The 116,176-nt window shown below is 36.1% G+C and overlaps 3 protein-coding genes and 1 non-coding gene across 4 annotated transcripts; all 4 read right to left on the reverse strand.

Moving 5' to 3' along the window:
- Positions 1–19,871: 19,871 nt before the first annotated feature.
- Positions 19,872–21,673, reverse strand: LOC149418780 (ATP-dependent (S)-NAD(P)H-hydrate dehydratase-like). The gene is made up of 2 exons (XM_089638660.1): positions 21,211–21,673; positions 19,872–20,808 (listed from the first exon to the last, which is right to left on the reverse strand). Exons 1-2 carry the CDS (start codon positions 21,502–21,504, stop codon positions 20,059–20,061), a joined length of 1,044 nt encoding a protein of 347 aa, XP_089494786.1. The 5' UTR covers positions 21,505–21,673; the 3' UTR covers positions 19,872–20,058.
- A 9,087-nt stretch (positions 21,674–30,760) lies between these two features.
- LOC149418781 (uncharacterized) lies at positions 30,761–94,378 on the reverse strand. The gene is made up of 5 exons (XM_089639000.1): positions 92,511–94,378; positions 88,305–88,439; positions 73,009–73,075; positions 54,040–54,369; positions 30,761–31,437 (listed from the first exon to the last, which is right to left on the reverse strand). The coding sequence occupies exons 1-5, from the start codon at positions 93,498–93,500 to the stop codon at positions 31,256–31,258; spliced, it is 1,704 nt and encodes a 567-aa protein (XP_089495126.1). The 5' UTR covers positions 93,501–94,378; the 3' UTR covers positions 30,761–31,255.
- A 2,670-nt stretch (positions 94,379–97,048) lies between these two features.
- On the reverse strand, positions 97,049–97,121 carry TRNAS-GGA (transfer RNA serine (anticodon GGA)). Its single transcript has one exon. It is a non-coding gene; the product is annotated as a tRNA-Ser (tRNA).
- Positions 97,122–99,440: 2,319 nt separating this feature from the next.
- On the reverse strand, positions 99,441–101,944 carry LOC149418783 (ATP-dependent (S)-NAD(P)H-hydrate dehydratase-like). The gene is made up of 3 exons (XM_089639001.1): positions 101,915–101,944; positions 101,355–101,511; positions 99,441–100,311 (listed from the first exon to the last, which is right to left on the reverse strand). Exons 2-3 carry the CDS (start codon positions 101,484–101,486, stop codon positions 99,532–99,534), a joined length of 912 nt encoding a protein of 303 aa, XP_089495127.1. The 5' UTR covers positions 101,487–101,511; positions 101,915–101,944; the 3' UTR covers positions 99,441–99,531.
- Between the last annotated feature and the right edge of the window lie 14,232 nt (positions 101,945–116,176).

Consider the following 116,176-nt stretch of genomic DNA (forward strand, 5'->3'; position numbering starts at 1 on the left):
TGGTGCCTGCAATCTCTATTATTCTCTTTTGTTTTAGAGTGTATTATTTACATTACACAATATATACAGGTGTTGACATTGCTTAATACATAGTTTATCATAAAAGGTTTGGCATTCTGAGGGTTAAATTGATGTTTTAGATTTTTATGGAAAGTTGATAAAAATATTTTTGTCATGTTTACTAATCGTAATACTTATTTTTATATTCTCAACCTATTTGTATTTTCATAGACTTATGTTTGTAGTTCGCTGAGGCACCAATTGCCCTTGTCTTCTTGTGTTGATTGTTATGAAAAAATGGGCATATTACTATTAGTTACCAATGTATTATATTTTAATTCCATGCAGGTATTTGTTTTTTTTTTGTTATTTCATGTGTTACATTGTCGTTGTTCGTCTTAGATTTACAAGTACAATAGAATTTCCCTAATCCGCCTGTAAAACTGTTTTTGTTTTACATTCCACAGAATACAGTGGAAATAAATTTGCAGTTGGCGCCTCATTCGCTTTAATTTTTGTAGCAAATAAAAAAAGCACTGTAGACAATTCGACAGGCTCCGTGGTTGACAAGTTAAGATCCTTGGCTACGCATCCGGAAGTCAAAGTTTGCGTGCGTACATAAATTTTATTTGACTAATTTGTGTTATTTAACAATATATTAATTGAAATAGTATATTTGCGGCACATTTCAGAGAGGTAGATACTTTCAGAATAGTCCTCATGTGGGACCACCATCAGGAATCAAGGAAAGTTGCTTCAAATGGCTTTACCTGTGTTTGGTGACCATATCTGAATAGTCGGGTACTTCCCCACCTTCCAAATAAACCGTGAATTTCCTCAACAAAAATATAATTTTATATTTTCAACAACCCATCATAATTCGACATTTTGAAATAGCTAGGGGCCTAATTATTTGGCCAATTTATCAATAAATAAAAAAATCCTTTATTTTTTCCCAATATTTTTATGTTACTTATAAGTACACACATTTTTAGAATAAAAATTACATATGTATAAAATTTAAAAAAATGGTAAATTATGGGAACCCACAAAGGCACTGCCTGTGAGTGCGTAATATAAAAAATACTAATAAAATACGAATAGAAATAAACTTATTAAACCAAATAATATTCTAAAATACAACAACAAGCAAGTTATGTCTATTTTAAAGTTAGGCTATACTAATTGTTGTGAAGAAGTGAAACATAATTAATTTATGACGTGCACCCGACGTTGCTCGACTTTTCTGTACTTTATATAAATATAATATGTAAGTATTATATAAATATAAACCTTCCGGAAGAAATTCTCTAAATGATAGTCCCATTAAAATCTGTTGCGTACTTTAGAAGAACTAAGCGCACAAACAGATAGACACGAATAGCAACTTTGTTTTATACTATTCAGAGATATACTTATTTTTTGAAATACAATAACAAGAATACAAATAATGTTAATTTTGAAGCAATGGTAATGTGAAATATTAAAGTTGGCAAAGAATTTATACGAACACTGTTCCAACATTTCTTTTACATAGTATAATATGTTATTAGCCATTTGTATTTGTTTTGGTAGAATATTAAATATACGCAGACCAATAAAACTGCTATGTGTTTGCATTCATTTGGTATTGATTTGGGGAGTGTAAAAAATATTTTTAGTCCCTTTGCTTATTCTATTTTTTTTTTTTTCGGAATAATTTTGGTTTTTAAATACGAATTTCATGATTTGTTTGCATATAAATAATTTGCGAATATTAAATATTTTAGTTTCTCGGCATAATAAGTCACTGGAGAATGTTCTATTTCTCTTATATATATCTTTAATGTGCTTTTGAGTTATTTGTAGAGGCTTGATAAATGTATCAAGCGCACCACCCCATCCTATCAAGCAGTAAATTATTGCAGATTGCATAGAAAAATAGATCTTTTTCAATGTCGAGTACTTCCTTAAGCCTTTAAAATAGGTACGTAAAATATCTTAATTCAATTTAAGTTCAAGGCAAACTCAACAAAATAAGAAAACTGGCAGTTTTCTTGAGGTAGGAACAGATTTTTAGTTTTAATACACACTTTTTATTTTTGCACACTATTTGTAGTTGTAACACAATGTGATTTTTTTTATCAATATAATTGGTAAGTTAAGTTAGGTTTAAAACTACGAGGGTAGTCCCAGAAGTACCCAATCTGACTTATAGATGGCAGAAGAAATTTGAAAAAAATTCCTGTGGTCAAAAGTACCAACCTTATATGTATAGCTTAAGTTCGAATTTTGAAGACGCTACTTTGTTTGACAGTTATCATTAGTGAACGCTCTCAGTGAATTTCTAAACATGAAAAAAATTGGTGATCGTTAGATGCAATGCTTTAATTTTTGGAAAGGTTTCAGTCCAGCTAATATCAAAGCCGAACTAGATTCTACTCTAGGGGAGTCTGCATCTTTGTTTAAAACAATAAAATATTGGGTGGCAGAGTTAAAATGAGGCCGTACCAGCTGCTAAGACGGACATCGCAGTGGTTGTCCAGTGGGTAACCACCCCAGAAATGGTGAAGATAATCCACAAAATGGTACAGAATGACCGTCGACTAAAAGTGTGCTAGCTAGCAGACATGGTAGGCATTTCAAAAAGTGCTGTACATCGCATATTGACTGCAAATTTGGACACTAGCTGTGCGCAAGATGGGTGCAGTATTGGCTCATTTTGCATTTTGCATTTACCAGTTCACAGATCCGTTATTGCGATGACCAATCTCAATAAGTTAAAAGTTTGAATTGCTTAAAAAAAAATTAAATAGAGTTCTACGAATTAAGGCGATGCACTACGTCGTGTAATATTTTAAATTGAGCCGCTATCAATAACAAACCTCACGTAGATGGCGATAAGGTTTAAATTCCCGCTTAACACCATCCGCCTGTTTTGATTTATGCAAGAAAAAAACATGGCCAAAAAGTGCCTTTTATTTTATTTTGTGGATGTTCAGGCATAAATATTTAATTAAACATTTTATAAATAACTTAATTTGCCACATTATACAATAAAATCATAACCGAAAATGGGTTCGTAAGTAGGAGATTTTGAACTTTAAAGCAGTTTTCATAGGCCTTATACATTATTTTTTTCTGGGATTATAAAAAGACTTATCTAAAAAATACTCGATTATTTCAAAGGCCAAGATGTATTCTACTCGCAGTATTTAATTGAAGCATCTGAAACATTTCTAGGCGACCAAATTTTCAAACCAAAAACACATGATTTTGCATTACTACGTATGGCATCGCCTTAAACACAAAAACAATAGATAAAAATGTTTTAATTTTAGTTTTTAAGCAGTATTACTTTCAAGTTAAAACCTAATTTGGTTTGTATTATTAATACTAATAAAATAATACTTATTTAAAAAGTATTTTTTGTTATTTAATTTATGATGAAATTTTTTTTTGTTATAATAATTAATTTAAGTACATTCCTAGGCAATTTGAATTCTCTATCATACTGTGGTGTATCCATTGATAATAGAAACAAATAAGTTGGGCTATAAACCACTATTAGTATCAAATCGCCTGTCTATAATGCAAATCACATCTATGCACTGGAGCGCCACATCTTTGTTTCTAATAATCCGTGCAGTTTGGTTGTAGTTTGGCGGCAGTTGTTTGGCATCCATGCCTTATCTCCTATTTCTATTTTCTACGGGTTAACACTAGCATATTTCAAAGTGTGTACCTATATACAGCTATTTAGTATCAAGACAGATAATCCTTCAATTAGTAAACCAGCTATTTCCACAAGGGTTGGAAAAATGTTATGTTTCCTCCGTTTATTTAATGTTTAAAATACCTGCAAAACGGAAGATTGTGTAATTTTATTTCACCAAACTCTCTAAGGACGGGTTGTTTCGGAGAATTTGAACAATTCATCAAATTTCAACGTTCATTTTCAAGTTCTGTGAAAGGTTTTTTCAAGTTCTGTTTTTATTTCAGTTTTGTCAAGTAACTAGCCTGTAATGATATAATAACAGAACTTAAATAGGACTTTCACAGAACCTGAAAACGAACGTTGAAATTTGATGAACTGTTCAAATTCTCCGAAACAACCCGTCCTAAGATTATTTGATATTTAATTAAGAAATTACCATTATGTCAAATTAAAAATCAAGTAATTCAGTTCCTCAATCAATGTATTAGTAATTATTATAACCCTAATTTTTATGTTTGCTTTTGGTTATTATTCTTTTTACTTTGTTTTAACCTGTCAACTGTGTTTGGGACACCGTCGTGCTACTAAAATCCTTTTTGAATGCGATTTTAACCCTTATGGATAAAGTGTATGAAAGACAGGGTAAGAAACGCTTGCGCTAATGTCAGTTTAGAAACAACATTTTATTTGATGTATGTAGCTTCTCTGATGGCTTTGAAATAAGTTGTCTATGATTTTTCTGCGAATCATTTTTTCTCTACGGTCATCGAAGAAAAAAGTTATACAAAGAAACCCAAATAAACAATAGATTTTCCTAATAAAATGTAAGAAAACCTGTTTTTATGCAGAGTTCATAGTATAAGTAATTTTGATAAATATAATTCATTTGTTCTCAAGATAAACTTGTAAAAACTGATCATTATATTGACAGTAGTGTTTCCCAATGGGAATTTGTTTTTGTGTTTTTTTTTTTTTTAGATTATTCCTATATTTAAGCAACACTAATTTTCGCGCGGTTCCGAATTCTCGTCCCGTAGTCAACATTTTATCTTTTCTGTTACAAATGTTTTGTTATTACTGTTATAAAATCATATTAAAAAATATGTTATCTGTTTGTGTTTAATATGGTATTTTACCACGAGTGTAAACTGCCGATTAGTGCTATTCGTTGAGCAACGTATATTATCTGTTTAACCACCGCTGAGTAACGCTACCATCTAATGCCTTGCCAATCCTATGATTATTACTTTACGAGTAGTTACTCAGAGGTGACGAATCCCCAACTATATGTCTCCTACCGATACCAAAATTTTTATCAATTTAATCTTGAATAACATCTGTAATGCTGTGATTCATAGTTCTTGCTATGTTTAATGTATAAATATCGTACACTACATAGAATAAAGAAAAAAAACTAGAAGTACCTTCCATACAAATTTGAATGGAAACAAATGTGCCATTGACTTAGTACCTTTTGGTTTTAGCATGCGGTCCGTCTCTTACAGGCATCGCCATCGCACTTAAATTTCTCAATCATGGTGAATCGCAGTTGTGTATGGAAATATAGGCCCAAATTGGGCTTATATTTTGATCATGAAAATTTTCTTTATTCTATTGTACAATATGTTTGTGTGAAACGCTTACTCTAATTTTAAGTTTGAATATCTCAACGCTTGTGATCTTTTTTGTGACCAATATTATTATTTTTTTTATAATTCTGGAATAATGTTCTGAAAAATAATAAATGAGTTCATTTAATAACTAAGCTTCTATTTTTTTGTGAGTATTGATTGCAGTGTCTTAACAAAGGTGATAGTAATAAACACAGTAAATAAAATATAACCAATAACTTTTATGTTTTTTATGGTTCCATGATATTTCATCAAAATGAAAATTCAACACACCTTCAAAAAATGATAGAGTCATTAAAAGTGATGAAACAAAAGCTAGGTTTAATAGTTACCTACATAACCTATTTAACTTAGTTTTTGTTTCATCACTTTTCATGACTTTATATCACTATTTTTAGGTGTGTTGTTAAATTGTCATTTTGATGACATACTCGGTATTTTTTATATCTCTGTTTTTCTGTAATTTTCACAAACATTCCATAAAAATTGATTCTTGTCTCTTTATAAAAAGATATTCCATTTAAGTTTTGTAAATAAATGGAAATCATTATACATATTACATGGGTTTAATTATGCATTTATTATTTGTGTACATATAATTACGTTTCCATGATAACTTGACACACTGACAATTCAACACACCTTTAAAAAGTCATTTAAAGCGATGAATACCAACCTACAAAACCTAACCTATTTAACCTAGTTTTTGTTGACTTTTCATCACTTTTCATGACTTTATATCATTTATTAAAGGGATATTGAATTGTCATTGTGTTAAGTTATCCGGTTACCATAATTACATATGTATATTATTATATCTCTGTGTTTTGGAAACATTGGAGGATGTTGTATCATTTTTTCGAAAATAAAATAATGAATAAAGATTAATAATTATGTTTATTTCCAACGTCTTCCTCCATGGCCACCTGAATCTTATCTATCATATGTGTGGAGGTCATCCTGCGGCTGTGACTCTCGTAGCCCCGGTGGTTAAGACTGCGCACGAGCTTAGCGGCGGAATAGGACGCAACTGCCGGCGGGAACATGTGCGCCTGAACCGTCTCATTCACATGCACATATTGACCCCGAAAAAATATACGCCTGTTATGTCAGCTAGCAGATGTCCCTGACCGGTAGAACGCTTTGCAGAGCCGCCTTCGCTGATAGACCAAGAACTGAATGGGTTGGAGCTCATTCCCTGGTCCGTGCAGCCTTTCCTCAGGAAGAAGATATAATTCCCGTATTTGGAAAAGTTGATTGTGGCGTGACTATTGCTTGCATCTCCCGGCAGTTTCATTTCTGTGTACAGCTTCTCAAACTCGGGAATGTTTGGAGTAATGATCACTCCTGGGTAAGTCATCATTATCAGAGCGTTGGCTGTGGCCAAGGTCCAGAATTGTTCTTCTAAGTCTAAGACTAGGGGCTTCTTATGTAGCTTGCAGAGATTAATGACTTTAGCCACGAGCTGTATACTGTAATAGGAAACATTCTGACAACTCCGATGGCTGCAGCGGCAACATAAACAATGGGTATCCATTTTATTGTATAAAAAATTAAAGGGTCCTTTTACAGGTGAGCACATGATTCTATTCAGTTGTATACAGTACCCACTTGCGATTGGTTGCGCTTTTTGCTCTGTTTTTCATACATAAATAGGACTATTTGCCGATGATTTCAAACTGTACAAACCCATGAATAACCTGAATGATTGTGAAATTACCGTCAGAATAACCAGTTATTTTTTATAGTATGTCACCAAGACATATTCTCAAGAAATGACAAAATAAAAACAATTGTAAATCAATGCTAGGCACTTTAGACGCTTATTAACGGTGGGCCAGTGTGTGGAATGAAGGCTGTTGTCCCCTCAAATTTTGTACAAGATTTGACTGATCGACTGACTGGTAGCACTCCGCGGCTGGACTTATATAGGGTCACATGCGTCTACAACCTGGGAACATCCCAGACAATTCAAGTAGCTCGATGTGTCTTCGTTATTATTCTCGAACGTACGGGATGCGATCTTCGCCGCTGCGCTTATAGAAGATGTAGAATGTTCTATGACATACTACAGATGATTCTCGTAGCCTGCCCCTACAACTAAGGACAGGTTGTTTCGGAAAATTTGAACAATTCATCAAATTTCAACATTCATTTTCGGGTTCTGTGTAAGTCCTATCCAAGTTCTATTATTCTATCATTATAGGCTATTTGCTTGATAGATCTGAAATAATAACAGAACTTGAAAATTAACTTTGAAATTTGAAGAATTGTTTAAATTTTCCGAACCAACCCGTCGTCCTAAGTGAGTAATAAATCTAATTAAAGTTAAAACATCCACATCGGGGTTGCCACTTCGTGGAGAATTCCCCGAAATGCAGGAAATTTCTAAGATTTTCAAGTATTGGGATTTTTGCAGGCAGAACCTTTTTGTGGTGATTCTAGGCATTTTTTGATTAACCAACCATATTGAAAAATAATATTTACAACAATTGTGAGAACGCACTATATTTTCAAAAAGAATATTTTAAAGCCTGGACGAAAGAGAAAATCCGAAAATGACTAGATAATGTAGGCAATAATGCTAATTTCAATAGAATTTTGTTTAATTTTGGAGGTAAACGAACTTCTGGGGAATTTTAAAACCTCTTCACCTCTTGTGGTTATTTTAGAAAGTATGTATTGGCAATTTTGGTCTACATTCGCATTTGAACCAATGATTTTTTTACTGCAATCTTTAGAGCACAGGCGTCAGGTAGGTATGCTGTCCTTGTTCTATCGGTATTACAATGGAAGATGCTCTGAGGAACTAGCGTCAATGATCCCTTCGGCACCGGTGCGTAGTCGGGATACACGCCAAACGCGCGCCCAACATTTGTACACGGTTGACATTTGTCACATGAGAACGGGTCGCTTCTACGATTCGTTCTTAAGTTCAACAGCTCGGCTGTGGAACGAACTGCCGGCCTCTGTGTTTCCTCCCTCCTACAACATGGGACTCTTCAAGACCCATGTTCACTCCTTCCTCTCCACAAAAAGACCCTCCACACAGCATCCCCAAAGATGACATAGGCCCTGAGGGAAATTATTTTCTTCAGGGCCTCCTGTGTGGAGTTAATATAAAAAAATGCAGGTTTTTGGACATCACATTCGGTCATGGATGCACTTTTGCACATTAATTCAATACGATAACATTAGTGACGAGATGCTTACATTTTACCTATTGTTCTTCGACATTAAAAGCGGGTAATCTCAAGAATAAAAAACGTCTAGACTCCCATAAAAGTACAGCGCGGGTTGAAAAAAAAAAGCAGGCTGTTTGAGACTGGTTATCCATGACGTAGGTACGGGTCACGTCAAATTGATTTGATCCATTTTCAGAAGACCCGGAAAATTTAAAACTTTAATAATTATTTTAACTATTTTAACAGAAATTGAAAAAATCTTCCACAGAACTTAAAACTTAGGATGGGTTGTTTCGGAAGATTTGAACAATTCATCAAATTTCAACATTCATTTACAAGTTCCGTGAAAGATTTTTTCAAGTTCTGTTTTTATTTCAGTTTTGTCAATCAATTAGCCTACAATGATATAATAACAGAACTTGAATAGGACTTTCACAGAACCCGAAAATGAACTTTGAAATTTGATGAATTGTTCAAATTCTCCGAAACAACCCGTCCTTAACTTTGAAATTTGAAGAATTGTTAAAATTCTCTGACACAACCCGTTCTAACTCTAAATGAACTAATTAAGTGAACTTTTCATCGGTCTGCCTCCAAATCACTTCAACTCTTTCTATAGTCATTGACTGAGCGTAGTGAAGTCCTGTTTTAACTTGACGATTTCGCCTTCGATTCAAGATGGTGGCCGTTTTATTGGTTCAATACAGATTATTTTTTCAAATGTAAAATCGTTGTGTTTATGTGGACTTTCTTATTCGCATTTTTCAATATTATGGTACCTGCCTGCAGTTTTGAAAAAAGAATTGTCACTAAGATAGTGATGTTTCTCTTGACAAATTGTATAAATTCCTTATTTGAAATAAGAAAATGTTACAGAAAATAATGGATCATATAGTAGGTGAGTGGTTTATCCATGAGTAACTACTTGCAAATAATCTTTTGATTTTAGAGGTAAATTTGGTTTTGATTGATTAAATAAGATAAAATTAGAAATATATTTTTTTGGGCACGAGATGAGTGGTTTATTTATGGTACTAGGCGTACTGCATGGTATACTCAATACTGTTCACAGAACTACCAGTAATAAATTATTTCTACATTGCAATAAAAATAACAATATTTGCATTAGTGTTGTGGTCAGTTTTGAAAGTAGCTTTAGGGACTCTTAGTGCCGCCATTGCTGCAAAGTAAGCTGCTCTGGTGTCTTCGTTGTACCCTCCTAGCACTCCAACTGTCCCCATGTATCCCTTTATCTTGTCGTTCTTCCCACTGGGCAGCAGTCAGTCCATGTCTCTATGCCATTAAAGTCAGATTAAATGGGGGATTTACAGTCCCTATGGCGGGAATATGCCCTGACACTGGTACCTGTTGGTATCACAGCACGCTAATGAAACACAACACAAAACAGGTAAAATACTGTACAGCCATTTTCTCTGCTGGTGTTTGCATTCATTTTTACAATTAACTGTTTTCCAGTGATTACTGGACTTAATTGGTCAAAATTTCATGTAGGATAATAAATTATTATAAGCAATAATAAGTCACCTGTAATATCAATACAAATTGAAAATATCTCCTGAGTAAAAATAAATGCCGCCTACGGGAATTGAACCCGCGCCTTCTGATGTCCATAAATATAATAAGCAGTAATTGTTGATTGAAGTTCTAGTACATATTGAATTATCTGGCGGGTTGGAAATAAGCCAAAGTGGCTCAGTGGTTCAGAGTGTCTGACCAGACAATCAGAAGGTACGGGTTCAATTTCTGTAGGCGGCATGTATTTTTACTCGGAAGATATTTTCATGTACTTAGCGTAATCATCTGTGAATATGTGCCTACGTATAAAGTTTTTTGTGAATATGTGCAAGTGTGATAGGTTTTGCAGGGGCCTATAAGATGTTTAAAAAAGACGAGTGACTACAATCTACATGGAATTAAGTTTTTTTTTTACATTTTTTGTTGATGTTTAAAACATTTGATAGGTATCATTTATCAGAGCTAGATCTTAGAAGGAAGGTTCTCTCAATCTTCATATATTGTCTTCTTGTCTCTGGGCTGTTTAACCTATAGGGTAGGGTGGGGCAAAGATCCGCAATTTTAGGTTTCAACCTTTTTTCTCACCCAATAAGTAAAAGGTCCTGCAGGTTTTGGCTTCACTGGAAATCTTTATTTATGTGCTACAATATACCATTTTATTACTAGCGAAATAAGCACCATTTAGGAAAAAAAAGGAAAGGTAGACAACCTTGCCTTTGCGGACCTTTGCCCCACTGTTTGGGGTAAACGTCCGCAGATGCGGGGCAATTGTCCGCAGCTGCGGATCTTTGCCCCATTGAAATGAAATACACGGAAAAATTAACTTTAATCAGTTTATTTATTCACAGTTATGAGTAAAACCATTCCAGTTCACTGACTGAATAAACATTTCGGGTTGTGCTGGTTTTTTTTGGCTCCTTTATACTCGAAACGACTGATCCCCATTCATAATCGAGAATGTCAGGCCGGTCGGGCCATTTCCATAATTTTCCAGCTTTCACCATTGATGATACAGTGGCATGGGTTTCTGAAACGCCAGTAATAACTCCTGGAAACAGTTTTTCTTCATATCGAACGGTACAAAATTCGCCTATGCACCTCTTTGGAGGCACCATCCGCTCAGACGATTCTTCCATCTTCTGATCACTGTCAGATTCTGAGTCGTTGTAGACCGAAGTTCCAGATGAAATAGACTGAGACTGAGATGAGTCATCTGAATCAAACTGAAGTCTACGTGGTGGCTTCTTCTTCTGCTTTGCTGCCATCTTGAGCTTGTCTTTCCGTTTCATTGCATTTTTAATTTTACCATCTTCTCTTTCTTTGACCAAACTTTCAGCTTGTAATTTTTTGTCCCGAAGGGCTTTCTTGTGCGGAGAAGATGTTAGAAGTGTCGACTTTAAACTTCTTGCTTTGGGAAGAGGTAGTCCGCGCGCGGACCATTGCCCCATGCAAAATGCGGACCTCTGCCCCATTTTGTCATTTTGTAAACACAAACTAATCTAAAAACAAGAAATGCGCATTTGGCCAAATTATTGTCCATAGATCGCCTTTCAAAACCTGAATTATGGAATTGAACCAGTAAAAAAGTAAGCAAAGCGTATAGTAAATTTCATTTTCAACTGAAGATGACCTACGGATTATTACATCAAAACAAGTAAAAAGAATTCTAACCTCATTGTTTTTGTTGTGCCGGTCGGACGCCATGTAACTTTTGTGAGTCGTCTTCTATCAATATTGCCAGCATAAAAATGTGTCTAAAACCACGACAATATTAAGCGATCATTTTAAATTGACGGTGCGGATCATTTCCCACTGCGGATCTTTGCCCCACCCTACCCTATGGACCGACAAGAAACCTTAATAAATAAAAAGATGTTTTTGTTAAAACCAACATGTAGACAATACCATAATTTTAATATATAAGAATTCAGCCTACTTGTGTTTGTGTTCGCAAAACTCGAAAAGTTGTCGACCGATATCGCTGAAAATTTCAAAGTTTGTTCTTATTAGTGCCAGGAATGATTAGAGCGTGGTTTGAATGGTAGGAGAAGTCGGGAATACCTGAGGAATACTTAACGCAATATCTCTGCACCGGAATGAGATAAAGAGTAGAATTAAAGTCAATGTAATGTAGTTTTTTAACAGTAACATTGTGGTATACAGTAGTGATGGTGGAAGAAGTCGGAGACGTTCGAGATCGACATTAGCAATAGCGAAGCATTGCAGGGGTCCGCTTAGGGTTGCCAGACGTCCTTTATTTTAAAGGACGTCCTCTATTTCAGACCCAAAAATTGATCTTGTCCTCTAATTTAAAATCTTTAATAGAGGACAATACTTTGTCGTTTAATTTGGAAAAAATAAATGAATCAGCGTGATTTCGCGCGATGTGCTGCGAGGCGGCGGGCGGCGGCGCGGCGCGGGCGGCTGAGGCGAAATGCGGAACACGGTCGGGCAAATATTGCTCGGCGCCCTCTGCTAGGTGAGGTGACGCGTGACGTTAGAGAGCGTGTTATTTCGTCTGTACGCAAGTAAATCGAATTGAAGATGCCTTTTTTGGAATGGCAGTCCAGCAAATTCTTCGAAAAATGTCTACTTCTCAGGCTGAAAAATACACTACTATATTTTTGGAGTGGTATCAAAATGTACTGACATATATAGAATCGCGATTCGATTTCTCAGAAAATAGTAATTTCCATTGTTTGCAGCCGCTGACACTGACGAAAGAAATTAAGTTCCAGGATTTGTGCATCATGGTATCAAAACTACAGATACCTAATACTAACCTTAATGCATTGTATGAAGAGTTCTGTATATTAAAGCCTCTCCTGACGAAAATTATAGACGATAAGAAAATGTTCTTGAAATTTGGATTCAGATTCTCAAATCTACGGATGAAAACAAGAATCTGCTAAAAATAATACAATACGTATTTTCCATCCCCGTTTCTAATGCCCAAGCCGAAAGGATTTTTTCCTTGTGTACGAATACGTGGACCAAAAACCGAAATAAGTTAAATATTGATACTGTTAAAGCCAAAAGTAATACCAAGTATTAACTATATTTATTACTTTAAATGCAAAATAACTAATTAAGGACGTACTACTTACTTGGCTTCGATTAACATTGTTTTTTTATTAATAAATGTAACTACTGATACCATAACAGCATTTTATTAAAAAAATATTGATGTCCTTTATTTTCATCATATGTCCTTTATTTAATCGTATAAAATCCTCTAATTCATAAAACGGGAGCTGGCAACCCTAGGTCCGCTTGTGTTTTATATTATTGTACTTGAAAAAGTGTCATTATTATGTTTGTCTCCTAACAGCTAATTAGTAGAGGATATGCAAAATGAATGTACAAGGTCGATACTGCAATTGCAGGGCTTCATTCTGTGCGTGTGCATTGATTCTTCAACACTGCAAATGCAAGGGTGCGGCTCTGTGCAAACTCAATTGGAGCAGTCCGCTTCAGGCACCAACTTGCCAAGAAGCCAATGTGGTGATAATACTTAACACAGAGCCAGTTGCCATTTAGCTCAAGGCCGGCCCTGTTATATAATTATTATTGATAGACTTCTCGTGTGCGGTCACTAGAGAAGGAAAAAAGTGCTTTATGCTTTTAATTTATATGTAATATTTAATTTAATTAATTAATGTAAATGTAATAAACAGTTTCAAACAAGTCAATAAATTTCGCAAAACTTAAAACTGGGCGTAGAAAAGAGTGTCAGGAGAATATGTGACACGCAAGTAGATGGTCAAAGAAGTGAGGTTTATTTTGCTAAATTTGCAACTTTATTCCATACAATATTAATATTTGGTTACCAATCATATTATTTATATCCCTGTAGAGTTGACATTTTGACCCTGCGATATAACGTAAAAACATTAAATACCAAAATGATAAAAACTATACAAATTAGTTATTTTTATTTGAATTATGATGCATTTGGTATTTCCCAAATGAGATCATTTATTTGTGTTCAGAAATCACTTTCTTAATAATTGATTGTTGCCATCTAAGTACGCAATTAAAAAAATAAAATTCATTGTAATATTGCGTAGTTAGTGTTAGGTTATAGAAGCGTTTTATTAAAACCAAATAAATTACACAAAGCATAATAATTAAAAATATTTATTTCGATTGTGACTCTGTCTGTCTGTAACTCCGGTTCAATGAACTCTAGAACTCAGATTCACTTTGAATTTAAGTGCCATCGTTTTCAAAATTGTGGGGTTATAATGCAAAACTGACTATTTACAAAAAGTGAACTTTTCAGGAGAGGCAAAAAACTATACCGACTCTCACAAGCATAATACTCAAATTTTTTTTTTTTTAAATAATAACTAAAAATATTTTAAACCACTTCTGTGATTTATAGACTCCGGGGATAATGAGTAATATTTTAAATTAATATTTGAAAATTATTTTTTTTCCAAACATGACTATTTCCTGCAAATAGTGCGTTTTGAAGTAAAACAATGTGTATGGAGAAATATGCGTTTTTGATTTATTTAAACTAAAATAATAAAAACAAGACATTTTTTGGAACAAGTATATAAAAAAAAGTAAGAAACAATAAAAGGTATTAGATTTTCAAGATGTGGCACATCTGCCCAGTTGATGGACTCTGTAATGCTGTCCGAAACGTTGGCCAAAGAAGGAGAAATCCCTACACGGCATAATAACTTAAAAACCTAAATATGAATATACTTTTGGCAGTGAAAATCTCAAATCATGCTTCATGGTCTGAGAATGTTGTCTTCCTGGGGAGGAATGCAGATCACGCCAAACTCTGGGAATTGAATAAAAATGCACTTTCTAGATGAAAAAAGTGTGTAGAAATTCATTAAAAAAAGAATTAAGGCGCGGAAGAATAAATTGAGGGAGATACAGCCGATCAAAGTTTAATAAATTGCACTTCGCGATCTGATATTATCACCATATTCGGACAGCCCGCCGCCATATTTTGTCACGAAAATCAAATTAAAAACTATGTTAATACTTTTGAAATTTCAGTAGTGCCATCCAAAAAATAAAAAGTGTTGCCATATAATAATATCAATGCATGGAAAATTCTGAAAATTAAATATCATTTGCCAGATTGGTAGTTTATTATTTAAAATCTTGTAAATACTTAATTTATGTATATATATAACCTAACCTAACTGTGATTTTCTATAACAAAAAAATGACCCTTTAATAACGCCCACTCGCGTCCCCTTTAGAGTTTTATCCCAGTTTTCAAGTAGTTTGTGGGCTACGCTAGGTTTGTATAGACGGTTTGTGATTTAATACTAATACCTTTTTTCCATGTTATTTCCTGTTACACAAAATTGCCCCTTTAATAACGCCTGCTCGCGTCCCCTTTAGAGTTATATCCCAGTTTTCAAGTAGTTTGTGGGCTACGCTAGGTTTGTATAGACTGGTTTGTGATTTAATTCTAATACCTTTTTCCCATGTTTTTCTGCCTACTCTAACCCAAACTAAACACCTAACCTATTTTGTAAAAAAATATTATTATTATATGGCAACACTTTTTTTTTTTTGGTTGGCACTACTGAAATTTCAAAAGTAAATAGTTGTTAATTTGATTTTCTTAAGTCATAATTGATAAATAAAACATGGTTCCTATGTATCGCGTACGAAGTTTCAAAACCCTATAACTCAGTTAATAGTGCCGACCCCCACCTAATTCTTTCAGATTCGGATTCCCCAGCCCTAAATTAGTCTAAATCAAGTTCGATTTCGGTTATACTCCCATAAACCGAATTTTACCCTCAGATCGCGAAGTGCAATTTTATTAAACTTTGATCGGCTGTATCTCCCTCAATTTATTCTTCCGCGCCTTAATTCTTTTTTTAATGAGTTTCTACACACTTTTCTCATCTAGAAAGTGCATTTTTATTAAATTCCCAGAGTTTGGCGTGATCTGCATTTCACCCAATTCCTGTGCTTCAATAATTTCAATAACTATGTCCCCTTCATTCAAAGTGTCGATCTCATTAGAAGTTTGGATACCTGAACATAAAAAAAAGATTAGCAACAGAACTAAGCTGCTGAATGATATCTTACAAGTATAATACTTCATATATATGTACATAATAGTTATTGTTATTGAAAAGGTATTTATAGGCATTAATCTGAGATCATATAACATTATTTTAAAACGACCAAACAAAACAACTTACATCAAGCTTTCTCCGAGTGCATTTGTTCAGGCCCACCTGAAATAAGCGAATGTAACGTAATATCGCTATCCAATACGTCCGCGTCCATCAGAAGAATGTCTTCAATGTCCTTCTCACTTAGCGAATTCATTTTATTCGAGTATATCTTCGAAAATCCACAAAAACAAGACAAAACCACCAACACAACTTGCAGCTGTCAAACGATTTTGAGGTTATATCATAAACAAAATAGTGCGTTTTGCAGAAAAAAAATGTTGCCGCTCTAATATTTGTATAGGAAATAGTCCACTTTGCAATAACATGGAAATTAGTCACTTTTGCAGAAAAAGGTACTTCTTTTTTAGCTGGAAATAGGTAGTTTTGCAGAAAAAGGTGATTTTCAAGTTGAAAAATGAGGAGGATTTCGTCATTTTATCGTAAAAATAATGATGCCATTCGATTCCTCGGCCTCGAATTAGTCTGACTGCATATATAACTCAATTTCGCCCATTTTGTAAATAGTCAGTTTTGCATTATAACCCCACAATTGGAAGTGTTTGTTTGAAAACTTCAGACAAGCGATAAAGTATCAAAATATAATAATTTTAACAGGAAATAATCTTGATTGCCATTTTCGGAATTGAAACTGATTTGTGCAGAATTTAGACTATCCATGGTTTTTCAGTCTGCGCTAGTAATAGGTAATATTTAATTTGATATTAGAGATTACCTACAATATTACAGCTCGGGAGAAATATTATATTTTTTTATAGTTACAAACACCTAATTCAATTCAATTCAATTTGTTTATTCATTTCAAAAACATTACAAAATTGTTAATTTCCATGCGTTTTTAAAATATTTTTATAATAAGAATTCTTAGATTAATATTAACAGTGTGTATATCAACTATACCAGTGATAATAGAGCTTGCCTTTTAAAGGAAGCTTCATTGATGCAAAACATGTCGATATCCGAATTGATTCTGTTCAACAGCAAGATTGCTCTCCCCACAGGCATGACCATTGGCAAGTTAGTTCTGCAGGCCGGGAGATAAAATAGTCTATGTTGTCGGTGACGTAGATAACCATCGGGAACATAGAAATGAATGCTCTCCATGATGACCGAGTTTTCAAACCATCCACGAATCAGTGTAAAGAAATGTGTAGCAATGCGCACATCTCTCCTGACCCGTAGATAATTCATTCCGAGCATACCCAAAAGAAAGTCCATGGGATAGAGCCACGGGTAGTAGCCATACTCCCTCATGTAGAGAAATCTCAAGAATTTCTTCTGAACTCTCTCCAACATGAGAGAATACTTTACCTGGTGTGGACTCCACCGACATCACCGACCCACTTTCAAGTCTACTCCTTACTAAGGAATTAAATAAAACTATAAGCACCCGGTTATCTCTAAAATTCCTTGTAGTGCGTAGAACAAAGCCCAGAATTCTAAGTGAAGTGCTACATGCCGCCTCAATATGAGCATGAAATGTCAGTCTACTATCAAACATGATTCCAAGATCCTTCATTGTCGAGACACTTTTAAACTTTGGGCGTCCATTGTATACCGGTAATACCAGGTATGACTCGTCCTAGTGAATGACAAAATTAAACATTTAGAAACATTAAACTCAATCCGATTTATTTTACTCCATTCAATAATTCTATTAATGTCTGACTGGAGTTGTTACTTGTGACTTGGAGTGATCTGATGCCTTAGCTCCGAGAATTCAGTCACAATAAAATTCATCATTTTGTTCTTTTACATTGGATTGATCGAATAGGTGTCAGGTTAGTTAATCTATGTGTATTAATCCATTGTCCCTAAACATTGTGTATCGCTTCAACTACTGACAAAAATGGACATTAAACGTACAGGTGACATCTGGCTTTCAATTTTCAAATGCCAATCGCTCTTTAGATAACGAATAATTCATTTCGTAGTGTTGGCAATAATACGTGGATTAAGTTTTCTCCTAATATGTACAAATTAAATTTTGTTAGTAATCGGCGTTGCAGTATTTTTCAAAATGGCGAGTGGTTCTTGAATCGATAATCTTGCTATTAAAACGCCTGGTGGATGCTTCGAGTACTATCACACAGGCTTGTCCAAGTGAGGTTAAAAATTCTAACTTAAAAAAAGATACAATGTAAAGAAACGATAAATAAATCAAAAAAATACCAAATAAAAATTTTGATCACACATATAATGTAGGTATACGTAAAAAAAATTATGCCAGTAAGATTAATAATAATAAACTTGGGGTTTACGAGTCTTATTAAATTTAGTACACCACTGCAGATTTAAAATTCTTGGTACAAAAATAATTCGGAGGTGGGAGCCAATTTTTTAGCTCAACATTTCGTTGGTCAATGGGTTAAGACCTTTACCTACTCAATCAGTAAACCAGCAGGTTACACGATGGTCAGCAAGTTGCTGATTATTTTGATTCAACCAGTTCTGTATATATAAGCAGAATTCTTGTCTGAACAGACTATGAAATAATTACAATAGCGTATTATCCAAGGTTGATATTTTCAGTTGCGAACTTACCAAATACAAGAGGTCCATAAAATAATATTTCTCTGATGGTTTGTGAATAATGTTTATATCTCTATTGTTTATATCTCTATTATGATTTGATTTATATCTACAACCTCTCTCCATGGCTATAAATGTATTGTTTTGTAAATTTTTCGTTTTATCTTTTGTTTTTTATAAATTCTTTAATTCATATTCCTTTCTCAAAAATTTAAATAACTTATACGATATTATGCTGTCTCATTTAAAGTCACAAGGAGGAAATCCATAATTAGTTTTATTTTACTATATAAAACTTATGGACAAACTGATTAAATTTAAACTGTCGATTTCCCGAAAATGAATAAATAAAAAAAAATATGGTCTCTTAAAAAAATATGCTTTGTTTTTCTGTTTAATACCAATTTAGTGAACCTTTTTATGTTTCTTAATTATTCTGCACATTGTTTAGTATGCTTTGAACGTAGTGTGAATCGCTTTCTGACACTAATAATTACTTCAGCACGGGTAGGCCACCCAGTGAGGACAACTTTACTGGATAACTATGAAACGTAAAATAGTTTACCAAAATAATAAAAATTAAAAAAGTCTCCACATTAATTTATTTAACCTTCTTTGATATCTCAATTCTTGTGATCATATTTTGTAGTCAATATAAAATTGATTTTTATAATAATACCCTGGGATGAATGCTGTTAAACTTTTATATGAGTGAAGGGAGAATTTTTGCTGATCCACATAACACAGTTATTATAATGAAATTAATTGATTGTAAATTATTTATTAAAAATGTTTTTATAGGTATGTTAATTAAATATGTTCATATTGCTATGTCTCCCATCTCAAACTTTAATTTTAAAAGTTAACCAATGAAGTTAATAAAAGAAACCATTAACGCCAAACTCCCGTGATTTTTTTACCTCCGTAGTATGTCGAAGGTAAAAATCCCACGAACAGAATTAATAATTTCAGAATACCATTTGGATACTATAAATTTTCTTATCCTACGGGTACTTTTGGCGCTTGAAAAGATTAAATTGAAATGCAATTTTGAAATGTTTCCAATGATATCAGAAGTCAAAAAAATAATGCGGACAAATTAACAAAAGACATTTATTTTATAGTTTATCATCAGAAATTAATAATTTTAAGGTTTTGTTAATTGTCATTGTAAGTAATGTAATCAAGGAATGTGGGGTGGGTTTAATTTTGTGTGAAAAAATATGTAATTATTATATATTTATATTTAATATGACAAGAACAATTATTGATAAAAACAGGTTGTCTCAAAAGTCTTCCTCCATGGCCTCCTGAATCTTATCTATCATATCCGTGGAGGCCATGCTGCGGCTGTGACTCACGTAGCCCCGGTGGCTGAGACTGCGCACAAGCTTGGCTGCAGAATAGGACGCAACCGCCGCTGGGAACATGTGCCCCTGAACCGTCTCATTCACGTACACATACTTAGTGGCCCAGAAGAAATAGGTGCCCGTTATGCCGGCTAGCAGATGTCCCTGACCGGAAGAACGCTTTGCAGAGCCGCCTTCGCTGATAGACCAAGAACTGAATGGGTTGGAGCTCATTCCCTGGTCCGTGCAGCCTTTCCTCAGGAAGAAGATATAATTCCCGTATTTGGAAAAGTTGATTGTGGCGTGACTATTGCTTGCATCTCCCGGCAGTTTCATTTCTGTGTACAGCTTCTCAAACTCGGGAATGTTTGGAGTAATGATCACTCCTGGGTAAGTCATCATTATCAGAGCGTTGGCTGTGGCCAAGGTCCAGAATTGTTCTTCTAAGTCTAGGACTAGGGGCTTCTTATGTAGCTTGCAGAGATTAATGACTTTAGCCACGAGCTGTATACTGTAGGCGTCAGGGGCTAGGCCTGGTCCCATGATAATGACGTCCATTGCCACGATTTCCAGGAGGAGTTTGGCTTCCACGTTGAGAATGGGGCGCACCCTGAAGTCTGGACTGTAGAAGCGGAGGGCGTCAGCTGCCTCCACCGTACAGAAGATGTGCACTTCGTCTGCCCCCACCTAGAGAAGGAGAAGTTTATTATTACGGACATATAATCAAAGACAAATTCTCCATGGCCTCACAATGTATGAAATAGATATTGCCGCAATGCAAGAACATATTTCATGAAATTAATTGTTTATAATGCAAAGGTGCATGTGTGCGAAACTCGATGGACATGAGCTGATTACCATTCACAGTTGACGTTGGCTTCATTTTTTACATGTTCTGTTTTTCCTTTTCCATGTAATCCAGGCCTCTTCAAGACCCGCATTAACAAATCCTTTCCGACAGCCCTACCTTAATTCGCCTCACAACGCTGCCCAGCCGAGTGGCGATATAGTTTCTCCTGTCTTTACACTGTACAGACAGGGGCGCTCTTGTGAGGTGTCACATAAAAAAAAAAATATATAATAACATACCCTAAGTGCCCCCATAGCAGCGAAGAAAGGTGCTCCAGTGTTTTCCGTGTACCCCCCCAGCACTCCAACGGTTCCCATGTAACCCTTTATCTTGTCTTTCTCACCGTAGGGCACCAGTCTCTCAGCCCATGCCTCCATCCCATTGGAGTCTGATTTAATGGGGGACTTGCAGTCACTATGGCGGGAGTATGCCCTGACACTCTGATATCTGTTGGTATCACAGCACACTAACGAAGCGCAACACAACACAAAAAAGAATATTTCAAATCCATTTTCTCTGGCGGAGCTCTTCATATTGACAGCGCTGCTGACTGATGAGTAAAGTAACTATTTGTTAGTATTTACAGGACTTCCACGTTGTTATTCAAAATCCTTGAGAAGTTTTTCAAGCTAATTCAATGTTTTTATGTAAAATAACACCATCTGCACTCATTATGTATTTTATCTGAAGACAGTAGTTACATATTCTGATTTTTTCCTTTATTATCTCGTAATATGTGAGATAATTTTCAGGGGTTTTTAATCTTTTTAAAAATGGGTAATTCATAGACATTTAAATTGACAGATTGCCTAACATGCATTCCAGGTATAATTTCGACGAGCTGGAGGCAAATGATCTGACCATATTTTTGGCACCAGGAGGATTCAAGAATGATTTGAATAATCTACAACATCAGTAGTATGTTGAACGCTGAAGAGCAAATATTGAAATAACCAGACTCGGAATGTTAAAAAACCAAACCTCCTTCAAATAAGGTTACTTAGCGACACTAAAAATGAGTGAGGTGGGTAAATTATAACACATTTGTAACTCATTAAATAGTGAAACTAAATATTCAGGTCTGGAAACATGCGTGAACTTCTGTTCACCCGATTTGGGATATGTAGTAAAGTTTTTTACGCAGCCAGAAATTTGCGATTGCTATTGAAAAGACCAGTAAATCGTAGGCAGATTTTGGATTTTAACTCTTCCAGGGTTTTGATGTCATAGATGACCGGGCGTCCATATTTTATAAAATATTTTTTATCTTTTTTTCTATCATGCGGAAATACATATTTTGACCTCAGAAAGAGAAATAATCACTCTTTCCAGTTTGCTTCAAATATTTATACTGGAATCCATTAATAAAATCCTAAAAATGGCCAAAATGTTTAATTCATATTTCGCACCGATATCGTAACAATTGGTTTAACTTTAAACATTATTTTTTATTATATGAACGAGGTAAAAGTGAAGGTACAGTTTTCTTACAAATTCCCCAAACAAAACGAATGTGTTTTTAAAATATCGAGTTCTCTCAATTTTTCTATGATTGGAGTCAGAGGCGGATTAACTGTTGAGAGCGCCCTAGGCAAGCACCTCATCGGCGCCCCTCTAGCGACCACATATTATAAATTTTAACAAGTACCTAAAGTAGCCGAATTTGTAGTTAGGTGGGTTTTACGTGAAAATAAAAATTTCGTGGGAGGGGGGGGGGGGGGTGTGGCTAGAGAATTTCAAGAAAATAAAATTTGTCCCGAAAAAAATTCATGGGGGGGGGGGGTGGCTAGAGAATTGTTTATGTTGTCTCGTTCTGAGTAGCCTAAATGGCGATATATCGCCCTCGTTGGCAACACTGTTAGTAACATACTACCACTATTTTGAACTTCTTCGGTGTTCAAATTGACCAAATTGCTTAAAAACGAAAATTTGGTATAAAAATTGCTGTACGCTTCTCGTCTCTTTTGAAGTTCAACGACAAGTCTGTCTATAATTACTAAATATACTGTCACTCTAAATGTTTCCCGACCAGATAATGAAAAAGTAATATCTTCGGCAGATTCATCTGCTGTGAGTTTTCTCTTCCGTATCCTCTTGATGTCCTTTTCATATTCTCTGACTAATACGAATTCTAAGGCTTGCTCTTCATATTTATTAAAATTTTCCCTTTCTGAAGAAATTATTAGAATCAGACTGTCATACATTTGAATAACTGTACAAATATCAATATCAACGGACTGTAATTTTTTATTGGTTTTATTCATGTGAACTAAAATAAAACCCCAAAACACGATCATGAAAGCAGTTTCTAGTCGTTCTAATTTCAATCTTATGCCTTTAGCTTCACATACAACAGAACGTTTTTGCTCTGTATTGCTCTCGATAGCAATTAAAGCATTGCAAATTTCTGGAAATGACTCTTTCAAACTTTTGCAAGCATCTGCTCGAGCTGACCAGCGTGTGTCAGATGGATTTTTGACAGTAGTTTTATTTTTTTTATCATTACCTAGGATTATTTGTGCTTGTAGAGTTTGCCATCTTTGAGTTGAAGCTGTAAAAAATGTGTAGATTTCTTGAAGGAGACCAAAGAACCAACAAGCTTCTTGAGCGCATTCAGCGGCACATTCACCCACTAGGTTAAGCGAATGTGCAGAGCAGAGTATATATTCTGCTAGGGGACATAGTTCTTTTATTTTGGCCTGTAATCCATTGTAAATGCCTGACATATTTGCGGCATTATCATACGACTGGCCTCTACAGTCTAATATATTAATTTCAATCATGTCCAATGTTTTAATAATAGCATTTGCTATGTCTTGTGATTTGTGACCGACATTTGCGATAAACTTAAGAAAACGTTCAACGGGCGTACCGTCGGTTTGAATGTATCGGATCACGAAAGTTAATTGGTCAATGTGGGAAATATCTGGTGTTGAATCCAATATTATTGAATAATATTTTGATATCTTGATTTCATGTTTTATTTGTGTTAATATTTTGTTTGCCATCAATTCAATAAATTCGTCACACGTTGTAGAACTTAAGTAATTGGTATATCCCTTTCCCTTGCCGCCATATTGAGCAATATGTTTACTTAAAAACGGATCAAACTCCGCTATGAGTTCCAGCGTCATTAAGTAATTTCCGTTATGAAGAGAGCCAAGTTTTTCGTCATGTCCTCTAAAAGGTAAACCACGCGATGCTAAAGATTTTACAGTGGCAACCACTCGTTTTAAAACTTCACGCCAATAAGTCATCTCTTCTAGAAATTGAGTGGCGAGCTCATGATCGACACGACCGTCAATGTTAGATCTACGTTGCAAGCTCAAAATACATGTTTTATGTTCACATGAGTTTTCGTGGCTTTCTAATCTATTCGATGCGTTCTTCCAATCATTAAAACCAACATCTTGTTTTCCAAAACTAGTTCCACCACCGAATAATAAACAAGGTCCACAATAAACTTTACCTGTGCTCGGAGAGTAAATAAGCCATTTCCTTGGAAGTTTTTCTCTATTTAACAACTTTCTTTCAAACATTGTTTTTGTTAAAAAACGTGAGATTTTATCTTCATATATTCTCTTACTCAATGAAAAATCTGCATTTTGATTTTGATTAAATCCATTAATTGCAATGTATTCTTGTGTTTCGTTATTGATATCCCACTTGACTGGGTCACATCCCACGATAAACAGTCTATTTTGCGACTGCCTCACAACTTCTACGGCTGACGGAGTAGGCAGCATGGACAAATCGTGTTGTTTAGAACTAGTAGGAATTTCACATTGAATAGACTCGGTAGAAGACGCACTGTGAATTGCGTTAGAAAATTCCGAATCATCACTTTTTAATTTAGAAAAAAATGTCTCAATATGTTTCGTATGCTTTATAATATTTTGATTTTTTTCTTCTTTTTCCTTAGCCTTCCTTTTATAAGCTGCACCACTAGGTTTCTTCTTCAATTCACTCATTATTTGGGTAATGAACTAAAACGCAATGTACTAATTAATTCACACAAATACCGCTGCGAGTACGTAATCAATAGAAGCGCGCGTAACCGGCGACATCCAAGCTGAAAGTGATGAGTGTGACTGTCACCCCGTCATCCGTTCGGAAGTCCGGTGCCGGCCGCTTAGCCCCTGCCCCCGCTGCGCCCTTTGCCCTGCAATCTAGCAACGCCCGCGAACGAATCCACGAGCGAGCGGTCTTCTATTAAAAAATCATGCGATGGAGGCATGGAGGAATAATCAAGAAGGCGAGTATGCTTTGGAAGCTCTGCATCTCTACAGAAGTAAATAATCTTTTATATTGTGTAAGCAGGTGCATACTAACTTACAAAATTAAGTTTATATATATATATTTTTTAATTCTAGGGGCGCCTGCCGGCGCCCCTTTGTAACTGGCGCCCCTAGGCACGTGCCTACTTTGCCTTAGGGTTAATCCGCCACTGATTGGAGTAAAATTATAAGTAAAAATTTGGTTAGCATTTTTGAGAACATTTTTCACGTTTGATATTAAAATTTAAAAATTTAGAAATAGTAATGTTTATTTTAAATGCATACATCGGTAAGATAATTTTATCTGGTTTCTAAAACAGTATTTTTTTACGAAAGGGTTTGTTCCCCTTTTCCTGATGGGCTCGTCTATCAATTTGGATGCCTATGGGTGATTACATTTTCATAAGCACAGTTTCTCGTTTGGCCGCCTGCAAAGTTAAAAATGTCAAGCTGTAATTAAAATCATTGCCAAAACATTATAGGCCAGTGCAATTAGCGCCAAAAAGGGGGTCGCGATCGTAATTATTCCGGTTGTCAAAATTTTTTGATATGTTTTATAAACTGATCCCCTGATGTAAAATCTGAGTTTCCGACCTTGGCGCACCTGAAAAAACCGACCGAAGTCGCGCCAAAATATAGTTTTTCCCAAATATCTCATTTCCAATACAAATTTCGGCTAAAGTAGATAACAAGTATAATAGAACATAAAATTACCTACAACTTTTGACAGAACAATTTTCTTATATCTCTAATAGGTAACGAGATAGAAAGTCGTAAAGGTGCGTATATTTTTGAAAAAACAAGTTTTTTGCGCGACTAGGTTTGGTTTTTTGTAAATACCTCGTTTCCAGTGGAATTTCTCTAATCCACCAAAACCAGGCCAAAATTGAAACAGAGGTAAAGTGTTTTGAACTTGGCATTCCTTGATTTTATTTTTCTTTAACAATTATATTTATATATTAGCCGAAATTTGCATTGGAAATGAGATATTAGGGAAAAACTAGATTTTGGCGCGATTTCTGCCGGCTTTTTTCAAAATGGCGGCGCGAGCACAGGTGCGCCAAGTTCGGAAACTCAGATCTTACATCAGGAGATCAGTTTATAAAACATATAAAAAAATTTGGACTACCGGAATAATTACGATCGCGTATCGCTAATTGCACTGGACTATTAGTTTGGCTTTCACGATTATAAAGTCGGTGTAACTAACTAGGTAGTTAGTATTTAGTTATTTAATTTGTTAATTTTCAAAAACGAGGTTGAAGAATTGCATACTATATAGATATAACATAAAAAAGTTTCATTTTGTCTAACCGTGTTTAAAATATTTTCATCATTTTACACATTAATTAAATGATTTATTATTTTTTTAATAACTAGCTGTACCCCGCCACGTCTTGCTGTGGTTCAGTCTGTCTGAGAAGATAGATAAACAACAGCGCGTTTTGCTTTTGCGTTCAACAGATGGCGCTCTTTTTAAAAAAAACGCATATTTTTACCTGTCACAGATGACATCTATATAATACAGGTATATAAAAACATACGCGTATTCCAAATGCAAAGTTGTGACAAAATTTAAAATCAATTGGTAAAGAACTTTCGGAGATTTAAGATTTTGAACAAACAAACATTTACATTTTTATTTCTACAGATTTATTCCGTAAAATATAATTATATTTAGATATCCCTGTCGAGTTGACATTTTGACCCGAAGAAGCGAAGAAGAACACAAAACTTATTTGATTAGGAACTTGTGTTAAGAGTCAGTAATAATAATACTTGGATGACTTGTATAGCGCCGTTTTTGTGCAAAAACACCTCAAGGGCGCTGTACTTACCTACTTGACTATTATTATTGTTATTTCCAGCGGAGATATTTTATTTATAACTTAACTCAAAATATCTCTCTTAAAATTTTCACAAAGTTTGGGTAGTTTCAAATTTTCGTCACATTTAATGTCGCCAGCGCCATTTTGAATTTTGAACACTCGATTCCCGTTAAAAGCCGATTCTCAGGGCATTTCAGCTTTTGAACAAATACGAAACAGCTGTTATAAGATCTTGACGTTTGTACTGCATAGTACCTACGAGTATATGATAATTTATCAAATAATGTTTTAGTTTTTTAAGTTTTTTTTATTAAAATCACACAAATTACACAAAGTCTTAGGACATACAAAGATTATTTATGCATCCTAACAATGTTTCAAAGACCCAATCCTGTCTGATTACGTCTAAAAGGGATCCAAATGATAATCTAGTCTCCTTCAACGGAAGCAATCTTCCGAACAGGCCTTCCATTGATATGCTTGGTATAACTATAAGTGACCAGCTCAGGTACGGGGGCTCCATCGAAGCTAGAGTAAAGTTGGCCTCTCAGAAGCTGGGCGTACTGTACAGGTCCCGCAGATACTTTAATAATACACAACTGCTGACCCTGTACAAATCGCAAGTGCGCCCTACTGTCGAATTTGGCAGCCATCTCTGGTCTGGAGCCCCAAAATACCTGAAAAAAACCCTTGACTCTGTGCAGAAACGGGCGGTCCGTTTGATAGATTCCCCAATCTTAACAAACGGACTGCAATCTTTAGAGCACAGGCGTCAGGTAGGTATGCTGTCCTTGTTCTATCGGTATTACAATGGAAGATGCTCTGAAGAACTAGCGTCATTGATCCCTTCGGCACCGGTGCGTAGTCGGGATACACGCCAAACGCGCGCCCAACATTTGTACACAGTTGACACTTGTCACATGAGAACGGGTCGCTTCTACGATTCGTTCTTAAGTTCAACAGCTCGGCTGTGGAACGAACTGCCGGCCTCTGTGTTTCCTCCTCCTACAACATGGGACTCTTCAAGACCCATGTTCACTCCTTCCTCTCCACAAAAAGACCCTCCACACAGCATCCCCAAAGATGACATGCCCTGAGGGAAATTATTTTCTTCAGGGCCTCCTGTGTGGAGTAAATATAAAAAAAAAAAATAAAAAAAAAATGTGAGTTTTCTTTTATTCAAAACACTTAAACGCAAGGTATACCATATATCTTCAAGCATAATTTATCATTTAGCCCGTTGTCCCATGGATCGGTAAGCAATCGACATCAACCGAACGCTGCAAGACCCCGTAGAAAAGTTCCACACTGAACTGTGCTTCAGACCGTTGCCTTACTATAGAGAACTTAATTTTCCGAGCAGGGTCTTACCAACCCGTGGGACGACGGGCTAAGCAGTTTTATTTTTTAAAATTTTCTATTCTAAGTAATAATATTATATGTATTTGTTTTCTACTACGGAAGATTCACCTGCCTAATTTTAAAACGTTGATAAAACTTTATTAAAACAGTCAGTATAATTTATTAATTTATTTGTGAGTAAGTACCATTGACTGAATAATTTTATATTCAATATTTATTGGCCTTATTATGATAACTTTTGAGGCCAAGTATGATAACTTTTTGATTTGATAAGTATTAAAAACATTTACTGTAAAAACCCACAAATTTCCAAACGGGTTTTCCTCACTGTGCATATTTGATCTAGTTAAAACTGGAATGGTCTTGAAATAAAGTTATGCTACCAGAGTTGACCCGAACTCAGTAGGTTAGGTACTTACACAGATGCATTACTTGCAGACATCATGTTTTTACATGTTAATCGACTCGGAGCCGGCCCTGAGACAAACGACGCCTGGTTCTAGTGAAAATCCAAAGGGCGCTGTATTATGCTGCGTCTAATAAACAGGACAAAATTTCCGCGAGCCGGGCCGCGAATTATGGGAAAGGAAACGCAAAACGCCGATTGCGGTTGCTTTGTTCCTTTGTGGCTCGGCTGGCGGAAATTTTATCCTGTTTATACGCAGTCTTATCACTGCACCAGATACTTGAGGTGGTTGTCCCATAGCCTGGGAAGGGCGACCTCTAGGACCTGCGGGGGCCCGGGCGGGGCGCTGTCCTCTTGGAGGCCCTCTTGCAGCCGGCCTGGTGGCGTTCTATCCTCTCGGGGGCGAAGTTCCGTCCGCAGCAGGAGCACCACACCAGGGACTCGAGGTGGTTGTCCCATAGCCTGGGAAGGGCGACCTCTAGGACCTGTGGGAACCCGGGCGGGGCGCTGTCCTCTTGGAGGCCCTCTTGCAGCCGGCCTGGTGGCGTTCTATCCTCTCGGGGGCGAAGTTCCGTCCGCAGCAGGAGCACCACACCAGGGACTCGAGGTGGTTGTCCCATAGCCTGGGAAGGGCGACCTCTAGGACCTGTGGGAACCCGGGCGGGGCGCTGTCCTCTTGGAGGCCCTCTTGCAGCCGGCCTGGTGGCGTTCTATCCTCTCGGGGGCGAAGTTCCGTCCGCAGCAGGAGCACCACACCAGGGACTCGAGGTGGTTGTCCCATAGCCTGGGAAGGGCGACCTCTAGGACCTGTGGGAACCCGGGCGGGGCGCTGTCCTCTTGGAGCCCCTCGTACAGCCGGCCTGGTGGCGTTCTATCCTCTCGGGGGCGAAGTTCCGTCCGCAGCAGGAGCACCACACCAGGGACTCGAGGTGGTTGTCCCATAGCCTGGGAAGGGCGACCTCTAGGACCTGTGGGAACCCGGGCGGGGCGCTGTCCTCTTGGAGCCCCTCGTACAGCCGGCCTGGTGGCGTTCTATCCTCTCGGGGGCGAAGTTCCGCCCGCAGCAGGAGCACCACACCAGGGACTCGAGGTGATTGTCCCATAGCCTGGGAAGGGCGACCTCTAGGACCTGTGGGAACCCGGGCGGGGCGCTGTCCTCTTGGAGCCCCTCGTACAGCCGGCCTGGTGGCGTTCTATCCTCTCGGGGGCGAAGTTCCGCCCGCAGCAGGAGCACCACACCAGGGACTCGAGGTGGTTGTCCCATAGCCTGGGAAGGGCGACCTCTAGGACCTGTGGGAACCCGGGCGGGGCGCTGTCCTCTTGGAGCCCCTCGTACAGCCGGCCTGGTGGCGTTCTATCCTCTCGGGGGCGAAGTTCCGCCCGCAGCAGGAGCACCACACCAGGGACTCGAGGTGGTTGTCCCATAGCCTGGGAAGGGCGACCTCTAGGACCTGTGGGAACCCGGGCGGGGCGCTGTCCTCTTGGAGCCCCTCGTACAGCCGGCCTGGTGGCGTTCTATCCTCTCGGGGGCGAAGTTCCGCCCGCAGCAGGAGCACCACACCAGGGACTCGAGGTGGTTGTCCCATAGCCTGGGAAGGGCGACCTCTAGGACCTGTGGGAACCCGGGCGGGGCGCTGTCCTCTTGGAGCCCCTCGTACAGCCGGCCTGGTGGCGTTCTATCCTCTCGGGGGCGAAGTTCCGCCCGCAGCAGGAGCACCACACCAGGGACTCGAGGTGGTTGTCCCATAGCCTGGGAAGGGCGACCTCTAGGACCTGTGGGAACCCGGGCGGGGCGCTGTCCTCTTGGAGCCCCTCGTACAGCCGGCCTGGTGGCGTTCTATCCTCTCGGGGGCGAAGTTCCGCCCGCAGCAGGAGCACCACACCAGGGACTCGAGGTGGCTATCCCGTAGCCTGAAAAGGGCGACCCCTAGGACCTGTGGGGGCCCTGGCGGGGCGCTGTTCTCTTGGAGGCCCCCGTGCAGCCGGCCTGATGGCGCTCTATTCTCTCGGGGGCGAAGTTCCGCCCGCAGCAGGAGCACCGCACCAGGGACTCGAGGTGGCTGTCCCGTAGCCTGAAAAGGGCGACCCCTAGGACCTGTGGGGGCCCGGGCGGGGTGCTGTCCTCTTGGAGGCCCCCGTGCAGCCGGCCTGATGGCGCTCTATTCTCTCTGGGGCGAAGTTCCGCCCGCAGCAGGAGCACCGCACCAGGGACTCGAGGTGGCTGTCCCGTAGCCTGGGAAGGAAGACCCCTAGGACCTGTGGGGGCCCGGGCGGGGCGCTGTCCTCTTGGAGGCCCCCGTGCAGCCGGCCTGATGGCGCTCTATTCTCTCGGGGGCGAAGTTCCGCCCGCAGCAGGAGCACCGCACCAGGGACTCGAGGTGGCTGTCCCGTAGCCTGAAAAGGGCGACCCCTAGGACCTGTGGGGGCCCTGGCGGGGCGCTGTTCTCTTGGAGGCCCCCGTGCAGCCGGCCTGATGGCGCTCTATTCTCTCGGGGGCGAAGTTCCGCCCGCAGCAGGAGCATCGCACCAGGGACTTGAGGTGGTTGTCCCATATCCTATGGAAGGTCGCCTCGCAGTCCAGATTTCCGTCCTCTGAAAGAAAATTAAAGCTTTTTTTAATTTTCACTTGTTGATACCGATAAAAACCTTGTATATCCATGTAAGTACCATTTCAGCAGAGCGATACTGTGATACCTCTACCCGTAGAATAAGAAAGAATACTCTGGGAGTATGTACATACTTTATAGGTATGTACCTATTTTAGCATTTACTGTGTTAGGCCCTGTTCACACTTCCGTTTTAAAAACGGATCCGTTTTAAAAACGGACCATACTCTACGAAAAAAAATAATTGTCGATTCAACAAAAACATGTTATTTGCTCATTCTTCAGTAATGGTGCGCAATGGACGACGATGAAGCTCTTGTTGTCATGTGGTACTTATTAAAAAGAAGGAAAAAAGTGAAAAGAAAATTTTGGGTACACCACAGACATAGGAATTAATAGACGAGAAGATAATGGCGAGGGGTAAAATCAACTGTTGAAGAACGAAGGGAGTGAAGCTGACTGTGATTCGTCAATAAATCAATCTGACAGTAAATAGGCATCTCGCATTATAATATCACCATTTACTTCTTAAAAGTAAAATCTGCTTTTGAATGAATAAACATTTTTACATGGGAGCGCAAATTACTCGCCACGTTATGAACAAATTTGCGAAGTACAAATTCGGCAAAAAAATTCGGTTCTATTTTCAGAGTCGAATATTTCGTTTAAGTATTTAGTTAAGACACTTTTATAAATGTTCATAATTTACTTCCCAGCAACCAACCAGCTTTGTGTTTCGCGTCCAGACGTTTCTCGATGTGATAGTAACAACTGATTCATATTATACGATGTGAATATGCTAAAAATAAAGTAAAATAATGCTTATATATGGAATGTAATACGACAATTGGGTTTATTCTCTTTTTCACATCTATTTTTACAAGTTTTCATAGTACAAGTCAACATTTTGCCGTGTTATTTCGTAAAATGAACCGATGATGCCTCGACCATAGTTCGCACAAGAATGATGACGTCACGTTTTCAAATTTCACTTGAGGCCATACGCGAGCACAGCCGGCTCCAATGGAACCGGTATGGGGAGTGGGGATAATACGCTTTTAATCACTTAGGGCAGGTCTACTAATATTCATATGTCTATGGGGTACACCCAAACCAAAAAAAAAAAAAAAGAAAAAAAAAATTATCTAAGTTTATCTAAGCTAAGCATCGTTCCTAGTTGCTCTGGAAATTTATCCCAAAATTAACAGAAATAACTCGTTTTTCGACTCAATCTTAACTTTAAATAGTAAATCATAAGTGTAAAATCATCATCGAGTGTTATCTCGGGCCCCCAATACAGGGCACTCGTCCTTTTAATATCTTAAAATCTCCCATTTTCAGACGTTCTGTTATTGTTACCTGACTACCCACTGACAGACAAAACCACAGAAAAAAACATTTGGATCTGACCATAGAAAAAGCCACAGAAAAAACTTTTGGATCTGACCATAGAAAAAACCACAGAAAAAACGTTTGGATCTGACCATAGAAAAAACTAAGAGAAAAAAAAACAAACAAATCAAACAATCGCCCTATCTATTCCACAGACAAAAAAACACATAACATAACATTTAACAAAAAATACAATACAAGTGATATGTAAGACATTAAAAACAATAATTCCTGAATGGCAGATTCCCCATGTACCCCCCCAGGGGGTAAAGATCCCTTCAAAAAATCGGGAACTACGCCAAGGTCACCGATAATCCGGAGCCGTAGCAGTCCAGAGCTAGCTAAGTCTCCAAGACAAACCCGAGCCAAAAGTAGAAAGGTCATGGATAAACAACAAAAGAAGGGAATCAAGACCAATAATTTCCACTTACACCAGCTCTGCTTTTTCTACCACCGCCGCTACTACAAAATCCTCACCAACAACAGTCATATCCAGTCTGGCGCTTCTTTCTACCCAAGAAGACAAAACTCCTCCCATCAAGACCAAACCGATCGTGACTCCTATTCAAACCCCCCAATTTACTTCTTCTCAGAATATGAACCAGTCCGAGTCAGCTCTAAATATTGTACAAGTTGCTACTCTGGCACTGAAAGCAGCAGAACCTCTCAAGAGTACAATATCCAAAGAAGTCCGCGAAACCATAATTTCATCTTTACTGGAAATAATTGAAAAAGGAGCAAACTTGGGACAGCAACTTCATGCCCTGGAAGTCCAACTACTTGAAACAAAAGTAGAAAATGCAGAATTTCAACTGAAGGCAGAAGAAAGGCACTGCAGGGAAATAAAGGCCTGTGCCAACGCTCAAAAGACACCCCTACTCAGTTATGCCTCAGCAACGGCAAATCGAGGAGATGACACTAGACATGCCATAATAGTTTCATCGTCAGAGCTAGGAGCGACGTCGGAATCTATTACATCAACAATAAAGGATATCATCAAGCCAGCAGTTCTCAGGGTGGGTGTCAGTGGACTGTCGAAGGCCAAAAATAACAAGGTAATTATTACTTGCCCTAAAAAGACAGACGCCGTAAAAATACTGACAGAAATTTCAAAAGCAAATAAAGGATCTCTAAAAGCTCAAGACGGCAAGCTGCTCCGACCTACAGTGATCCTCAAAGGAGTTGCAAATGAATATAAAGACAGTGAAATCCTCCATATGATCATTCAGCAAAATGATCTTATCTATGAAAAAATCCAAGACCGAAAACCAGAAGACTGTATGAAGATCCTTCGAACCACAAAAAATCGAAATGAACAATTAAGGAACATAGTACTAATAGTCGACAGTGAAATAAGAAAAGCACTACTCAGTCTCGGCCGTATCAACATCGGGTACATGAGGGTGCACGTGGAGGATTCCTCATCACTAGTTCAGTGTTTCAAGTGTATGGGATTCGGTCATTCCTCTTCCAACTGCAATGCTACAAAAGACAGATGTCTCCACTGCGATCGAATCGATGGTGTGCCCAAAAAAGGACGACGATTCAGCAACAAGGTGTTGGAATTGCAGTAAAATTTCTACCAACAAAGATGTTTATTCGCATAAAGCAAATAGTAGACAGTGCCCTTATCGGCAAAAAATGGAAGAGAGAGCCCAGCAAAGAACTGACTATGGAAAATAAGGGACTTGAAGATCTAAATGAGGAAATTGAAGCCAAATTGAAATATGGAAATTCTATGTCATTTGAAAGTCCAGAACAGTGTGGTAAAGTATTCACAGAAAAAAAACTTTCTCTGAAATTGCTAACTTTAAATATCCGAAGTCTAAACCGCAATTATCAATGACTTTATTGTATTACTTCAGAGGATTCAAGTTAGTTTTGATGTGATTATTCTAACAGAGTGCTGGCTAAAAGAAACATACCAACCAAAAGAAATTCCTAATTATAAAGTATATCACACTGAAAGTAATTATAATCACAATGATGGAGTTATCGTTTACGTTTTGGAAAAACTAAAAATCGTTGTTAAAGAACCTAATTTCGCAGAAGGAAATTGCTTATTAATAAAAATAGAAAATGATATAAGTATTGTAGCCTTATACTGTTCACCATCTTTCAGAAAAGTGTCGACATTTTTAAGTTCTTTAAACTCAGTACTCTCAGAAGTAAATCACTTTCAAAATGTTACTGTAACGGGAGATATTAATATAGATTTGCTGAACGAAAACCATCCAAATACTGTAGACTACAATATACTCATGGCGGAGAAAGGCCTTAAAAGTGCAATTCTTCTACCAACACGGGAAAATTCCTGCCTAAACCACATTATGGTAAGATCTCGTAAACGAATCAATGCTATTGTCTGCAACACAGCTATCACAGATCATTTCCCCGTAATACTGGCCTTAGAGACGAAAATTGTCAGAGAAAATAAAATAAAAAATATCGAAACTCTCCTAAATTTTGAAAAAATTAATGAAGACATGTTGAAACAAAACTGGACATCAATATTGACATCATCAGACGCAAATCTTGCAATGGAAATTTTTGTTCAAACTCTTCAAAATACAATAAAAAAATATGAAACCAAAAAACAAAAAAAACAACAAACGAAGCATTACAACCATGGATTAACAGAGGCTTAATAAAATGTATTAAGAAACGAGATAAGATGCACATGCAATGTAAAACACATCCACAAGACGAGACCATGAAATTTAATTATCTTAGATATAGAAATATGTGTAAAAAAACTATTCACTCTGTAAAAGAGGAATATTACAAAAAGAAAATCGAAAATAACTCACAAAACCCAAAGAAAATTTGGAACGTAATTAAAGAAATTGCTAACATAGCCCCGAATAAAATCACAGACATCTCGCAAATCAAGACGGAGCAAATCTCGACAAATAACGCCGACCCTGATATAAATAGACTTAACACTCTTAACAAATACTTTGTAACAATAGGACAGACACTTGCCAATACGTCCCTAAATAAGATGAAAACAACAGAGAGACAGCTAACTTTGAACTACAGAGCAAGAAGAAGCCAACAAAATTCTCTTTTCCTTCTATCAACAAACAAAGAAGAAATTAATAGGATAATCTCTGAACTGAAACACAACTCAGCACCTGGAATAGATGGAATCACTGCAAATGTCATAAAGAAATGCAAAGAAGGTATAATAACACCGCTAACACACATTTGTAATCTCAGCATGCAAACTGGAGTATTCCCAAATTGCCTCAAAAAAGCAATTGTGTGTCCTATATTTAAAGGAGGAGATCCGTCTTCTCCTAGTAATTACAGGCCGATCTCTCTATTGAGCATTTTATCTAAAATCCTGGAAAAGCTTATAAGATTAATGAATTACTTTAATAAGAACAAATTAATCTCGCCACAACAATTTGGGTTCCAACAGAAAAAATCAACTGAACATGCGATAACAGATATGACCGAATATTTGGCGAAGAATTTAGATGCTGGTAAAAAATGCGTGGGAATCTTTCTAGATTTACAGAAAGCGTTTGACTCAATTTCACAAAAAAATCTATTAAGGAAATTAGAAATGATGGGTGTGAGAGGCATCCCACTCGCATGGTTTGATGACTACCTCTCGGAAAGAACTCAATTGGTAAAGAACGATGGAAAGTTAAGCAACACGGAAAAAAATTTATTCGGAGTACCCCAGGGCAGTACACTTGGACCAATACTTTTTCTTGCGTATATAAACGAACTATGCAAAATAGACCTAGAAAATGGGAAAATAATATCATTTGCCGATGATACAGTTTTACTTTTTAAAGGAGAGACATGGGAGGAGATAAAATCAAAATCTGAAACAGGTCTAGTAAAAGTATCAAAATGGCTAGAATGCAACCTCTTGACATTAAATGCCAAAAACACAAATTCAATGTTTTTTTCTATGAACAAAAGAGGCAAACCTAACAGTGACATTTTTTTTATTTTTATTTTTTTTATTTTTATTTATTCACATTTAAACCCGCTAAACTACTTGTGTAGTTTGTCAGCAGGGACATAGAGACAACATTTATACACTCATAAGATACAATTTGAACGGTACATAATTACATAAATTGGTTACATTGCAGAAAAGTTTAAATAGCAGCATAAAAGCCTTATATAATAAGCAAGTAAAAATAAATGTATGAACAAATTAGTATTATCAACATAAAACATAAAAGCCTTATAAAATAAGCAAGTAAAAATAAATGTATGAACAAATTAGTATTATCAACAAGTACATCAATAGTTTCATAAATAGAGGTAGGTAGTCAGGTATTATAAAATAATTGTTTTTCCATTTTCTAAGAATATGAATTCCATTTCAGGGGCATCAGTATAGATCATTATTATCCAATAACCATTTCCTTAGATTATATTTAACATTGGCAGTATACATGTTATTATTTTTAATTGTCATTGGTAATAAGTTAAACATTTTGGGTACTATATAGTTTAAAGTTCTTTCACCATATTTATTAGTACATTTCGGAACTACCAGTCCTTCATTTTGAGTGAATCTTGTGTTATGTTTATGGCAAACTCTTTCCCTATACAATGAATCAGACAATATAACATGTTGACTTACAATATTATAAAACAATAATCCTCTGACAGGTAAAATATTCAGAGACTTGTATATTAATTTAATGTTACTTCTGTGTTGATTGTCATATTTATAGATTAACAATTTTATAATGGAGTTTTGTAATGTTTGTATATAGCTTATATTAGTTTTACAAGAATGTCCCCAAGAAGTAATTCCATAACGTATAGTGGATTCAGCCAGAGATAAGTAGATTAACTTTAAAGTACTTATAGGCACGAAATATTTTATTTTATAAATCCTACCCACAATAGCTCGTAGACGTTTACAAACATTAGCAATTTGTACATCCCATTTCATGTAGCAGTCAATAGTAACACCCAAATATACATAACTTTTGACAAAATCAATGGTTTCACATGAACAGGGCTGTGCAACATTTTTATGTATGCAGTCAAATGTGTGTGTATATAATGAAGGAATTACATTACATCTGGCGTGTGGAGATCTGATGTGCATAATTTTAGTTTTTTTGGCGTTTATAAAGAGGCCTGCATCATGCGACCATTTCAGTAGGGCAATAAAATCATGTTGCATAAGGTTCATTGCAGTAACCAGATCTTCGTGCGATATTACGAGCGCCGTATCGTCTGCATATACAAAATGTTTAACAAATGAAAACAATTTTCTCATAATTGAGACATAAATAATATAAAGGGTTGGCCCTAGAATTGACCCCTGTGCAACACCTTTTGAGATATATTTTCTTTTGCTAAATTTTTTAAGAATTTTTACTCTTATTTGTCGATCAGTTAGTAAATTTTTTAATAAAACTAGCAGCTTTCCTCTAATTCCTATTGCCTCCAGTGTTTCTAATAGTTTATTTGTATCAATGGTATCAAATGCCTTAGAGTTATCTATGAATAAAACCAAAACTTGTTTTTTTAGATTTAATTCATAATTTATGTGATTTGAAAATTCCTGAAGCAGCATTTCCGTACTTTTTTTCTTTTGAAATCCATATTGGTTGGGATCCAACAAAGAGAAAGATTCTAGATATTTATTAAGTTTTATGGAAATGTATTTTTCAAGTATTTTTTCTAGGGCTGGCAATATGCTTATTGGCCTATAATTTTGAATATCTGTATGTTTGCCCCCTTTGTAAATTGGCCTAATGATGCTACTTTTTAGTTCATCTGGTATTACTGCTTGCGATAAAATTAAATTGATAAAGTGTGTTATAACAGGCCCTAAAATATTAATATGTGTCTTAATGTCAAACATTCGAATGTTGTCAATCCCTGGTGACTTTGAATTGTTTAATTTGCTAACAATAATATTGATTTCTTGGCAGGTAGCTCTGGGTAGGTACATACTATGTTGCACTTCATTCGGCCTGACGGTCGATGCTAAATAATCACATTTATGTATCATAGAGTTAACACTATTTGTAAAATATTCAACAAACTTATCTGCTACGGTTTCTTCATTATTCGTATTTAACATATATTTCGAGATTATTTCGTCACAACTACTTTTGGACTTGCGTCCTAATAATTTATTTATTTCATCCCAAGTTTTTTTTGTATTTCCAAAATAATTTTTGAATTTATTGTTAAAAAAGGTAGACTTACATTTAATAATTTCTTTTGTCACCTTATTTCTGAAAGTTTTATATTCCAATTCAAAGAATTGATTGCTAGGAAAATTCTTCCACCTTCTGTACAATGAATCTTTTTTTTTAATGTTTTCTAAGATATTAGAAGTTATCCAAGGTTTTATTGACAGAGGTCTTTTTTTGGGTTTATAATTCATAACGATTTTACTCTGTTCATACAAATTCTTAAAGTTGTTTTTAATTTTACTATATAGTATATTGCAATCTTGTTCCTCAAGCAAGGAGTACCACTTAAAATTATGAATGTTTTTGTCGATTTTGTTTTGCGATAAAAACGAAATTCTTTCCCCGTGTTCTGGGGCTTCTTTCCTTGCACTATATTTAATATTAACTGCAGTTAAAAAGTGATCCGCTATAGTAATATTATTACATACACATGAGGAAAGAGAATCGCTTTGTTTACATCCACTGTTAAATCGGACAAATATGTGGTCTAAACAAGTACGAGTAACTTTTCCTGCTAAAACTGCTTCTCTAGTTACGTCACAAATACATTTGATTAAATAATTATCCGACATTATATTTTCATATGCCATAATAATAGGGTTTTGACAATTTAACAAGTCTAGATTAATATCTCCTATAAGTAAAACATTTTCTTTGGGGCTTATAGTATGCAGAATGGCAGATATTTCATTAAGAAATTGTGGTTGGCTACAGTTGGGGGGGCGGTATATTGCTATGATGTTTAAAATACTCTTGTTTGGAAGTGTCATAGAGCCAAGCACACATTCAAAATGATTTGTTTCTATTGTTTTCTGTTGAAATGTGAATTCATTTCGAACATATAGCAATATACCTCCTCCAGATTTTTTAGTTCGGCAATAGTTGTAGCAATTAAATCCAGGAATATTATACAGACAGACAAGATTCGGTGTTATAGCCGTTTCACATAACATTAACACATGAATATGCTTCCAACAAGTATTTAAGTAGACATTCAAAGTATCCCAGTATTTATAAATCGATCTAACATTCAACTGAACAATATTAATATTTTCCATATTGTAGTTGCTATGAAACTTTAGCCAATCACAGAAATTATGAGTATTTTCGTAATCTACCTCGTCATCTTCTTCAATGTAATTAGACGCCATAATCAATAGTTGCAAAGTCCTTGGCAAGGGCAGCCTTGTAGGCCGGGCAGGAGTCCTTGTCTCCAGTCGGATGTGCAGCGGGCTTCCCAAATCTTGTACAGGTGGCGCAGACAGGCTCGGCGGCGGCTTTTGGGCAGTTTATCCGGGCGTGACCTTCGCCTGCGCAGTGTCCACATCTTTGCTGGTCCTTGCAAAACTTGAAGGAATGTCCGATCATTTGGCACTTGGAGCACACTGTAAGTCCAATGAAGTCACGAACACGGCACACATTCCAGTCCACAAAGACTTTCCCCTGCTCCACCAGCACGTGACGAATGTGGGCAGGAACCTCGAAGACCCGGTGGCAAGTTGATCCAGTTCGAGCGCCAGCAAGGTGACTTAGCTTGCAACTTTTTACTGCGAAATCTAGGCCTGCTTTGTCCTGGGCTCCTGCTAAGGCATTTTTTAGGAAGCACTCGTCCGTTAGGTCACGAGGAACATTGAAGAAAATCACCCTTGGAAGCCGTTTTGTTGGTAATCGAGCGCTTAGAGTGTCCGAGTTTGCTAGACATGGGGTTTTCAGTATTTTATCCTGATCTTCTTGTGTTGCAGTATGGATTACAACGCCTTTGTTTCTGATTCTCCTAATACCCGTCACACGGATTCCAAGTTCTGATGGTCGTAATGTATCTTTTAGTAGCTGTTTCGTATCGTCGCTATCTTTTGTAGAATCCAGCTTTGGGAAGATGCATACAGCAGGTTTGGGGGTCCCAACGTTAAGTCCTGAGCGGTTGATTGATGGTATCATCTTCTGTGGGCCATTTTTCACAATATCGGCAAACGATAGGCTTGCTTCCGTGGCATCGGCTACTCTACGCATCACTGGTCCTAGATCCGACTCCAACTGCAATATTTTTTCTAACCTGTGTTGGTTTTCTGCTTTTTCAATCGCGATCTCTCCCTTTGCCACTATTAATTTGGCATTAACTGTTGCCAGATCAGCTTTGAAACCCTCTCGTTCCAATAACAGCTGTGAAACTGATCTGAATACAGCGGATACATATGCGCTTATCCGCAGTTGTTGATCCTTTGAGACTCTTGACTGCTTTTCAGCAAGGACATCTTGGAGTGCTCTTAGACTTGCTTCAGTGTCGTTCAGTATCTGTACTGAGGACACTGGGATTTCACTATCATTTTCAGACACGTCGGAATAGTCCGATGCTCCGTCAGATTCCTCATCTTCAACCACTGGAGAAATCATTCCCGAGGCCTTTTTTTGTGATGGGGACGTCATCTTATCCAGCATTCTTTTTTTACGCCGATGGCAGCATTCATCAGGCATCGGTGGGATGGACATTTCAATGAGAACAAACACACAATCTTAGGTTGTTTTAAAACTTTCGATAAAAATGTTTAGAATCCGCTAGAATAGTATTATTTTATTACTGTTTTATCAAATAAACTTTTTTGGCACTTAAATTTTCCATATAAATACTGTTTGCACACGAATTCGGAGGTTTTTTTTAGTTTTTTTGCAAGAGCAAAGTGTAAACACGAACTGCTGTCACTGCGATTATTGTTACATTGATTTTAATTTTATTTTAATTTTAATTTTAATCATCCATTTTAATTTTATTTTAATTTTTTATTATTTTTACTAATAAGACATTATTAGTGTAATACTAATTAAACTGGGGACTCGCTTGCAGATAAAATTACAGTTATTCATTCACCATCTAGATAAATTTGCGAAAAAAAAGTTGTAACTAAAGCCAAAACTACAAATCTGTTATTTTTATAATAAATGTTTAATGCAAGATACAGACGTAATGCGTCGTCTCAACGGGGTTGGATTTCTATTTTGATATATAAAATTACATTTAAATGACACCTGTACCCCAGGAACAAAAGTAAACAGTCGCTTACTTTTAATCTCCCTCATTGTAAGACGAATTCCAAACAAAACTCATTTATCTACAGATCCACACACTCTTTTAACTTAAATTATTACCATATTGACATATTTAACTCGACTTTACGCGACATAAAACAAAAACTCAATAATCAACAAAACTCAAACTAGAAGTTCAATCCCTATATATTCCCGTCCTTTGCCTCTTAATCCTTATCCTATATTTCCCCCTCCTCCCCCCCACCCTCCTTTATTTTAATATTTTTAATATTTTCTAACTAAACAAGAAATTAATTTAAGAGAACATCTCTATGCCATTGTACACCAATGTAACACCATTAACTATTCATCAGTGGAAAGTTCATAATTGGCATAATTAATAATATTATTATTGTATCATTATATAATTAAAGATTTGCTGTCAACTTTTCCAAATAAATAAACACAAATATCTCACCCATGCGCATGTCAAGACCTTGAAAAGGTGCAATTAGTCAAATATCTGAGTATTTTAATAGATGACTCTTTGACCTGGAGAGCGCATATTGAAAATAAGGCCAAACGAATAAGCAAACTAATTTTCTTCTTGAAAGATATACGCAACATTGTTGATAAGAAAACCATTAAAATAGTGTACTATGCTTTGTGCCATTCAATTATCAGGTATGGCATACTAAGCTGGGGCGGTGCGGCCAAGACTATACTAGATCCGTTAGCCAAGGCACAAAAAGCTGTTATAAGAGTGATGGATAAAAAACCTTACATGTATCCATCAACACCCTTATTTAAGGAAACAAAATTATTAGATGTAAGACAGATTTATATACATGCACTCATAATGTACTATACAAACAATCCCAAGCTTCATAGTCTTGTTGATCACAGCTACACAACAAGACTAAGATCAGAACAAAGGATGATAGTACCAAAAATGAACACATCGTTTGGATAACGTTTCCATATATTTCTGGCTCCTAAAGTCTATAATGGGTTCAAGCAGCAATGCAGTAAGATTAAAACAGGCCCTCTTCAAAAGAAAATAACCGTATGGCTCATAGAATGTGGCAGAACCAAATCAGAAAGCTTCCTGAATGAAATTATTGTCTGACTGAAGAAAGACCATTAAGTGAATTCATTCCGACTTTATCCATATTATCGCATATATATTTATTATTTTTGTATAATTGTGTTTAACATTGTATAATTGTGTTTTTATTTTATTTTATATGTTTTTTATATTTTCTTATAATTTCTTTTTTATATTTTCTTATTTATTACCACCATAATACGGGCATTTGCCTAGTTTGGGGTATTAATAAAAAATAAATAAATAAATAAAATAAATCATAGCCGAATGATTTTCTGTAGGAATTTTCCAAGTGTTAATTGGTGAGTTGAGAAGTGATGAACTAAAGTTATTTAATTATTTTAGAATAATAATGATTGGATTATTTATATAGCGCCGTTTTCACCATGAAAAATCACATCAAGGGCGCTTAATGGCTTAAGAGAATGTCTATCACTTCCTTTAACCATCTACTGGAATGAGTTTCAGAGAGCTTAACATATCAAAATACAAAATTGAGAAAGTGCATTTGTCCTGAAGAAAGGCTATCGATATTTTAAAGTAAGAAAACAATAACAACTCAAATATTTTTTATTATGTGTTTATTTAACTAATACGCTCTTCCGTGCATCTCATTAAAGCTTTAAAATTTAAAAAAAAAACTTAAAAAAATAAAAATTTTGATGTACAAAAGTTGTGTACACCAAGTGTTTTGTTTTTATTTAGTTAAAGATAAAATATTACCATACTCTTTCTTCGACCAGTGGTATTAAATTTTCGGGATTTATTTCCTTATCCATTATTGTAGTTTTGATTTATTTACTTAACAAAATAACCAAATACAAGCACGCAGCGTGCCTGCTTCCTTGCGACAGGGAGCGGGCGAGGAGGGGTCGGGGTTTGGCGGGGACTCTGCCGGAACGACTGGACGACAAGTGCGAACAGCTCCTTAGGGTAACTGTAATGTATATTTGTATATATCTCCATACTTCTAGAGTGTTTCTTCCTAATTCTATGGGTAGAGGTATCACAGTATCTCTGCTGAAAGATCACAATTAAGATTCTAAACGTTGGTTAAATGGGATCAGCCGTGTTTGATAACCAGATCTGAACAGCCGAGTACTTCACAACCTTCCTTTTCCCCAACTCCTTCTCTCCTCAAATGGGTATGCTGTACTCAGGACAGTTCGGAACAGTCGGGACTGTTGTGCGGTATCCATATACAGGATTTTCCAATAAGAGGTGTTATTTTGAATAGCCCACTATTTCGGTAGATGTTACTTTTTGACATTTGACAAGTAGAAACTACGCCATTAATAAAAATGGAACGATACACGTTTCAACAACGCATTGAAATTATTAAAATTCACTTGAGTGAATCAAATGCAAATCATCTTGAGTGATGAGGCCCATTTCTACCTAAGTGGCTTCGTCAACAAGCAAAATTGTCGCATCTGGGGCTCGGAAAACCCAAGAGTTATTGTTGAAAAGCCTCTCTATCCTCAGCGTGTGACTGTTTGGTGCGGTTTATGGTCCGGTGGAGTCATTGGACCTTACTTTTTCGAAAATGAGGTTGGAGCAACAGTTACGGTGAATGAATCGCTATCGAGAGATGATTAATGATTTTTTATGGCCGGAATTGGATGGTATTGATTTGGACAACGTTTACTTTCAACAAGACGGCGCTACGTGCCACACAAGCAACGAAACCATTGATCTTTTACGATTAAATATCAAAATAACACCTCTTATTCGAAAACCCTGTATATCCTTAGAGCTAGATTTAGTTCTAAACCAAGGCCGCCAGCTACGAAAACCCTGTATATCCTTAGAGCTAGATTTAGTTCTAAATCAAGGCCGCCAGTTACGAAAACCCTGTATATCCTTAGAGCTAGATTTAGTTCTCAATCAAGGCCGCCAGCTACGAAAACCCTGTATATCCTTAGAGCTAGATTTAGTTCTAAATCAAGGCCGCCAGCTACGAAAACCCTGTATATCCTTAGAGCTAGATTTAGTTCTAAATCAAGGCCGCCAGCTACAAAAAAGTGGTTTAGCTTCTTTTCAGGGAATCTAACTCCTTTTTGTATTCAAAACTCACCAACGAAAAGTGACAATTTAAGAGCTATTTCTTTTTAACTTGATATACTTGACGCCTGAATTTATTTTTAAAATCGTTTTGGCAGCACTGGTGTCCCGTAGAGTTACCTACCTGTAGCCCCGGGACAGGAGTGCTCCCAGCAAGAGGCGATATATTTAGGGCCGGCCCCATGCAAGCGCAATGAGGAACTGCAGTCGATTTTTTTTATCAATTTTAAATTTTTATCTTCTAACTTAAATATATGGATTTTTATAGTTACAGTTAGTTTTAATATTTTAAATAATTGAGTTTTAAGGTTAAACGCATCGCTCGTTGTATTATACGTGTTCACAGATGGCGTTAATTAATTAATTTTGTTTAAATACGCTTTTGCAAGGTATTGCTTTACAATATTAAGACAAATCATTTGTTTGCGCCCGTATATACGCAATATGAATATGAATCAATAGTTTTGTTCGTTTAAAGACTTAATTCTTTCGAGAAAGGCACACAAATACAATATTTTACCGATGATTCAATCCAATATTGTATTTGTATGCCTTTCTCGATAGAATTGAGTTTTTATATGGACAAAACTATTTATTCATATTCATATTGCGTATATGAGGGCGCAAACAAATAATTTGTCTTAATACTGTAAAGCAATACCTTGCAAAAGCGTATTTAAATAAAATTAATTAATTAACGCCATCTGTGAACACGTAGAATACAACAAGCGTTGCGTTTAACCTTAAATTTTCCGGGTCTTCTGAAAACGGATCAAATTAATTTGACGTGACCCGTACGTCCGGATGACTAGTCTCAAACAGCGTGCGTTTTTTTCAACCGGCGCTGTACTTTTATGGGAGTCGAGGCGTTTTTTATTCTTAAGATTACCCGCTTTTAACTTCGAAGAACAATAGGTAAAATGTAAGCATCTCGTCACTAATGTTATTGTATTGAATTAAAAAATCATCGGTTCAAATGCGAATGTAGACCAAAGATACCAATACATACTTTCTAAAGGTAAAGAGATTTTAAAATTCCCCAGAAGTTCGTTTACCTCCAAAATGAAACAATATTCAATTGAAATTAGCATTATTGTCTCCATTATTTAGTTATTTTCTCCTTTGTTCAAGCTTTAAAAGTACTCTTTTTGACAATTTGCTTCGGATGAAAACGAAATATAGTGCGTTCTTCTAAGGACGGGTTGTTTCGGAGAATTTGAACAATTCATCAAATTTCAACGTTCATTTCCGAAAGCGTTTGACTCAATTTCACAAAAAATTCTATTAAGGAAATTAGAAATGATGGGTGTGAGAGGCATCCCACTCGCATGGTTTGATGACTACCTCTCGGAAAGAACTCAATTGGTAAAGAACGATGGAAAGTTAAGCAACACGGAAAAAAATTTATTCGGAGTACCCCAGGGCAGTACACTTGGACCAATACTTTTTCTTGCGTATATAAACGAACTATGCAAAATAGACCTAGAAAATGGGAAAATAATATCATTTGCCGATGATACAGTTTTACTTTTTAAAGGAGAGACATGGGAGGAGATAAAATCAAAATCTGAAACAGGTCTAGTAAAAGTATCAAAATGGCTAGAATGCAACCTCTTGACATTAAATGCCAAAAACACAAATTCAATGTTTTTTTCTATGAACAAAAGAGGCAAACCTAACAGTGACATAAATATAAAATTACATTTAAATGACACCTGTACCCCAGGAACACAAATATCTCACCCATGCGCATGTCAAGACCTTGAAAAGGTGCAATTAGTCAAATATCTGGGTATTTTAATAGATGACTCTTTGACCTGGAGAGCGCATATTGAAAATACGGCCAAACGAATAAGCAAACTAATTTTCTTCTTGAAAGATATACGCAACATTGTTGATAAGAAAACCATTAAAATTGTGTACTATGCTTTGTGCCATTCAATTATCAGGTATGGCATACTAAGCTGGGGCGGTGCGGCCAAGACTATACTAGATCCGTTAGCCAAGGCACAAAAAGCTGTTATAAGAGTGATGGATAAAAAACCTTACATGTATCCATCAACACCCTTATTTAAGGAAACAAAATTATTAGATGTAAGACAGATTTATATACATGCACTCATAATGTACTATACAAACAATCCCAAGCTTCATAGTCTTGTTGATCACAGCTACACAACAAGACTAAGATCAGAACAAATGATGATAGTACCAAAAATGAACACATCGTTTGGACAACGTTTCCATATATTTCTGGCTCCTAAAGTCTATAATGGGTTCAAGCAGCAATGCAGTAAGATTAAAACAGGCCCTCTTCAAAAGAAAATAACCGTATGGCTCATAGAATGTGGCAGAACCAAATCAGAAAGCTTCCTCAATGAAATTATTGTCTGACTGAAGAAAGACCATTAAGTGAATTCATTCCGACTTTATCCATATTATCGCATATATATTTATTATTTTTGTATAATTGTGTTTAACATTGTATAATTGTGTTTTTATTTTATTTTATATGTTTTTTATATTTTCTTATAATTTCTTTTTTATATTTTCTTATTTATTACCACCATAATACGGGCATTTGCCTAGTTTAGGGTATTAATAAAAAATAAATAAATAAATAAAATAAATCATAGCCGAATGATTTTCTGTAGGGATTTTCCAAGTGTTAATTGGTGAGTTGAGAAGTGATGAACTAAAGTTCTTTAATTATTTTAGAATAATAATGATTGGATTATTTATATAGCGCCGTTTTCACCATGAAAAATCACATCAAGGGCGCTTAATGGCTTAAGAGAATGTCTATCACTTCCTTTAACCATCTACTGGAATGAGTTTCAGAGAGCTTAACATATCAAAATACAAAATTGAGAAAGTGCATTTGTCCTGAAGAAAGGCTATCGATATTTTAAAGTAAGAAAACAATAACAACTCAAATATTTTTTATTATGTGTTTATTTAACTAATACGCTCTTCCGTGCATCTCATTAAAGCTTTAAAATTTAAAAAAAAAACTTAAAAAAATAAAAATTTTGATGTACAAAAGTTGTGTACACCAAGTGTTTTGTTTTTATTTAGTTAAAGATAAAATATTACCATACTCTTTCTTCGACAAGTGGTATTAAATTTTCGGGATTTATTTCCTTATCCATTATTGTAGTTTTGATTTACATATGTATTTACTTAACAAAATAACCAAATACAAGCACGCAGCGTGCCTGCTTCCTTGCGACAGGGAGCGGGCGAGGAGGGGTCGGGGTTTGGCGGGGACTCTGCCGGAACGACTGGACGACAAGTGTGAACAGCTCCTTAGGGTAACTGTAATGTATATTTGTATATATCTCCATACTTCTAGAGTGTTTCTTCCTAATTCTATGGGTAGAGGTATCACAGTATCTCTGCTGAAAGATCACAATTAAGATTCTAAACGTTGGTTAAATGGGATCAGCCGTGTTTGATAACCAGATCTGAACAGCCGAGTACTTCACAACCTTCCTTTTCCCCAACTCCTTCTCTCCTCAAATGGGTATGCTGTACTCAGGACAGTTCGGAACAGTCGGGACTGTTGTGCGGTATCCATATACAGGATTTTTCAATAAGAGGTGTTATTTTGAATAGCCCACTATTTCGGTAGATGTTACTTTTTGACATTTGACAAGTAGAAACTACGCCATTAATAAAAATGGAACGATACACGTTTCAACAACGCATTGAAATTATTAAAATTCACTTGAGTGAATCAAATGCAAATCATCTTGAGTGATGAGGCCCATTTCTACCTCAGTGGCTTCGTCAACAAGCAAAATTGTCGCATCTGGGGCTCGGAAAACCCAAGAGTTATTGTTGAAAAGCCTCTCTATCCTCAGCGTGTGACTGTTTGGTGCGGTTTATGGTCCGGTGGAGTCATTGGACCTTACTTTTTCGAAAATGAGGTTGGAGCAACAGTTACGGTGAATGAATCGCTATCGAGAGATGATTAATGATTTTTTATGGCCGGAATTGGATGGTATTGATTTGGACAACGTTTACTTTCAACAAGACTGCGCTACGTGCCACACAAGCAACGAAACCATTCATCTTTTACGATTAAATATCAAAATAACACCTCTTATTCGAAAACCCTGTATATCCTTAGAGCTAGATTTAGTTCTAAACCAAGGCCGCCAGCTACGAAAACCCTGTATATCCTTAGAGCTAGATTTAGTTCTAAATCAAGGCCGCCAGCTACGAAAACCCTGTATATCCTTAGAGCTAGATTTAGTACTAAATCAAGGCCGCCAGCTACGAAAACCCTGTATATCCTTAGAGCTAGATTTAGTTCTAAATCAAGGCCGCCAGCTACGAAAACCCTGTATATCCTTAGAGCTAGATTTAGTTCTAAATCAAGGCCGCCAGCTACGAAAACCCTGTATATCCTTAGAGCTAGATTTAGTACTAAATCAAGGCCGCCAGCTACGAAAACCCTGTATATCCTTAGAGCTAGATTTAGTTCTAAATCAAGGCCGCCAGCTACGAAAACCCTGTATATCCTTAGAGCTAGATTTAGTTCTAAATCAAGGCCGCCAGCTACAAAAACCCTGTATATCCTTAGAGCTAGATTTAGTTCTAAATCAAGGCCGCCAGCTACGAAAACCCTGTATATCCTTAGAGCTAGATTTAGTTCTAAATCAAGGCCGCCAGCTACGAAAACCCTGTATATACTTAGAGCTAGATTTAGTTCTAAATCAAGGCCGCCAGCTACAAAAAAGTGGTTTAGCTTCTTTTCAGGGAATCTAACTCCTTTTTGTATTCAAAACTCACCAACGAAAAGTGACAATTTAAGAGCTATTTCTTTTTAACTTGATATATTTGACGCCTGAATTTATTTTTAAAATCGTTTTGGCAGCACTGGTGTCCCGTAGAGTTACCTACCTGTAGCCCCGGGACAGGAGTGCTCCCAGCAAGAGGCGATATATTTAGGGCCGGCCCCATGCAATCGCAATGAGGAACTGCAGTCGATTTTTTTATCAATTTTAAATTTTTATCTTCTAACTTAAATATATGGATTTTTTATAGTTACAGTTAGTTTTAATATTATAAATAATTGAGTTTTAAGGTTAAACGCATCGCTCGTTGTATTATACGTGTTCACAGATGGCGTTAATTAATTAATTTTGTTTAAATACGCTTTTGCAAGGTATTGCTTTACAATATTAAGACAAATCATTTGTTTGCGCCCGTATATACGCAATATGAATATGAATCAATAGTTTTGTTCGTTTAAAGACTTAATTCTTTCGAGAAAGGCACACAAATACAATATTTTACCGATGATTCAATCCAATATTGTATTTGTATACCTTTCTCGATAGAATTGAGTTTTTATATGGACAAAACTATTTATTCATATTTATATTGCGTATATGAGGGCGCAAACAAATAATTTGTCTTAATACTGTAAAGCAATACCTTGCAAAAGCGTATTTAAACAAAATTAATTAATTAACGCCATCTGTGAACACGTAGAATACAACAAGCGTTGCGTTTAACCTTAAATTTTCCGGGTCTTCTGAAAACGGATCAAATTAATTTGACGTGACCCGTACGTCCGGATGACTAGTCTCAAACAGCGTGCGTTTTTTTCAACCGGCGCTGTACTTTTATGGGAGTCGAGGCGTTTTTTATTCTTAAGATTACCCGCTTTTAACTTCGAAGAACAATAGGTAAAATGTAAGCATCTCGTCACTAATGTTATTGTATTGAATTAAAAATCATCGGTTCAAATGCGAATGTAGACCAAAGATACCAATACATACTTTCTAAAGGTAAAGAGATTTTAAAATTCCCCAGAAGTTCGTTTACCTCCAAAATGAAACAATATTCAATTGAAATTAGCATTATTGTCTCCATTATTTAGTTATTTTCTCCTTTGTTCAAGCTTTAAAAGTACTCTTTTTGACAATTTGCTTCGGATGAAAACGAAATATAGTGCGTTCTTCTAAGGACGGGTTGTTTCGGAGAATTTGAACAATTCATCAAATTTAAACGTTCATTTCCGGGTTCTGTGAAAGTCTTATTCAAGTTCTGTTATTATATCATTATAGGTTAGTTGCATGACAGAACTGAAATAATAACAGAATTTGAAAAAATCTTTCACAGAACTTGAAAATTAACTTTTAAATTTGAAGAATTGTTCAAATTCTCCGAAACAACCTGTCCTTACAATTATTGTAGATATGATTTTTCAATATGGTTGGATAATCAAGAAATTTTAAGGGAATTCCCTACGAAGTGGCCACCCTGATGTGGATGTTTTAACTTTAATTAGATTTATTACTCACTTAGGACTGTTTGCTTCGGAAAATTTGAACAATTCTTCAAATTTCACAGTTAATTTTCAAGTTCTGTTATTATTTCAGTTCTGTCAAGCAACTAGCCTATAATGCTATAGTAACAGAACTTGAATAGGACTTTCACAGAACCCGAAAATGAACGTTAAAATTTGTTCGAATTGACGAATTGTTCAAATTCTCCGAAACAACCCGTCTTTAGACTGGTTGTGATCAATCAGCAGTTCAGTGGTTTATGATGGTCGTACTAATCAAACGGTTTTTTTTTTTTTTTTTTTATAGTGAATACCTCACAAGAGTCCCAACTGCTCCCGTCTGGAGCCAGTGAGACTATGGCATCCCCAATTGGGGGATGTTGTGAGGCTGAAGGTAAGTGGGGAAGGGAAAGAGGAAGGTGGGGAAGTACCTGGCTATTCAGATCTAGTCACTAAACACGGCTAAAGCCATTTGGAGCAACGTTTCAATTCTGAATGGTGGTCTTACACCAGGGCGATACTGGTAGTATCTTCCACTCTGGAACGTGCCGCAAATATACTATATATTATTTTAATTAATTAATTGTGAAATAACACAAATTAATCAAATAAAATTTATTTGCGCACGCCGGGTTCGAACCCGCGACCTTCGGAATGGCAGTCCAATGCGTTACCACTGGACTATGCCGGTTTGTTTTAATGACATGGTGTTTTGTACATGTACAATAAATATGTAATAAAACTAATATATTCAGAATAAGCGTCTGTTGATACATATATTTTAGAGCCATAATATTTTTTCACGCCCTTAAGGTTTTTACTAGCTAGTGCACTGTTGACGAAACTATTAATCTTCCTTTAACATTGTCCTTGCATTTTTCCCATCCTATTTTTACCTACAAGTACCTATCATTATCTGATTATACCCAAGTGTGTGTGTGACATTTTACAATAATAAAAATGACTGTAAAACTAGTTTTATTAATGGAGCCTGTTTGATGAACATCTATTGTTATTAGTGCTGTTATTCATAGCGACTCAGGGTAGAAGGCCTGTGCAGTGAACATATTCGGTTCCCTCAGTTTGTTTCTTATCCAACCTGGATGTTATGGAAGCTTGTGCGTGAAATCATATCTCATGTGAGTGAAATCATACCATAATCATCTTTGAAGAACATCAAAGGGGTAAATCGAATTCCTTCCCTACTCCATGTTCACCATCTCCAACTACATATAGTTGTGTCAACTTCAGACTCTTCTTTCTATTTAATTTACCTATTTCCATATTATACCATATTCCCCTTCTTATTTCTCGAATTGAGTAAGTATCAAACTATCGAATGAAGCACAAACACGCCACCTAAATTCGTCCTTTTTCCAGCCCTTTGTGTCCTAGCGAGGTTAAAGACCCTGCCACCCCAATATTCACCGTAATTATGAGAAACAGGAAGGAGCCATGACACTTCATTGAAACTTTTATAAATATTGAAAAAATGACACAATAAACCAACAAAACTCCAGTCAAAATGAAAATTGATATTCGGCATTAAATTCGAGTGCCCTTCAAATGGCGACTTGACTTTCAAATTTTTTATTTGCAATGACTAATCTTTAATTCGGTATCTATAAATAACAGGCAATGCTGGTACCTGGCACCTTCTGATTCTGATTTCTACCTAATTCTAAAATTCGTAGTGTCATTGTTTGATTTCTAATGTCAAGAGTCGGAATCGTTGACAAGCTTCCCAATAAAAACACAATTATTATAAAATTTTATTTTTCTTTATCCATCCAGTACCAGTATGTTTAATGTGATGATTTATCCTAACTATGATTGATTTACCTGTACTTTTAAGTAGGTACTAGTATATGTAGATACAGAAACACTTTTGGAAACCTAATCCTAACCACTAACCTCTTCAAGACTGAACAGAACAGATAATCCCTATTTGAACTATCAATAGAGGTTCTGGAAATTTGTACGGTTTTCCGAAGGCGGCGGAATTAGATTATTAGTAGCATTAAATAACCGACACGGTGACTTTACAACAATTTAGGAAATTTATTAGTTTGAAACTGAATTTGAAAATGTTCTTAGCCAAGGGTAACTAGCACGATAGATCGATAAAGGATTTATCGATAGTGTTGATAACTTGTCATCGTTCCCCAGCACGACTGCAGGATGCTAACAAACAAACAACAATACACGTCGATGAATTAAGACCACTTAGTCGTTGTGAAGTTTTGTTGTTCATTGGCTACCTGCAGTCAAGCTCGGGAACGATGACAAGTTACCGACATTATCGATAAAACCTTTATCAATCGACCGTGATAGCTACCCTGCTACACTCTGATACATTACCTACGTGCTTGCGTTATTTTTATGAAGCTATATGACCGATTCATGCTAGAAAGTGTGCCTTTTTCTCGCATATGTAACGTAAAAATACAATACATTGATTCTATGAGCAAAAAATTGACCTTTATAAAATAACAGTACCTCTGAAAACATAATCATCTGCTTCTGGAGACTGCTGAAGTGTGATTCTAGTGGCTCCGGTAGCGCCAGGACTGTGCAGTATCCTGCTGTTGTTGGGTATCTTGCTTGTGCTCGAAGCCCTAGGACTCCCGAAGTTCGGCACAGTTCGGGGGCTGCCCAAGACCCTGCCGGGACTGGGCGGGACCCTGACAGGGCTATTACTGCCGATTGGGACTCTGACCGGGCTGCTCGAGATGATGGCGGGACTGTGTGTGACACGCCGGGGACTGTGAGACAGTTTTCTGGGACTCTCTTGGGGACTTCTTGTGCGGGGTGTGTGCATTACCGGAACTGGAACAAATCGATAAATAAATTATATTACAAGTTTGTAGCGGGAAGAAGCGATTTAAAGTTTGCTGACTTAGTTTTTTTATGTTTCTTTATAACACTATTTACATGTGATAGCTACCGTCGATTTCTTTTACGACATTTTATTAAAATGAACATGTGTCCTATACCTAGAAACCTATTTGTAAGTGTTTAACTATTTTACACACCTTAACAATTTTTATAAATAATTTTTTCTATCCTTTCCTTTGTGAAAACAATTTCTAATATTATTTTTCTTCTTATTTTCATTATACAGCTCTTTATATTAACAAACACTCCCTTTCCTAAGCACAAGCACTAGCTTTCATTTGGAGAGAATATACACGGTGTTCCGAAATTCGTTGTACAAACGGGATACTGGTGAATCTACATCACATAGAAAACCCAAAGAACTATTTTTTTTTAAATATTTGATTTGTGTTACTTTTCAAATGTTTATCTAAAGGGTTAAAAAAACTTTTATGAAAAAAAAAAATATGGAAAAATTCTAATTTCGTATAAAATCAAAATATTTTTTTTGTATTTAAAAAAAACCGTCTTATTTTCCGATTAATTAACCGAGAATATATATTTTTTTTAATTTACCAAGGTCAAATATATAACATGAAAAAACAATTTCAAATAACAAGATAAAAAAACTAAAATGAAAAGAAATAATCTTTCTTTATACGGTAGTTCATTGAATATCTAGAATCCTTTGAAATTGAGATTATTTTGAGTTCCCGACAAATATTAATATCAGAGAAATAACATCTGCAGGGCCTAGCAGCAAAAACCCGCGGCATGCTACTGCGGGTTTTTATCTGCTAGTTATCAATTATTATTAGTATGTCAAAACTTTTAAAATTAAAAAAAAAGATTTTAATGATTTAAAAACTGCATTAATCTGGAACTGGGTCTATGGAGATACAATATATTGGCTAGTCATCTATTGCATCTGGTTAGCCAATATATTGTATCTCCAAAGAACAAGTACCATGGAGATACAATATATTGGCTAGCCATCGTCGTGGAATAAATTAATTGCAGATAAATTTACATTCAATAACACACATTTTTTAATTTATGTATATGAGTGTTTATTTTCTACGATGGGTCAGGTTACGTAAAAACAACTACATCATTTTAACAGCTACTTATAAAGGTTACATTTTTCACCCTTCCGCTATTTTTTTTATTTAATGGTAGAAAAAGATCATCACCATTATTTGGTGTACACCCTAATTTTACGACCATCAATATTTAATTTTATGTAAACATTTCTAAACTGATGGCTTAATTACGCTTTTAACCGTTGTATTTAGTCTATGTTTTAACCCTAATACACCGTTGATTGCGAGTGGAAGTAATTATATGTCAATTATCGTATTTTTCGATAAATCGTTATACAAACCCAATACAGAAATTTCAAACTTATTAGCTTTTTCATATTAAGACTTCGGGTTATTTATTTATTTTTCTTATCTGAAAAACGATTAGGAAAATGTATGCCGAATAAATTCAAAGTTGTTCGGAGAATTTTTCTGATATTTCAGTGTTGATTACCTACCTACATTACATACTAGTTAAGTACTTAGTTTTAAAAAGAGGACTGTGGGTACTAGACACAGTCTGACAACAAAAAAATGAAAAAAAAAAACAACCATAAAAAACTAAGTTTTTTACTAAAATTATCTATTTTATAATGTCTTTAAAAACTTAGTCGACAACTCTACCAATCTTGCCGAATGTCGATCGGATGGGACCGATATTAACTACTGTAAATTTATTTCGTATTAATATATGGTTAATACCACTGTACTGTAACCCGATTTCAAAGATTTGCGTATAAGTCCGCGTGTGTGTTTGTGATTGCCACCAATAGTTGATAGAATGCATTGTCATCGACAAAGAATCTATCTGCCGAGTTTCAGCTCGATCGGATATCGGGAAGTGGTTTAACTTCCTCTTCCAAGATTTGCATTCATTTATTCCCGATAACAAAAGTGAAATTCAAAGAGAAATATTTAAAAAAGGAAGGCGCTGTATCGTTTAATTTTCTTTAGTTGGCAACACAGAGAATTAGAATATAAATTCTATTTATTTTATTTCTACCATTTCAGAGTGGTCTATGGGTGTGACTCCGATCGAAAATTGGAACCGCGAATATTGTGATGTCATCTATATCCACCAATGAAAAACTCTGAAAGTCTATGAAATAAACATTCAGAGTTTTTCATTGGTGTATATTATAATAAGTAGGCTCCGAAAGAGATTTTTACCAGATGTTCCCAATGTGGTCTATATGGACCCCCATGGGTCGATATCGGCTTGCTGGGGGTCTACGTCAGCGAGAAAAAAATTGGGGTCCACTAGATTCAAATGGGGGTACATACGAGCGGACCCCCATTTACCTCAACTCAACATTTAGGAGTTCCGTAAATGACAGAATACACCTAACACAGTTTACGTAATACTAATAATAGACTGAGAAATTACTTATTTGATATTTGTATGTTTTGTCACGTAACGAATCGGACACGTTCAAAACTCCCGCGAATTCAAATTAGTCAGCGGTGAGTTGTTACCATTGTCGCTGTGCGCGCGCGCCTGCCTTGCACGGCCAAGTTGGTAAAACTGCTCTACGCTCGACACGCCGGCCATTCAAATCACCAACGGCCCCCACTCACAATCTAGCCTTGGCCCTGTCAACATGTCTGTTTTGCTATCAACCAGGACGCCATGATTGCGCGCCTAAATTAACGGCCGCTTTGTACAAGTATTTTCGAAGCCTGTACCTAATTGCTGTGCCTACTTACCATGGAGAAATGTACGCGTAATAGCGCGTACAGTACGGAAGATAACCCTCCTTTTGTGGTTCAACATGTACGCGAAACCTACTACAAATTCATGTAAGCGGATTAACTATCTTTACCTTTTATGTGCCTTTTGTGACTTGAATTATGCCTACACACACGCTTGCCAGCCAGAACCTAAATTATCAAGAGAGATTGTTCCTAACGAAACGCTAGGAATATTTAGGATGTAAATGACCCATCTCATTTGTGTATCTGTTTGTAATTGTGCTTTGTGAATATACTATCATACCCCATTAATGCGTTTCCTTTGACGAATTCGAAGTGGTTTGTTTGGCAATCAGTTCCCCGTGTAAAAGCCGTAGCTGACCTGACGCCTGATGATCATGATCTCAACCTCTACCACCTGAGCTAACGCCGATATGTACTAAGGCACCCTTTTTTGCAATGGACCTCTCACAGGGAAATTGCGCCCTTTACACTGTCGCCTAGCATGGGGCAATTTTTTTTTTGTCATCCCTTCATAAGCCAACAATAGACTACCTCGTGTTCGTCAATTGAAATTCTATTCATGTACATTATTCTTGTAACAACATGTGATTTCCTTAGCAAATGTCCACAAACCGTTTTTTTGGCGCGCTCGCAAAAAACTGGGTTCACAAAATGGTGGCCACGCGTGCTCACACCTTGCCGCGTATCGTGAACACTCACGACAACTACAAACAAACACAACAGAGTTGTTTTTGTTTCTCAACAAGCAATAAACATCACGAATTCGTGTGTGTTTATTTTTTTTCAACGCCCATTTCAAAACCGTAATGTCTCCTTTCACATAGCGAACATTACCAACAAATCACCTTCCTTCAACTAGTCTAAATAAAAACACGGGTTTGTCTCAACACTAATTATACATTTATTCCTAATAAATTATAGGTACAACTGTTTTTTCCTCTAGTGTGCAAATACGAGTGTTAACCTTCCAAGTGCCTTCGACGAGTGTTAACCTTCCAAGTGCCTTCGACAAGTTTTAACCTTACAACAAGTGACGTGAAAAGTGAAATTAAATTCATTCCTTTTCTTCAACATCCTCAATTTAAAATCAGTAAATCTGTGGTCAATTTTTTCTCAACAAGTAAAAGTGACTAGTGAAACTAAAAAACACAGTTTTCCAAAGCAAAGTCCTGGCCAATTTTTCTTCTCAACAAGTGAAAGTGACTAGTGAAACTAAAAAACACAGTTTTACAAAGCAAAGTCCTGGCCAAATTTTCAAAATTTCAAAACACTTCAAAAATTCCGGAACACAATCATCTTCCTTTTTCAAACATCAAGCAAACCTTCAAAATGGACTCACCCACTGTACCTACAGAAATTACATTTGGTGTAATCACCAACATTTTCCAATCAAAAAGAGAAATATTACTACAAGCTCTTCGTAAAAGGGACCTGTCGCCAACTGACAAATCAAGGAAGTCGCTTATAAATTACGCCTTGTACTTCAACAAGAAATACATCAGGAATTTACGTTTTAATTGCCCCGAACCAGTGGAAGCAAAAATAATTACACCAGTACCACCTGAGTCAAAAAACATACCAGCACCGGTCATTCCACAAAATAAAAGTTACGACCTATCATCCTGGAAAATTAAATTCAACGGTCGCACCGATGTGGAAAATTTTATTGACAGAATAGAAGAAACTGCCCAAGTCAGAGGAATTCCCATAGAGATCCTACATCGCAACTTTATCGATCTCATTGCACCCGAATTGCTCTCGTGGCATAAATCACAGAAAAAAAGGGCAGATTCTTGGCCCAAACTAAAATCAGCCCTCATCAGCAGTTTTGGAAAAAAGGAAGCCCAACACAAAATAAAACTATCGCTGTTTGCAATCAAGCAACTTTCAAATGAATCAGCTGCCAACTACATACAAAGAGCTGAATTCATAAACGCCAGGCTCTCTTCACCTGTTTCGGACAACGAACTGCTGCCGATTATAATTGATGGTCTCCTCCATAAATATGAGAACATCATTACTTCACAAAAAATCCTCAGCATAAACCAACTTAACGACGTTTGCCTTCTATTGGAAACATACCAAAACAGAAGAAAAGACTCTAACGATGCAAACGAAATCACCAAACCAAGCAGATCTTCTGGTATCAAACCAGAATATAATGAAAGAAAAACCTGCTCATTCTGCAAGAAAACCGGTCATTCTCAAACTACTTGTTTTAAGCAAGTTAACCTCCAAGAACCCCGAGACACCAGAGCACCTAAGAGGCATTCTTCCCAAAACCGCTCTCCACCTCGTGACAATCTACGAGAAATTTTCAAAAAATCAAGACACAATTACGAGAGATTACACGCTCCCAATAAAGTTGTCAAACCTCCACCGGACTTTTCGAAACCCCCTCCAAATTGGGTAAACAAGAAGCAAAAAACTAATACCCAACCTCTCGGGAATCCATTTCACTCCAAGGCCTAAGGAATGGATAGAGTGGTTGAGACACGTAAAATACTTCAACCAGGCCTTACATCTTTCAACTGTTAGTTGCAAAGAAGCTCAAGACGGAAGACCCTATGCTCAATTCTCCGTCAATAATGTCACCTTTTCGGGACTTATGGATAGTGGCGCATCTATTAGTTGCCTCGGCAATAATGCACACATACCTTTCGTCAATTGCGGATTTAGAATCAAGATGCATTCTACACACGTCACAACCGCAGACAACACAGCACAAACTGTCACAGGTTCTCTAGCACTACCTGTCAGTTGCGGAAACAAAACAATCACGATCAACTTCTTAGTGATCCCTTCAATAACCCAGAACTTTATCCTCGGTGTAGACTTCTGGAAGGCCTTTAATGTCGCCCCCCGGGTATTTAACACTTGCAACAACACCTCTCACTCCACACAAGTCAGTGAAATTCGTACAGTAATACCTTACGAAAATCTAAGTTCTGCTCAGTCACAACAATTAAAAAGGATGATCAACAAATTCGAATCAATATCCTTCGAAAAATGCGGTTTAGGACTAACTAACCTAGTCGAACACCACATCAAAACCAATGGACCACCCATCAAACAAAGGTACTATAACCTAGCTCCCCAGAAACTTAAACAATTGGAAAAAGAGTTAGACGAAATGTTGAGTTTAGGCGTTGTAGTTCCTAGTAGAAGCGCCTGGACCAACCCAACTCTACTTGTATCAAAAAAGGACGGCTCTGCACGATTCTGCATCGACAGTAGAAGGCTTAATGCTTGCACTGAGGCTGACGCCTATCCACTTCCATTTGTTCACGCCATCCTCGACAAACTACGAAACGCCAAGTTTATATCCTCAATTGATCTAAGCAAAGCTTTTTGGCAAATACCATTAGATGCTGCATCTTGTGAAAAAACTGCGTTTGTCATACCAGGTAGAGGTATGTTCCACTTCAAAAGGTTACCATTCGGCCTCAAAAACAGCCCTGGCGAACTACAAAGGTTAATGGACAAGTTATTCGGCCCAGAATCGGATAATAACTTATTCTGTTACCTAGACGATCTCATCATCATAACTGACACTTTCGAAAAACACATTGAAATGCTGGAAAAAGTCTTCCAACAACTCAAGCTCGCCGGTCTTACCATCAACTTGAAGAAATCAGAATTCTGCAAGTCCCGCTTGCGTTATTTAGGCTTTATTATCGACGAAAAAGGTCTGAGAACGGACCCAGCTAAAGTCGAAGCCATGGCAAATTTCCCCAGACCCAAAAACGCAAAAGAAGTCAAAGGTTTTCTAGGACTGGCCGGTTATTATAGAAGGTTCATCAAAGACTTCTCCAACATTGCAGCACCCCTCAACAAAATCACTGGTACACGCAAAGGCATCAGTAATTTCTTATGGTCTCCTGAAACCGAAAAAGCCTTCATCACTTTGAAATCTGCTCTACAAACAGCACCTGTGCTGAACTGCCCTGATTTCACACTTCCTTTCACGCTCCATACTGACGCTTCTAATGTTGGAATCGGCGGAGTACTAACTCAGGAATTTCCCGATGGAGAACACCCTGTAGCTTACTTTTCCCGAAGTTTAAACAAACACGAAAAGAACTACGGAATAACGGAAAAAGAGTTACTGGCAGTAATGGATTCTATTCACCACTTTCGAGGATACATAGACGGTAGCAAATTCACTGTAATTACTGACCACAGCAGCCTAAAATGGCTAATCTCCTTGAACAATCCATCCGGTAGACTCGCTCGTTGGTCATCACGCTTGTCTCAATACACTTTCGATGTCATACACCGCAAAGGCGCCGACAACATTGTACCTGATGCACTCTCAAGAATCGAGCTTGCTCTCCTAAACACCGAACCAACTGCTCCCATCTCTTCCACTAAGGACACCTGGTATCTAAAGATATTCAACGGTTGCATTAACTCTCCTCAACAGTTTCCCAATTTTATCATAAAAGAAGGACAATTGTACCGTAATTGCAAACCTCCTTTGTCTATTCTCGAAGACCATGCCTGGAAACTGGTTGTTCCTCCCGAAGAAAGAGAACAAATAATATTCAACAACCACAGTGCCCCGGAATCCATACACCCCGGAACCTTCAAGACATATAAGAAAATATCCTTGAAATATTATTGGCCCGGTCTTTTCAAACAAGTGCGAAATTATATTTCTAAATGCGACACTTGCAAAGCTTATAAACACAGCACTGCACCCCCTGCTGGTCTTATGGGTAAACCCAAACGCGCCGATAGACCACTGCAATCACTGTCAATGGATCTTATTGGACCTTTCCCCAGAAGTTATGCTGGACACATGCATATACTCAGTGTAGTGGACATTTTCACCAAATATTGTTGGATTTTCCCTTTAAAAAGAGCCACCGCATCTGCAGTCGTAAGCCTTTTGGAAAAACACATATTTATACCTTACGGAACCCCCCGTACAATTATTGTGGATAACGGAAAACAGTTCATCGCAACTGAATTTAAGGAGTTCCTGTCCAAATACGGCATAAAGGACATTTTTTATAATACTCTCTACACACCACAGAACAACACTGTAGAGCGTTATAACCAAAACATCAATACTGCCCTGGCTATCCTAGTGGATAAAGACCAACGCACTTGGTGTAAAAACTTGGAAAAAATTCAAGCAGCTATAAACAACACGGTAAATCTTACAACCGGTTACACCCCATTCTTCCTCAAACACGGCATGGAACAAATTGTTCACGGCTCTCTACATCGGAATATTGATTTCCCATCATCGGTCCCCTCATCTGAAGACCCTATATGCTCACCGTTTAGAAGAACTCTCTGCTATCTACAGCGAAGTAACAGACGCTTTATTACTGGCCCACCAAAAAAGTGCGGACAGATACAACTTACGCAGGAAACATGTCACTTTTAATAAAGAGGATATTGTCTGGAGAAGAAATAACACATTGTCACAAGGTGCCATGTACTTCTCTGCCAAATTGGCACCCCGCTTTATCAAGGCTAAAGTACTGAGAAAAATCTCAGATTTGGTGTACACCCTGTCCGACATTTCTGGTAAACACATAGGAAACTACCACATAAAGGACATTGTCAAGGCTGGAAATATGGAAACAATAGAAACCATCACTCCTGTCCCTACGTTTGTACCTCATTGGCAGAAACAACCACTGCCATACACTACAAACTTTGCTTAAACAACTATCTACGGCTTCTACTATTGATCTCACAAGCCGTCTACCATAGTGTTATTCGTTTTTTGTTGAAATCATTAGCCTTTTTAACCATAATGTTCTTGATTTTCATAAGTTAATCATCCATTATGGTTTGTTGTAGTTCTTACACGACAAGGTACAATAAGTGTCAATTGTAACCTTGACCTCGGTACACTATTTCTTTGTATATAAACTTTTGTTACTATTCTTTTTCTCACGTTTCACCTTTTCTCATGTACACACCTTTTTTGAAACTGATCATTTCAGAAAAGAGACACCTCCTCAATGTCGGTTTGTATTTTTGGGTACGCGCGATACTCGAAAATGTTCTCCATTCCCTGTTCCCAACACACCAAGTTTTCTTGACATATCATTTTATTTTTTTGCTCTTGTTCTTCCTATTGTCCTTCATATTTGTTCTAATGGGTTCCATCGTATAAAAACAATGACCCTTTTTGCAACATACACCCAATTGAGGTGAATGTTCTACCCCTGTAATTTGTAATCAAAATGCGTGTGTAATTCCAGTTCGGTATCGTCATTTGATTCAAGTTACACAGGTGTAACAAATATAAGTTACAATTACCATGTTAAAGTTTTTTCAGTTTTCCCAAAATTGAATGGCGCTCAACTATCCCATTTGCTCTTGTCTTTTTTCAGAATTTGATATTGACACGTCATTTCTGAAAATAGTTGTTATAAAGAAAAACAAATTGCAATTTGTCTTCCTCATCAATAACATTGTACCATGCATAACACCTTTCGGTCACATTGAGTATGTAAAATCATAGGATCTCAACTTCCTGACCCAAATCTGTTATTTTGTTGCACTTTATTTTGTCTTGAATGACATTAATTTGCCTTGTTAAAATACACCAAGCCAGGTCACTCATATTAAGTTATCCTGTGTCTCAAGGTGCCCTCCTTTTTGTATATAAAAATGTATAACATGTAAAGTTCACAACATTCGTGTTTGTGGCAATTGGTAACACCAAGCGTGTTTCCTTGCTCATTTTGTTTGGTCATTTTAAGTAGGTAAAACCCAATCAGGTCTTAAATAAACCACTACAAACCTTTATATTATAAGCAAAGAATATGTAAAGCCAAATAGGCCTCCTTTGCTATATATATATATATATTTTTTTTTTGTCTTGTATAAAAAATTCTTGTTGACATATGTCTTGTATTATATCATCACTTACCGTGTAAACTCAACTTTTGGTTGTGTCATCACAGTATATTGTAAGCAAAGAGTAAGTAAAACCAATAGGTCTCTTTCGCTATATTTGTGCGCTGTGTAAGTAATTACTACCATCACACCACATGTCTTGTACAATTGTATCTGCTTGTCATGTTACTTTTGTATTATGCTGTTACCAATAACTTTCGACATCACCGAGTATGTTTATTGTGTATTTTGTTCATATGCCGTCTGTATTGAAATGGAAACTTCTTTATCAACTTAAACGTAAATTTGTCTTCCACCATGATACGAGAGATCGTTATAAAATCCACCATGATACGAGAGATCGTTATAAAATCCACCATGATACGTGCGAACGTTATAAAATCCAACGCTATACGAGAAGCTCGTCATAATCACTTAATTTTTTCGCCAATGCAGCGAATAGGTAATTTGTCTCAATGTTTTGATATAAATACCTACTGTCTTACACCCTTGCAATACTAGGCTCGACTTTTTTTTTCAAAATCGTTCAAATTCTTACATGATACGTGAAGACGTCATAATACTTACCGTGATTCGTGTGAACGATATAATATCAATTGGCCTTTCTTAATTAAGATTGCCACCTGTTTATACTTGAACTACCTGACGTAGATCATTTTACCCGGATATGTCTTGTCATTTTAAAAACATTTGACACTTTTGTTTAACTTGCCAAACAGCAGGAAATTTCCCTCTTGGAAGAATTTAAAAAAAAAAAAAGTAACATTGAAGCTGTGCATTCAGCAAATTTTGGTTGAACTGATGCCTGTAGACTTCTTGTAACTAAACCCAAGAACTATCTACTATCCATTGACCATGGACTAATCATCGGCTTCACTTTTGATTATGAGGTATCGTGTCGTAGGAGGTCAATCGGGACATGACACAAAAACACCTAAGTCGTCGGCTGGGAAACGAATAAGAAAACTCCCAGGTTTGTGAAATTTGAACAAGGGTCGGTCATTTTCTCACAAATTTGTAGAAGATTAAATCGACCCCTAGTCCTTCATCCAATACACATGAAAGACCAGAATTGTATTATGTTGTATGTTATGTTTCATCACACCTTCTTGTAAATATAATGAGTCGGGAAACCTGCTGTCAAATATATTTCGCTCTCTCCTGAAGATCGAATCCGGACTCTAGCCAGTTTTCAGCAGATTTCTGTACTCAAACATCTTCTTTCGTCATCACTTTCACCATGTACATATTGTTAAAATTATTCACGGATTTGGAAATAGTACGATAAGCATTGGCTTATCGTCTGTCAAATAGGACAAACCTCATCCACGAATCTTTTTTTCTCACCCCTTCTTCCATCATCCCTTCACCCTTCAATGAAATATATTCACTATGTTTTCTTCCTTGAAAGCCTTACGTTGTTACCGCTTTAGCTATGACATTGACCATGAAAGGTCAATTGCTTTCAAAGAAGTTATTTTTTTGTCTCACTGCACAAACATGTTCTTGTATCAGTGGATTTGTATTCAGTACTATTGCACTGAATGGACTATACAGAGTCACCTCTTGATACGAAAACATATTTTTTTTTCACATTTGTAAAATATCAACTAGTTAGGAACATCTCTATCTTTCTCTTTCTCTGGTTTCTGGCAAGCAAATCTCTTTCTTCTACCCAAGGCACATTTGTTTCTCTCCAACCATTTTTGCATCATTGGTCTACCAGGCAGGTAAACTTCAAGAATTTTGTTCTAATAATAATTCACCCCTGGACTAAAAAGAAGCCCAGCAGCCTCTCTCATCACCAGCTGAGCCCTCTTCATTGCCGCCTTCACTACCGTCACGGAGGTCCCCTCTCTTCAGCCTCGTTATATAAAAAGCACCCGACCACACTCAACTCAATCAAGTGTGAGCCGTTTGTGCAGTTGCGAACAAGTTGTCTCACAATATAATGACACTTTCCAAACAACAACCTCCGAGCATGTCAGCTCCAGGTTAGTTGTCCGTTCCTGCCAAATCAACAGTTGTCTTTTGCTCCATCAAGCACTGACACAAGCACTGTCTTGCAAATACTAAAACACGCAGACCAACCAGTCGCCGTTCATGCAGACTCACCAAATGCCGTTTGTGCATACTCACCACCAACCTCCATTTGGCACCAACCCATGTTACTCGCAGCCCTGCACGCTTTAATAACCAGTAAAACCTTGCTTACTACCAGCATGGATCCACTCTGGCATCTCTACAAACCTGAAGCACCTATTTTGACCTCTGTGATAGTAGAACCCCTCCGCAACAACAAAGTTCCACACCGTGTTCTTCTCCAAGACCCTAGTGTTCATTTGAGTGTAATCTCAAAGGGTCATGTGTTAGTGAAAATAACAAGTGCTACGCAAACTCCGACCCACTACGCAAACAAACTACGCTTCGCAAATCTTAGCTTCCCGGACCAATGATAAACTTAGAGTCATTTTTTTTCTCTCTTTCAAAATGTCACTGTGTTTTGTCTTGTCTTGTCATTTCATGTCATATGTTACTATGTTTTGTCTTGTCTTGTCATGTCATATGTTACTGTGTTCTGTCTTGTCTTGTCATGTCACTGTATTTTGTCTTGTCTTGTCATGTCACTATGTGTTTTATGTTTGTCATCAATTAGCTAGCACACCCAACAATCTCTCTTTCTCTCTCTCTCTCGCAAGCCAGTGGCATGTTTTAAGTAAAAGAGGATTCTTAAGCCTATTGCTTCATTGCCACGTCGCTTTTTCTCGGGCGGGCGGGGATGTGTCACGTAACGAATCGGACACGTTCAAAACTCCCGCGAATTCAAATTAGTCAGCGGTGAGTTGTTACCATTGTCGCTGTGCGCGCGCGCCTGCCTTGCACGGCCAAGTTGGTAAAACTGCTCTACGCTCGACACGCCGGCCATTCAAATCACCAACGGCCCCCACTCACAATCTAGCCTTGGCCCTGTCAACATGTCTGTTTTGCTATCAACCAGGACGCCATGATTGCGCGCCTAAATTAACGGCCGCTTTGTACAAGTATTTTCGAAGCCTGTACCTAATTGCTGTGCCTACTTACCATGGAGAAATGTACGCGTAATAGCGCGTACAGTACGGAAGATAACCCTCCTTTTGTGGTTCAACATGTACGCGAAACCTACTACAAATTCATGTAAGCGGATTAACTATCTTTACCTTTTATGTGCCTTTTGTGACTTGAATTATGCCTACACACACGCTTGCCAGCCAGAACCTAAATTATCAAGAGAGATTGTTCCTAACGAAACGCTAGGAATATTTAGGATGTAAATGACCCATCTCATTTGTGTATCTGTTTGTAATTGTGCTTTGTGAATATACTATCATACCCCATTAATGCGTTTCCTTTGACGAATTCGAAGTGGTTTGTTTGGCAATCAGTTCCCCGTGTAAAAGCCGTAGCTGACCTGACGCCTGATGATCATGATCTCAACCTCTACCACCTGAGCTAACGCCGATATGTACTAAGGCACCCTTTTTTGCAATGGACCTCTCACAGGGAAATTGCGCCCTTTACAGTTTATATATCGTAAAGTTGTTTATTGAGAAATATAAATAGAGTCTACGTTCCTTTTCTCGTCAGAATTAATATATTGAACCAAAACATTGCACATATTAGAAGACGCGAATTTTCCTAGTTCCCCAACTTAATTTGAAAAACGTCCAGGGTAATAATGACGTTCAACATTTAGATGTACTTCACACAGACTTCAAAACTAGGTTTGAGGACATTTTGACTGTGGAAATGGAATGTTGAAGAATCGGATATCATATGACAATAAGAACTGATCGGGATAAGCGCTAAGAAAGAACTTAAGGGGCAGTTCTGTAGGGCCAGCTACAGAAAGAAATTCTCGTTGCTTATCCTGCTCCATTTTCATTTGGTGTAATACCTCACAAGGGCGCCCCTGTCTGCACAATGCAAAAACAGAGGAACTATGTCGCCACCCGGTTGTAGGACAGACAAGGGAAGGGAATCTTTTTACGAAAAAATAAATGATTATCACATGGGACGTTAATAGTTTTAGGAAAATTCAATATTCGGCAGGCAGGGGTCTACGGAAAAAAAATATTTGGCAAGTGGTCTACGGGGGAAAAAAGTTTGGGAGCCTCTGGTCTATATATTGTCATATCTATGGTTTTTTATTTGTTTTATACAAAAAGCCCGAAGATATCGATCTAGTGAGCGGATTATTTATGGCTATATCTATTTTAATTCAATTTCTATTCCTAGAGACGAATAAACTTTAAGTAAAATTCAATAATATTATTAAGACAGTTATGTAGCAAACAGTACGTTAGTTACATACATTTTTTCTACTTTTTTCTCCGTGATTTGCGTAATTTGAAAGTTCACAGCAAATTTAACAAGAAAATCAGTCTGTTGTAAATGTTATAAAAATACAACAATGACTTGAACCTTGGCACCCTGACCTAACCCCACCCTCACCGCCCTCTGGCTTGACCTGAATAGAGTTTTCACGCGAAAACCCCGCAAAAAGACAGTGGTGTTTTTGTAAATGTGTTATTCTGGTGGTGGTTGTATTTGGCAAAGTAGAACGGCTACGGCTGCATGGGAACGATTTTTGCAGACACCCATTTATCAACGTCGTCTCGGCACAATGGTTGACATTGGAGACGTTGGGTTTTGAGGGAATAACCTATAATCAAAAGGGAAATCGGCATGACAGTGTTGACTATGCTTAGATTAAAATATAGGTATTGTACGGTGGATACTTTTAAGTAGGTAGGTATAGTCCATTTTCTTTGTTTTAAAATGGTTTTAATGTAATACCGCACAAGGTCAAGGGTTCCAACCGCAATTATGATGAGTGATCCCTAATTAGTTGAGGCTGAAGGTAGTGGGAAAAGGAAGGAGATGGGAAAGAGGAAAGTTGGGAAGTACATGGCTATGCAGAACTAGTCTCCACACAGATTAAAATGAGTATCAATAATCTCTTCAAATTATTGATAATCCGGTTAAAAACGGGATTGCAGGCCTTAACGATTGAATTAACAGGATTCTTTATAAACTTTTAGTAAATTAATGAAATTATCTAGGCAAACGCAGGTGCATGAACACGTGTTCCGGTATATTAGGAATATACAAAAATATCAGGAAATGGTCTACAATCCCGTTTTTAACCGTATTAGCAATACTTTGAAGAGATTCTTAATGAATTAGCAATACTCATTTTTCTCCGTGAGAGCGCGAAAGTTATTTTTAGATTCTTTTCGATTTCGAAATTCAAAGTTTTTAATTTGCACCTTTTGGGTTAATAATTTTCAGAACTGTGGAAATTGATCAATCAAAAGGTAAGGCTGGGTTCTAGGTTGATTCTGAAGTAAAATGACGTGTTTCTTGTACCAACTCCTATAGAAATGCATGCAATCCGTTGTCTAGTTATTACACAGATAATGTGGTGTTGATTGTTGATCCCACCCTGTCCGAACCGCAGAATACCGCAACGCAGTAGACATAATTAGATCCAAGCAAAGAGCTTTATACTTGTACATCTACGGATATGGTAAAATACGATAAGACGTGTTTTGTAACTCATTCTAATTATGCTGAATCACGCAAGCATCAAAACTTTCACAATCTTGTCGACATTTGATGTTTTCACATCACCCTTGACGCCGTAAAATAACTCTTGACTGTGTACGAAAACGAACAATCCATCTGATACATCCATCCCAAGCTGACTTGCGGAAATGCGGCGTTTTCTATCGGCATTTCAATGGAAGATGTACAGAAGTTGATTTATTCTTTGATCCCATCGTCACTTGCACTATCGGAAACACGATAATTGTGTTATTCGTAACCCGGGAATCTTCGTCTTTTAATTAAAAAAATATATTTATTGTAAGACGAGAGGAGTGCGGAGGGGAAGAAAATATGTAAGAGGAAGGTGGGAAGTACTTGGCTATTCAGACGAGGTCACTAAACACGGATGTTGCCATTCGAAGCAACATTTCCATTCTATTATGGTCTTTCACCAGAAGTTCTAGCACAGATGATCGACATAGCCCTATGTCCAGAGATGTGCTTTATTTCAAATAAATCCATTTCAAATGGAAATGCAAAATGGGTATCTTCCATTTTGCATTTTAAATGCTTTTCTCAATGCATTTTCCATTTTAAATGCTTTTTTGCAACATTCTTCCTACCATCTCCACTCATCTTTTTTTCATAAGCCCCAAATATCAGTTGGTCCTCAACCTCGATATGAGAGATAATTTACATTTGTCAAGTTGCTCCCTGGTAGGAGCCCTGGCAATTGAGTGATACCATTACAAAAAATACTGATTCAAATACTGAACATGGGGCCATGAAGCTGTAATATTAAATGTTAGATAGCAGTTTCTATGTTTTTACGTTGGCAACATTAGTCCCGCGCAAATTTTTTGTGGTTTCATAATCTGTAGTTTGTGTGGTGTTTTTGGATTTACCATCATGTAATATGTTTGTTCTACATTGATGTTCATTATTAAATGACAAAATTGTTTAAAAATTCTATAATTATATTAATTGTTTGACCTGAGAAACCATTTTGCATTTTCAATGCATTTTGAAAATAGGTATTTTGCATTTTGCATTTGAAATGCTTTTCTAAAAACCATTTTGCATTTTCAAATGGAAAAGTTTTGACCCATTTCCATTTTGCCTTTCAAATGGTTTTGGGTACCCATTTTGCACATCTCTGCTTATGTCAATACGATATTGACGAAATCTGTCATCTATGGTCAGATAGCGATATTTGCGCGCACGGTCAGAAAATGATTCCAAAAGTCGATACTTTAAGCGCAGCCCCCAAAGGTATCTGTAACGGACGTACTGCTCCAATATCAGCTGACGTCGCCCCATATTATTAATTTGCTATTTGCCCTGTTATTAAAGTAAAATATACTGCCGAAAAATGTAAAATGTAGAAATTTGTAAAATTGCTATGTAAAATTGTTATGTAAAATTGTTAGGTAAAATGTACAATTGTTACAATAAACGAAACGTCGGAGCTTGGCTAGAAGTAAACGGGCAGAGAAGTAATGTGAGAGCTGGTAAAATCATATTCATATTTTAATTCGGGCACGATTGGTAGAACCGTGCCAAAACGTAGTGGGAAGCCTTGCCGTGCGCCGTCATAGCGTCACAAATGACCGGTGGTACGCCGTCATTACGTCCCACGGGCACGGTTCTGAGGATCGTGCCCAAACAAAGGAGTTTACCGGCCCGGCGGGCGCCGCGATAGCGTCGCAAACACGGGTCACGGATTCCAGGAATCAAAGAGAAAGTGGGCCCGTGTGCGCGTCGTGCGCCCGCTGGTGGCCTATAAAACGGGCAACAGGCCCTGAAAACGGGAGATCTCCAGAAACCACCACCAGCTCAACACCTCTCTCTCTGCTCTGCCTTCTACCTCGCTCCGACTTCTGACTCTGCTCGCCTTCTTTCACTCTGACCCCCGCCTCACCCTGGACCACGGACTGCCTACCCCTTCGGACCAGACTCGGAATCAGCTCAAGAACAAGCAACAAGCGATCGGACCAGCTACAACGGCATCAGAGACGGCCCCGTTCTACCCCTCCACGCCACTGAAGGAAGACATCTTACGCCTCCACAGATTGGGATCACCGGCCCCTATCTACAGTCTTGTGTGTCACGATTACGTCTGATACAGGTATCGGATAAGCAGTATATGCATGACTTTTTAGATAATTTTGTTCGTTATGCAAAATATCAGGTTTATTAATGAATGGGGTTGAACTTTTAAAGCTCTTAGAACTGATAGAAATCGTAAACGAGATCCATGGACGTAATTATTTCATCTAAGACGCAATCAATTGATTTTGTTCCAGCATCGAGAAACGAAAGTTATGACTACTACTAATGACGTCATGAACAAATTAACTCCCTTTTAGTGTCAAAAGTACATGCGGATTTATATTATATTATTATACAAGTTATTATTTCAATTAACACTTTCAATTTATTAGTTTTTAAACTTTAAAGTAGCCGTCTGACGTTTAGGAATGTTAAGACAAATGCGTCAGTGTTGCCCGCGTCTGTTTATTTGCATTATCAATATCGGTCTGGATATCAATAGTATGACCGTGCTCGTGAAGTCGTTATTAAATCGTCGGTAGTTACGCCTATGAATTCGATATTGTAAAGTTAACGATTTAACTGTGCTAGACCTCCTGGGCAACACTCACAGTATCTACCATTCTGTATGTAAGTAGGTAGGTATATTTGTTTGATTAATATATTTATTAAAATCGTCGGTAGTTACGCCTATGAATCCGATATTGTTAAGTTAACGATTTCACTGTGCTAGACCTCCTGGGCAACACTCACAGTATCTACCATTCTGTATGTAAGTAGGTAGGTATATTTGTTTGATTAATATATTAATTAAAATCGTCGGTAGTTACGCCTATGAATCCGATATTGTTAAGTTAACGATTTCACTGTGCTAGACCTCCTGGGCAACACTCACAGTATCTACCATTCTGTATGTAAGTAGGTAGGTATATTTGTTTGATTAATATATTAATTAAAATCGTCGGTAGTTACGCCTATGAATCCGATATTGTTAAGTTAACGATTTCACTGTGCTAGACCTCCTGGGCAACACTCACAGTATCTACCATTCTGTATGTAAGTAGGTAGGTATATTTGTTTGATTAATATATTAATTAAAATCGTCGGTAGTTACGCCTATGAATCCGATATTGTTAAGTTAACGATTTCACTGTGCTAGACCCCCTGGGCGACACTTACAGATCTACCACTATTTTTGTAAGTAGGTAGTTATATTTGTTGGATTAATATATCAATCAAAAAATATAAAATTGTGTTTTACCTGTGAGGTTTATTTGCACCGGTCTGCTGTGGGAATTCACCTTTTCCTGGGCATCCGTTCGACCTCTCTGTAACAAGAAAAGTCAATTAGTTTGTTTATGGCATTCATCGATAGTTACCCTTACACATTATAAAATTATTTATTTGATTTTGGAATAGAATAAGAACTTCTTTCGTGGGTAGGTCACATTCAAGCAAAAAAATTACAACCAAAGGATTCTTACAGTGGGTACTTTCATACTATTTGCATGTTTTTTGTAGTTGCAAAGGTACTAGTTGCATAATCCTAGGGAGCCTGCAACGCCTTGATACAAAAGGCTATTCCATCAAAACTGCAGTTTCAACAAATCAATTGTTCATTCTTATAAGTCTGAATTCGACTACAATCTTACATATAATTTCGAAATGTACCCATTTAAAGAAAATAATCTGAAATGATGGCCCAAGACACCTGGAAGAGTGAAGTCAGAAATTTAGGACTCCGCGCATAAAATATTGCAGCATTTTTTAAGTAAGACAAGATTAAATATAATGTGATACTATTATATTAGAGTCCAACTCGGTTTTCATTTAAACCCTCAGGCAGCATCTCTGGCATATTGACCGTTATATTTCTTAAAGATGCTGATTTTGTGTTTATTACGGCATCACAATAAAATCCATATAAATGGGACATTTCCGAACGTATCCGAAAACTAAAATCTGTTTTTGAAAGGTGATGAAATACTCTTTGAATTTTATCATTAGAAATAAACCAACAATTTTTAAAATATTAAATAGTTTAATTATTAAAATTTTCAAATTAAGCATATTTTAGCACGTGTGTATGTGTGTATTTATTTATTTATTTGGAAAAGTTGACAGCAAATCTGTAATTATATAATGATACAATAATAATATTATTAATTATGCCAATTATGAACTTTCCACTGATGAATAGTTAATGGTGTTACAATGGTGTACAATGGCATATGTAAATATATATTCCTTATTTTTAAACATCTATGTACAATAACCATTAAAAAAACCCAACTTACATTTATATTAGAAAATTGAAACCAATACACATAAATACTTGTACCATTTAATCATAACCACGTAAACACCTCAGCACAGGTTCTCCCAGTGAGGTGTTCATGAAACATAAAACATTACCCACCACAGTGTCACCTACTCAAACCTACCTTACACCCAGCATAAAACAAACACCATATTAACAACAGTTTTATATATTATAACAACAGTTTTATATATTATATACAAATGTTAATAATTTGGCAGACACTGTAATGTATGTATAGAATTAAATAAATTCTCATTTTACGGTTTTTCGTCTGAACACTGAACTAAAATTATTGATAACGGAAAAAAACATAAATTTTATTAGACAAATATATTTTATAAGCATTATTTCTACCTCGTTTTTTGTGGTTTGCTATAAAAATAATTAATAAAAAACGCAAAACTTATAATTTGTCTCAAATTGAGGGTTTGGGTTTCATAAAAGCATACATTTTAATTATTCTGTGGTTAACTTCGAGATTTGAATATAAAGGGTGATGTTCTCTTTTTAACACCATTTAGATAATATTCCTAACGTTCCTACCTATGACAGTAAGGGTGACAGGACGATTTATATGATACGAGTATCATCATATAAGCTGTTCCTCAAAGCGAACAAATTGCCGCTACGATTAATAGCCGTTTGTTCGCAAAACCTAACAAATTAGCATGGGAGGTTATTTACTTTGTGTACATCAGTTATTTTTAAATACTTCTCATGGCATATTAAACTTTCCCTTAGGTACTGTGCTAAACAAATCCATGCGTTCCGGTGCTGTGTAGTCAATACACATCTCAAAATAAGCGATTTAATATCGGAAAATATGAATATTCATAGCTAATCGCTTATGTTTATTATATTTTATATCAAAAGTGATAATAATTGTAATTCAATTGCTGTAAACATGAAAAAAACCATCGGCAGATGCTAAAAAACGTGCAAGGAGTCCATATCTAACGACAGCCCGCGACCGACTGACGGCCGGCTGGCACAACAGGCACTGGATGAGCCCTGGACGCACACACACAGCTATGCGCTCGTAGGTATCGATGGTCTTCTGGACGTGTGAATTTCTCATGTTCCAGCATAGCGAACTAAAGCGGGACATCAAAAGCGTGTTATTTCCTCGCACACTCTTCGCGTAGCAGTGTCACACGGTTGATTGTATTGGTGTATTTGTTCCCGATTTTTAACAAAAATATCAGATTTTTAATTGAATTTGAAAACTATGTAAAATTTTATTTTTTAATTCAGTGCATAAATGTATAGCGGAGGAATACCTAATATCTGAACCTAGAATTTATTATATTTATAGAGTTATTAAAGTTATTAGAAGCAATGTGTAGTAAATACACATCACTCATGAGGAAAGGTTAAGTATTACTTCAAACTTATTCAACCAAATATGGTCACATTTGCTTTGTATTCCGTCTGAGTTTTGAATAGGATTTAATCACTAACATTAAAATTAGAGTTTTGCCTGTCGCTGTTCGTTAATCACAGAAATCAGTGTTCACCTGGGGGCGACAGAAGGTCAACCAATTCACCTGCCAAATTTCATATTTAAGAGATCTGGTAATGCGATAAAAATGAACGAACCCTTCGTGATTACAGCCTATAAAAAGGCCCACATACTCGTACTTGCGAGCGGTTGAAGGAAACCAGCAGTTTTATATTAGCGAACTCTCCAAATTGTGAACTATGAAAGATGATAAAGATCAGCAGTTGAAAATAGGAAATTCTATTTTGTCAAACGTTTTCTAATACTTTTCAGTGCATAATTCAGCTTATTATTGGTTAGGTTAGGTTAGTTAAGGTTTGTCAAACGTTTTCTAATACTTTTGAGTGCATAATTCAGCTTATTATTGGTTAGATTGGGTTAGTTTAAGTTTGTCAAAAGTTTTCTAATACTTTTTGTGCATAATTCGGCTTATTATTGGTTAGGATATGTTTGTCAAACGTATTCTAATGTTTTTAGTGGATAATTCAGCTTATTATTGGTTAGGTTAGGTTAGTTTAGGTAAGTCAAACGTTTTCTAATACTTCTTTGTGCATAATTCGGCTTATTATTGGTTAGGTTATGTTTGTAAAACGTATTCTAATGCTTTTTAGTGCATAATTCAGCTTGTTATTAGTTAGGGTGAACTTAAATATGTTGAGATATATTTTTTTTATTTATTAATTTTCGGGAAATCGACAGTTTACATTTAATCAGTTTGTACATAAGTATTATTATATAGCCAAAATAAAAGCAATTATGGATTTCCTCCTTGTGATTTTACCTCTACTGAGACAGCATAGTATGGAATAAGTAAATTAAATTTGTAAAAAAAGAACATTAATAAAAAAATATATACAAAACAAAAGATTATATAAAACGAAAAATTTACAAAACAATACATTTATAGCCATGGAGAGAAGTTGTAGATATAAATCAAATCATAATAGAGATATAAACAATAGAGACATAACATTATTCAAAACCTGTCAGAGAAATGTTCTTTTATGGACCTCTTGTATTTGGTAAGTACGCAACTGAAAATATCAACCTTGCATAATAACGCTATTGTAATTATTGCATAGTCTGTTCAGGCAAGAATTCTGCTTAGAGTTCGTTTTGCATTTTCATTGATCAACCCTGAACAGGACACAATAAAGTTTCAATTGTTCAGTTCGATCTCGTAGTATGTGTACTCGAATCAATTATTATGATTTAATTAAGTTTGATGACGCATATTAATGTTACCATACTTACTTAATGAAGGGATACAATAAATAAATGTAATGCCGTTTTTCTGATTACTTTAAACATTTTGACATTAAAGCCATTTATCATATAATACGTTAAATATCGGTTTGGTATCTTGTGGTTGGTATATATATATATTGGAAAGTAATGAGTAAAACTTCAAATTGAACCCAGGCCCTCAGAGGAAAGCCCAGGCAAGGCTGAGGTCCTGGGTTTAATTCCTAGATGTGTGTCAATGATTTTGTGTTTCAATGACCTGTTTAAATTATTTCATTTCTGATACCATCGATGTAATAGAAAAAATACATCTTATTCCGCCTTCCGTTATCCGTAGTATGTTCTAACCACTAAGCTATCTAAAAAAACCACCGTAGAAGAGTGAAAAGGTAATTTTCAACTCCATTAGTGATTAAACCGTGAATACCTTTCCTGATATTTCCGGACAGCGAAAAGTACCGAGTTCAAGCACTAAAAATCTCTTTTCTTTTGTGTAATGAATACTGTGTTTAATATTGTGTTTTGATTATTATCGAAATTGTTTTCATATTTAATATCTTGAATATATTTATTGATTTTGGGATATTTTAAATATAAAATCCTTTTTTGATACTGAAAAACTTTATTTAACAAAATGCTGACAGACCAACCGTTAATGTTCCAGTTGGAAATTTATTCCAATGTTAAGATTGCATCTGGCCTTGTGCACACGAGAAGCTCGAAGCTAAAGCTTCGGAATTTGGAAAAGAAAATATATACTTTAGATAATAATTGTATAATAATACAGCTTATATTAATGCCAGCAGATTACTCCTGACACGATGATTTCGGTCAAGAAAAACTCCGAAAACAAATTATTCCGTATCCTTTACACAGGTTATTCCAGACACAGATTAATAGTCCTAAACCACATTAATGTGAAAATATAAGACACCCTTGACATAAATACTATTTGAATTAACTTTGATTAATCTTACATAAATGTAAACAATAACAATTTTTTCATGCTTTTGAGCCCTCGGACATAGAAAATGTTGACAGCCCAATTTGTGTGTAAAGCATCGATGACACGGAGCTAGTTTACGAGCTGCTAGTCGACGAGTCTATAAGCTAGCGAGTAAGCGAGTTAGCGAGTGTCGATGACACACAAAACTTTCCGCTCGCTCAGTAGCGAACTAGCTAGCGAGTTGGAATCATGTGTTATTTTGCGTGACGTGTTGTTTGCGTTCTATCGTTTATTTTTTTAAGCTGAAAAATGTGGAACACGCGTAATATATTCTCTATCTTCCCATAAGTATATATTAACATAAAAACAGACACACACACACCACAAAATGCAGGACATCATATACCGATGTTACTGAAAGCCGCATATGTTTCAAGTTGACTATCGGCCGCTCCTTCCTGGTTAGGTTTTCTGCGGTTTCCCTTACTCCATCAGGCAAATGCGGAAGGATTCCCACAAAAGGACGCAACCGAATTTCCCCCCCGATCCCAACACAACACAAACAGACACGCATGTAGTATATGGCCGCCGTTGGTCGCTGGTAATGTTGATGCTGGATAATACATGCAATTTTAGTAGGGTTTTTTGGTAACAATTTTTTCCCTACCGAGAAAATACAAGGCCTCTAAGTCTATAAAAGCCAGGTAATATTTGAATAAACCCATATGAGGTAAAAATTGTGAGGCGCATATGACGCCGTTCTATTTGTATAAAGAACATTAACTTTAAATTCAGTCAATTTAAATGATTCACCACTTCATGGAATATAAGAATCTAGAAAGTAAAAGATAGATGACTGCCAAAACGCAAAGATACTCGCAACTCGTTCCTAGCAGCGATGATGACACACGGCTAGTTAACTGGCTTATAAGCCAACACGCCAGCGAATGGCGAGTAAATTAGCCCGTCTTTTTATTTTACTCGCTGCTTTTTTACAATCGGATAGTACACTAGCAGATTGTAAAAAAGCCGATGACACGAGACCAGTTTACAAGCTCCTAGCGAACTCGCTGGCTTGTAGCTTGTAAACTAGCCCCGTGTCATCGATGCTTAACAATCTGAGATCGTACTTCTATGTCCGTAATAATCTGTGTCCGAAAAAATCAGTAGCTATCTACTCGAAATATCTGTGTCCATGGGTAGTTTTCACTATAATGTGCGGAAAATTCCGAATATAACCTAAAATTGTTTAGGAAACTATGCAAAAACAGCTTTGCTGACCTGCTGCCCTACATAGCTACTTTATGGTCCCAGAAAATAGAATAGTTAATTTATTCATCAAGTCAACCACCGTATCACATCCATTACCTACTGCACTGTATTTCCTGAATTGTAAATTATAATTTTTGTTTTGAAGCGATTAATTTCACATGTACATTTATTACATGATTTTTTCAAAAATAATTAACGAGTAAAATCTCAGATTTGTAATATCTTATTATTGAAGACAATATTAGCGATTCTTAAGGCGATGCCATACGTAGTACCTAATGCAAAATCATGTGTTTTTGGTTTGAAAATTTGATCACCTAGAAATGTTTCAGATGCTTTAATTAAATACTGCGAGTAGAATACATCTTGGCCTTTGAAATAATCTAGTATTTTTTAGATAAGTCTTTTTATAAGCCCAGAAAAAAATAATGTATAAGGCCTATGAAAACTGCTTTAAAGTTAAAAATCTCCTACTTACGAACTCATTTTCGGTTATGATTTTATTGTATAATGTGGCAAATTAAGTTATTTATAAAATGATCGAAAAAAAAATAAATATTTATGCCTGAACATCCACAAAATAAAATAAAAGGCACTTTTTGGCAATGTTTTTTTTCTTGCATAAATCAAAACAGGCCGATGATGTTAAGCGGGAATTTAAACCTTATCGCCATCTACGCAAGGGTTGTTATTGATAGCGGCTCAATTTAAAATATTACATGACGCAGTGCATCGCCCTCAACGAAAATTTGAGCAGATAATTGGCTCAGTTGGCAGAGCGGCGCCCCAGCAAGGCGAGGATCCTGGCTTCAAGTCCTAAATGCGACCGTATTTTTTTCAGATTTTTATTTATTTACAATCGGTCCCAGCAATCTTAAAACTAACTTTAAAATGATGCAAGTACAGAATGATTAGATTTTATTAGGTGAGGGTAGTGGGAGGGGCGTTTTTCTGGGATTTTTTTCAGTTGGATATTTTACATTAGGATTCTTCGATATTTTTTTGAGAACGTGAATGTTTTCAATAGCGTGGTGGTATATTAAAATATAAAATGATTAATTTATAAATGATAATTCCTAGCCAAATTTCTTTCTCAAACCATAATAATTTCATGAATCAATTTACTAATGAATATCGCCTTGTGTGACTCATGTGAAGCGGGTGACGTTAAAACGCCCCCCATTTGTCAAACATCACGTGGGGAAAAAAAAACACATCAAGTGGCACTATTGACGTCACCAACCCGTTTCTATGGCATTTAAAAAATATACTTTCCAATTTCCAACGTAAACATTGACTTTTCTATCAATTTTTATTACTGGTTGAAGTACTTGTAGGTAGGTACCTACCCAATTCAATACTAAATTATTCAAGTAAGTACCAACGCAACATTTTTTTATTTCGGGTGATTTGTTTATTTTTGTACCCTCGCGTCATCGGTGTTGCCATAATGATTTAAGACTACTGACTATAAAAGGTCCGTAGCACAATTTCTACGAACCTTGGTCCGTAATACATAGTGAGTGGTACCTATATCTATGGTCCGTAGTTATTTCGGTACAGAATAGTGAGGGCATGCCTAATAATTTATTTACTGTCTTTACTCAATGGAATTTGAAATGTAATTTGTGATTTTTTTCTACTGACATTATCATTATTATCCGTACACCGTATACCACCGTTTTTTTCTCCGTAATATTATAATATGTTGATGTATCCCTTGCATTAGATGAATTGTGTATCCTGTGCAAACTATGTTACAGTAATGAGAATATACTAATGAGAAATGGAAATCAATTTAATAACCTAACTTTAACACAACACAAATGCAAAAGCATTATATTTACCAAGCCATAAAACAACTACAATAATTTCCCCTCTGAATTGCGCTGTATTATAAAGCAATCAGAACAAATAAAAAATTAATAAATAAAAATTATAAATACGTATATACATAACAAAACATATTATAACATACATACTACCAAAGTAAGAATCGTGGCTTTCTTGTCAGGCACAAGAGCTCCTCTTTGCTGTTTAGGTATACATAACCATAAATATAATATTTTATAAATATGTATCTATAAATGTAACCATATTTTTTTATATATTACAAATACATATCCATACATCTTTCCTACAGAATCCATACATCTTTATGTCAAAAATATCTAGTATCGTGCAGTGTCTCTGACATTAGATATTAGGTACTTATGTAGCTTTTTTATAATTGTAACTTTTGGTAAATATTGAATTCTGAATCTAAAATGTATCTCAGAAAGCAGAAATTCCGTTTGTGTTTCCTATGAAAACCTGCCGAACTTTGGCGTCATGAAAAATACTCAGCATCTTGCACAATTCAGCACAATGTAACTACTTTCATCTTCCAACGGCATGTCAACAAATATCATAAAAAAATTGTCAGATCATATATCTACCAGCAATTTTTCAGCGTTTTTCAAAGAAAATTAGCTCACCTCGTGTTTTGATGGTTTATTTTCAATAAATTATTATCTACGTTCGTGATATGAACACGTTTTAAAAGAACCTTTGACATCACTATGTCCCTAATCGTTTATGTAGGATGTACCTACATATTATAAAATGTATCTAGATTATAGATTATAGGCAGGGCCGACCTTATGCGGGCGCAACTGGAGCAGTCCATCGAATTGCAAAGGAGCTAATAATACCTAACACCTAACAGTCCTAATACATCGTGCTTGAGATTATTTTTTATTAAAACGGCGCTACACAAACATACAAATCTTCCGAAGATTATTGAATACAGTGATCACCTACCTAGGCTTTTGACAAGGGGCGCCAGAATTTGACCGCGCTAGGCGCCATTTGGCTTAGGGCGGCCATGATTATAGACACGAAAAATATTATACAACCCAATACGTAACATGTTATGTTACGGTGACATGCTGTCATAAATTGTAATCGATAATCCACGTAATGTTAAACTGTGGTTGAATTGAGCCCATGACATTGAAGATTTTAAAATCAATACCCTCCAATAGTTTTTAACTATAAAAGAAAGGTTAAATAAGAGACGAATTAAAAAATTTAACCGATTAGTTAAAAATTAATTATGAATCAGGTACAGTTTTAACAACAAATTTGTATAGAAATATATTCAAAATACATATGTAGGTACGTACTTTGTTAGAGTTATTCTCATAAGAAAATTAAGCAGGTAAATACCTACATACTTAATTAGTAGAAACCATAAATATTTTACTTAACATTTTTAAAATTTCAAATAAGGAATTACACAATTTTTTCGGAGAAATTTCACTTCTTCATTTCAATGACAATTATTTTTTTCAAACATTCTTCAGGCAAGCAGGTACCTACCTACCATATTATTGATTATTACGATTTCACACAACCTGTGAACTTTATAAATATGATAAAAGGTTGTATCCAACGCTACCACTATCTTGAACCGGAACGGGTATGTAAAAAACAATTTTACAGACAGATAGATGACAGTCAATGACCAAACATATGTATGTAAAGGTTGCAGGCGAGTTCTGACGTCATAAGTACCCTCTGGGCTATTGGGACGTCATTTGACGAGGAAATTGCTTGAGGTTCGTGTCCCAGATGTGACCGTTTCCTTTTCTGATTTTTCTGTTTCAGATTTTCGTTTAAAAAATCACTAATATTGTCTTCAATATTTAAATATTACAATTTGAGGTTTTACTCAATAAAAAATAATTCCGAAAAATAATAATTCATTTCTAGACTTGTAGAAAAAGTCAATAGATGTCGCACATTAAAAATAAAAACAATAAGATAGGTTTATCTAAAAGACGCTGTCTAAGATTGCATTTAGTTCGGGTTGAATCTTGCGATCATACATAAAGATAGTTGCCAATAAAAATGTGCGGTGAAGAAAATGAAGACAATGTTGGTAGTTCTTATTCGAAGTATGATACAGTTAAAAGTGACCGAGTAGGATAGGGTCCCATTAGCGCAGTTGGTAGAGCATTGTCCCGGAAAGAAAAGGGTCCTGGGTTCGTGTCCCAGATGTGACCGTTTCCTTTTCTGATTTTTCTGTTTCAGATTTTCGTTTAAAAAATCACTAATATTGTCTTCAATATTTGAATTAAATAAAATTAATGAAAAACTAACATTAAGGATATTAAAATATCTTGGGAATTAGCTATGAAAAGTGCTTTAAAAAAATACTGACAAGTATGTTAGAATTTAACTAGCATTCCTTATTATGAAAAAGATTATATATGTATAAAATAGATACTTACGCACAAAACATATTAACACCCAGTTTAAGTAGGTACTGACTATTTGACATTAGGCTCTGCCACACGTACGGGCCACGAACCACTCCAGGTCGTCGCGAAGAAAAGAAAGCGCGGTAACCGCCGCTCCGAAGTGTACGTGTAGCAGAGCCCATTCCATTTTATAAGTGAAAACAAAAAATAAATAGAACGCGTAGGTAATATTATACTTGTAATCAAGAAAATGTAAATATGCCGGAATGTTACAAGAAGTAAAATGGAAAATTTTCCTTACGAATCACTGCCGCCATATTTTTTACCCGCCAACATTAGATTAGGCGTGTGAAAAAAATGCGTATTCATTCTCCGCACGCACGTGCGTGGTCCGTACGAGTATTTGCGTGTAAAATTACAGCTTTATCGATATTCTGTGTGATTTTGATACACCCCGACAAACGAATGCGTGTGTTCATATCTCGCATGAAAAAGAAGGACCATTAGCTACAATAGGGGGTGATTTTTTGGTCAGGGTAGGACAATCATTCTATGGCCTACCATTCGAGAAATTACGGATGTTTTTTTTTACAAAATTCATAAATTTATACTGAAGATATAAACCGATAGAAATGTGTCCGTGTGTCCCAAGTCAGCTATTTTTTTTCTTACGTCTGGTGATATGAAACATAGATAATCAATTTCATAGACATAGTGACAGCCGTTTTCTTTCAAATCGAATAGATCACACTTATATCCTTTTTTAACCGCGTTTTCGAAGAACACTATAATTTTAAATATTTCATTGAAGATTTTTTTTTTCAATTGGTAAATCTCAAAGTGGCAAGTAAAAATTACGTCGTTTGGCAAACTAAATTCGATTTTCGCGGTTTTAGAACTAAACTGTCTGCTGTCACGCCTAAGATCGTGTGCTGCCTCTAAGTAAATTGCATCAAAAAAGTGCCAAAATCCTTCGTGTGTGATGTGAAAGTGTTTTAATTTTTCGGCAAAGGCTAGTAAAAACCAAGGAATAACATCTCATTTGTTAATACTCGGAAAATTAGTTTTTTTACAAACAATGCAGTTGTTTCCCGCCCGAAAATGTTATGTGTCGCAGAGAAAATTCGAGGCCGACTAGAACAGAGGTCTGGGCGCGCAACAGCCAAATTGCGAAGTTAGTGTTGTCGCTAACTAAACTTTACCGTTTAAAATAGTCTAATCATTAACCACTCTGTTTAATAACAATAACAACGAGTATTCACAAGAATGGAAGCCATTATTTGCAAACTGTCGTTTCTCTATTATGGCACGGTACTGACTTAATCACTACACATCTTAAAATCTGTCAGGCGCCCAGACTTCCTACTTTAGTTGGTCTCAGTCTTATTCTACCCAACTTTTGAATACGAAGACGCGCCGCCCGGTCTTATAGTTTATCCCGATCATGTAATATATATTTTTAATGTTTAGATACCTTTGTCATATACATGAGGAAAGTTTGAATTAAGAATTTACTGGAAACATAAGAGTGTTTGTTACTAGCCGCATTTCATCTTCATTTTGTAAGAAAATAGCAGGTCTAGATATATTGAAACTCGTATCAATCTCGTCAGCGATATTATTGGTGACGTGTTCCTGGCGTAGCTGGAGGTTATCATTAGGAGATAGACATATAACGTTGTGGACTTTTCTGTAGGTCTTTTAAAGATAAACAATTCCTTAGTACATTATTTTGCTGTATGTCATAAGGTTTAACCAGCGTTAGATCATATCGACTTTTCTCTACTTTCTACAAATGTATTATGCATCTATTATATAAAACATTTCGGAAGAATTAGAATTGATTGAAAATATACGATAGTATAGCCATCTTGTACCTACATTCAGTGCAGTTAAATAGATCCGATATCTTTACTAACTTCATGTACAATTGAGTGTTTGAAATGCTCAGTTCTCGTATTGTTACATTTAAACATGATTTTGAACCGAGAAGCTCTCGCAGGTATACAAAATTTAAAGAAGTTAATTAAATCCGGGACTTTATTCTATTTTTAATCTTCTTTTAATAATTATTTAAAAATGAACCGTAAAGCAAGAACATTTTGAATATAATTCATTATATCATTAGTGTTCCTCATTCAGAGTAGGTACCGATAAATCCGCCTCTGGTCCGGCCCTGTTATAATACATTTGCTAGAACTTGAATTACACGTGAAGCACTAAACTTGAAGTTCAAAGTCAAAACAAGTCGTGATTTATTTATATTTGGAACGTTTTATTTTAAACATGAACATTAATAATACTTTAAACTAATCGTGTTTTTGGCAATGTTTGTGAAATTTATGAAGGCTGTTGCCAAGTGCGGGACAAACCGTCCATTTTCAGACTCATGTTGTTCGTCGACTTGGTTATATTTTTATGCAAAACTTTGATTGTTTTGTACATTCACCCGTTCTATTTTATTCAGGCATCTTTTACACTCGGATTTCTTAGCTCAGAAGTATGCATTTCATTTTTTTGAAATGTAAATACCTCACAAGAGTTCCAATTGCTGCCAAACGTCTGGAGCCGGTGAGACTATGGCATCCCCAATTGGGGTATATTGTGAGGTTGAAGGTATTGGAGAGGGGTAGGAGATGGGTAGATGGTTAAAATAAGGCGATAAATATGGCGATTCCATACGTAGTAAAGAAAAATCAGGTGTTTTTGGTTTGAAAATTTGGTCGCCTAGAAATGTTTCAGATGCTTTAATTAAATTTTGCGAGTACAATACATCTTGGCCTTTGAAATAATCGAGTATTTTTTACATAAGTCTTTTTATAAGCACAGAAAAAAATAATGTATAAGGCCTATGAAAACTGCTTTAAAGTTCAAATTCTCCTACTTACGAACCCATTTTCGATTATGATTTTATTGTATAATGTGGCAAATTAAGTTATTAAATATTTATGAACATCCAGAAAATAAAATAAAAGGCACTTTTTGGCCATGTTTTTTTCTTGCATAAATCAAAACAGGCGGATGGTGTTAAGCGGGAATTTAAACCTTATTGCCATCTACGTAAGTGTTGTTATTGATAGCGGCTCAATTTAAAATATTACACGACGTAGTGCATCGCCTTAAGAATAATATGCCTAACTATTTTACGCATACTGGTTCACTGGTTGTCTGGTAAGTACTAACTATAAATTAACCACTCACGAACTAGCCGACTTCGCCAGAGTTTCAAAACTCTTTCAAAATCAAAGGATAGTCTGAATTGTTGACAGTTATTATTTGCATTGTCAGTTCCAATTTTGAAATTGGCAATTCAAATAATTTTCTGTTCAAAATATAACGTTATAGGTGTACTTTGTCGCTTGTCTGAAATCTTCAATTCAGACAGATTCTAATTTTAAAACGATACGTAAATTCAAAGGAAATTTGAGTTCATTGAGCCAGATTTCAAGCAGGAATAATAAACGCACATCACAGACAACCTCAATTAGTATGTTCGGTGATTAGTTTTTTAAAATGTTTTTTGAAAATGGTTTATGTAGTTGGTCTTAAAAATAATTAGTAGGCAGATGATTATTGAAATTGAAGTTAAAATAAGTGAAAACGGCAGATTGTTCAATGATGGAGCACTCAGGTACCGGATTAGGTATTTATTATATTCAATAATATTTATTTACTTGCAAAGAATGTAAGCACGTTTAATGTTACAGGATGAAAATCCATTCCCAAATGCACGACTTTTTATATGTGAAAAAATGTTTCTTTTATTATTTATGTGTGCTCAGATAACAGAAAAAAATAATTTGAAAAATCTTAATCACTTTGAAAAAAAAAACACCTCGAAGACAATTATTGTTATTAACGTTCTTCATATAGGTAGGTAGGTACCGGAATATTGTTAAAATCGTGTTGAAAAATCAAAATAACCACAAGGATTTCACGTTTAAAAAACAATGAATCATTACATTACTTATAACTTATAACAGCAAAACAAAATCTTCTACATATTATCTCCAACCCGTCACCCAAATCCTAACTGTCCAATACGTAAAGGTACTGATTTTTTGTGTTTATTTGGATTACGATAAAAATTTCAGAGTTTGTTCTTATGCTACGCGTATGTACAGGATTTTCTAATAAGAGGTGTTATTTTGATATTCAATCGTAAAAGATCAATGGTTTCGTTGCGGTTTGTGTGGCATGATTTGTGTGGCACGTAGCGTCGTTTTGTTGAAAGTAAACGTTGTCCAGATCAATACCATCCAATTCCGGCCATAAAAAATCATTAATCATCTCTCGATAGCGCAATCCATTCACCGTAACTGTTGCTCCAGCCTCATTTTCGAAAAAGTAAGGTCCAATGACTCCGCCGGACCATAAACCGCACCAAACAGTCACACGTTGAGGATAGAGAGGCTTTTCAACAATAATTCTTGGGTTTTCCGAGCCCCAGATGCGACAATTTTGCTTGTTGACGAAGCCACCGATGTGGAAATGGGCCTCATCACTCAAGATGATTTGCATTTGATTCACTCAAGTGATTTTTAATAATTTCAATGCGTTGTTGAAGCGTGTATTGTTCCATTTATATTAATGACGTAGTTTCTTATTGTCAAATGTCAAAAAATGACAGCTTCAAAAGTAACATCTACAGAAATAGCGGGCTATTCAAAATAACACCTCTTATTGGAAAATCCTGTATATACGCGAGGCTAAATGCCGAACTGAACCTCAACTTATAGGAAAGAAAAGAAGCAACCGCAAATGGCGCGAAACGCCGCTTGTATTTGCTTCGTTCCTTTCCAGTAATTCGTGGTACGGTTCGCGTTTCGGTTCGCAAATGTATTCGTACACCTTTAAGAGCCAGGAGTGTTGAAGTTGTTTGAATAGTAAAAGTCGGGTACGACCGAGGAATACTTAACGAAATATCTTTACAGTGGGATGAGACACGGAGTCGAATTAATTTCGATATTAAGTAGATATTTGGTAACAGTAACATTGCGATATACAGTAATAATTATTTTACCTGATCTTCCGACTTCTTGACTGGTGAGGGCAACCTCCTCTGGGGGGAAATGGAGTGGCGGGGGTAGGTGAGGTTGTGCGGGGGCTGGTGGGGCTCACTGGGGCGCGCCCCCTTCACCGGCGATGTATCTCTCCTCTGCAAAAATATAGTATATACATTATATTTGTATGAAAAATATATTCATTTCAAGTTTCACGGCACGGTGTGCTGTGTGACTGAGGTTTTGTTTTTTGCGCACATACGCGTCATTGGCACCGACCTTATGACAAATAACTATTACATCGACACACTTTCTGCCATTACGTTTACCCCTATCAGCTCCACAGTGATCAGTATTGTTTCTCAATAATTATAAACACTCACCGCGAGGTTATCACGTAAATTAAAATAATTTCGTAACGTACATACTGGGTACATATTGAAAAAGTGAAAATGCTTTCTGCGGATTTGGCTACAATATCCTATTCGTTATATTTGTCCCCTATGCCATATGTCGTAAAACTATATAAACACGTAAAATGACTTTTTGTAAATGAAAAAAATTGCAATTTTGGAAATAGTTATTTAACTTTTTTATTTCTACCATCACGTACCAGTTAGTGTACTTTACCCCCGGACACCCTGTATAGATAACGTACCAGTTAGTGCACTTTACCCCCGGACATCCTGTATAGATAACGTGCCAGTTAGTACACTTTACCCCCGGACACCCACCCTGTATAGATAACATACCAGTTAGTGCACTTTACTCTCGGACATCCTGTATAGATAACGTACCAGTTAGTGGACTTTACTCTCGGACATCCTGTATAGATAACGTACCAGTTAGTGGACTTTACCTCTGTAAAGATAACGTACCAGGTAGTGCACTTAACTCCCGGACATCCTGTATAGATAACAAGCACCATTCATAATATGTTTATTTAAATAATTATTACATTAATAAAAATTTCACTTACTAATCGAAGAACCTACTTACCTACATAGTAAGGAGACATCTTTACGTTAGGAGATTATCGACATACTTATAGCATAAACGCACAGAGATCTGCATCAAAGCAGAAAATCTGTTTGTTTCTTCATAACTAGAGACCGGATTATATGCATTTGCAAATATGCAAATGCATATTTAGACCCTTTTCAGCGGTAGTTGCATATTTTAGCAAATAATTTGAGATCTTGCATATTTACGCTTGATATCATTCAGATGCCTCACATAGCGACACTATAGACGTCAGATAGCAAGGCGCGCGGCCAGCGAAGCTGAGCGAAGAACTGATAACTGATCTTACTGATCGCTACGGCCGGCGGCCGGAGGGGGGGGGAACCTCTCTCATCTTCGCCTGCGCTCGCGCCTACTCGGCTTAATTCGGATAATTGCCGAAAACAATTCATTCATTCGTATGAGGGGTGATTTGGTATATTTTTATGGTAATTCAAATTGCGAATTTTGTTTTTTACTGGTCGCACGCGCTGTTCTTTAGAGTTTCGTCTAGTGTTTTGTTTGTTTGCACGAAGTTGTACATTGTGAAAGTGAACCATGCCTCCTGATAAAAAAGTGCCCATACGTGGATAGCTGAATATCCTGGAATATTTACATACGACGGAAAAGTTTTATACTGCCGAGTTTGCGAGAAAAACATTTCTAGCACAAAAAAGTTTCAAATAGACCAGGATGTCAAAACCAGTGTTCATATCGCAGGAGTGCAGAAGAAGGGCCCACGATAACAAGTCTTTACAGTGGCAAGTAGCAGTAACAGTGAAGTAACCTCCAAAGGTAAACAACAAAATCACTTTAGCATGGATCTATGTCAAGCATTTCTTGCAAGCAATATCCCTCTATACAAACTGACAAATCCTGCCTTGAAGGATTTTCTCAGAAAATATTGCATAAATCAAAATATACCGGATGAATCTACTTTACGTAAAAATTACAAACCATCAATTTATCTACATGTGCTGGGAGAAATACGCAATGAACTCAAGGATAACATCATATGAATTTCAGCTGACGAAACCACCGCCACTTGCGGCCATTACATTGCAAATTTGTTTATTGTTATTAAGTTTAATTTGTAGAACTCCATTTTTTTTTTTTTTTTTTATATATACAATAATATTATTATTGGGTTTATAAAAACAGTTTATTTTTAAACAAGTTCTGCTGTGTAATTATTATTACGCGTGACAGCTGTTTCGCCCTCTGAAGGCATTATCAAACTGTCAGTTTGATAATGCCTTCAGAGGGCGAAACAGCTGTCACGCGTAATAATAATTACACAGCAGAACTTGTTTAAAAATAAACTGTTTTTATAAACCCAATAATAATATTATTGTATATATAAAAAAAAAAAAAAAAAAAAAAAAATTGCAAATTTGATTGTTGGTGCATTAAAACTTGAACCTTCACCTTCCTATTTGGTGGCCTTCCGAGAACTTGAAAAGGCAAATCATTCTACGATCGCCAGATTTGTGAATGAGGGTATAAAAAAAATATTTCCTGAATCTTCTGCGGATGAAAATGTGTATGTGTTACTCTCAGATGCTGCCCCCTATATGATCAAAGCAGGCAAAGCCCTCCAAGTATTTTATCCCAATTTGATTCATGTGACGTGTTTTGCTCACGGAATTCACAGACTCGACGAAGAAGTGAGATCCACGTTTGCGAATGTAAATAACCTGATTTCATCAGCAAAGAAAGTGTTTCTTAAGGCGCCTGCTCGTATAAAGGCCTACAAAGAAAAACTGCCATATATCCCTTTACCTCCTGAGCCAGTAATAACACGTTGGAGTACATGGATCGAAGCTGCGATGTTTTACCATGAACATTTTGAAGCCATCAAGGGTGTTATCAATGACTTCGATAGTGCAGAGGCTTTGGCAGTTTTCCAGTGCAAAGAATCGTTTGACGACGCCAGTATTAAAAAAAAAATAGCTATGATTACCACTCATTTCGCCTACATACCTGCAAGTATAAAAACGCTTGAAACTCATGGATTGGCGTTGAATGCATCTATTCAGGTTATGAAGGAAATTCGCCTTATGAATTCCTCGTTGTCAAAGCTATTCCCGAGTAAACTCAAAGAAAAATTTGAAAACATACTGAATAATAACCCAGGGTTTGAACCTTTGTGCCAAATTGATAACTTCATCAACGGGGCAGGTGAAATTTTGCCCGGAACAATAAGTTCAAAAATCGCACCCAAATTTAAATTCTGTCCAGCCATATCAGTAGACGTAGAACGTTCCTTTTCCGCTTACAAAAATATATTAAGCGATCGTAGACACAATTTGTCTACAGAACATTTAGAACAGTACTTAGTCATATACGTTTTAAAAGGTAAATTCTAAATTTTATTGTTAAATACATTTTATAATTGATATTTTCGAAAATATAATTGTTATCTTTGAAAACTAATAGCTTACTAAAATAAAAAAAAATATGTAAAAATACAACTTCCTGTATTATTTCATGTTGCATATTTTGACCCTTTTTATGGATTTTCGTGCATATTTTAGCTATTTTTATTGCATATTTGCATGCATATTTTGGGCTATTTTTGTTGCATATAATCCGGTCTCTATTCATAACACTCTCTAACTGTGAGCACTGGTGTCAAGATATTTGCATACGTTTGTTTGTATGGAATTTGTAGGTAAAAAAAGGTTTTTATTTCGCAATATTTTTATTTTTTATCTATATTATATTTGTCATTTTGGCCCTGATGGAAAATATTTTCATCGTTGGCAGGTTTTTTTTTTGAAGAAAAATAGGAGTGAACATGGGACTTTCGGTGACCCATATTGTAGGAGCAAAAAGAAACAACAGGAATCACAGAAGCCGGCAAATCGTTCCACAGCCGAGCTGTTGGAGTCGTAGAAACGAACCCTTCTCACGTGACAAATGTCAACCGTGTACACAATATGCTATTATTTTATTTCCCTTACCTATTTTCTTTAGTATCTCAACCATCATCTTGACATCCAAGTGATATTGTAGGCAATAGACTCTACAATACAATACAATACAATACCTACCTACCATACCTACTAAAACAGTGCCTATTTAAAAATGATGTCTCTGTGAAGAAGATACTTAACAATCGATAAAGAACTAAAAATAATTTAAACGTGCTTAACATATAAGTAAAAGGTGATTAAACTAAAATAAATCCAGCAAACAAAAAAATCAATATGAATACTAACCTCTCGACATTTAGCTTCGTGTATCGCAATGGATGCACTGCCGAATCTCCTCCCACAGTAGGAACACAGCAATGGCACCCCTGCAACATGCGGCTCGGGCTCCGGTTCGGCCCTGCTGGGTCGCGGCCCCTCGGGGGGCACCCTGCGCACAGGGCTCCGCCTCCTCCTGTCCACCACGCTGGCCGCAGTCCCTTGCACCTTGCCATCTCTGAACACAACATTGCTAACATCCTCACTCTTCGTCCGCGCTGAGGAACTAGGCTTGATCACTTTAATTACAGCAGGAGATACAGGACTTGGAGGAGGCGGGTGGGTGTGCAGCCTCTCAGGACGAGATGCCCTGCCGCAGGAGTCACATGGTTGAGCCATTGGACGACTTATCGGACCACAAAACGCTTCATCTATTTTTCTTCTCGCGCGAATTTTTACGTTGCGTCCCATCGCTGTGACAAGCTTCAAGGGTGATTTATCTCTTCTCAATACTGGGATTCGTGCAGACCCCTTTTGGGGGTGTGGAACATCTATTACAATACTAGGAATGCTTTCATTGTTTTTTGGGCACTTCTTAGTCTTGGCTTTAGGTTTCAAAGGAGCAGTATTTTCGTCATCTAGGCTTTCGTCTGAGATTTCTGCCCCTTTTGGTCGCTTTATCTGTCTTGTTGGTTGCTTTACAACGAGAGGGACTCTCATCAATGTGTAAATAGAAAGAAGTTCTTTTCTCATTAAAGACATGTCTATCTTTCCTTGCAGAGCGATATCTAGAAGTCTGGGCCGTTCTAACGTGGCTGTTAGAGGACGAGGTCTTCGTGGACGGCGTCTTTTTTCATTTTTCAGGGGCCAGGTTCCCACAGGGGCGTCTGTTGGGTCCTGTGAGCCGTCTTCCTCGAAGAAGTTGTTCATCTTGACTGCGAGGGCCCTCCTCTGTCCGCCCCCGCCTGGAGACTGCCCCCTCCAGCTCGATATGGCAGGTATAAAGGTTTTGTTCCTCATGACTAATGCTACCTCTTTACTGTCCGATGACACAAGCACTCAACAAATAGATTGTAAACATACAGTGGATCTCAACCATCCCATTAAAGTTGATGTATGATCTAATATAATATTACATTATTTTGCACTCAATGATGAGATCATAGCATAATTTATTCACAACTGCAATACATTTTCTATTTTATTTCTCTTACATTTGATTCACACTCTTTTTTTATATACATCTTAAATTGTAGGTATTGAATTTGGTCGAACGGAAAAAGCGTTTAAAAAACTATTTAGTTTTTCATTTTCAAACCTAAGATAATGTTTATTTTGTTTTAAAATTTAGATAGAGTTTATTTAAGTTAACTTCTGAATTTGGTTGATCACAACTGCACTATTTTAAATTTAATCATAAGCAGAATCTGTCTAGACAGTTTCGAACTTGTTTCATATAAGAATCTCATTTATTGAATTATGACTTCCCGAAAAGGGGATACGACTTCGAGCAGCCACCCACGCTGAGTGACTAGAGCCCCCAGAATGACGTAGGCACTTCTGCACCGACGCTGACCGCGATACTGAAGACTGTACCGGTTATAGCACTCCACAAGGTTGTTATTGATCTTCAGACTTCGGTAGACCATTCACCTGCGCGGCTAGCGAGCTACTAACAGCTAACAAGAAGTAGTCGCTTTTACAACACCTGTGTTATTGCGGCGTTTCTATGATAAATGGGTCCAGGTATAAACTAATTTAACAACAAATAATGATGTAAAATCATTATTATCTTTAAAAGAACCTAAACACATTTAAAACTTCACAATACAAGAACAAGACATGCAACCAACTACTAATACCAAAAACCAACACATCCTTTGGACAAAAACACTACAGATTCCAGGTTATAAAACTATACAATTCACTTCCAACACAATATAAAACTTCTAATCTTACAGAATACAAAAAACACATATATATGGAACTGGCTACAATCCTTTTAATATTTAATTTCGTTATATTTCACATTTGTTGTTGTTAAAACTATGTAAAAATCGATTTTATATTTTAATTTTTATCGTTTCTCTGTGTAACTAACTCCACTGTATTGTTTATTGTTTACTATTATATAACTTTACAATTGAAAAAGTCCTCCTCAACACAGGTGAACTCCTAGCGTGGGGGACAGTATACTATACTAATATATTTAAGAATAAATAAAAAATAAAAATAATTTATCTAAGTTTTTGAGTGAGGTGTATCTTTAGGATAAGAATGGATATACGAGCATATTCAAGAAATCTATTTGTAGAGTAGAGTGTAGGACAGAGGAAACAAAAGTTAATAGCAAATCTAATATATTTAAGAATAAATAAAAAATAAATTATCTAGGGTTTTTGAGTGAGGTGTATCTTTAGGATAAGAATGGATATACGAGCATATTCAAGAAATCTATTTGTAGAGTAGAGTGTAGGACAGAGGAAACAAAAGTTAATAGCAAATCTAAAGTAGTTGTAGAAATATTTAAATTTCTAAAACAACACGTTATCTATGGTAAAATTCAAATAACCGTGTACGGCGGAGTAGAAGGGATCTGTGTCCCATCGAACTACCGGTTCAACAAACACGGCATTCCTCATCGAATTACCCGTAAAACAAACACAGAATTTTCACATAATGTATGACTATTGCAATCCGTCCGTTGGGATAGCCCGAAAATTTGCTTTACATGGGTTTTAGCCATGTGTGGTGACCAGATCAGACGAGTCTCCATCTCCTTTCTCTCCCCACGCCAGTTAGCCGTATAACCCTCACAATATTCCCCGATAGGGGATGCCATAGTTCCGCTGGTTCCGTTCATTTAGGACTCTCATGCGGTATCCCCAACATTAAAAAAATAGCATTTCTCTTTCAATGCTTTACTCGGACTATAAAAGTACCCATAGATAAGTTTCGATGTATTAGGTACCCATATCGATTAAATATCAACAGAACTATGTCCTTTTGATGAAACAACTTAACTTAATAACGCTGTCAGATAGGCGGATCATCTCTGACCTTGTACTTTTAAATAAAACTATTAATAATTGCATTGACAACCCGGAAATTCTCGCCAAAATAAAATTTTACGTACCGACCAGAAATAGGAGGCAAAGTGCAACATTTTTCTGTGACAATTTTAAAACCAACTATGAAGCTCATATACCTATAAATAGACTACATCATTTTAGCAATAAATTTGGAAATATTGTAGACATGTTTAAAGATTCCTTATTAGTTATAAAACGAATCGTTTTAATCACTTTACTGAGATGTATGAATTCACGATTCCGTAGTGAATACACTTTTATTTTTATATTTCTTTGTTTCTTACCTATTTTGCTTTCCATAATCCACACTATTAATTTTAATTTAATCATAAATCATTATTTATTGTAAACTGTATTACTTGTTACCTATTTAAATAAATAACCAACTAACTATATCTATAGAGTTTGAGGCGGGAGGCGTGGCTTTGTTTTTTAAATCTAAATCTACGGTTTTATTTCGAGATTGATGCAATTTTGAGCACTTGACCTTCAAAACATTAAGGTTACTATCTACATGAGATTTTGTAATAACCTCACCCTCTCCAGTTTTCTCACCCCTAATAGCAGAATATTTATACTCTTTGATGAAATTTTGCACACTTGACTTTCAAAACAGCAGGAAGGTCTCTGTCTACATTCGGAAAACCAAACCTACCCCTCAAAATTGAATAAAGCCCGGGCAACGTTAAGTACTTCAACTGAAAGTCAAATAAAAATATATTTTTTAGTTTTATTATGTTTCGTTGTTTCCTTCTAACCTACGACCCACAACAGTTTCCTGGCCGTATTGACCGGGGGCTGTTCCGCCACCCTTTGCGTTGTGTTTAACTCCGCTCGCGATGATATTCCAACCAACCCTACGACCCCCATCCCTCACCCTCCCCCCACGGCAATTACCATTACCCGCAATGACATCAAATTTATACCTTTTCGGCGGCAATCCAGTACATACTTGTTAGGTGCTCACCTGCCTACTATATTCAAGTGATTATCATTATTTTTTTTAAAACTGGTAGATTTTTAAAACAGGGTCAGACTTCCGTTAGAGGCCCGAAAGGCCCAGGCCCAGGGTCCCAACGTCGCGACGGCACACGGAGAAAAATAAATGTTGCTAATTTATTAAAAATCTCTTCCAATTATTATACAATTGGGAAAACTAAAATCAAAATTCAATTCCCGAAAGAAATTAATATGTCAGAAATCGTTGATATATAAGCGGTCAACATCTTTAAAGATTTACCGAGAATTTGAAAAAAAAAAAAACAGAGAAATGAGGAAATAGTTAATAAATAGTCGCATAATTTTATGAATTTTTATCAATAGACGACCTGTGTTTGTTATTTTTTTTAATGATAAACTAATGTTTTTAAGACAAGTTTTTTATGCATAGCACAAAGGATAACAAATTATTATAAGCAATAATTAGTCGCCTGTAATATCAATACAAATTGAAAATATCTCCCGAGTAAAAATAAATGCCGCCGGCGGGATTTGAACCCGCGCCTTCTGATGTCCGGTCAGACGCTCTGCACCACTGAGCCACGTCGGCTTATTTCCTACTAGATAAACATGGCCGCTATATACCTACAGGAGCTGCTCGATGCGCGTGTAGAGTTTTAAAAGAAATGTCGCCAGAAGCTAAATGATGCAATAACCGAAGCCATCATGTACATGAGGAAACGATAAACCAGAACACCTGAATTCAACATCGAAGTGGGAGGACACGTCATAGAATGGATGAAGTCGTATATCTGGGGCTGACTATGGACTCGCGCCTCAACTCGAAATCTCACCAAGCCAAGACGCACGCACGCTAAAGGCGATCGGCGCAATGAAGCCCATTTTCAACAGACGAAACCCGCTACCTCCCAGAACCAAACTCCTCATCTACTACTCGCTTATTCGCCCGGTAATGTCCTATGCGATTCCTGTATGGAGCAGAATTTCACACACGGACCACACGAAACTACAGACACTTCAAAATTTTTGCATCAAAATTACATACAACACCAACTCCAACCAACATGAAGAAACTACACGACCGAGAACAAATACTGACTTTGTACTACTTTACACACAGCTGACTGAACGTTTTTACAAATCACTCAGACAAAAATAAACTCAAACGATAAATTGGGCCATATAATTCCCCGAGCGACTTTACCTTTAGAAATACTCACAGACTACCCAAACATCCTGATGGACCACGACCATATCTGGTCTGACCCAGATTCTGACGCGGACGATTGCTTATGCAACGAGCATTAGGTATTTCCTAATCTCCCGACTCCCTTCCCAAATATATAACGTTTATATATCTATTTATATGTTATTTCATATTTTTTATGTGTAGGTTTATTTATTCCCTACCTTCCCATGGGTATATATTAACATTAAAACAGACATACATAATCACACACCTCAAAATTTAAGACACCATATACCGAAGGCCGTCTCTAGTTGACAGATGGTCGTTTCCTCCTGAATATGATTTTCTGCGATTGTCCTCATTCCACAAGCGAATCCGGAGGAATTCCCAAAAATAAGGTGCAGCTGAATTTCCCTCCTGATCCCAACATAACACAAACAGACACGTATTTATTATTTATTTATTTTTTCATGTTCTCCATGAAACGGTTATACACCAATATATCATGGAGAAGATTACAAATTAAAAAGTTTACACAGGCAGTTTTACTATTTTGTCACATGCGTTATAAGATAGTTACTGAATTGTCTGTAGGTGACATTGAAAATGTCGATGGCTAATGCAGAATCGTTAAGCAGTTGAGTCGCTCTGTGTATTGGCGCGTTCTGATAGGCAGAAGTCCTCGCTTTCGGAGCATATAAGAGTGCATGGGACCTCCCTCGAGTATAATTGTTAGGGACATAAAAGTTAACCTCTTTCAACATAGGCGGATTATGTATTGTACCAGAGATTAACTTAAAAAAGTGTTTGCCTAAAAATATTTTTCTGCGGGCTTCTAATGTATTGAAATCGAGCATTCCTGTTAAGAACAAGGATGGATACAGGAATGGATAGTATGTATATTCCCTCATATACAGGTAACGCATAAACCTTTTGTTGTACTTTTTCTATTTCTAAGATATGGTTTTGTTCAGAAGGGGCCCAAATAATGGAGCTGTATTCCAGGATACTGCGGACAAGTGCTTCATATGTTCTCCGTATTGCAATTCCATTAGTAAATGATCTCGCATTACGAAGAACAAATCCAAGCATTTTGTTGGCGCGGGAGACAATGTCATATATGTGGGATTTGAAAGAGAGATTTGCTTCGAAGATCACCCCAAGGTCACGAATCTCGTTTTTGCGTGTTAATATATTTTTATTAATGTGATAATGGAATAGAAATGTATCTTTGGATCTTGTAAATGTAACTACACTGCATTTCTGGATGCTGAAGGGTAATTTATTTAATTCCGACCATTTGACAAGAGAATCAAGATCATTCTGCAGAAGAATGTATATATGTAGTATGTAGGAATGTATATATGTAGTATATGGCCGCGGTTTGCTGCTGGTGAGCTGATGATGAAGAATACGATGAGTACAAATATGCAATTTTAATTCCAATGGTAACAAATTTTTCCCCACCGAAAAAATGCAAGGTCTCAAAATCTATAATAGCCAGGTAAAATTTTAAAAACCCATATGAGGTAAAAATTGTAATCACGCCATTCTATTTGTTTAAAGAACAGTAACTTTAAATTTAGTAAATTTAAATGATTCACCACTTCATGGCAAAAAGAATCTAGAAAAAAAACATGACAAAGGTATTTTCTTATGCCTACTCTTACATGTATCGTTATTAATGCAAAAGGAACAACAAGTAATATACGATGGTCGAAAGTTTTTTCTTTAGTTTTTTTTTTAAATTTTTAATATTAAGATATTGTTTACATGTGCGTGTAAGTAAAAAAATATTTATTTGGTTAGATTAGTTACTATCTTCCATGATATTTGAAATTCCGTACAGGACTTCTTGAACTTTATCCAACATATCCGTGGTGATAGCACTCCTCGTCTTTTCCGCAAATGCCGCACTGTTAGCAGCTCTCATCATCTTTGCCGCATAGTAAGTGGCTACGGCCGCCGGGAACATTGGCCCGTTCGCCGTGGTCAAATTCGTCGGAAGAGTGTTCAAGGCCCAGTAGTAGTAGATTCCTGTAGCTCCAGCAATCATATGTCCTTGCCCTGATGATCTCCTGGGAGATCCGCCTTCAGACAAACTCCAGGAAGACGCAGAATTCTGACTGACTGCCACATCCGTGCAACCCTTTCGGTAAACCATGAAGTTTTCACCTAATTTATCGTAGTCTAAAGAAAGATGAGCATCGCTGTATGATCCAGCAGTTTTAATCATTTTGTAGATGATTTCAAATTCATCGGTGTTCACGATCATGACCACGCCTGGAACTGGATACTTAAGGAACTGATTAAGAACTGCTTGAGTCAGGAAGTAAGGATCCAAGTCTACAACGAGAGGTTTCTTTAGCGTTTTGCAAGCCAGTACGACTCTTGGAATGATGGTGGCTGCAGAGTGAGGCTCCTTGTCCAGGCCAGGGCCGAGAACCACGACGTCCATAGTGTTCAGTTTCGCAATGAAGATTTCCACGTTAATGTCAAGCAGGGGGTGGACTACGATGTCAGGGCTCATGGCCTGCAGAGGGGGGCCTGCTAATTTATTGCAGAATATGTGGACGGCGTCAGCTCCGATCTGAAAGAATATAGGATTTTAATTTAAAGTGTGCATTGTGCCTGCAGGAAGTTTTATTGAAGGGTCAAATACGAGTATAACTATTTAGGTCGCGAAGGTTGAGAGGGATTTTAAAGTAATATTTGTTGAGTGTTGTGTTGTCTGATTAAATATTTCTTTTCATGTTTTCGTATTTATCATTTAAAATTAACGTCACTTTTCTTATATCGATGTGTAGAATCTTTTACATCAGATTCGCTTCTGTGTGTCACCTTTCTTGACATCTTTTCTATGTATTATCTGTCTATGCTCAGTTTTGTGTATGTGTATTGTATAGTGTATGCAATTATGTCAAATCATTCTCATATTCTTGTATCATTACTTTTACAACATTCGCTTGCATTCGACACCTTAAAGCCTCCGAGCTAACAACTAGAATCATTGCAAATTCATCTGAATGAAAACGCAATAAATCAATCTGCTAAAACATAAGTGTTTTAATAACAACCATCTCTCATCCATCAATCTATCTCTGTGCGTATCCCTGCGCAAAGAAACGAAGGACTTCAAGAAAAGCAGCTCGCCTTACAACCGACGGCAGAAGTCCTGGAGACTATCGCAGGAGCGTACAATATTATCCGTTCAGAATAGAAACTCATAGGGAGGGGCTCAATTTCATATCCGGCGGCGAGTAGCTAGAGTGCACTGAGTTTGGGAGCCCCGCAATATGTTTGGGGGATCGTTTTGAAATCCAAAAAACATACAGGAAAACACCAAAATTAATACTTCTTTTCTGTGAGATCTGGGGCCCAGGGTTCTGCCCAGCGTGCACTTAGGGTAAATAAAGAATTGCTGACAGGAGAAGAGGCGTTTGCCAGATACGGCCAGGACTATCCAAAGGATGACGGCGATGATAATGATAAGTAGGCACCTACTTATTTATGGCGGCACAGAAATATCACCTCAACAATTTATTTTAAAACATTTGATAGTAATGAAATAATAAAATACTATAAAAAACTTATTGCCTAACCAAGTATTAGGTTTTGGATAAAGCTAGTTACCCTGAGAGCTGTCATGGCGGCGAAGTAGGCAGCCCCCGTCTGCTCTACGGAGCCTCCCACGATGCCCACGGTGCCCAGGTAGCCCTTGGGCTTCTCCGTGCCCATGATGGGCACCGCGAGCTGCACGTGCATCTTGATGCGTGCATCGTCTGACGCCCTGCGAACACAAACATTTTTATTATATATTTATAAATATACAGGACACAGAAGTGGTAGATAGACTGCGTAAAATAGAGCTGGCATTCTTCCTGAGAGGTCCAGTATAACCTCAATTTCATTTACATAACGTGTAGTTTTTAAGGAAGGGAAGAAAATACAACGAAGCTGGTACATCCATCAATCAAATTTTACGAATGCGTGCAAACGTAAGGTAAATAAAGAAATTGTTTTTACTTGTGAGTTCTACAAGAGCCGAATCGGGAGTAAGCCACATTGTCCAGAGTTTCGCATTTCACAGATGAGACAACAAATAATGATATGGTAATAAAAAAAACCGCACTTAATTTCATTTTGATATAATATCACAACCGGGATGAAGAATAGAAATAAATAAAACTAACCAGCTAACAGTCAACTGTTCACGAGGAAAATAAAATTAACAGTAAATGTGGTTATCTGCTGACCTTTGGGAGATACCCCGTTCTAATCGATCTGTGAATTCGTACCAAGAAATAACGTAAAATTATTACTTTTAACCGTTGATAACAAACAAAATACGGGTTTTTACAATGTCATAACATTTATTTATTTAATTATTTATCAACGCCCTATTGGGCTTTTACATAAAGATCACAACGTAAATTTAAAACCACAGTATAACACAAATAATAAAGCATAAAATGCAATAAACTTAAATTAAGTTATTATCTATTAATCTTGTAATTTGTTTAAATTAATTAGTCAGATAGTGTTTTTTATAATTTTAAATAGTTTTAAACCATCGGCGAAGCAACACTTCAACATTGTTATTGAAAACAGTAACAATATCGTTTATAAGAAGTAAGAAAAGTATTGGGCCTAAATGCGACCCTTGTGGTACACCGCTAGTAGCCATGAATTTATGTGATAAGTTCGAGTTGTTTTTTAATTATATAATTCTATTAGTTAAATAGCTCTTTAACCATTCCAATGGTTTATCCTCTATTCCAATTTTTCTAAGTTTATTGAGGAGAATTTTGTGGTTAACTTTGTCAAAAACTTAACATAACCAATATCCAAGACACAGTGGATATTGGTTATGTTAAGGCTTCAGCAGGCCATGACGAGCGATGCTTAGTATTATTCGTCTTTTTTATTGGCGTGTATGCATAAGAATATGAAGTTTTTAAAAGTTAACCTTTTTATTACAGCACCGTTAAACATTTCGTCATACGTCGTGCCAGTACGAAGGGTGGAAGAGCAAAACACCAAAAAATTCTGAAATCATTTAAAAAATCCCGAAAAATAAAATATAATAATTCATTCGAATTATTTCGTATCAAAATGATCCGGACAATTTTACAACAATGCTCTGAATTTTCTAACTTAAATTAATTATAATTTAGTTACTATAATAATAATTGTCCTGATAAAAGACATGATTTTATTATATATGTAAATCAAATGTTCACTCTTCCCATTGTTGGAGATATCATATCTTACGCAGACGACACTGTAGTTATCACAAAAGGAAAATCATGGGAGGAAACAATGAGGATAGCCAATATCAATATAAACATACTCAAAACATGGTTCGAACTAAATTGTCTCTCACTAAATACCGAGAAAACATATTTCATCCCATTCTCTTCGCAGGAAAAAAAATTCGAAAACAATATTACCATTAAAATCCATTCATCACAAGGTGAAAATAAAAAAGAATGCGGTAGTGTAAATTGTTTACCAATAACGTGCAAAAATAGTATAAAGTATCTGGGTATCATAGTAGATAGAAACTTAAAATGGAACGAACAAGTCCAAAATACGGCAACCAGAGTAAGAAAACTTATTTATTTATTCATTAGATTGAGAAACATCCTATCATATAATATGATTAAAATTATATATTTTTCTCTTGCCTAATCCATATTACAATATGGTATAATCGGTTGGGGAGGGACTTTCAAAACTAACCTTTCACCTGTAGAAAGGGTTCAGAGGCACAGACATAGGAATTAATAGACGAGAAGATAATGGCGAGGGGTAAAATCAACTGTTGAAGAAGGAAGGGAGTAAGGCTGACTGTGATTCGTCAATAAATCAATCTGACAGTAAATAGGCATCTCGCATTATAATATCACCATTTACTTCTTAAAAGTAAAACCTGCTTTTGAATGAATAGACATTTTTACATGGGAGCGCAAATTACTCGCCACGTTATGAACAAATTTGCGAAGTCCAAATTCGGCAAAAAAATTCGGTTTTATTTTCACAGTCGAATATTTCGTTTAAGTATTTAGTTAAGACACTTTTATAAATGTTCATAATTTACTTCCCAGCAACCAACCAGCTTTGTGTTTTGCGTCCAGACGTTTCTCGATGTGATAGTATATGTTTCTTAAACTGATCTATATTATACGATGTGAATATGCTTAAAATAAAGTAAAATAATGCTTATATATGGAATGTAATACGACAATTGGGTTTATTCTCTTTTTCACATCTATTTTTACAAGTTTTCATAGTACAAGTCAACATTTTGCCGTGTTATTTCGTAAAATGAACCGATGATGCCTCGACCATAGTTCGCACAAGAATGATGACGTCACGTTTTCAAATTTCACTTGAGGCCATACGCGAGCACAGCCGGCTCCAATGGAACCGGTATGGGGAGTGGGGATAATACGCTTTTAATCACTTAGGGCAGGTCTACTAATATTCATATGTCTATGTTCAGAGGTTAATTTTGAAAGTCATCCTAAGAAAACCATCGATATTTCCAACCACGGAGCTGTTTGACTCGTTTAGGGTTCTTAGCTTAAACAAAATTTAAAAAAAGAATGCACTGTTACAAATTATAAAGACCATTTCAATTCAACAATTTCTACAAAAATAAGTAACCGATCTAGATCACGTGGTAACTTAGAAATTCCTAAATGTAAAACTAGTGCTGGTCAACACCATTATACTTATCAAGGTATAAAATTGTTTAATGCCCTTCCGGATAAAATTAAAACTGAAAAAAATTACAAAACTTTCAAATCACAAATCAAACAACTTTTAGATAAACCCAACGGTAATCACAAGTTTTAATTTCATTGGATACATTTTTCAAATAATTGTTTATATGAACTCATTTGTAATTTTTATTGATTAAATTTTCCTAAATTCACGCTATGAATTTAGGAAAATTGATTAATGATTAATAAAAAAAAAATATATAAACAAAATTTAATATTTAAAAAAATATACATATCCTCTAAAGTTATATTATGCGCTTACTAATATGTGCTAATATGCGTTTATTGTTGTTGCATTTTATTAAGTACCCATTTCATACAAGATTGCCAGCTCGGTCTTTGAAAAATTTACTACCAGTACTGTACCTACCTTATTTTTACACATTTTAATTTTTATATCTTATTTTTTCTAAGTTTAATAACTATTATATTATTTAAGTTATATTTTTTATTTTTTAGTTTGTAATTAAATTTCTTATTTTCTTAATTATATAGTGTTATCAAATTTATCATCTAGTTTTATAGCTATTTGTTAATTTTTAGCTACATCAACTAGTGAAATTTTACAACCTATAAACCATAATGACTCACAACACTCCCCAACTCAAACACGAGAAATAATTTCTCAATTGAGTTGGGCATTTTTTTGTTAAAAATTTCTAATTTTTTCGCAATCAGCCTCGAAATATCTACATTTGTAAATTATTATAATGTGTTTGTATCTATATTCAATAAAAAAAAATAAAAAAAAAAGTTGATTCAAGCGAAACCGGTTGACTTTAAATATAATAAGTTCGTGGTTTGATTTAGTATAAGATCTAATGTTGTTTTTCAGACGATATGAAAGAAGAAGGGCAGGGGGAGTTGCGGAGAGTGGCACCGCCCACTCCCACCCTCCCATCCCTCCTCCAACACTCCTCTGGGAAGACTAGAAGACAAACATCTTATTAAATATGTTTTCCTTATATGTATTCCTAAGAATCAATTTTCCTATGTAGGTATATACATATTTCTTTATGATTCCTATCCTATGCATATCACGAAGTCATTCTAGGCTATTATGAGTATATATGTGGGTCGCAACTCTAACGCCTGTGGTTTATAAATTGTGCATATTATTATTTCATGTTTTATAAACGAATCGTTAATAATAAAAAATATTATCTTTTCGTTTTCTTTATTTGCTGTGTTTTTGTAGTGACATCTATTGAACATTTATCGTACTAATTAGACGTTTCAGCCCCAATGGTTTCTTCGTCAGGATATAAATAATAGTTTTTCGTTCGTAAAGTAATGTGTAACGAAAAAATATCAAATCAAATCGCCAAAAGTTAAAGGAAGATTGTCTTCTAATAAATTTATTATTATTTTTTTACGATAGTACATAGTTATTATGATACATGACAATGACTAAAGAAAATACCGTTTTTATTTTTTGTTCAACGGGTACTTACGTTATTTATTTATTAACGCCCTTTTAGGGGCTTTCACATATGAATAGTAACTATGCATTATTACACAAGAGCTCCTCTTTTCTGATAAGGTATACATGACCAATTATGAACCTAAATATTATATTTTGCAAAATATGTATGTATTAATGTAACCCATATGATCTATATTAAAATAATAAATAAAAAAACATAGATAATACTTATACGTAGTTAAATAGTACATAGTTATTATACATAACTGAACTGCCCCAGTAATATTATTTTGATTGAAGAAGAAGATGATAATACCAAATCTAAACTAAACATGAAACAGAACAAGACACAGAAAATAAAAAAGATAACGGTCATAAGTAGGAATCGAACCCAGGATCTCTTGTCTTACCGGGACAAGCGTCTTAACCTACTTGACCATTGGGATCTATTAATAAAGCCTCATATTTGTCGATCTGATATTTCAAATTTGAAAATAAACAATATCATCTTGCAACTAATTTTTCCCATATTTTTGACATCTATATTTTTAAAGGGAAATTTAATAGATAAGGACGTGTCTTGGACTGTTTCATGTTTCTTTTAGATTTATTAGTATTATCTTCTTCAATGATATATTACATTGATGGGTATAATCTGCAAAATAAGTTAAAGAGAAAGAGTTATTCCTGAATAGAACATTTTGAATTTGTTTAGTGATAAATTAAAAATGTCTACTGACTCGGTATAGTTATGCCCATCCATTAGTATTCTGGACAGAGAGGAATACATGTGGTAGTTAGTTCCAGAATTTCTGCACTGAAATAAATACCGACTTCTAGTATTACATAATGGTATCCGAAAGCTTATCAACGCAAATGATTACGGGCTATCAAATGAATCATTTAGAATTTTGTATAGAAATACCAAATCAGTGAAAATTTTAAATTTCTAGTTGAACTAAATAAAATTAAAAAATAAATCCTAACAAAGCCCTTGTTAGAGATTTTCGTTAAGTGGTTAAAAAATTGAAAGATTTGATTGAAAAGTGATGTCTGAGTCTTTAATTTGTATTAATTTATTGAAAAATTTGTATAGCGCCGCTTTTGTGAGATATCACCTCAGGGGCGCTTTACAATTTATGCAGGTATTACAAAAAATATAAATATTACAAAAATAAAGTTTAGTCAAGTTAAGTAAAATGAAGTACAGGAACAGGTGACACGAAGATAAAAGATGGAGACTCTGCAGCAAGAATCCTAGGTGGTGAATAAACTGGACCAGCTGCTGCAGAGAGAGAGTCCACCGCGTCTACCAACAGTGCCAGCACGAGGTTCGTCATCCGTCCAGGTATGTGTCTGCTGCTAATAAAGTGCTGACACCTCACATAGACGTTCGGCGAGTCCATCCTGGTGATTATTGAAGCAGTGAATTCTGCCCGCAATAAAAGGCGAAGGTCGGGATAATAAATTACCCTGGACTTAGCGAAACACCTGCTGTGCCTGCCCTTTAGAGTTTCCGAGAATTCCGTTGAAAACATCTGGGGTGCATTTACTGATCGACGTTCGTTTCGAATATTTTTAGCAAAATATCACTTTTAACACACTTCACTCAAATCACATGTTATAAAGTAGTAATAAATGATTGTTAAGTTTATTTAAAATGTTGATTGATTGATTTCAAAAATAATTTCAAAGGGATGTTCCCTCATTTCCCTTGAAAATACTAAAAAAACCCAAAGCGGTTGACGCTTAGGACGCGTTAGGACGCGTCCGGCTGCCATGAAGTGCGCTACACTCTACTAATGTCTCCAGAGAATTGTTATAAATGTAGCAATTAAAGTTCACTGGATATATGATGTTTTACTATTTTAAAAATCATAATCCTACGATTATAAAAAAAAAAAATAAAAGCATTTTTGTCCTAAACGTACCTGATGTGGTTATTATACAATGAGGTTCACAATATTATAACGCCAAAGCTCACCGATCCATAAAATATTTGCAATACGAGCAGGCACTTTTATGTACCTATTAAAAATATAACTCATCAAATACCTACCGTAACAAAAATAAATTTGAAAATAGATTTTGAAAGAAAACAATTAATCAAAAACACTTGTATTGATATTTCTACTGGGTTATTGCTTTGTTAAAAATAAACATTTCTTTAAAATGGGTAAAGGTGGAATTATAGGCTCGTTTATTTTGTTAACTTTGGTGATTTTTTCTGTTTTGGACTATTTACCAAATGTTCTCTCCGAGGTGTGGCCGGTGAGAATTGTTAAGTGTCTGAGGTGTTTTTCTGGATGTTCCTGTTTGTGGATTATCAGTCATTCGTTGCCACTGTCATCCATCATTGGACTATGTGTAAGTTGCTTACTACTTTGATGAATGGCCCTGATGATGGATACTGTAATGCTGTCTGAAACGTTTAGCCAAAGAAGGAGGTAGCTCAACACGGCTCAATACCCCAAAATTAAATTACTGTAAAGATGAAGTGACAATAATGACTAGCCTGCTTATTAACTGTATATAGATCTCTTAATTAGAAATGATCCAAACAACACACATTTTTGCGAAACGTCACTGAGGAACAGTCTTGTTCACGCCTAATTATTATTTTTGGCTATACAGGAAAGTTGTCCGTTGAAACACTATTTTTTTCTTTATTTTCTTTTATCAATACGTTTTAATGTGAGTAGCGCGCAAGATTCCCGGGTATTCCTATTTCTAGGGTATGTCATGAGGCTGACAGATACAGTGAAAGGAGATGAGGAATGTGAGGGTTGGGACGTGCTACCTAAATATTCAGATCTATTGATATTTTGTTGATAAAAATAACACGCTTATTATTGTAATAAATGTGTATTTTTACTTTTAGTGTATATCGAATAATTTGAACAGAATTAAAAAAAAATATCAATTTTTTAATAAATCTTAGTAATATCGTATTAAAAACAATAACCCCCTTACTAAAAAACATGTTTTAAATTTTACACAACTGATTAACAACCATTTATGAATTATTTAATAAATATATTTGTACAGCGCCTTTGAGATGATTTTTTACGAAAACGGCGCTACATAAATTAGCCAAATATTATTATTATTATCAATGGTTGTTTATCAAATGTAAAAAATTTAAAAACGCGTATTAGTAAGGTCCTTAGAATTTACATACTATGTTTTTTACAGATAATTATGTACTACGGCCTCGCTGGAACATCCCTAGTCAGAAATTTGAAGAAAAAGGTAAGTCCTCTCCTATCTATAGATAATATAAACAGAGGAAGATATGGCATAGAAACGTGCCGACTGTCGCAGAGCTACGACTTATCTTACAAATCTGAAGTAAGATAATAAATTACCTTTCCGACTAGAAAATTAACTGATTTCTTCTTATTGAAATGTGCTGTTAAACGAACAAGATAAATTTTCTATTATGTATTGCCTATTATTGTTTATTGTTACCTATTATTGCAAAACAATTGTATTGACCGTCAATATTGGCGTATTCAGTCAAGATTGGCCTAAAGACAAATAAGTTGCATTCTTTATTTATTTTTCGAGTTATACCATAATCAATAATTGCATTCAGGCGTAAGAAAATACTGAAAATATAACAACAAATTAAACAACAATTAACTGTGACATTTGATTTTAAACAACAATTAATTGTGACATTTGATTTTAAATAACAATTAACTGTAACATTTGATTGTAAACATCAATTAGCTGTGACATTTGATTGTAAACAACAATTAACGTTACCATTTCATGGAAGGGCGAGTTCCAGGATTTACAGCTCTGTTAAGAACCAGGATTGCAGGACTGAGGGAAAGGATAAACCATTCCAGAAACACTATTATCATAGAATCCCGTCTGACTTCAGGATCGAGCATTGAAGACCATTGGAGAAAGATACTTGCTCCCACTATCTTAGATCCGTTGGATTCCCGTGCTTCTCTGCTTTAACTTAATTTCATTTTTATTTTTTTAATCTATTTTTATTTATTTTATTTATGTTACTCTATGTAAATATTATTTGTACTTATCTCATCTATGGGATGTGTGGGATTGCACTAACCTCCCCACATCCTGGAATAAATAATTTATTATTATTATTATTATTTGATTGTAAACAACAATTAACTGTGACATTTGATTGTAAACAACAATTAACTGTGACATTTGATTGTAAATAACAATTAACTGTAACATTTGATTGTAAACATCAATTAACTGTGACATTTGATTGTAAACATCAATTAACTGTGACATTTGATTGTAAACAACAATTAACTGTGATATTTGATTGTAAACATCAATTAACTGTGACATTTGATTGTAAACAACAATTAACTGTGATATTTGATTGTAAACAACAATTAACTGTGATATTTGATTGTAAACAACTGTGACATTTGATTGTAAAATGATGATACAAAGTATAAAATGAACACAAGCTCTAGATGGATATAAAAGAAGGAGGTCAAGTGCATACAGAATATAATATATAAGTTTAAGTACATATATAGCCTTCTTGTAGCTACTTTCCGTGCTGATAAATTGATCCGCCACATCTGCGTGTCTATTACTAACTTCGTGTAATCTAGGTACAAACAAGTATTTGAAATGCTTGGTCCTGGTATTATTACATTTACACAGGATTTTGGAACGATTAGATCTCTTAGGTATAAGAAATTCAAAGAGATTAATTTAATCAGGTTCAGGTCCATTCACAAATTTGAACATGAATATTAAGTCGAATATAATTCTTCGATCTGAGAGTTTCAATTAATTTCGTTCGTTCATCATGTATTTATAATTTATGCCTTCAATGGGAATACCGAGTTTAAAATGACTACGGAAAGTTTGACCGTTTTGCAGTGACCTTTCTCTTGTTGTGAAGGTCATGTGCGCAAAATTTCATTCATCTCGGGAATAAAACTCTACATTTGTATAAAATTCACACACGCCTTTTATAAATAGATTAGTGTTGTTCTTGTAATGCCATATTTAATGCTAAATGATTTTCAATTTCACTAGGCGCCTTTTCTAAGGAGTCGATTCCTCAAGCAAATCACTAAATATTTTACTTATGTCAAAATTAAAACCCATCAAAATATGACAAGTATCCATTTCTGATACACCGGTCTGAAATATGAACTTCATTCCAGAAATATGGCCACTTTGTAAAAGCTGTCACCAACTTTTTAACCGCTTAAAATTCATTTAAATAAGCATTTCTCTTTTTTAATTTATTAATATGATGAATTCTTTAATGAGAAATATGCAAAAACAAAAAATAAAACGTTGGTAAACTATGTCATCACAGAATGTGAAAGTTGTGTTACTCATTAAAATAGGAGAAAAATACGCACTGTCACAATAGCACGTGTCGGGGTATAACTAGATATGATTTTGGTAGAGCTCAGGGTGAAATACTCCCTTTTATATACAACGCTTAAAGGCAAAAGCTACAACTTTCTCAATACACTAATATCAATGTATGTAGGAATGTTGCTTCAGTTGGTAAAATCGTAATATGAGTTATACATGTCAGAAATTGGTTCAGTGTCAGAAATAGTGTGTTTTACCTTGTCGAAATATCGGTAGCTGAGCATAGAACTCACCGGCAAGACAGGCCAGTAAGTTAACAACAATAGGCAGTACAGATCTTGTCGAAATATCGGTAGCTGAGCATAGAACTCACCAGCAAGACAGGCCAGTAAGTTAACAACAATGGGCAGTACAGATCTTGTCGAAATATCGGTAGCTGAGCATAGAACTCACCGGCAAGACAGGCCAGTAAGTTAACAACAATAGGCAGTACAGATCTTGTCGAAATATCGGTAGCTGAGCATAGAACTCACCAGCAAGACAGGCCAGTAAGTTAACAACAATAGGCAGTACAGATCTTGTCGAAATATCGGTAGCTGAGCATAGAACTCACCGGCAAGACAGGCCAGTAAGTTAACAACAATAGGCAGTACAGATCTTGTCGAAATATCGGTAGCTGAGCATAGAACTCACCAGCAAGACAGGCCAGTAAGTTAACAACAATAGGCAGTACAGATCTTGACGACAATAATTTTCCGGCAAGATTTTTCCGTAAAAAGTTGCTGTTTTATCAGAGCTTTTAATATGTGATAAAGCTTCCAAAATCCTCGACCAACTCAGGTAAATATCGCATTTGAATCAACAGTGCTTCTGCTGCTTACAGCAGATTTGTGTGCAGTGGGTTGTAATGTCTTCGGGTTTGTAATATCTTCTCATGGTGGACTTACAAAGTGCAAATGTACAATTTAATATCCTGTCCATCGTTTTATTTTGTTATATAATATCTGTATTTGAACCATATTGTGTACTTCTAGTTTTCCGGCGCTGCGAAGGAAGAGGCGAAGCAGGCAGGAGAGAGCATCAAAAACCTACTAAATCACTATCATGGGATAGAGCGCGTCGCCATTGAACTCAGTGGTGATGATTCATCGAGGGATACAAGAGTCATTAAAAGAATTAGGGTAATTATTTTAAAGTTATATCTTCAATTCTTCTCTACAAATGAGAATCCGATCGAGTTTTAAATCGGTTTATGTTTGATTTTGAGTGTCCATGGAGATTTGTATGTTGGTGAAGATTTCTTGGATGCCAGGGTAACTATAACGTCCAGATAAAAAAATGAAAGTCTCCATCAAGTCACTTCTTTCTCTCTTTTATTTTAACGTTGATAATCTTTGTTACGTGATTCTATCTTTAAATTGCCTGTCTTTTGAAGTTCTTGGTATTTTTGTAAATCGTCTCTGCACTAGATCTATGTCTTTCGCAAAATATGGACTCCATATTTGGAAAGCATATTTCAGGAGAGGTGGCACATATATTTCATACATTTTTGACATCTAGTCCGGTGTTAGGTCAAGGAAGGCTTTTCGGATTAAATATGCTATCACGTTTGCTCTTTTGACAATCCCAGAGATATATATGCCTTTTTAAGTTTTCTTATATTGTAACGTCTACGGTATGGTAACAGGTCTTGTTGAAAAGGTCACTGCTTTCTGAGGTGTTCCATTAGTTTGTATGGAAGCTTAGGATTAGTTTTTCCAATATGTAGGACAGTGTATTTTTCAACATTTAGTTTTAGAACCCATTCCTTAATGCTGATGCAAACCCCGATGTAAGGCAGGAAGGCGTGGGACTGGCAGAGGAAGGATTAAAGTAGACTGAATGCTGAAGAAATGAGATCCCTGAGGTTTATGTGTGTTAAAACTATGCATGTCCGTGTTATAAATGTGGATATCAGAATCAAATGCAGGGTTGATGTAAACATAATGACTAAGGTTAGGAAAGGGCAAGAAAGGATATTTTGGATGGTTTGTATATGGCGTAAAAGTGAATGTTAAAAAAAGTCGGAGATGCCCGAGGAAAATATTTAACAACCAAGTGGATCAAATACTTGAGTCGGTTCATTTCAAGAGTCAGAATAACAGAAGAAGCCAAACTGCGCCTGGCGCTAGTAAAAATTTGCCGACCCTTGTCAGTAAACGCCTTGTTAGGTGATCACTGTAATTAACTATATTCGGATGATTAGTATTTTTGTGTAGCGCCGTTTTTATAAAAATAATCTCAAGGGTGATGTATGAGGACTGTTAGGTATTAAGTATTGTCAGCGCCTGTATAATTTAATAAAATTAATAATAATATAATTTTTATTTTCATGGTAGGAAAGGTAAGATTATTTTTTTAGTAATTACCATTAAGTTACAAATAATTGCCAAACTTGCCTCTAAAATCGTGAAAAATCTAATTCTTTTTTGACCCATTTTTATAATTTAAAACACAAATACATAAAGTAGCACATATCTGTACTAGAAATTTTCTATCCCTTTATATGTATAAAAAAAGAAGTTTGCTTTTGGTCATATTTTGGCCTCAAATCCTAATTTAAGTATGAAAAGTGTTGCGCAACCGTTCCCCTTAGGGCGATGCACTACGTCGTGTAATATTTTAAATCGAACCGCTATCAATAATACCCCTTACGTAGATGGCGATAAGGTTTAAATTCCCGCTTAACACCATCCGCCTGTTTTGATTTGTGCAAGAAAAAAAACATGGCTAAAAATGCCTTTTATTTTATTTTGTGGATGTTCAGGCATAAATTTTTTTTTTTTTCTGATCATTTTATAAATAACTTAATTTGCCACATTATACAATAAAATCATAACCGAAAATGGGTTCGTAAGTAGGAGATTTTGAACTTTAAAGCAGTTTTCATAGGCCTTATGCATTATTTTTTCTGGGCTTATAAAAAGACTCGATTATTTCAAAGGCCAAGATGTATTCTACTCGCAGTATTTCATTAAAGCATCTGAAACATTTCTAGGCGACCAAATTTTCGAACCAAAAACTAATGATTTTGCATTACTACGTATGGCATCGCCTTAATTTGTGATAATTTTTTTTCAGGTTATAACGAGCATAGTGGATAAGTGTATTGACGAAATTGCTGACTTAATCCTGGGCCCAGGTACTTGTTACATTATTAGTTACTAGTAGAAATGTCGTGTTTGTTTCGATAACGCGAATTTTTACGCGAAATTATTCGTTTATGCGCGAAAAACGCGAATTTTTCCGCTTTTAAAAGAATAACGCAAAAATCACCTTTTTCGGGAAACTTATTTTTCAAAGCATTTTTTTCACACGTATAATATCATGAAGTAGGTATACAACCCAACTAACCTCACCTCGAAAACGCTGCGTGCAATAATGTTTAAAAATAGTATTAATTATTCCTCCATGTTAATGAGGAATAATTATTACTATTAATGTAAAAAAAGGCCTCCATGGTTAAATGCCACGGAGGCCTCAGCACGGGTAAGCCACCCAGTGAGGCCAACATTACTGGATTGTACTATGAAATGTAAAATATTTTACCAAAATAAAACTAAAATAATAATAGATCCTCCTCCATTTTTTTCCTTTAAAATACTAAAATTTTAAAACAAAATATAGCTTTTCATAAATAATCCGCAATAATAAATTAATTCCGACAAAAATAATGCAAATTTCACCGAAAAATAACGGCAAAGGTTTGTAACACAGCGGCGTCATGTGTGTGTTGTATTACTCGATTCAATATTATTAATATATTCGTTATTTTAGAATTCAATATTATATTGCCTTTTTATGTCTTTCTATCTAAATAAATAAAACGGATAACTTTGTCTTTGCTAGTCGCACACGAGCCCCATAATCTCATACCTATTTTAGAACATTCATATGATATGGTGAAACAGGCCAAGTCCTCATAAATTATAAGACTAGCATTATTATTTACTTTTTTTATTTATTTATTTATTTAACGCCCAGAGGGCTTTTACATGGTTGGTAGTATACATAATTTTAATTTGACAGATACTTTAAAAGTTACAAAAAAAATAAATATTACATTTGATAGAAGCTATGCAACAAGTCATTCAAACACAAGAAACAAAAAAAGAAAATTACAGCTATTTGTAGGTTTACATGATGTGTTTAGGAGTATTGATGAAATAAATGTTTTAAATGATCCACAAAACTTGCCAAGTTGGTATTGAATATGTCAACATCACCCAAGTAATGATTTCCCATGGTGTGAAGTCGTTGTATCGGAGAGTGGGCAATGTAGTTACGCTTATGTGTGCTGCTGTAGAATATTGTATTTTGTCGTGTTGTTACTGTGGGTGTATGTATGTTTATAAGTTGCAGGAGTTCACAACAGTCGAATTTAGAGTTAAGTATTTTGTATAAGAACGTTAAATCGTTTATTTTACGTCTATCTTCTAATGTATGTATTTTTAGAGTATTTAATAAGAAATTGTATTTTAAGTCTTCGACAGGGATATTTAATTTAAAATTTATAAAACGTAGAAATTTTTTTTGTATTCGCTCAATGTTGTTAATGTGAATTTTGTAAGATGGAGACCAAACTACTGAGTTATATTCAATTAGACTTCTTACTAGAGATACGTATAATAGTTTAATGGCTTGTAAAGAATTAAAGTTTTTAGTTGTTCTTAATACGAAGCCTAGTGTTTTCATACTTTTGTTCACAATTTGATGGACATGATTGGTGAAACTTAGTTTTTCGTCCAAAATAATTCCAAGATCTCTCATTTCCGTGACTCTTTCAAAAGCTATGTTATTGATGGAATATTCGAATAAAACAGGATTTTTGTTTCTGAAGATAGTCAAGGTTTTGC

The sequence above is a fragment of the Hesperophylax consimilis genome, chromosome 13, assembly GCF_061612785.1.
Source record: "Hesperophylax consimilis isolate HC1 chromosome 13, BYU_Hcon_1.0, whole genome shotgun sequence".
Classification (NCBI taxonomy): domain Eukaryota; kingdom Metazoa; phylum Arthropoda; class Insecta; order Trichoptera; family Limnephilidae; genus Hesperophylax; species Hesperophylax consimilis.

Coding starts and splice junctions, on each gene's coding strand:
- LOC149418780 (XM_089638660.1), bottom strand. CDS start 21,504: ATGAAGAGCTCCGCCAGAGAAAATGGATTTGAAATATTCTTTTTTGTG. Junction 20,809..21,210: donor CTGCTATGGGGGCACTTAGG/GTATGTTATTAT, acceptor CTCCTTCTCTAG/GTGGGGGCAGACGAAGTGCA.
- LOC149418781 (XM_089639000.1), bottom strand. CDS start 93,500: ATGAGGAACAAAACCTTTATACCTGCCATATCGAGCTGGAGGGGGCAG. Junction 88,440..92,510: donor ACGAAGCTAAATGTCGAGAG/GTTAGTATTCAT, acceptor ATATTTTTGCAG/AGGAGAGATACATCGCCGGT. Junction 31,438..54,039: donor AGATGATTATGTTTTCAGAG/GTACTGTTATTT, acceptor ATTTTCTTTCAG/AGGACGGAAATCTGGACTGC.
- LOC149418783 (XM_089639001.1), bottom strand. CDS start 101,486: ATGCACGTGCAGCTCGCGGTGCCCATCATGGGCACGGAGAAGCCCAAG. Junction 100,312..101,354: donor CCGCCATGACAGCTCTCAGG/GTAACTAGCTTT, acceptor ATATTCTTTCAG/ATCGGAGCTGACGCCGTCCA.